Source organism: Astatotilapia calliptera, chromosome 22 (assembly GCF_900246225.1).
Source record: "Astatotilapia calliptera chromosome 22, fAstCal1.2, whole genome shotgun sequence".
NCBI lineage: Eukaryota > Metazoa > Chordata > Actinopteri > Cichliformes > Cichlidae > Astatotilapia > Astatotilapia calliptera.
The window spans coordinates 5,901,095-6,015,254 of record NC_039322.1 but is presented as its reverse complement, the minus strand read 5'-3'; the positions used below and the strand labels follow the sequence as shown (position 1 = coordinate 6,015,254).

Sequence of the window (114,160 nt, the reverse complement as noted above, 5' to 3'; positions counted from 1 at the left end):
CAGTTTTAGATTTGTTTTTGTTATTTTAAACATTGGTTTTAACCTTTTTTTAAAATATTATAATTTGGGATTCGGGATGTTTATCATGTAAATATCCCAAATCCACATTTGCTGAATATTTTCTTTTAGTTAGTTTTGCCCCTTTACAAAATATTTCAGCGTGTTCTTTTTTTTTTTTAGAAGTCTTGTTTTTATTTCCGTTTCAGTCATCTAAAATCATCTGCCACACCTAGTTTTTGTTTCAGTTTGGTTAATGATAACCTTGAGCTCATTTTATAGTCCATTACAAAGAATTATCTATACGGGTAGGACATTGTGAATAAGTCACTGATTTTAAACATTGTCCTTCTACAAGCAAGTCATACAACGGAGAAGTGATCATAAACACCTATTATTTGCAAAGTAATTTTGAAGATTTATCTAAACTAACTATAAATTGTCACCAGAGTGTAAAACCTGCATACAATCATATTCTTTGCATTAAAATGTGTACTGGTCTCTGTGTCACAATTGATAAGAGAACAAAACATCAGTTAAATCTGATCAAAAGTCTAAAAGTACCACCACCTATGTTATTACTGCATTTTCCATAGTTTTTAATTTAGGATTCTTAAATCCTGAGTCAAGAATCTTAAATCTTAGATTTATTTATGACGTCCCCTCCTTGTATCATCTCTGTTATAACTTTTAATCACTTCATGAACCGATCTTGAGTGACTTATGTATTAGCTTATTATTTCTGAACTGTGTGTATGTTTGTTTAGGCCACAGTGACGTTTATTTATTTATTTTAATCACTTTTCATTTCATGTTGGTAGACAACCTGACAACATAATGCTCTATAGTTAAAAAAAAACCCCCCCAAAAAAACCAAAACATTTTTGGTTGTCTAGACCAAAATACAAAGTTTTGCTCTACAAGGGCCTGATAACCACTTATAAGGACATTATACTGCCACTATCCTATTGAATTTTAAAGCAAATATCCTCATATGGATCTCATTTTTCTTAGAAACAACAATCAGGAAAAAACAAACAAAACAAAACACAAAATTCTTTGTTTTTACATTTATCAGGTCCCAATCAGCCCAAATAGCAAATAAAAAAAGAATTCAAAAAATGCATGCCATGAAAGAGTTCGGGTCTTAGGAGGTTAAATGTGTTTGATCAAGTACCTTAGACTGCATGTCAAACATGGATATGGCCACTGTAATGTCACCCATATTTCGATGACATCTTGCAGCCTTAGGCTGTAGCTTTCTACTTGATGATGATTGAGGCGTGGTTCTTAAAAACTGAGGGTCAGTATGTAAAGCAGCGACTTTTCACTCACAAGGTAACTCCAACATAAAACAGGCCCAGCTTTATCATCCCTTGTAACTCTAATGAGGCCGGATTTGACAAAATGTATTTAATTAAGACCTGCTGCTACATGCTGCCAACTCAACAGGAAAGCGTTTTCTGAGATCATAGAAATGAATGAATGCATTTAAATAAATAAGCCCAGAGGTCAATTACTTAGTCTTACATTCTTTTTACTATCAGAGGAGTCGCCCCCTGCAGACCTTTAGAAAGAATAATCAAAATAATCATCATTATTATTGTCATATCACATGCCATTGTTTCAACCATAAAGATCAGATGAAAAAAAAATAGACTGATATTTCAGTGGGACAACGACACATGAAAAAAAAATGTATCTGAAACAACAAAACAAGGGAAAAAGTGCATGAACAATTATGTACGGTATACACACGACTCACTCTGACACGTTCCACTTTTTTTTTTTTACCCAGAGAAGGTAATTTGAGTATTTTTAGACTCACTATATCTAAATTAAAAAAAAATATCTAGGCCCCCCAAAAATTGCTAAAACTACCAAACTTTAAATTCTGACTTTGCAAACAGGAATTAAAATGGGCTGAAATAATCCAGAACTGCATCCTGGCATCTTCATTTAATGAGCATTTAAACCAGATAAGCAGATTAATGCATATTACAAACAAATGAGTTAATTTCTTGTGCTGCCTGGTGCAGCGTGGATATGCTAAGTCATTAATAGGAAAATAATAACATCCCACAGTCTGCTTTCACTCTCAGCACATTTCTTTTCCCTTCTCATCCCTGTGGTGTGTTCACTGTGCAGATGTAAATAAAGTTACGATCGATGTAACTTCAGAAGCTAGCTGAGGATCAAGCATAAAAAAAAACAAAAAACATTTTTGTTAAGTGACAGATCATTTTAAAGGCAAATTCAGCAAATGTGATCAAACTGGCAGAGAAAAAAATGTTATTGTCTGACACTGAGAGCGGGAGAAAGATGCAAGAACGACAGGACGATGAGAGAAGATGCGAGAATCAGGAATGCTCAGCAAGTGAAATTTTATAGTCTGGAAATTTAAACTTTACACATAATATCCTCATTTATTTAATAAATTTTGAATCCAATACTGCATCTTTATTTCTGAGCAATTGTCTTCCCCACTCTACACTACTACTCCTGATCTTAGAGGTTCCCATTCACCCATCCATTTTCTGCTGCTTGTCCAGGTTGCAGGGGGGCAGCAGGCTAGGCAGAGAAGCTCAGACTTCCCTCTTCCCAGCCACCTCCTCCAGCTTATCTAGGGGAAAACCGTGGTGTTCCCAGGACAGCTGAGAGATATAATCTCTCCAGCATGTCCTGCGTCTGCCCCGGGGCCTCATCCCAGTAGGACATGCCTGGAACACCCCACTCAGGAGACGCCTAGGAGGGATCCTAGTCAGAAGCCCGAACCACCTCAGCTCTACTCTGAGTCCCCCCCAAATGACTGAACTCTTCACCCTTATCTCTAAGGGAGAAGCCAGCCACCCCTTGGGGAAAGCTAATTCTCGCTGATTGTATCTGTGAGCTCATTCTTTCGGTCAGACCTAGAGCTCACACATTGGCGACTGTAGGTCAGGACTCCCCAGCCTGCAAAATCACACATTCAAAGCTTTATAGTGGGAAACAAAGTTAAATCTAAAATATCTCATTAAAATAATGTATTACATACAACTATTTGAAATAAAACAACAGTAATATAGTAATATTAATGCTGGTACCCCCCCCCCAAGAGAATTTCAAATGCTCACACTTTGGTCCGCAGGCCGCATGTTTGACAGCGCATGTTTTTGTTTGTCCCAAAGCTCAAGGAGCCAAACATATTAAATGAAATGTGGCGTTTGAGTACCAAGAAAACAACCCGAAGACATTTTCGTCAGATATTCTCCATTTGCGCTTATGACGTATTTTAATGATGAATAAATATTTCTGTTTTAATGTAACTGCAATCAGAGATGACTCACAGAGGGAGATGACGGTGATGTGGAGTGAGTCATCGTGCTAATAGACGATCTTCTCAGAGGACCGCGGCTCATCGCTGCCCGGAGCTTCCGCCTCTGCCTCCAGTTTGTCGCCCCGCTCTCTCCCGGTTGGCGCGTCACGGCGTTGCTGTGGAGACCCATCACCGCCGCGGGTCATGAGAGGTTCCGTGTTTACCTGTAAACTGCGACAGCGAGGCAGCCAGGGAGCCGCCATCCGTTATTTATACACGCAGGGAAGGAAGGAAAGGGCCGAGCAACAGGCGCTCTTTTCGCCTCCCCGCGGGGATCTGGTGAGAAATTTACATAGATTGTAATTATAAGTGGACATCAACTGGAGCCCATCAGGCGCTTATTAGCATTATTTGCTCATACAGCCACACTTAACACACATCCACACACACTGTTCTCCCACACTCTTTTCTTCCTCTCTAATGAAGGGCCCTTCAGCACTTACATCGGCTCTGAGGAGGCAGCAGAGGGAGAGGGAGTTGAAAGAAAGGAGCAGTAATTACTCAAGAGCGTGAACTGGAGAGCAGGGAGCGGGTGGAAGGAAATAAAGTGGCGAGACAAAAAGTGTGGGTCTTTTCTTTTGCCTTATTTCCAGCCAATCAGCCATCCCACTGTCTTCTCCTCACATCCATCCGTCCGTGCATCCATCCATCCATCTCCGTTCCTCCTCTGCTCATTTACTCTGAGTGGCAGTGTGTGGGACGTGAAGGGCATCCTGTGGGTGACTGTCACACACACACACACACAGCCATAATAACATCAGCAGTACAACAGAAAACATCTCATCACCTAAGACTTACTTCCCCATCCTCCTCCTTCTTCATCCTCATCAACTTTTACTTTTGCCTACATGTACCCCCCTCCTCCTCCACCTCCACCTCCTCCTCCTCTTCCTCCCCCTCACCTTCAAGTGCTCTTTACTTCCTTATCTTCTTCATCATTATCATCATCTTTTTACCTGAATACTTCCATGTGATGCTTCATAACACCTTCGCCCCCAAAAACCCTCCACGATGAGTCACTTTCTTGTGAGGAGTTAGATGAGGAGAACGATCCCGCACTAACGCCAGCTGCAGACTGTATGCAAAAAACTGAAGTAGCCACCCATACAAAAAAAAAAGTGAAATGTGAAAAAGTCTGGAGTCACCCCCTCATTTGTTTGCGTTTTGCTTCCAAGGTGCCAGACTTTCTTCTAATCGTTTTTAAAAGTGGTCTCGAGGAAATGTTCTCCAGGCTTTCTGAAGGTCTTCCAAAGTTTTACTTTGGACATTAGCTGCTTTTTCACTTTTAGCCCGAACATTTTGACACCCAACAAAGAACCAATTTTACATTTTCTCCTAGCACCTGTTGCAGGAACACATTTATGTAGTTGAATCTCTGACAGATGACAAAGATAAGACAGTTTGACAGGATTTAAATACTAGTTTTTCAGCAAAAAGGTGATTCCCAGACAACTGTTAGCTGAAAACCTGTCATATCTCGAAATGTTGTGCAGTATGTAGTTAAATGAAAAATAAAACCCCCAAAACACACACTGGGTAGGCCTGTTCAACTGCTTATTAAATATGGTGGCAAGTCTGTGGCATGCATTGACACGTAAGCATGATCAAGACGACCTCTTGGAGTTCAACCTGAGCATTAAAATGAGGAAGAAACCTTATTTAAGTCACTTTGAATGTGAAAAGTGGTTGCTGGTGCCAGATGTGATAGTCTGAGTTTTTCCAGAAACTGCTGATCTGCTGGGATTTTCCCTCACAACGATCTCCATGGTTTGCAGAGAACGATCTGAAAAATAGCTTTCAATCTGAGAGAAGGGCAACAGTAACCCAAATAAACACTTGTTACAACCAAGGTGTGTAGAAGAGCATCTCTGGATGCACAACACACTGAACTATTAAGCAGATGGGTTACAGCAGCAGAAGAAAACACAAGGACTGACTCCCATTAGCTAAGAACAGGAAACTGGAGTTACAATTAACACTTTACCTGATCTGATGAGTCTTTAGTTCTGCTTTCAGATGGTGGTGCCAGAATTTAGCGTAAACAACACGGATCCATCCTGCCTTGTATCAATGGTTCAGCGTGGGGCTGTAATGGTGTGGTGGAGAGTTTCTTGGCACACTTAGTACCAAGTGATTATTGTTTAAATGTCAAAGCCTCCCTGAGTATTGTTGCTGACAATGACCATGTAGCCACTTCATGTAGGATAACACTCGATGTCACGAGGCTCAAATAATCTCAACACTGACTTCACTTCACTCACACGGCTTCCGCAATCACCAGATCTCAATCCAGTAGCCCACCTTTGTGATGTGGTGGAACTAGAGTAAAATCGTTGATGTGCAGCCAACATATCTGCACAGACTGTGCGACGCTAACATGTCGCTTGGCAATGAAATCCCTAAAGAAAGTTTGTAGCACCTTATTTGAATCTATGGCAAAAAGGAGTTTAACCTTGTATCTGTTGAAGTGGCTGGTGAGCGTATATCTGTTTTTATATAATATTCCTTATCACTGGAGTTGAGCCAAGATAGCGAGTTATTCTCAGTTAAACAGGGAGAACTGATACTCAAAGAATCCTGAATTAAGATTTAGACAAAGATCGTAGACGTTTCAATTTCAGTGAGAAACAAGAATTTTTTTAAAGTCGTATTTTGGAGAATAAGAGTCGGAGAGTTTTTAATGTGCGGATATTCATTTTATTTAAATAACGCTTTAAAGATTTTCAGTTTTTTCCACTGAATGAATGTGTTAAAAGGCTGTTTTTCCACTGTTGTACTTCTAACACCACACTTGCTTTCTTTTAGTGCCGTGTGTGTTTCTCTAATAATGTCTCTGAGAATAATCATGTTAAACACAAGCAAACATTAACACCTTATAAGGTGAGGCTTTCACACGTCACAGCTGGTGTAAATAATAACATTTATGTTTGCTGACTGATTTGAGGTCCAGCTCGCTGTCACGACATCCTGAGGGGTTTTTATAACACCTGCGCTCTTCCCACTAATGCCGGCTGTGATGAAAGGCCTAATAATGACACAGTGTTTCCGCCTCAGTTTGCCCCTTAGCTTAATGCGTCTCCTCTGCTGCTGCTGCTGAACTTTTGTTCAACCCAAGGACGCATCAAGACAAACAAGGTGAAGCGTGAACAGTCTTGTTGCATCTGGTTTGCGCGGCACAAAAACAAGGAATCCACGTGGGTTCCTTTGAATGAGGAGCAAATATTCAGTTAGATTTTGCTTTGAGATCCCTGTGCAGAGCTAACAGTGTGTCTTGATTTACAAGAAACTGCCCTGCTTACTGGAAGGAAAAGTGAATTATAATATAATGCAAAAACAACTATTTCTCATTTTGCCAGTGAGCTTTTAGTCCTGAGAAACCACAGAATGCATTTAGCTGTGTAGGTGGGGAGAGGCCACTGCACGGCAAGCAACATGCCATATGAATCAAAATACATCCTCCCACCAAACCTTCGTTCCTTCGTTAAAAATCTGTAGTTTGTGTTCGCTCTTTAGTGTGTGAAAAATTTAAATACTCACTGTGGGCATCACTCACTGTGACTTAGCAGATTCTAATCTTCATCAAAGCCTTTTCACACATGAGCTGCAGCTTTGAAACCGATAAACATTTCCAACAAATCCTTTAACCTGCTAGCTCCCCAGTGCAGGAAATGGTTTGGTGAATTCACAGTAAGCGACTTGACATGGTGTATCCTGCCCTCGCCTTAACCAAGTGGAGTATTTCCAGTGGTGAGAAAGTTTCTAAGGTGGTACATGTGAAAAAAGAGAACTTTATTTTCTCAACAGAGACCAGAAAATGGTGAAAACTGCTTATTTAAGAGATAGAATCATTGTATATAGAGTACCATCAGATTAGTGCAAAGTTATGGAGATGGACAGACAGTGTACTGGGCTGGGTGAAGGTGAAGTTTCCACCAATGAAAATGCTACGTCCAGGTGAAAGGAAGCAATATTTTGGGATTCAGTCTACACACAGCATCATCCCTGTTTGGGGGACGTGCTGTTGGAAGATTGCACACGAGCAAACAACTCTGCCTACCTTTGCAAACAAACCCGAAAACCTAAAGCAAAAGCATGGATGGATGGGTCCTAATGAATGAGTCTAATTAGAAAGATAATACATTTTGTAAATGGAAATAATGGAAATTTATTCAGGAGTTGCTCTCGTACACTGCTGAAAACTGTTAAACTATGAATAATTATATTTCAAAGCCCTTAACGAGCTTCAAACAAACAATTACTATGCTGGGGTTACTCCTCTTATCAAGGCTAAGGAAATAAATGTGGAAAATGTATCCGTCTATCAAATGCTACATGCAAATCTGTCGGTGGGTATCTGCAAAGCTCCAAGCAAGAAATTCAAGGACAGTTCAGTCATTTGTTGCAGAAAGCAGCTGAAAAGCACAAGAAGGTAAAACAGACTTTGAGAACAAATGTCTGTGAAAGAGTATTTCTTCCACAGAATTTCAGTCTGTGAGCTGTGACGAGCGTTTAGACCTGGGCTGCAGTTTGTTGATGAAACAGGCAGTGTCGAGGGTGGCCTCGTTGGGGGATGCAGACCGCGACTGCATGTGAAAAGCAATGGCAACAAAAGCCCAGCAGGAGAGCTGACGCTACATATGGGTGAATAGGTGGAGTGATTGGGACTAATTAATCACCAGAGTCACTATCACTGCATTAGAGGTGTTAATGACCCTGCGCTGCCGATGAGGTAAAGTTTGCGACCCATTTCAGACGCAAAGGCTCCAGCTTTTCCTTCGCCTACTTTTTGCATTTTTTTGTTCCATTTGCCAACATGGAGCTCCGTTCGCGTCCTTATTTGTTGTTTCAGAGCCAAGTGTTTTCTATCTGAGGAAATCTAGCTTGTTTTGAAAATGGAAAACAGGCCTGAGGGGGCAAATGGTAGCAGAGCCACACCCAGAGTGATCAGCACGCAGTCTCAACAACAGAACTGTAAAGGGAGAGGCCTTTTGACACCGGCCCATTTGCATGCATAAGAAAACACTGCCAAGCACACCCAGTAGAGGAGTAAAAATGAAGCAGCGAGCATGTTCGTGACAGCAGAAAATGTTTGGAGGGGAAAGTTTCTCTGAGTCCCTGTTTTTTTTTTTGTTTTTTTTTTTTTTTTTAAATACTAAAGATGGAGTGACATTTTCCATGTCGTGTTCCTCTGCTCTGCACCATGACAGTATGTTAGTGGAATAAGGAGGCCCTTGTCTGTGTTTCTCTGTGTCTGTCTGTCTGTCTGCCCCCTGGCTGGTCAGATGATGTGTCTGTCTTTTCTTTATGGAGGTCTGTCTCTCGGTCCTGGATTTGCAGATAAGATAGAAAAAAAAATGGAGGGAAGAAAGACACAAGGAGAGGTTTTTAGAGGAGGATAAAAAAATAGAGGTCAGGAGAGGAGAAACTAGCGAGGATAAGTAGAGGGGAAGGGGGAGAGAGGGAGTGAAAGAAAGAAAGAGAGTGAGAGAGAGTGAATGGGCCCTTTGTGATCAAAAGGCTTGTTTATTTTCTTGGCGCTTGAACTCTTCAGGAGCCACATTGGGCCTGTCTGCACTGTCTAGCTTGCGTCCTCATCGCCTCCCCGACAGCCCAGCAACCAGCCCTGAATTCACCGAGAGGAGCTGGGCCATCTCAGAACCAAAACAAGCACATCAAGCACGGAAAAAAAAGAAGGTTTAGACACTTGAATCACTCGAAGCACACTCAGCTAAACATCCTGAGCACTCGAGAGGTGGTAGGCATGGAGAAGGTTCATTTCAGATTGAGTCAAAACAAGAGTTTCTTAGGTGTGACGCCTACTTTGATTTTCTTTTCCTTTGGTAAAAAGTAGAAGCTAGTCATTCGTGTACAACTTGTAAGTAAATTTACTTCCATTTTACGTAGTGAAAACACACATTTCTGCATGTCTTTGATAGATGACAGTCTGACAGTCATACTGATTTACATTTTACTTACTGTGGGAATAATAAGTTACGATGCACCGTTACAATGTAGAGTGTATTTAAATGCACAGTTTAACAGAAAAGAAGCCTTTGTAAACTGTTGTTGGACCTGAATACGCTTTCAAGTTTCCAAATATATCGACTATTTATCCTAAAAATGAAAAGGACCAAAAAAAATCCTGAGTTTAGAAAAAGGGTTCATGTTGCAGCTGTGTGTTATTTTTTTCCAATGAGACATCTAAATAATGCACAATGTGAGCAAAAACACACATACACGACTTCCATCAGCTTCATTTTCAATAATTTCTACTTGTGGCCTTGTCAAACCACATTTTCTGTTAAAAGTGACAAAAAAATCAGTTACAAATTCACAGAAATTGGAGGTTAATTTGACTTTATGGTCACCTCTGCTCTGGTGTGACATATTGCACAAACCAAACTGCAAAATTTATCTTATTATAGTCCACCCAGTTCTGTTCTATTGCTTATCACGGACCTCGAGGATGAATAAAACACAAAATACTCATTTTGAACCTTGGAACAAAATAATCAAGGTCTGTCAGCTTTTCTAGTCTAGCTTTTTCCAGCTTTGCAAACGTGGACCTTGTTCTTTTTTAAAAAATGTCAGATTCATTTGTTTCTATCTGCACGAAACACACAATTTGTGCATGAATTTATACAGTAGATTACATTCTCCAGAATTCGCCTTGGCATACTGTGTATTTTTAGAAACTTTGATCTTTAAAAATTCATATAAAGCTCTGTGCAACATTTGAGTTTCTTTGCTTCTTCTTTTCTGTAGAGAACACGATTGCATTGATGTGGATATGAGGTGCAGATGGTTGGTTCTCTTTGTTTCTGCTGGTGTGTTATTCTGCAGTATATCACGTATAAAGTACACAGAGTTTGGGTTTTACTCAGAGTGAGTGGAACTTAAGATGAAGTAAGCTTTTAAATATCAATGACTATTAAAATATACTAACTCAACTTTGCCTCTCAGCTGAATTCCTAGAACCAGACACAGCAAAACGCCTACATTACACTCCATTATAGTGCATTGAATTATGTTACGTTAAACATCACTCCACATCTGGGCGTTCTGCATCAGGCAGACACAGTCGTATGCATTCAGTCTCACTCGGACACAAACACTCTCTGTTCGCTGCCTCCCCCTTCTCTCCCTCTCTCCCCCCTCAGTTGGTATTCACACATGTGTAATGGGATTAACACGCTGCTGCGCCGGGGGAAAGGCGAGAGGACAGAAAAGGAGGAAAAAGAGGAAGGTGAGGCCATGGAAGAAACGGGGGAGGTGGAGGAGAGAGATGAGTAAGAGTGAGTGAAGGGGCCAAAAAGGGGAAGGTTGAGGGGGAGGAGAGAGCGGGGTTCTGAAAAGGAAAACAAATGTATAGAGGAAGGAAAGAAAGAGAGGTGGTACAGCTCTTTCCATTAGCTTGTTATTAGGCTACGGGAGGTCACAGAGGACGTTGCAGGCTCATTTGAAATTCAGGGAGGACACCTCCCTTCAAACTTTACCTCCAGTTCAAAGCATCTGAGTGATGAATTGCATTTATAAGCAAACACCAGTCTCATTAGTGAGGTGAGAATTCATGGCAGTTTTAAAAAGAATGGTTTTAAAATAGGTTTTAAAGAAATATGAGCATAGGTGCTGATTAAATATTAAATGATTAAAAGTGTATTGACTTAAGCAGACTTCATATTCTTTAAGTGAGCACACCAAGCTTTTAAAATACCCAGTAGAAAAAAATCCTACTGTTAACTGAGAGTACAGTAGAGCGCCATCTGCAAAATGATTAAAGTGCTCAGTAGAAAACTTTGATCCTTGCCTGAAATGTTTCCAGTCATCTTTTTGCAACTTTATTATCACAGTGGGGAATAAAAGATGTCTGATTGCTAATGAAGTAGGACCTCACAACAGTTTGATTCAATCTCTAATTTTGTGTTTTTCGTGCATTAGTGCCATTGAAAGTCTGAGAGTTTAGTGGGAAGGCCACACTTGGAACCTCAGAGTCATCTAGATGACATCATGGTGAGTCCAACTGTTATTTGAAACCACGGTTTTCTGTTTGTATTCAGAGCACTTTATTTGTTTTCTATGTAAGGTCTTACTGTCACAAATGTCATGTGAAAAGCTAAAATACCAAATAAATGAACCTGAGCATTTCCTGTTATGGAAGGAAATAAAAATGTAAATACTCAAGGTCAGCGCAAGCCCCTCAAAACTGGATTACAGTAAATTATTTAATTACCAGTGCAGTACTAGTAATACTTTCAGTTATTTTTATTTTCTGCCACTTTATTCCTCTGTTTCACTGCAATAATTTAACAGGATTAACATTTTAAACAAAACATATAAAAGAAACTGGATTACACATTTAGTATGTACCTTTCTGGCTTGCAACCTCTAATAAAATCTAAGCACGTGCTTTTTCTTTTTTGTCCAGAGAAGATATTTTCCTTGTTCTCTTTCCACCTCTTTCATAAACATAAAAACAAAGATGTTCCGTCGCATTGTGTGAGTAATCGCTTGAGAGATTTCTTACCTCGATATTGACGTCGAGAGAAGTAGCCATCTCCCTCTTTGCTGGGGAGAAAGCACATGAAGATTCCACTATGAAATAAGACTTACACATATCTTTTAATTAGATTGGTTATGCAGATAAGCTACACAAAAACACAGCTGTGCGTTGAGAGGCAACATGAAGTAAGAGCACGACACAAATGTTGCCACCCAAATCTGATGGAGGTAAAATGAGTTTTTGTCTTATTCAACATGACTGGGGCAACCAGGTGGCCTTCAGGTTTAAGTAGCCTACCTATTTAAATCCAGTTAATCACTCCTGACTACTTTCTAGTAGTGATTTTAACAAAAATTTTATAAAAATAAACAATAAAAAAAGTCATTAGAGTAGATTAATTAAAATGTCAGCGTCCTGTTATGGCGTGGAAAGGAAACAGTCTGAGCAAAGGTGTTCCCACTGAGTTGTACTCACGATGAAAGAGAGAAAAAACATGGGAAACAAACAGTGCACCAACCGGCAGACTAATCTGACTAATCTGTCTCCCGATCAAATGCCAGCTGTGATTAAGAGATGACTTAGCTCTTTCATTATTTCACTGTGGAATGAAGTTTTTTAACATTATGACTAGAAAATGCTTTGTTTCCACTTCCTAAATGACATTTAAAAATTATCTGATTTAGTGTGGACAGCATAAGATAGAGTGTGTTTCAAATCAAGAACCGATGCTCAGATTTTAATTTATGCTCATGAATTATGAATCTGTCCCACACACACTCTCATCCTGCCGTGATGGCCACTTGAATTTTCTTTTAAGCTCTTTCAAAAGTTTTGTCACTAATGAACTGCCATAAATTATTGCTCTGCATAATGAAGTGCACAGGAGAGACTCGCACACTTATGAAGTGGTGGGAAGTTGGGGGGAAAAAGCCAGCTTTTAATTAGAAGCAAGTCAAGTCTTCTGCAGAGTGACGGTGGAGTCATATTCAATAAACTTTTAATGTGAAGAAAGAAAAAGACAAAGAGAGACCACATTCAGTCCTCAGAGGGGAAGAGGGACTGCAGAAAGGAATGTGAGAGTTATATTTGACCTATTTGCAGTCCTGTGCCAAGTCTGTAATGGAGAGAGAAGAAGAAGTAGAACATGAGTAAGGGGAAACTGGAGAGGGAGAGCAGACAGACGAGGGGACTGAGCGAGTGAAGGAGAGAAGTGTGAGTTGGCAGGATGTGAAGAGAAGGGGGAGAAGGAGATGCTAATGAAAGAGGAGGAGTGTGAGTGAAAAAGCGAGAGAGAGAGGGGATTAGGAAGCGGAGCAGCCAGCAGTCAGTCGGACTGAGAGCGAGGTATGTGAGGAACGGTGTCAGTCTATATGGAGCTCAGTGTGCATGTGTTAACAGTCTCTTCTGACTATCTCTGGAGGAACTCTCTCTTCCTATTGGCACCATGCACCGCTTCCTGCCATATTACACTCCATAAATACCCAGACTACTCCGTCACCCTTCAGTATAGAAACCGACTGTCTGTAAGCTAAAGGAGACTGCAATCCAAGATGATTTTCTTTAATCTGCCTCATGTGCTTCATACGTTTCTCAGAACTGCTTTCAGCAGTCCAGCAGAATGTGTTTGGACTTGTTGAGTTCAATTAGGTGGGCCTCGAGGATGTGCCAAGCTTGTAAATAAAGCCGGGTAGCAAGCCAGATTGTTGCAGTAGCTGGATTTCTCCACAGCTAATCTACAACAGAAAAGGCAGAGACTGTGAAAAGGTTACATTTTCAGTCAAGATTATAAGGAAATGATCATTTACGTACTTGTGAAGTATTTACCTCACTCATTACACTAAAGCCACAGCTAATATTCTCCTGATCATGTCTTTTTTCCTCTTTGATGATTTTTTTGTCTTTGCTGCGTTTCAGTAAATGTAGCTTTTGTTCTCAATTTATCTGCTCCAGGTAAATTTGACTTGTGATGGCAGAGTGATGCAGACACATCAGTGCAAAAGCATAAAGGCAAAAACTGATATCAAGAATCATCACAGCACTTTAACACAAACTTAACTGTGCATCAACACAGAGACAGAATAAATGTAAAGCTCCACAAACTTTTTTTGACCACTAGAAGACTGACAGAAACATGTTTACTGCGTCTGAAATCTCACACTTGTTAGGTTCGCTGTGCTAGTACTGTGTTGGACCAACGTTTGCCTTCAGAACTGCCTTAATTCTCTGCAAACGAGGTTCTGGAAACATTCCTTAGAGATTTTGCTCCATATTGACACGATAGCGTCACACAGCTGCTGCAGATTTGCTGACTGCACATTCATGCTGCGATTCTCCTCTGCCACCACATCTCAGAGGTGCACTGTTGGATTGAGATCTGGTGACTGTGGAGACCAGTTTGAGATGACATCTAGACTCATCAGAGCTGGCAGCCAGTTATTCTGCCTCCTTATCATCTTGAAACTGTCTGCCAGTTCTCCTCTGCCCTCCGACATTAATAAGATATTTCTGCCCAGAGAACTGCTGCTCCACCTCTGTGTTCTCCTTTTCCGACGTCATCATTTAGGAACGTGTTAGGTACCCGAAAGTGTAAAATGTTGATGATTTGTCACCTAGCATAAAATATTACGCTTAGGGAGTGAGAACGTGTTGGCTGCTCACTGGATATTTTTTCTTTTTTGGACCATTCACGGCTAATCCTAAATGTGGTCAGCAATTTCTGAAACACTTGGACCAGCCTGCCTGGCGCCAACCACATGCTCAGCAGATCCTCTTGACCATGTCTATATGTCTAAATGATATACTGCTAGGTGACTGGCTGATTAGACGTCTGCGCTAGCGATTAGTTGAGCAGGTGTACTCAAAGTGTCTGGTGAGTGTATGTACTATGATCCTACACTGCTCAGTGATTAAGACATCATTTCTTGAGAATTCTCTTTGCCTCTGGCAATGCCAATCTTTTATTTAAACACTTAAACTGAAGACTGATTTAGATTAGTGCTTACCTATTTGCAGATCACTAATGTACTGCACCAACATATATTTTTATGCCCAGATATCTTCTGCTTGCAAAGTATAGTTTTGTGCTGGAAACAGTGTACACTTGCTGCACAGCAGCAATCCTGCACTCTGGAAAATGAAGAGTTGGGAGAGACACAGCCATCACATCAATGCCAAAAACCCAGAGCATTGCAGGAGATTTGAACTTCTAGGCTAAAACAACCCACAGAACCACGAAACCCTATGCAGTAACCTGACATACACCTCCCTAGAAATGTATGTTACTTCAAAGCAACCCACAACAAGCACGACTGGCCTGTTCAGTCATTTCCCCCGAACTGACTGGAAGAGAAAGCACGAACTCAAAAAGAGAAACCCCACCGCCAACTAGTGTGTTGGCATGTCGCGCACTGCGCTTGGAGAGCAGCGCAGGCACACACTACAGAAATATAAATCTTGGCAACGCCGTCGGCCATTTGTGTAGGCTACGTCGTAGGCTCTACATAGATTCAACACAGAAGCCTAAATTAAGCTTTGTGGTGCAGATGCCAAAGGACATCCTGTGCGCGATTTACCCACGCCAGCTGCATCGACGAAATGTCAGGATTTGACATCCTGGGAATAATTATAGACTGGAATCTACCTTGGATGGGTAATTTTAGTTCAGGGCTGCACTTTGACAGTTTTAGTTATTAGTTGTAACCAAGACAAAGTATTTGGTTGGTGGCTGATAAAGTTTTTAAAAAAAGTGAATAATGACTATTCAAAACTGAAAACACATTGGGGTAAACGATTAACATCTAATTATTATTATATTTGAGTGAAAATATAGTACATTCTGATTCAGTAAAAGGACTAGATGTTACAATCCCTGAGAATTCATTGCTTTAAATGGAGAAAATCTTGAGGGATGTTATGAGGAAAGGCAGCCCAGAAACTTTACCAGCGGCACACATCGTTAGGCCTCAACTTTTGGTCTTTTACCCAAGCTAATCTGCCATTAAAGTAAAGTAAAGTAAATCACACATCAAACAAAAACTGAGAACTAAAAATAAGTGATTTCCCTTTCAGGTGGTTGTGAGATTGTTGACTTAAGGCTAAACACTCGTTTGAATGTTCAGGATGTCCCCATTTCCACTGACTGTAATTCACTGTCAGCAAACTCAGTTAAATGTAAAATGTAGTTTAGCATTGATGCTAACAGGCTCGTTGCCTCGTAGCATCTCACAGTAGCTCATTCAGGAGATTTTACTGTCTGTTGACAGGAGAGACAGAAAGGTATGTAAAAGTCAACGGCGCTAACATGGTGACAGGCCAGTGAAAATAGTAATAGGTGCTTGTATTCACTACGTTGTTGATTTAAATGTCTGTGGCTTGGATGCAAACTTCAGTCTCAGGAGTGTGTTTTTCCTCTAGTGGAGGCTTTTAACCTTTCTGTTCAGCACTACATTTATCTGCATGTCACTTTCTCCCCCTCCTTTTCCTAAACTCCTTCACTTCACCTCACCTCTCCTCCTCTCCCCTCCTGTGTTTCTGCTCCTCGTCACCCTGTCCCGTTTCCTTTTCTGCATGTATTGCGTGTTTCTGCACGCTGACAGGAAATCAAAGCTGAGAATCAGCAGCCTTCTTTGCTCTACTTTTTCCTTATCCTCCTTGTCTTTATTGTTTGAATATATTGTATATGTTTAGACTGACATGTATAGTCTGCTGTCTTGGACTATTCAGGCACGCAAAGCCCTGCTGTATGTCAACACTTGTCTGTACTTGCATGTCTCTGAGAAAAATTACAAAGACTTACAAAGAGATTCACGCAACTTGAACACACATTGCATGTATTTGAATGAAACCCAATGCTAATCTTTTGTTTAGCTCCGTCCTTTCTGGCCTACATAACTCAAAACTATGAAATAAACATGAAATATTGCGTCAGTGTAAAGGTCTGGCACCTCTGTATCATTTGTTACTATGTTGGATTGATATTTTTCTCCTTCATACGTCTTTTATACACGGATTTATTTGTGATTTATGGTTTTGGCGCTTAGCTCGGAGTGTCTAACACTGAATGGTTTGCGGTTGATTGTTTTGCTAAAACACTTTGACAGTGAGCTTGCAGACAAATCAGCTGTCAATATCATCAGGTTTTTGACCTTTCTGTAATAAGACACTCCTTTTACTCCCAGGGTGATCCTGCCACCCACAATTATTTCTTCCACTGTTTGCAGTTATAAGACTGTGTGGAGGCGAGCGTTGGCTAAATAATGTCTAGAATATAAAATATCAAATGCTGGTTTAGGACAGGGTGGAGAGTGGTGGGCTTGGCTGCACACAGTTACGCTTGGGTGGGTTTGGCTTGAGACTGAGTTTGTCTGAGTTGGGTTGAGATTGGCTGGCACCATGTTTGTGTAGGTTTGGCTGGGGTGGATGAGCGAGAAGCGGCCTATAGGCCCTGCAATATGAAAGAGTCCTGCTCTTCTTGGCTCAAGTCTAGAGCGCGATGGCAACAGACATCACACCAGGGCTGCGGTGATTAGCCATCCCGACAACACCAGCCATCCGGCCAACCGCAAGCAGCCTGCCAACCTACCACACACCCCGAGCGCACAGTTTTGTTTCTATAGCTACAGGACGACTGTCTGCATCACAGCGGTTACCAGAGGACGTTGTGTCTGGAGGCGTCTGAACCTCGGGGAGACAGTCGTATGTCAGACGCACATGTGGTGATGGGTTTTCATGCATTTACATTTTAGGCAAGCAGCCATATGCTTTCATGCAAACACAAAGGCCAGTTCACACCATCATCATCTGTTCTGACGAACAGGAGGGGAGACGCCCATCCGAGGGTTCAGAAGCTGATGTGTCTTTATATAAAATCAAGTCTGCTCTCAAACGGATTGGCTCAAACGTGGCTCGCGGTGGAAATCTACAAAGATTTTTGCTACTTTACTGTTGCAGTCAGAAGTTTACATGCACTCATCATGGGCATGGCTGTTGCGGTAATTTGGGGGGTTTTAATGATTTCTTTGAGCTGTTATTTTTCCAGGGTGGAATGATTGTACAGCATTTATATTGAATGACTTTAAAAAGCAAGAACTGGGAGCACAAGTTTGAATTTACTGTATTTTCTATTTTGTATTTATACACACCCACTAATATTTAGTTAAATATCACATCTCTCGATAGCCATCAACAAGTGTCTGGCATAATTTTAGCTGGATATTAGGCCGCTCTTCTTGGCAGAATTAGTAGAGTTCATTAAAATTGGTTGGTTTTCTGGCATGGGCCGAGCTTTTAAACACATTTTCTATAGACGTTGGAGCTTTGGGAAACCTTTGGAAAGTCTGTTAACCATTCCAGAACCAGTTTTGATCTGTGTTTGGCATCATTGGCCTGCTGGTACATCCAGTTGTGTCCAAGTTTCAGCTGTTGATTTCAGATAATGCTACCACCACCATACTTAACAGCTGGTACAGCGTTCTTAGGTTTGAAAGCCTCAACTTTACTCCTGCAAGTATAGCTCTTGTCACTGTTGCCAAATAGCCCAATCTTTGTCTCACCTGACCATAAATAGTTTCTCTAGAAGGTATTTGGCTTGTCCCTGTGACGAGCTGCAAATTCCACTTGAGTTTGAAGATACTGATTTTCGAGCAGGTGGTTCTTTCTTGATCAGCAACTGCTTAGTCCACGGAAAAATAAAACTCCCTTTGCTACGGACAAGGATGCTGGTGTTCCACGGTATTCATGTTCCTGAAAAACCTAAACAATTCCCTTCCATGTGAAGGTGATAGTTTGGGTATTCTTCCAGTGAGCCAAACTAGCAAAGCAACTTGTACTTAACATACAGTTTCTTAAACTGATGATATTTGGATCTGCAGTTGACCAGAAATGGCTCCAAGAGACCTTTCCAACTAGCAAATCTTCAAATTTCCTTTTTTACTGATTTCTTTAGATTTTCTGATTGTTTTCAGTCAATCCAATCAGTGCTGTCAAACAAACCCCTTTTCATGCCTGCAAAGAGGAACTACTAGCTGTAGTCAGTCATGATCAATAATGAGATGTTAATAGGCTTTGGCCTTGTCAGGTTAGAAGACATTGTAGAGCCTTCAGCATCACTTAGATTTAAGTGTACATTAGAGAAAATCCAAACTCATGCCCCCAAGTTTTTAAAGTCATTAAAGATGTATGCAGTGCATTCATCGCCTCCTGGAAAAAAAACATTTGAAAGAAAGCCAAAGATCCTCCATACCCATGATGAGCGTATTTAACTTATGACCAAAATATAATTATTCTCCACTACAGTGGTCAAGAAAAACAGACTGTATAAAAAGGATGGACAAAGCCAAAATTATGCTACCCATTAATTGGTTAAGTCTGCTTTTTTGTAACCTGTAGTTGAGCATTTTAGCTGCTGTTATCTTTGTTTTGCTTAACTCATTCACTGCCATTGACGTCTATAGCCGTCAATGGCAGTGCATGAGTCAATGGGTTTAACTCATTCACTGCCAATGGCTGGCAGTGAATGAGTTAAATCAGAGATAATGAAGGAAGAGTGGTGTTTTATTCTGAAAGGCTTGACATGTGTATATCACTTTAAATGGGACTGTTCTTACAAAATAAACATCGTTATAAATCACATCAGACTTTAAACTAGAAGGTAGGACCATAACTCCACTAGGAGAGCATTTACCAAGGTCATACCTCAAGTGAGAAGTAGGTCCCTGTTCTCAAATACTTCTATACAATCTTCTTTTTGCCATCAGAAGAGTCTCCCCCTGCTGGTCATTAGGAAGAATGCAGGTTTAAGGCACTCTCTCAGCAGCTTTTCAGACCAATGCCACTATCAGACCTTAAGTTTTTCTATTTATCCATCTATTTTCTTTTGATTTGAGCTACCCAAGGTTGGAGATATCAGTTTTAGAGATGTCTGACTTTTTTATATAATGGAAGTAAATAGCATTTACCAGAAATTAAATAAATATGGAAAAACTCAGCAACAGTGCCCATTCCCAGAAACAGAAACTGCAACTTTGGTGCAGTCAGTGTCTTGTATCAACTGTTTTCTTTAAAATTAAATGAATCAAGATTTATACACGGTGTAGATCTTGATTAATTTACTAATTTAGTGCTACTGTAAGAAAAGATCTGAATACTTCTTATATACCAACACTGGACAGGGTTACCTTTAACATCAATGAGTCACCACGTGTGAAATCAGCAGTGAATTGTGATGTAACTCAGACCAGCGTCACACATGTTTGCACTGGTTTTACGCTGCAGACAGTTTAACCGTGTAACCAAATTTAAATGTGAAATGTAGCAGAAAACACTAACGGCCACAATGGCTCTCCCATTCAAAACAATGAAAGCTCATTTACATGCAATACAGCTCAGGAACTGAGTGCGGGCAGGCAGTTTGTTTACAGCAACACTCCTGCAGATTGTCTTTAACAAGTTTATAAGAGTCTTTTTTGCTGCTTGGTGTTCATCTGACTGACAAAGACCTCAAGTGTCTGCTAAAGGAAATACCTCACAGCATCCCAGCCTATCCGAAGATTTAAGAGCGAGGCTGTAAAATAAGATTTTCTTCTAAATTAATGCTGCCATCAGTTCTTTCAAGCTCACAGATTTTATGGGTTGTTGTGACATGAGATTCATAGTGACTTTTTAAACAGCTTTGCTTCAGGTTATGTTTTAATGAAAAGTTTTTTTGTGCACTGGGAATTTTTGCAGTTTCATGAAATTTTGCCTCTAAATGCTCTTGAATTGTCTCATTGTGGCAGTTAAAGTTTCACTTATTTCTCAATTATTTGTTTTAAATCGTAAATAGTGCCTCAGTGTTGGTAATCCAAGGATGAAACAGGAATATCAGACTCTTTAAACAAAAGAGGAAAAAATATAAACGCTGCATGGTCAAAGTGATAACGTGAAATTATAAGGACGAGCACTACGAACAACAAAAGAGTCCCTCAAGAGCTGAGGTAGTGCTGGGTGTCCATGTCTTCATGCCTTTCAGTCGTTGTGAGCTTTTTGTAATGAGGGGGCGCCACCTAGTGGGGTTTGCACTAAACTTGCCCGTGCTGATTCTTTAAGAGTCTGAAGAAAGGGATTTATACTGAGAATAATTCAAGAGGGCCTCTTTTTAAGGTGTTTTCTTGTTGTTGCTGTATTTAATAAACGTAGTGTAATATGACTCTTAGCAAAGAGAAATAAATCAGTCTTTTTTTCTTACTTTTCATCTATATTTTTGAAGATATAAATATATCTTTTAGTTTCCAGCTGTGCAGCTGCTGTGATGAGGAAACGGACTGACTTATGATCCAGTTCTTTGACACCTTCTCTGCTGGTCATCATGTGGCTCTGAGACCCCCTGACCGACGCTCAGCATCGCCTCTGCGGTCAGACGGGAGCTGCCAATTTCAAGGTTGCTTCACACCTGGTATTTCATTTGACTTTCCAAACATTTGGCAGTTTCACATCTGGCATGCAGAGTGTGTAAAGGTGCAAACACAGGGATTCATTCATGGTTTACAGAGCATGGGAGTGTGGGAGAAAGAGACAGAGTTAGTTTCTTCTGTGCAGTGTAGCAAGCAAAGCTGCTCCTGAGGGACTCATGTGGGTTACAACATGTTAGTTCCCAGAAGAGAGACTGGGGCTGACTGGAAATGCGCACACACACGTATGCACGCACGCACATACACACACGAACTAGGCCACCCAGATCTGAACCACCCAGGACCAATAGCAACATCATTATTTCATGTCATCGATTCATAGGGGAACAAAACTACTGCATCAGTTTCACACAGAAGTTCGTATCTGCCTTTCTGCTGTTTCATTTCCCCACAGCTGGCAGTCGGTGGCAGAAAATGTTTCACAAGACTGGGAGAAAGAAACTAAATATTCCAAGGAGGGAGCAAATGAAAAACCCAGTCCTTAAATTGTGTTTTTAAAAAGCAAAATGACAGAGTTGAATGTCAATTTGACCAGATAATAAGTTGGTGCTGGACAGAGAACCAAGGAGACCGAGTTCTAAATTTTCCCCAGAAGCTATTTGTATGTGGAGTTGGATGCACTTGTATGATTTACTGTAGATGGGAGGAGGCGTGCGGATTATGGTTTGGCTGATCTGTTAAATTAGAAACCCTCACACAACCCTGGGTCGCGCTCATAAAAAACAGATGAGGAGAAGCACGTAGGAACTGGCTGAGAAGCTGTAGCTTTTAGAAATGAAAACCGGTTCGATACTTGTTCCCTAAACAACAACAGCAGCAGCAGCAGCACTCTTTTAATCTCCCGAAGTTGCAGTTGCTGAGCCCTCTGTTAGTGCTAGGCAGCAACAAGGGGCGAATGTGTGCAGGGGCGCTGCTAGAAATCTTGGCAACAAGAGCACCTGCACATTAAATTTCAATAATCCGTGGCAGGCTGCAGGGCTCCTGTCCTATCCTGCTTCGAGCCCCCTGAATGATTCAGGGGGCTCACTCCCTGATGTCGCCCCTGAACATGTGTAGCAGCAAGAATTCGAAGGGAGGTTCAGAAGGGTAAAAATTCTCTCTATGTCAGCAACTCCCGAGGAACCAAAACTGGGAGAGAGAGATAGGAAAGTGCAAGACAGGCAACATTTTAAAAAAGGGGATTAAGAGATAGGTAGACTGTCAGCAGAAAGATGTTGCCACAATGCCTGATTGTAATTCTTCTGGCTGAACATGTGAAGTTGTTATCATCCCTGGGATTTGTTCTGGTTTTAAGATCTGGACTAATAATAAAATCGAGTGTATGTCTTGGTTGTCACTTTGATAGTGTCTTCTTTTGGGTTTTACTTCCTGTTTGTCTGATTATCCTGATTACTCTCACTTGTGTTGTTTCCAATCCCCGGCAACACCACTCTTAAGAAGCAGAAAGTGTGTGGGATGATAGTGCAAACACTAATCACACACTTTATTAAGTACACCTGGTCAACCGCTCGCTCAGCCAACCACCTGGAAGCGTCTCAGTGCATTTAGACTTGTAGACATGGTCAAGATGACCTGCTGAATTTTACACCGAGCATCAGAACGGAGAAGAAATTGGGACTTAAGTAACTCTGAATGTGTTTTGTACCAGGCGGTCTGCTCTGAGTCTTTTAGAAACTGATGAAGTTCAAAATAGAGAAAATATCCAGTGAGCGGCAGTTCTCTGGATAAAAATACCTTGTTGATTTCAGAGGTGAAAGAAGAATTTGCAGACTGCTTCAAGCTAGGCAACACTAACTCAGAAACAACCAAGAAATGCAGAAGAGCATCTCTGAATCCACACCATGTCGATCCTTAAAGCAGATGAGCAGCAGAGGACCACACTGGGTCCCACTTTAATATCCAAACAATTGTTATTTATAGACACATTTTTATATATTTTGAACTTAATTTTTTAATTTTGAGTGACTGTGTCTTTCTTTTTCTAGATAACGGCAGCTCAGCTTCATACAGTTTCATTGCTATAATAAAGATTCTGATTCTGTCAGCTAAGAACAGAAGACTGAGGCTTCAGGTCACACAGCCTCAGTAAAGGTGAGCAGAAGAAGGCTGGAAAAATATTGCCTGCTCTCATAACTTCATTTTTGCTGCTACTTTTGAATGGTAGAGTTAGAATTTGGTGTAAACAACTTAAAAGCATGGCTCCATCCTGGCCTGTGTGGGGGATATGTGGGCACCCTTTGGTCCCCTTAGTTACAACTGAACATTATTTGTCACAGCCTACCTGAGTATTACAATGACAATCCCTTTATGACCACAGTGTGCCCATCTTTCAGTTACTCCATGTTTAAGCTTCTGGTCTTCACCTCATCTTCAGACCTTTTCGGAAGTTCTGTTTTGTCCCTTTAAGCATCTTGGAAGTTGGTGAAAAGAAGGTGGTCTAACATTTAACTAGGTTTGTAAAATAACTGGATTCAAGTTCACAAAACACAATAATGTGTGGACAGAAAAAAGTGACCAGGCTCTTAAGGAGATGAAGTATAAACATTTATTTAGTCAGGAATGCAAATGGTTTAAAAGCAGATTTTCAGCTCATAGCGTCTTTATCAGGGTCAGTATTTTATACCATGAAGATGGCAGACTAAATAAAGGAGCTCACATATCTTTTCTCTGTGCTCGACATTAAAGTGAAGAATGTTATTTTTCCTATGACTGTTTTTTTAATCCTCAAGAGCACTGTAAAGATTCCTCAGATAAGTTGCATGTGAAAGTATGTGGCCTCTGAATGCCATTTATGTTAGCAGAATGCAACATTTTTCACTTAAGTTGTACAGTTTAAATAACTCAGACTGTGGTGGGGAGCCACTGCCAGTGAAGTCCAGACAACCAGGTGAAAAATATGAAGTCAAGCTAAACTGAAGAAACATTTTATTTTTATTTTTTTGGGGGGCGGGGGTGTTGCTGATATTCATTAAAGTTTCATTAAAGTTGGATCCTCTTTATTTTTTAATGATTCATTTCTTTTTAGATTTTGAGGCAGGGGACACCATAAAACATTAATAAATCTGAGTTCACTGAATTTGTCTTTTAGAGTGTAATATGTTTAATAACACTGAAAGAAGAAGTGCTCAGAACCTGCAGCAAGGCAGCTCACTGTCTGGGCTTTTAAGGGAATAATATTGTATTATTTTAATATTAATTTAAAAATTACTTTAAGAAGTTCATAACACAGTAAAACGTGCAGATTTGCTCTGTCGAACCTCATTTGAACATACTAATAGACTTAATTTTTACTATAATTATTTTTTATTTACAGTATGTGACTATAGTACATGCATAGCATCCACTTCATTGTTTAGTACAAGTTTTTTCAAATGTTTAGTAATAAATATAAAGTGGAAAAAAAAATTGATCTCAGGTTTATCTAGTTTTCCTCAAAAAATAACACTTATTCAGGGACATTGTAGATGTAAAAAAATTTTTATGCACTTAAAAGTTAGAACCCATTACTGTAACGTACATAAAAAAGTCACAATGATATTAACTATACTCAAAAGTATCCTATGCTAACATGTTCTTGTCAGTCTGAAAACCTAATGACATTTCAAACAGCTCTATATTGCATTATTATCACTTTGACCTTCAGAATAATCCATTGACCTTAAAGGAGAAGTCAAAGGTTAATTGAGACATGATATTTTTAATCTTTTATGTTGCCAACACAAACCACACTTTGGCTTTTTGCGAGATTTGTCAACCAATGAATCACTAATTTGGTCTTGAAGGCCTCGCTGAATGTGAGCCACATTTTAATGGATCGCTAACATGACCCCACTCTACAAAGTTTTATTGGAATTCATTCAAAAGTTTTTGAGCAATTATATTTACAGACAGCATGACCAACAAAAACATAACCCCCTCGGTGGAGGTGAATTTTAATTAACAGATTAACTGACTGTTTTATTTTCATTATGCTAAAACTGCAAATGTGTTGGCAAATAGTCGTCTATGAACACTCACTGGACGCTGATGACTGTGGAGGCCTTTTGAGTACAGTGAACTCCTCATTATGTTCAAGAAGTCATCATCCTAAGATGATTTGACCATTTTTTACACGATTCATTATCCTAATTGTCAAGTGGCCACTAGAGGAACTGCATTATAGAAACAAAATAACAACAAAAACACGGGAGATGACTTTGGTCTAAATTCGCACTTTATTTCTAACACTTACAGGTTTGTTTTGTCCCCGTTTCCCTGGCCCCCAAAACAACAGGCACACAGATAGCGATGAGTTAAGGGACAGTAGAGAACAGTTTCAAACCCAAACGTTTCCAACAGAATCGGGTTATAGAATCAACTCAGACAGAGAGAGCCTCGAGGTCAAAAAACAGCATATCGTAAGCATACTTCAAAACAGGAAAAAAAGAGAACCCCAAAAAACAGATGCTTGTTTTCGTCTTTTATGTTCACCACCACCACTACCATCATCATCATCATCATCATCAGGCTATATTAAAGAACACTTTTGGAGTTTACATCATAAAATCGAGGGAGTTGCACAATGCGGAGAAACAGAAAATGTGAAAAGATACAGTGGAGCTCTTTGGTTTTCACTATTGAGGTCTTTTCTTTAGCAGTAAAATCTATCTTTGCTGTCCTCTTAACCTTTGGATTTAAGCTGCATTGTAGAAAAAATAGAAAGGAAAATGTTTCTTTTAAAACTTCTCCTTAATAAATCAACAATAACAAGGGGCAAACAATACTGACTGAAGTAATACTCTCATTTACTTTTACTCTGTCTGGTAGCAGGTATTAACATTTGTGTTCTCAAGGCCAAAAAAAAAAAAACAAAGAGAGAAAAAAAGTCGTCGATTTCACGGTGACTTGAGCAGAGTAGTAAAATTAACATTCACAGCCACATAAAGAACTACAGTAGAAAACTGCCGAGGCCTGAAATGCTCTTATTATCTGACAGTGTTCTTAAATTAACATCAGGCGCTGGATATCCTTTATTTTATCAGTTACAGTCCCTAATGAGAATCCTGAATGCTTATATACACGTGGAATGACTGTGAGCGCGTGTGTTGTGTTTGTCGTGCAGGGTCTCGCTGTGGTCGTTTTAACTTTGGTATCATTCTCTGTCCACCACAGCCGAGTCCGACTGCACAGGCACACATACAGACAGAGCTGCACTGCTGTTGGAGTTAAAAAACATAACACGTAACACAAATGTTAAAAATATAAAGATCTGTTAAGTCGGAAATCCACACAGTTTTTAAGATCCACAGTGGACTTTAAAGACCCCAAGAGATGAGCGTCGTGCTAAAAACAGAAATTCACTTTTTTATTTCGAGTAAAAAAAAAAAAAAAAAAAAAAAGAAGATAAAAGAAGTTCGGATGTTTTTTTCCGACAGCAGTGATAAATAGACACACACCCCCCTCCCCTCGCTACAAAACACGCCACGTCTTCACCCAGCGTGGCCGTGCGTTCTGTAGGTTAAAGCCATAAGAACAACTGGTTCGTGAAAATCTTTGTTTTTCCTCCGTCAAACTAACTTGCTAGGGCCGCTTTCACACCCCTCACTCCTGAGTTCAGACAAGACACGTCTTTTTTTTTTTAGGTTTATGTTTCGTCATTAAAGCTTGAATGTCTATTTGGTTTATTTTATCTGAGTATCAGAGGTATGAGTTAAAGCCCTCGAAAGATTGTTAGAGAGCAGAGGAGGAGGAGCGAATTCACTCGTTGGGACAGAAATGTTGGATTTTACACCACAAAGTCGAGCAATGTTTCAAACACTGACGTGTTTGGAGTGTGTGAAGCTGAGCGGGATTTAAAATCTAAAAGTTTACTTTACGTTTTCTGGAAAAGAGGCTTTCCAGCTTGACCTATAAGCACCTCCCTAAAGGTTTTAGGTGGTTAATCAATCAAAAGTTTTTAAAATTTGGTCTTAGTAGGTTTCAAAATTGAGGTTTATCCAGGGCTTATTCATTGGCTATGGACTTGTGATTGATAAGACCTTAGCCAGTAAACAAAGCAGTTTTAGAGTTAGACCCGCCCCTTTAATGGGGCTTCAAAACACAACTTCAGAACCAGCAGATGATGTCACGGTTGCTATTCATCGTCTTATGTGCCATCATGGTGTCTCCCATCTTTTTAATACAGTCTATGTTAGTAATGTATTTAATAAGATGATGATAAAAACAATGCTGCTGGAGGTAAGTAAACCAAACGCAGTGACACACACTCCAATGCCTGTCTGATGGCTGGAACAGGAAACAACTGTTTCCCCACGAAGCTAGCCATAAATGTTCCTCCCTCTGTTCCCTACTTTCTCTCCTTCTCAGGTTGCAACAGTCTTAGGTTTGGTTTTGCTTTGAAACATTCGTTCCTCCTTGTTTTGATCTCAAGAACATCCCTCTCTGCAGATACAACCCCTGAAAAGCTGTTACAAAGATCCCGAAAGACTTAAATAGAATTCAATAAATACATAAATAATCAATAAATAAACAAGATGAGAGACAAAGAAGTTCATCAAATACAAACAGACTATTTTCCCCATCCCCGAAAAATCACACACCTCCCTCATACAATAAATACAAATATTTTTTTTCCAACAAGGAGCCCGTGAGAGATAAAAGAGTTTTAAAGCTTTTGGTTCTTAAATCATGTCGTCGTCTTCGGTCGTCAATGGATAATAGTCCCAGCCTTTTAATACATGAGCAACAAATAAGAGCAGGTGAACATATATTATTTCCTTCTACAAAACCTATAAGAACTAATGGATACATTCCCTCTAAAAGTGGATGTTAACAGCCTTTACCACCTGTACCCCGTGCCCCTCCCCATATCGTCTTCATCACTGGTTGCCTTCAGTATCTGTGTCACATCAAAGTTCATCCCTGGCTTCAACCTGGTACTTGCTTTCTTTAGTTCTCCAATCACAGCCATTAATCCTCACCAAAATAAGAGTGGGGTGGAGCCAAGGTGTGACTACCATCTTTTGAATACAGTCTGTGTTTGTAAGTCTGGCCACCCCACGCAACAAAGGATCACAGGACCCGATATTCACTGGAGTAACCAACAATTTAAAGTGTCATTTTCTTCCAAGTTTGATCAGTAATTAAAAAGAATACATTTAGCAATTGTTGCAGATTTATTGCAGTCTTAGATTTTAATTGTAAGTTAAATAAATAATCAAATTAAAGACAGCAGCACTAACAGTCATAGCCTGGCAGTCACTCTGCCACTGCTGTCTTTATCACAGACTTGAGACCTTTAAGCACAACTGTGTTTTATTTATGGTACTGCTTAGGTGGTCAGTGGTTTGAATTTGGTTTTAAACATATGGTATTATGATAAAATTAACAACTGGACTTGGAAAAAACCCTCAAACTAAGTAAAATAATATTGTGCACTTACAAATCTAACAAAAATAAAAGTAGAAATTAATGTATTGAGTTCTAATCTTAATGAATTTGGTTTAAAAAAATCAGTTTTTGTGCAGATGTGACTATAAATCAAACGTTTGTGTTCTAATATCTTTTGTGACCTTTCTAAATTTAATATAACACACATTATAATGACATAAAACCCTGAAACTAAACATTTTAAAAGAAAACCTTGAAATGTGCGCACTCATTTTTTCACTTATGCAATACAATCAGACTCGTAAACTGTTGTTTTTTTGTTTACTGTGGTGCCGTCAAGACCTTTAAAACTGAATTTACATCCTGTAAGTACTAAAATAAGAGGTTGACTTAAAATTGAAGTTTAAGTAGCCAGGAGCTGAGTCACCATAAGCATTCCTGCATTTTTCAACATGTGTGAGAAACTGTGGGAACTTGCTGTGATTTATTTGATCATAATTGAACCCAAAAATGCTAAATTTGTGCATTCCTTTATGGGGGGGATGAACGGGCAAAGTTTTTATGAGATGTGATCTAAATCTTTTGCAGGAAGCCGACGAATGTGATTGGAAAACTGCAGAAACAGGTCCAGGTTCAAACTGACCGGAGCTTTGCTCTTCACTGACTGATATTATTTTGTCCATCATGTGTTTTTGTGTGTTTTATGGTTTGGTTTGTATGTAAGAGAATCATCTTTACCTACACATGCTTACACACACACAGACACTCTCACACACACTTCAGCTAATCCAATCATACGACTTGTGCATTGGTTTGGTTGTTCTATTTGGTATGGTTGTATTTCTAAAAAGTTTTGCTTTTGGTTTTCAGTTTTGGCTTTTTCACAACATTCTGAATCAACTTAAAAAGAAAAAAGAAAGAAAGGAAATCCCGGAAGCTACATTTTCACAGTTATCTCCAAATGTCAAAGAAAAACCCGGACCACAACCGAAGAGACAAGAAGACGTGAAAACAGGCAACACGTTGCCAAACCAACCTGTCACCCCCGCCCACCCAGCCCCACACCCAGCCCCTCCCTCCCTCCTTACCCACCGCATAATAAGAAGAAAGCAATGAGACGAATCCATACATCGGTAACAGACACACTATGGAAAGCAGAAACAAAAATATATATATTCTCAAAGTCAGTTTGTTGAGGTTAATCCATATTTTATCCATCCAGGAAAAAGAAAGTGAGAACAAAGCGAGGTGGCCGGCAGAGGGAGGCAGGGAACGATTTCTGTCTGATATACAAGAACGGCAATCACAGTTAAAGACGAACAGACAGACAGGGCCTTACTCACCCCTTCTCTCCCCCGTCCTCCCCCTCTTTGTTTGTATTTGGTTTCGTTACGCTTCAGTCACTCACACATAACTAGTAGCAGTAGTAGCAGTAGCTTTTGGTTTTGGGTTACTTTTTGGTTTTTTGGTCCGCTGCTTCAAGCGTATCTCCTCCTGCTCCTCTTCCTCCTACTTCTTCTTCTCCTCCTCACTTTCCCCCTGCAGCTCCTCATACCTTTGGCTCCTCCGCTTCTCCTCTTTCTCTTCTCCTCCTTGTTTCTTTTGGCCCTTTGATCTGATCTTTGGAGACAAAGGAGAGGGGCGGATGGGAGGGAGGGTTGGAGGGCAGGGGTTTGGGGGCAGTAAGGGGAATGCCGGTGCTTCACCTCTTTCTTTTGTTCTTTTTTTTTTGGTTTGGTCTTTCTTATGCTTGTAGTGTACTGTAATATGTGTGTTTGTGTATATGTGTGTGTGTGTTTTCCCTTTGACACTGCTGAGGTTTTGTCTGGACACTCGTCTCCCGGGCGAATCCAGAGACAACGCTGCCAGAGGCGATGCTTTGGTATCCAAGAGTGAGTGACTGGTGGTAGATGAGCAGTCTGAAAGGTGACGTGATGGTGATGATGATGGTGAGCGTGTATAAAGGGTAACATTAAATTAAAGACAGCAAATAATAAATAATATAAAAATAAATAAACCACATATCTGCCTTGTGTATATCCACTCCGCAGGCAGCATGAATCCTATTCAGGGTATACTTTGGTTTGAACAAAAATTAAAGATAATAACGATGATGATGATAATGATGATGGCAGTAACCCATTAAAATCTGTCTCTGAGGGTAATCTGAGATACAAATAATCCCCCAAATCTAACTGTGGATCTAACAAATTGACATTTAACAGCTAAATAACCCTTAAAATTTTGACCAGTATTTTCCTTTAACTTCAGTGGAGTTTCCAACTTTTGCCAGAAGGGTGGCTTTTGCTACGAAGAAGGCTTTAATGAATACCAGAAAGTTATTTTTGTACTACAGCGAATACAGATTGGCTTCTTACTGGAAACTAAAGTAATTATTATCGTAATAAACCCCACCCATCTGCTGCTCCAGGCTCATTGAAACAGTCTGTTAAAATGTAAGGTAGGTTGACCACTGTAAAGCTGTAAAGAGAGAGGTAGGTAGACATCCTGCATGTGGGTTCAACTGTAAAGGGTGAAACTGTTTGAGTTAGATAAAAAAAGAGCGATGAATACAAAATAATAGAAAAATAGATGTTTTGTAAATCTTCAGCTGAAGATGGAAAAAAAAAGGAAAAACAGAAATCCTGAGTGAAATGGGAAATGTTTGACGTAGAATGAAGTAGTAAACTGATCCTGGACAGATCAGAAAGTCTTTTTGAACTAAAGCTTTTCGCTCCGTTTGTTGTTGTTTTTTTGTCTTTTTTTGGTTTTCAGTTTTTGGTATTCAGAGATTTTGGTTACATCTTTGTGTGTTTCTCTTCTAGCATATTTCCTTTCTTGCTTTTTTTTTTTTTTTTTTTTTTAAATTTGGTTGCAACCACACGACCTTCCGGGCTTGTTAAACAAGTCTTTTCTTTGCCTCCCTTTTTTTTTTCCACACACAGTTTCAGTTTTCATCCCTGCCCTCACTGAGTTTTTTTTCTCCAGCTGTTAAAAAGCGTGGTGTTCACTTCTCGATGCCAAGCAAAAACACACCTCAGTGCCACCTCTCCAGCTGTAGATCAATATTTGGTTTCGAATTCCCCTCCTTCGTTCTGCAGTTCTCTCTATCCTTTCCATCCTACCTCTCTCTTTGCTTCCTCCCCGCATCCATCTGTGTATATTTTTGGCTTCAAAAGACGTCAGCAGGGAGATACGAAAAGAGAGAGACAGACAAAACCAGAGATGGATTGGACAGAGAGATGGCTTTGGTTCAAAGGCGAGGTTGTAAATTTAGATTTTTAAAGCTCCTTTAATCGTCCTCCTTCTCCTCCTCGTCCTCCTCTAATAGGATACTTTGGCTGTCAGTCGGGGATCAGTCGGCCATGGTCCCTCCCAGTGGTGGCGGTGAGGCTTCGCTGAATGAACAGAAAGAGGCGGGACTTGAACAAGGAGACGCAGACTCTTCTGGGCACGAAGTTGGGCTCATGAGGTTGCTGGTGCCAGCGGAAGGAGACTGGGAAAAGCAGGGCCTTGGGCCGCACACGCCACCACTGCTGCTGACCAGTCCCATGACAGTTGTGGATGTTGTTGCCATAGAGCCGGTCACCATGGGGAGGAGAGTGGGTCGGTTGAGGAAGAGAGAAGGGCGGAGGGAAGAGGGGACAGAGGCACCCCCAGGTCCACCGAGAAGCATGTGACCTGCTCCACCTTCAAGGCTGGAAATGGGTAGCTGCCCACCGCTGGCTGCCAGAGCTGCAAAGCATGGAAGAGGGGAAGGAGAAGGTGGATAGAGGAGAAAAGAGGACAGGAGGATGAAGAAAAAGACAGGAGATGAAAAAGAGACAGGATTAGGCTCAAGAAATGAGGGTGAGGGGAAGATTAAAAAATGTTGCAAAAAAAAAAAGTGAATGAAAAAGTCAAAATTGACAGAAAAGGAAAACAAAGGTTTCAGAACAAAGTTGCAAAGCGATCAGAAGAACAAAAGAAGAAGAACATAGAGGACAGGGGAATAAATGCAGATGTGATGGCAGTGAAGACGAAGAAGGGAGAGGAGAGGAAAAAAGAGAGACAGTTTCCAGGGTGAAATAATGATGGAGAATGGAAATAAACAAAGAGAGAATTAAAAAGAAGTCAGTGAACAGATCAGAGACATTAGTTACAGACAAACATTTAAAAATAGGTTGCTGAAAGTGAAGATGATTAAAGAAAGCCTGAATAAATGTGAAAGATTTTCCCACTTAAATCATAATAACAGATAAAAAATATAAGGCTAAAGCAGGAGTGTCAAACATATGGCCCACGGGTCAGAAACAACCCACCAACTGAGCCCAGTGTGGCCCAATGGACTAGTTCCACAAGCATAAAAAGATGGCTCACTGTATTTTGTGTGAATCACTGTAGGTTTTACAGCCCTCCTGCTAACAAAGAAACTACTCACACAACATCACATCAAAGCACGGCAAGTTGGGCATACTTAGTTGCTCTAAGTTCATCTGAAGGACACATGGGTAGTTGGTGATTTGTGGTTTAGTGCCTCAGAGAAGAGTCCACATGGTCCCAAAAAATTAGCAGATGCACATTTATCCTTTGATGATGACATTTAGATTACTCAGACTGAAGTGGACCTTTGTATACCCACTAATGTGGAAAGTATAAAATCCACATAAGATGGTTAAATCATTTAGTCTTTAGTGAGGAAACGTGGAGAGAATAGTGCTTTAAAACATCGGAGGTTGTTTGTAGATCATCAGTGATCGCTCAGAACGTGTTTGACACCCCTGCGCTAAAGCCAAGACTCTTCATGATGACACTCAACCTTAAAATGCACAGAGACAATGATCGACAGCAAAGGATGAAATCTGATTGTGATATTCACACACAGTGGATGTGAGAATGAACCTTTTCTGTCTCACCCTGTCAAACCCGCGTCTGTTACAATCTGCAAAAGCAGTAGTTTGCAGACTTTTAATAGAAAAAAAATGAACAGGCTCAAAAGGTTTATGTTAAATACAGTGCTCTGAAAAATATTTCCCCCCTTTGTGATTTATTATGTCTGAGATCATCAAATAAATGTTGATATTTGACAAACATAAGCCAAGAAAATATAAAAATGCCTTTGAGGTCCAAAATCGCATTCTTTTTGAGCCACTCAGATGGACCTGTTGGCGTGCTTCGGTTCTTAAACCGAGCTTCTTCAAGATTTTCTGGTAAAGAGCAGAATTCCTGCTTTCATCAGTTACAGCAAGTCGCCCTGAAGCAGCAAAGTAGTCCAACACCATCACGCTGCCACCTCCACGTTTGACTATTGGTATGATCTCTTTATGAAATGCAGTTAGTTTTACGCTGTAACGGGACTCAAACCTACAAAAAGTTCAACTTTTTTCTTGTCAGTCCACAGAATATTTTCCCAAAAGTATCGTGGATCATCCAAGATGTTTTTTGGTAAACGTGAGACGACGTTCTGTGTTCTTTTGGATCAGCAGTGGTTTGCTCTATTTTTCCCAGTCTCTTCCTTATTATTGAATCATGAACTCTGACCTTATCTAAGCCTACTGAGGCATGCAGCTCTATAGATGTTGTTCTGGGTTTTTTGTGACCTCCTGAATGAGTCGTTGATGCGCTCTTGAAGTGATGTTGTACTCTCTGGAACATTTAACGACTGTTGTAAGTTTTCTCATATTAATTTTTGAATAACGGCACTCACTGTGGTTCGTTGGAGTCGCACAGCCTTTAGAAATGGTTTTGAAACTCTTTCCAGAGTGATAAACTTTAATGAGTTTGTTTTTCAGATGTTTCTTCTAGAGATGGACCGATCCGATATTACGTATCGGTATCGGTCCGATACTGACCTAAATTACTGGATCGGATATCGGAGAAAAATAAAAAATGTAATCCGATCCATTAAATATCACGAAAGCACCTCACAAAACTTGCAACACGCCGTAACTCACCTCAGAACGTTAGCACGTCGGAGCAGTATGCATCACGTGATAGAGCGGCTGTGGCATGCGGGACCTGTCGGTGGTCTGGATAGCATTTGGAGCTTCGCTAGCAACCCGGCATTTCATCTCCGACAAAGTTATCCCCGAGAGAAGTAAAGCAAGTGTGTAAGTCCATCTCTGAATGTTTGTAAAGCATTCCTGCGTTAAGCTTAACAAGCGATATATGGAGCGACTGCCTCTTCTTGCTGCTACTTCAATCATGAAACTGCTTAATGATCAGCTGATCGGCTTTTCTGTCGCGAGTCCATCTCTCTGGTTTGTTTTTGGCCCACTTTGCACCAGAAAGAGGAAACCAGCGGCTGAACAACAGCAGCACGTTTAAGCTTGATCAGCTGTTGTTAGAATTTATTTAATATTACTTTCTACTCGAGGATCTTTTTCTATGTAGCTGACGCTGGTAACTGTGCAGGGGCGGATCTAGCAAAGTTTAGCCAGGGGGGCCGATAGGGCATTAACAGGGAAAAGGGGGCACAAAGACATACTTTTCTTTCTTATTCTCATTTAAAATGTCTAGCTTTTAATAAATAATTATCCGAATCTTACACCGAAAGTTTTAATTTGATGTAAAATGAATAGAAGTCAATTACTGTATATAGTGACTATTAAGTCTAATATATATACCCTAGTAAGCTATAGTACTTTTTCCTTTGGGAAGGTACCATCTGTGCAGTCTGCAATTTTGTTGAAGAAAGATGTTGAATCTATTTAATATTTCTTGAAAAATAATTGATTTCTGTGCATTTTTTTTTCACACTGCATCAAATTAAGGTTGATTACGTCGATTAAGCATCATGAGGTGGAGCGTGAGGGGTGGTTCCCTATTTTTTATTTATTTATTTTTGTTGTTGCTGGGAGTTGGAACCCTATTAGTTAGGTTGCTTAATATTTATGCTAAGTACTCTTTAAAATACCAGAATAGGGAGGATGGTGTAGGTCTAAGTTTATTAGATTGATCAGTATTGCTGAACTATAAATATTTTTTTTTTGCATATAGGTATAACAGAATAGCTTTAGTGTAGTTGTTGTTTTAAACTTGAGTATGAACTACAAAATGCAGCAAGATATTTTTTAAAAAACAGTTTTGTTGATTAAAAAACACTATATCGGATTCATATCAGTATCGGCAGATATCCAAATTTATGATATCGGTATCGGTATCGGACATAAAAAAGTGGTATCGTGCCATCTCTAGTTTCTTCACATCGTGGCATGATGTGTTGCTTTTTGAAATCTTTTGGCCTACTTCGCTTTGTCAGACAGGTTCTATTTTAAAGATTTATTGATTCAACCAGGCTGGCAGTGATCAGGTCAGGGTGTGGCCAGTGAAACTTAACTCAGCCTTCCAAAAAAATGCACGTAAACCGCAAGTTCACGACTGAATGAAGGGGAGCAATTAATTTCCCCTCCACAGAGTCAGGTAGGTTCGGATAGCTTTGTTTTTACCTTAATAATGTATTTCCCTTAATTTTCCATTTACTCAGGTTATCTTTGTCTAATATTGAAAATCTGTTTGATAATCTGAAACATGTAACATTAACAAGTCAAAAAAGAAGAAGAAAGGAAATCAGTAATAGCGCAGACATTCTGTACTTAAGTAGAAGTACAGATACTAGTGTTGAAAAATAGCCAGGACTGCCTCTCGTGTGTTACGTTTTAGGCTGATATCAGTTTGATGTCTGAAGGCACACATGATTTCATGCAGTGATGTGAAATAATAACTCTCCTCAAATTCCTTAAACCAAAAGCAACGAGCCCGTTTTGAAAATGTAAGTAAAAAGTACAGATATTTGTTTAAAAATGTAGGGAGTAAAAGTAAAAAGTTGCCAAGTACAGATACCTGAAAATTCTACGTAAGTACAAAGTAACAAAGTAGTTGTACTTTGTTACTGTCTGTTAGGAGGGTTAATGCTTTTCCACAGCACTATATTTCATAGCTTTTTATTACTTTTCAATGAGATAAAATCCCAGTACTGTTACAGTAGCCGTCTTTTCTGCGAGGTTACTGCTGCAAGCTTGTCAGGATAACCTGTCAATCTGTCTGAACCCTGCCGTAACACAGTGATACACCTGCCAGCGTTTGAATTCCAGTGTAATAATACACACTTTTATCCATTACATGAGAGTAAACATTTACAGCATGTGTGGCCCCAAAGGGAAGCAAACTGAAATCCTTTCGTGTCAACACTTCATTTCATCCCATCCTTTTTTCTTTCTTTTCTTTTTTTTTTTAAAACTCAGGCTCTTCTCTCTTCTTTCCTTCAGCCTAAAACTCTATCAGAGCCAACAGTGCCAGAGCTGCAGTTTCCATAACAGACTGTATCCTTCTCATCAGCACATGGCCCGGAGGACGCCGACTCTGAATGACGCTGAACAGAGCGCGAGAAAAAAGGGAAGGCCTGAATCGGCGCTATAGGGAGATGGAGCACGTGACGGATTCAAAGCTGAGCTTATTTGTGATGCTTAATTGATTTGGCAGCAGATCGTCTCTTTCAAAGAGGAGAATTTTGAGTGAAACTAGTTATTTAGCCAACAGGCTTTGATATTGAGAGGGTGGGGATTGTGCCTGTTCAACTGTTTACTGTAAGCTGACTTGGCCTCCTAAGCTTTGCCATAAGGGGCTCTTGTCACTTTGTGATAATAGTGGGCTATTGTATGAGAATCAAATTGAATCTTTCACCATACTGAGCGATTCAAAAAGTTTGAGAAAGGAGGAGTAGTGCGCGCCGGGCTTGCTCTTGGCTACTGTCATACTGAGGCTTTGCAAGGAAATTCATTTTGGGCAGAATGGATGGAGGATGAAATGGGAACTGGTCTTTAGAAATGGAGACTCATGAAGACTCGCTGGGCCAGAGGGGACAGTCTAACAACACACACTCATGCACTCAGTGACACAAACCTTGCATGGTAGCCAGGGGATTGTTGCCAATGAGGGCCTGGTTCATCCCTGTGCTTACTCCCATCATTGTGTTCCTGAAATGTGGATGGACAGCAAATTCACACACACATCCAGACATTCATTGATGTACAGAAACATTTTTCAGGTTAAATAACATCAAGAGAGCATTTGTCTGTGTAGGTTCTCAGTCATCCACATCACGGTAGTCGAGGCAGCTTGGAAAGAAAGAGCTCTGATGCATTTGTGGCTATGCTTCTGAGATGCAGGGAGATGCTAGATCCTGCTCCAAACTGTCAAAATTTTGACTTTAATTTCACTTGGGGGACGAGAACTAAATCACAGGGAGCCAAATACAGTCAGCAGGGTGGGTGGAGAGTGAAACATGCACCCATATGGCATTAAAAATCCTGCACTTTCATGTGATGTAGTTCAGGTCACCAACCACTCTTTTTATGCTCTTTTGGGTCGGGACATCTTCCATTCAAAGCTGCTGTTTAAAATACTTCCAGTTTGTCCAATTTGGACAATTTTGAGGTCACTAGAGAAATTACTGAAGTAGACTGGAACTTCTATAGGAATCTGAAAGCAGCACTGACGGTGAAGGAGGTCCAGAGGTGCACATGGAGAGCTTGGAGGCTTTGGTTTAGTATTTGACTTTTTTGAAACACAGCCACATGGGATTTTGAGCAAAGCTTGCATCATAAATGCTCAAGAAACATCTGCTCACTTATGTATGACGTGATGTCAGGTTAGAGATCATGGTCAAGTCAATTTGAAAAGGTAGTTTTTGCAGAGTTCAGAGGTTTTGTTTAAAACTAACCAACAATAAGAAACCTTCAAAAAGTTTTGCATCAATTTTATATTCATGCTTTCATTCACTCCAGGAGAGCAAATGAAGAAGAGCTAGCTTTTCTTCCATCTAGGGATCCGACTAATTCCTGAAACAATACCAAAATAATATCATGTATCAAAAATGGTTCTAGCTGAGTAATATTACACTGAAATTTATTTAATAGGATTACAAGGGACCAGAATTTGGAGATAATAATGTGATAGTAAACAGGAGGAAAAACCAATTAGTAATTAAATTTCTCAAATTGTTATTGACACTCACCCAGCGTTGAGCCCAGAGGTCCCGAGGCTGGGAGGAGCTGGGCTGGCTGTGCTATGAGGAGGCGGAGTCACAGAAGAAGAAATGGCAACTGAGCTGACCGGAGTCATGGGGCAGGACGCTGAAGGTGACGAACTGGTGCCTGAGAGGGAGAGAAGAAGAGTGATACGGATGTCGCACAGCAGTGCACAGAAGAATTACAGTGTTATTACTAAATAAACACTTTGGTGACACAGTTCTTCATCAACAGCCAGGGTCCTGAACTATTCAAAGGTCTTCTTCTCACCATTCAACTTCACTTTCTGGTTGGCCGGTACTAGCCTCGACTCAACGGGCCAATAAATTTCCAGCTGTGTTTGCTACCTGTCAGGTCATCTGTCATATCTGTGAAGCCTGGACAGCTCACGGACGAATCATGACTCACGGAGGTAAACAACTCAACATAAGACCAGCGCTTCTGTGCTGCTGTCAACAAAACATCCCTGTTTCTGTTTCCAGTCTTAATGATTTTTTTTGTCTCAGTGATGATTCTTCCATGTTTCATCAAATCAGCGAAACACTCAACAATACTGAAATATCAACTGTTAAATAATGTCAGGACCAGACCGACCTTTGGGTTCAAAAACATAATTGAGAAGCAGCGCTCTAACCTTTAATAATTTATTGACGAGCGTCTACGCAGGCACAAACAGTTATTACAGCTCACCTGTTGTGCTGAGGCTGGTGGTGACCTGGGACAGACCCTGACTCGATATCTGCAGATACAGGAAAAGAGAAATTAGGAAGTTCTTCCATCCTACTGCGAAACATCTGTTCCCGCATAGAGGGCGGACTGTACCATGTGCGGGCTGTAGCAGGGGGCTTTGTGCGTCACAACAGGCGAGGTCTGGCTGGGCAGTGGAGGGGTGGTGCTGCTAGAGGGGTTGATGCGTTTCTCTTTCTGCCGGCGGTTGCAGAACCAAACGCGAATCACCTCCTTTTCCATGTTGAGCTGCTCCGCCATCAGCAGGATCTCCTCAGAGGTAGGCTTCTGGTTCTGAGGAGGAAGAGATCAAAGCGATGAGGAAGTACTGAAAACACTGCATGCAGTCAGAAGAAGGCTAATTAATAAAGGGAGGCTATCCAAAATAGGATGCTGGTTTATCACATGTAGAAGAGCTTTTTTTTTAAAGCCACTGCATTAATATAACAATATGTTTGTATTAACTATTTATGGTGTGCTAATCTAAGGCAGGAGGTGTCAAACATAAGGCCCAGGGACCAGGATTTGCCCAGCAAATCCTTCAATTAGGCCCACCATATGACTTTGGAAAATGTAAAGTAGAACAGAGGTTTTAGACTTTTAATTTATTTTCATAAGTTCATAACTTTTGCAGCTTTCCCTAAGCCTAACTTGAAGAGTTGCACTGATTTCTGTTGAAATAGCAATTTCTTAGGGACTAAATGTGTAGTTAGACTAAACTGGCAGAAAGGGCAGTTCCACTGGTCTGGCCCACATAAGATCAAAATGGGCTGGATGTAGCTCTGATCTACGGTGTGCAGTCGATCTACGGCAGTTTCCAAGAATCTGCTGCAGGTTTGTACAAGATCTACAGCTCTGATATGACGGCCTTTGTCATTGTACTTTTTGTGTTCTGTGCTGGGCGGGTGTTTAGCAAGTTCATGTTTCTGCTTTTTAATGAAACTGCAAGTGTTTAATTCAAAGAAAATGTTTTTTCTTCTTATTAAATATAGAGGCTCCTTAGCTCTTTAAAAGACTCTTTAAAAGGTCTTTTAACATCAAGCTCCAAATTTATAACGTATCCCTACAAAGTGGTCGCCATATATTGGGCTATATTTAAATATTTTCCTACTTGCTGCATTTTAAAATCTTTGTAAAGCAAGAATTAAGAGTATTTAGGGTTAAAAACGGCCACATTCATGAATCTTATTGTCTAATAACAGCACTGGAAATTCCATGAAAGGTGTTATTTATTTCTATAAAAACAAAAGTGGAAACCTGCATTATTTTATATTCAGGTGTAAAAATCATACCCATTAGAAATTCAGGCTCAATTTTGCTAATAACTTAATCTCCTACCGTGCTGAAGTTGCGCTCTAGGATTATTCGCACATTGGTCTCGATGCTGGTGCGTTTCTTCCTGCGCCGGCCAGGTAGACCCTCGATGCCCAACATGGGGGAGGAGATAGAAGAAGGGCTGGGCAGCATGCTGTCTACCGCCATTGTTTCTGTGACAGAAACAGAGAAAGAAGGCATAAATGAGGGAAGTGTTTTTGGTGACGTAAAGAATGATCAGAATGTCAAATTAAATTAAAATCCTTAAAATATGTGAAACACTATATTTTAACACTTTATCACTGATGGAAAACTATAGGTAACATTTTTAAAGAAGTCTTGATTTAAGGCTATTTCCATCAAAATGAAACATCCTGAGCTTATTTTCAAATTAAAGTTATTTTTAAAATATCTCTGACTCTCACATGTTCCAGCAAACAAAGATGAGTGTGCTGATTGTACACCAGCAACAAAATATTTCTTAGTACCTGCGTCACTCAGCCACTTCTCGAGGAGAGGCTTCAGCTTGCACATGTTCTTAAAGCTCAGGTTGAGAGCTTCAAAGCGGGAGATGGTGGTCTGGCTGAAATCGTTGCCGTACAGTTTTCCCATAGCCACACCAACATCGCCCTGATGGAGACAGAAAATTTGTGTCACTGTGCAAATACATGCAGACTTTATCATGCAAACATGCCTTCCTTCTTCTTACCTGGGTGAATCCCAGCTTTATGCGGCGCTGCTTGAAGGTGCGAGCAAACTGCTCCAGCTCCTCTAGATCGCTGGGTTCTTCTCCCATGTGACCCCCATGACCCCCATGACCTCCAGAACTCAAGCCGGAGGCTAAGGAAGAAGCCATGGCGCTGCTGGATGCAGAGGTAACTCCTACAGATGTCACAACACCAACACCGCTGCTCCCAGTGGCAACTAAAGAGCCTCCACTGCTGCTGCTTCCAGCATCGCTGCTCTTCTCTCTCTGTGATGTCAGCAGAAGTGAGACAAAGAGTATATGCATGATTCATTCAAACATTCTTTATGTGCTGGTAAAAAAAAAGCTCACACACTTTTTCCTGAGAAACATGCACATTCATTTTCTACGAATTGAAAAAAAAATTAAATAAGGTCATCGGCTAGAAAACATGCTCAGAAAAATAAAACACGCCCTGGTTGCTATAACGAGACCTTTTACTCTAAAAAGGAGAGAGGAAAAAAAACATTATTTAGAATTTTGAAACAGCGTCTGTGCTTGGCTTAGCACCAAGAGAAGCTACATACTGCCTGTCAAAGCTTTGGCCCTGCAGGCTGCGGGAGTGTTAGCTAATTGATGAGACATCATGCACGATATCTGCTGCTACGCAGCTCATTTACATTCACATCTGTTGTGTCTGACACGGCTTCATCACAACTTAATCAAAAATCTGTAACAGCCTTTGGATGTGTGAGGTTGCATTCATGCATCACGTTATAGAGGATAAGGGGTGACGATACCAGATACCTCATTGGACCAGAAATTGCATCTATTTTGAAAAGAAGATGCTATGCAAATGCAGTCTTCCTTGACATTTTTCAGCTGGCAGGACAGTTGCATCACAGATGATCTATTAGTTCTTCATGCAAACTTGTGCTGCTTTCGAGCACAATGACATTAAGGTGTGTTTAGCATCCTGCAGGTACTTCTGACGCAGATAAATCCTGATAATGGTGAATGTCAGTCTGACAGAAACTCTGTGGTTCAAAGATTCTCATTTAAATTAAAAGAAAACAAAATGTTCTGTAAGCTCATTTGCATGTTTCGACTCTCTCTCTCTCTCACACGCACACACACAAAGATTTACTACCTGTGCTTGGAGTCCCAGGCGAGGTGGTGATGTCAGCAGTCCCCCTGGGCTTTGTTGAGGTAGCTGGATCAGATTTGGTGTCGAGAGCAAACCTGTAAAAATAAATCAAACACTTTACAAAACAAATATGCCAACTTTCCAGCCAAAGTTTGGATTAACGAGTTCATGGGTGGATGAACTCATCGAAAGGTGAAAGCAGCACGGCTGATTCACAGAAATCTTTGCTGTTATTAGGAAATATGACACATTTCCTAACCAACTTCACCACTTTAATCCCACTGAGACAGTGAGGGGTAATTTTTTGATTCTCAGATGAATTCCATGTAATATTTGTACAGAAAGGAGGTTTCAGGGTTTTCCTCACCCTGCTGTGACTGCTGTGCAGGTGCTGGCTGTGACAGGAGGAACTGGGCAGGAGACTGGAGAGGGTGACCTGGCATTAAAACCAGCTGCTGGAGCTGCAACAGCTGCTGGATGTCCTGCGATGCAACACAAACGCATTTCAATACAGAGCAGTAATAAAGTCGGGTAAAGATGAGTCGGTTTATTAATTAGACTTATTATTAAGAGAATCAATAAAATCAATAAAACACTCTTTTAAGCGGACGGTACCTGTGCTGTGAGCTGGATTGGCTGCGACAGGGCCAGCTGTGGCGGTGGAGGCGGAGCTTGGACTGTTTGCTCCTGTTTGGTTTGCTGCTGCTGTTGTTGGGATTGCGATTGGTTTTGTTGCTGCTGCTGGTTGGCTTGCTGCTGCGCGGCGGCGTGGGCAGCGTGAGCGGCATGGGCGGCGTTCGACTGCTGAACGGCTGCCGCCAAGAGCTGAGCCTGAGCCTGTTGGAGGAGCAGCTGCTGCTGGGCCGGGAGAAGCGCAGCAAGCTGGGAGAGAGCAACAGTTGGAGGAGGGAGAGGAACGAGGACAGTGATGGGAAATGAGAAGAAGATGTAAGCGTGCACAGTGAGAGGGAAATGGAATTGGAGAAATAAAAAAATTATGCAGGACGGCAAAAGTTGGAGAGAGAACAAAGAGTATCAGCTATCATTCCAGGAACACAGGTGTAGGTGAATCTGTTAGCGGACAGTAAAAGCATGCCAGAGCAAGACAAGCAAAGAAAAGGAACCCACTTAGCTTCAAAGTACATTTAGCTGAAATGCAAAAACACAAAAACACTACAGGTAGTGCAAGAGCTTCTGGTTTGTCAGGAAGGCCTTATTGAAGTTACCTAATGCTGAATCGTTGATTGCACTCTTTGTTTTTCAGCAGTGCATCACATTTGGAGTAATGCAAGCAGAGAGCAGCTCACAAATGTGTGTTTTTATGGAAACACTAGAGAGGGCAGAGCCAGGCGAGGAGTGTGGAAAACAATCCTGACAAGTTTTATTATTGAAGAGACTACACGTGAGTGTATGGCATCTAAAGCAGCCCATTTTCTCAAACATAGACATAGTGGCGTGTCAAATGGGTTCCAGTATGTGTATTTCCATGTGATCAGGTCAATTTAGTAAACTCTGAATTGGTAAAACCTAGATGACCTATTTTCTTGAGATGATTCCCTTATTTATGTATCATTTTTATATTCTATTTAAACTTTCTTATCTATCACATACCAGTACTGAGGCTGATTCGTGTTACAGTTACTACATTTACCTGCATGTTTTACCCATTTATTTGCTACTTTCTCATCTAAAAGCAGTGGTTTGAAAAAATATAAAAGTTAGATTTGTCTGCTTTTGTTGTTCACTAGTTTTTGCGACTCGGCAGATGTTTTCTTTTCTGATCAAATTCCAACTTCTGATTTTAAACATTTGAATTTAGCTAAGCTAATCTTTCATGCACTACTTGGAAAATCCAGAAGCACACAAACTGTGTAGTGTGGATCAGAGGTAATGATAAATTTTCATTTAGATGATGGCTTTGAGACTAAAACCTGCAAGTACACAGGTTACAGATTACAACAACACCAGCTGGAAGTGCTGCATGTTTATGAACGATGAACTGTTCCCATCTATGTGTTGGCCAGCAGCAGTTTCCCTAATTTTGATTAATGTAATTTCCTCTTTGTGTGTGTGTTTTCTCACCCCTGCTAGCTGACTTCCAGCAAGCATCAACTGTGTGTGGTGGTGTTGAGCCTGTTGCTGTTGCTGAGAGGGCGGTGCCGGAAGTGCAGTGCTGTGTGTTATCTCAGCGCCATCTTCAATCTTTCCCTAAAAGAGAAAACACAGGCACAAGTTATTTCACAACCTCACACGGCAGCACACTCACCATGCTTATCTATTAAGAAAAATCTGATTTTTGTGATGATTTCCAGGTGAGAAATCAGAAATTATAAAATTCCGATGGTTCACATAATTCCTTTTTCAGATTGTACGGAATCTGCGCGCATCTCCGCATTAGCAAGGCTGGTGAATCAGCTCATTCCTACGAAGTGGATTTGAAATGACACGCGTACCTCAGAAGACAACTCCTTGCTGTCAAACGTTTTGCAAGTATGTACCTCTGGTATCACACGGCCACAGAAAATATTTGACTAAAAGGTTTTTAAAAAGTGACCAAAGCTTAAGTATTTTGGGACGCACTCTGACTTGGATTATGTCTCTCAGATTGCAAAGATCTGAGGAACATAAACCAGATTATGGTAAAAAAGAAAGGACAGAGATCCTCTCTTAGTTCTTCTTGTGTCTGTGACTGTGAACTCCAGCCTCCCCGTCTGCCTTTCTTACCCCTGAATCACAGACTGAATCTTTTGTCAGTCATCTGTCCAAAAATCCGGGTCAGTTTTCCTCGTATTTATGTTGTCAGAAAAATTCCAAAACCTGCTGACCTCTAGCTACCATTACGTGCTCGTGTCTCGTCACTGTCCATCCATCAAGGAGTTTTTGTCTATCACTCACTGCCACCTTGTTCATATTCGTTTCCCCTACTGGCTTGTCTCTGCAGGATTTTTCTTCGTTGGAGTGGTAGGTGTGGAAACGGCAGCGTGATTTGCATATTAGATTTTTTTTTGTGGGCGTGTGCCATTGTGGTGTAAATGCATGTGTAAACATATGTGTTTATACAAAATTACATAATCCCAGAGATGCACAAAGCTCCTCCTGTTAAGACTGTGTAACTTTCAATACACAGAAACAAGCACTGAAAATAAACTTTACAGCATTTATAACTATTTATTTGTTATAAGGAAATATTTTCAGTATAGAAGAGTTTTAAATGGTGACTTAATGACCACACACGCACGCACGCACACACGCACACACACAGCATGCCTGATCAGGCTCACCTTGTTGCCAACTGGTGTAGGAGAGAGGCTGAAGGGGCTTGTTTTCATTGTCTGAGCCTGCAGCAAAACAATGAAAATATGCATCGCACATCAAAGAACCGAAGTGTGATGACACATTCAGAAGAAATGACATCCTGTAATCTCTGTCAACAGATTTCCAGCGAACCACTTTCATGGGTGAGGCAGATTAAACCATTTATTACAAGTTAATAAGACTGACAGAAAAGAAAACGCTGAGACTGGTCAGAATTTTAAGAGAAGTTATAATTTTGGCATCCAGGGACACCCCCGACCCAGGGTTAAGTAACCCATTGTGAAGAAGGGGTCCTCAGAACAGTTTGACATATATCATAAAACTGTACTCCATCTATAAAAAGTGGATTTATGCTAATAAAAAATGTTTCTTTGGATTTGATCGTAACACAGTTTGCCCTGAAAATCACTCTCGCCTCTCATGGTGCAGCAATATGGAGACAAAAAGATGGAATGAGGCCTAAACCAGTTACATCTGCGTCAGGATTGTTGTAGTCCACGTCCCCAAAAAGTTGAGCACAGTGCAAGTGCATCATCAGCGAGTACGTGCTCAGTATCTTTAATGAGAAAAGTAAAATACCCACCTGCTCATCGGGGCTGTTTCTGTCAGAGTCTGAAACAAAGAGCGAGATTTAAATGACCGATTAGCAAGAATGTGAGCTCGTGTGTTTGTGTGTTGCACGTTTACTGGAAAATTTTAGCCTGCTGCTTTCCTGTTCAAGCCTGTTTAAAGAGATTAGATAACTGAACTGTCCACACCGTGACTGAACACGAGTATGTGTGCTGTACCTGAACTGTCCCCTGGATAGTCAGCTCCAGGCTTTTCCTCCCCTGCTTTGGACATCCTGATATCTGCAGGAAACACACACAGATATCCATCAGACAGGTGCATGAAAAACACTTCAACTGGTATGTTGCCTCCACAGCTGACGATCAATGTGGGGATAACACGGTCCCAGCATGCAGGGGAATGAGAGACATGACACATGCACACATCTGAAAGTTTCTAATGTAGCTGAGTTCATGTAGACTGGAATTTTTGCTAATATGTTTCCATCTGACGTTGCCTCTATTTTCTTATGCTGCTTTTTAATTTAGCTTATTCATTTTTTTGCTTTGCTTTAAATGAGAATAGTTTTAATGCCACTATTTTGTCTTCTTTTTAGTTTTGTTGCATTTCTTTAATGTTTTCACAACGTAAATTATTACTGCTTGCTCGCTATGCTTTTCTGTGTCAGACCCGTGGAGCACTATATTGCATCATTAATTTGATATTACATTTAATTACAAAACACATTTCCAAGGAAGGAACTCATGAGTTCAGGCCAATAACCCACAACTCACAGCCTAAAACGTGTTGTAACATCTATTTTTATATCCTGGAATTTCAACCTTTTAGTCACATTTAGTGTGAAAAGAAATAATAAAGTAAAACCTGCACTTTTACAGTTTTTTATTACATTATGAAAACTTTAAGCACACAAAACTTGTATTACACGTCCATCCGATCTCAAAAGTCTTCTTCCAGCTGGCCAATTTACAGCAAAAGGATACGAACACTCGGTGCTTCCTGCACAGGAGGTCAGCCGCCTCCTCTGTGTTGGAGTGGCTGAACTTTTGTGCTTTTTGCTATTATGCAGGTCAGAGTAACTGTGAAAGTTCAACTAAATGAAATGCTGCCATGAAGCTTTTGAATTTGAAAGAATAGCGTGCAAACCAGGGTGACTCAGCACCAACAAATATGCGTGAGAATAAGTTGTTGTATGCTTGAAGAAAAAAAGCATTTAATCACAGAAATAATGAGACTTTCATTTCATCTTGTTTTGTATCCTGGACACAGGCAAGACAAAATCTCTGCTAAGCAAAACAACTTTATGCCCCACCAGCATAAAGTTGTTGCTCTAATTTAGCTCTTTAAATGTAAACTTTATTGACCCAGGAGGTGGAAGCGGGACGTTTCATGGCAGGTATCATCCTAACTACCTCTGCTGTTCCTTCAGTTTGTGGCCACTTCTGGGACTGCAGTAGTAATTGGTCCAGGAAGAACAACGCCACCCGAAGTGCTTACCTGAGCACCAGACATTACTCAGCATCACTCGGTGCCTTCTTGAAAAAAAACACGCTTTCACCCCCTGCACTTAACTTCTGTCTTTCACTTTTTAAATTAATATTCCCTCTTGTGCTCAGGACTTTCATAATAACCGTCTCATCTATGGCATCGGTTTAACTGGAAAGGATGTATGCTGATAATGGCAGTAAGCAGGAGCTCCAACTCTGAGGTTAAAGTGAATCAATGCACTAAATCTGCTTTGTCTTCAGCACAAAGTTCATGCAACTGACAGGAAGCACAACAGGGAAAATAATCAAAGTACACCACATAAAAACACAGCTGACATCCGCAACCATATTGTTTCCCCTCTGTGTAATAGACATATCCTAAATACACAACTTCCCTCCTGTCCCTACAGGTTCAGTCTTCAGAAGTAACCCCCCTCCCTCCCTCCAGGGATAATTACATGAGCTCCAGATAAATATGTGGATCTTTATGAGGTTGTAATATCTAAATGTAATATCAGGAGACCATGTTCAGTTAAAAAAAAAAGGCCAAATATTGATTTAACAGTCAAAATCTAAGATTTTACACTATATCTAGGCTGAATGAAAATTATTTTTTTTCAAAAAGGTCAATTTTTGCATCATTACATTAGAGTAATGTAAACTGGTCCTAAGCCACAAAACACAGCGTAAGCCTCCCTGTCAAGGGTACAACAGCAGCACCTTTGAGGGTATCGGCCCAATGACGAGCACTTTTTACCCTAAAGGTCCACATTATTCTCTGAGAGTGTGGGAGAGGACATGATTGAACACTTTAAAAAACAAAGGAAGGCCTTTTGGGAATTATACTGAAGGGTCACGAACAATTTCAAGTGTGCTAAAAGATGGTGGAGGGCAAGGAAAAAAAGGAGGAAGCAGGGGTTATGCTGAGAAAATGCTGAAAAAGAGAAGATTAAATATAAGGATGAGTGAAAGAGAAAAAGAAAAACTCTAATAACAGATATCTGTTTAACAGTTCTTGGGTTGTATTTATTTCTTAAGATCTTTGTGAAATTGTAGATTAGAATCAAATTCAACCTGAACGTCACTTTTTGCCTAAATTACATTTTAGAAATGATGCAAGAACAAGTCTTCAAAATTTTTATGTTATTATGATCATCCCACCATTATTAAGAAAACAAGTAAACACCCCTTTGGAAGTGTTTAGTCAGGAGAGATCCTGCAGTTGCATAAAGGGCCCAGTTGGGGGCAGCACTCTCTAAGACATCCTCTGCGGGAGCCGGTAGATGTGTGTGTTAGTGTAACAAGCACAGCACACACACTAATGAGGTGTATAAAAAGTGACTCTTGTATTCATTTGTAGATAATAACTGAGAGGTAGAAAGACGTGTTTTAAAGGGGCAAAGACCTGCTGTCAGTGAGCAGCCGGACCATTCAGAAAACTAAAAGTGCACTTGAATTTATTTATCCCCAAACATGAAGAAATATTTCATCTTCAATTAACTGAATCAGATGGTTTTTAGTTAGAAATGTCACCTCCAGTAACAAATTCAGAAAAATGTCTTCTTTGTAAGGTTGGCACTTTAAAAATGGTGTTAAAAAAATCCTTTTCATTTATCCGTTTGATTAAATAAGCCCAGCACAACACTGTTAATCAAACTTACTGTTTTCATATATTTCATATCTGAGAAATTCTTTTTGATGCAACATTTAACCTTGGACAGTTTAAAAAGTGTAACATTACTAATACCACCGCTTTCTCTAATCACACCCATATGTAATGTTGTTACTATCACCACGACGACAAAGACAGCCGAACCTTCAGAAAAGCTCTGTGTCAAAATACAATTCACTAAAACGCCGCCCCCATTTAATTCAAACACGGAGTTAAATTAATACACTCCACTTCAAACACGCACGTTACCACTCCGGGCTCCTTCATCCTCTCAGGATATGAAGAAAGGGATCCCATAAAATCATTTTATCAGCCCCCTCCTCATAACGCCTCAACTGGCCCTAACCCCTTTGGTCATGGAGACTTTTAACCCCCCCCATCCCCCAACCAACCATCCATCCTTATTCGTCCTCATGTATGCCAACAAATCAAACAGCCTGAACCCCAAATGTCACAGATGTCCAGTGCACATCAGAGAGCATGTTTTAAACCAAACTGCATTATACAAACGAACACGTCTCTACATCTGCAATCTGCACATGTATACCCCACCCTACCCCACCCAGCTCTGGTTTTGAGTGTTTTTCCTGTAACAATGGCAATATTAGCGGATTTAGGAATAAAATTTCATTCCAAATTATAGTGACCACCACCCCAGCACACTCCTCCACCCTGAGGCAGTTTAACAGCAGTTGCATGGATGTAAGGTAGACCCCCTCCCATCCCAATCCCTCCTTACTCATCCTATCAGTGCTAATAACAGAAGGGGGGAGGAAGAGGGGCCACTGGGCAGATGATGTATCTGTCTTGTGGGGCTGACATGGACAGCCTGCCCCTGTGTGTGTGTGTGTGTGTGTGAGCGGGAAAGGAGGGGGGGGGGGGGCACAGGGTCACTGTCAGGGAATTAGAAAAGAAGGACCGAGAGAGAGAGAGGGGAAGAGAGGGTGCAGGATGGCTGGAGGGGTCCTACACTCAGCCTCCTCTCCCTCTGCCTCCCTCCACCTTCTTTTTGCCCACCCACCCCGCCTCGGTCACGCCTGTCAGGGGCCTGTGACAGACGGCGCGTGGGTTCATGTGTGTGTATGTATATGCCGCTGCCGTTTGGCGTGTGGATGTCAAAGGTCAGGCACATGGTCTCGGCCACCTCCCGCCTCGCAGTCAAACACAAACAAACTGCCTGGCGCCTGCCTTTTCCACCTGTCCCCCGTCACATTCAGCGCCAAACAAACACACCCGCAGCACCAACGAGCAAATCTGCAACTGCTGTAATGATGAAAAATGTAATGTCAGCTACATCGTGACAAATGAAGCCGATGAGGCAGAAGCATGAACGCAGCACACAGCCAAACACGCGCACACGCTTTAAGTTTTTCTCTTTAAACTTTACTTTTCTATTATCTGCAACAAAACCTTAACACAGGTAGCGTGTACGAGCAACTTTCAAATTATAAAGACGCAGGAGCGCTTCAAAAAAGTTGTTTAAAATAATAAGAAAAATAAAAAATTTAGAGCTCTGTTTCTTAAACTGAAAGGTTTCTTGGCATTGCCGTAAGTCCAAATAAAGGATATCTGACACATTCAAGAGAAGCAAATGGTTGTAGATGGAAAGTCTAGAGGAGTAACTAACATTTATTTCTTGATTACACTGATTAGCTTCCACTCTTCTGCTTTTGTTCATCCGCCTTTCATAATAATGGTCATGTTTGTTGTCAAAACCATAAAAGTACAAATTCAGGTCTCCTTTAAAAGTTTTACTTCTTTTCTTTTGATCCTTCTTAAAAATACACTGTCTTTAACTCAAAGTAGGAACATCTGCCATCACAGCACGGTCTACTGTGCTGCCTATACATGACTACATTTCTCGCAAACACACAGCTTTATGTCTCATTTTAATGACTATCATGCAGCTGAAGACAAACACAACCCAAAGAATGGAGCTCAGAGGATGAGCACACAGATGTTTGCATTTTATGAGAATGCATTTTGCTTTATATTAGCTGTGAAGCTGCTGCAGAGATGCTGTGGACTGTAACAGCAAAGTTAGGGAACTGAATACTGAAGCAAAGAAATGAGACGGTCAAATAACTGCACAGAGGATATTTTACTTCTTTTATGGTTTACATTTATTTTGTGTGGTTGATCAGGCCCCAGATATGTTTTCCAGTCAGGAAAATATCACAAAAATCCAAATTTCTGATTAGTTTTAACTTGGAATAATTGATTCACACTCTTCAAGTTCTTCTGAGAATAAAACACAAGAATTCAGGTTTAATGTGAAGCTAAAATAAAACTAAATTCACAACATACTTACTCTTAAAATATCAATACGGGCATTTTTCAGCCAGTCCTACAGTAAACAAACACATTATGTTGCTCTACAGTGATTTCTCACTCATATTTCACTAGAAAATGCTTGTTTTTAGATAACCGGTGATCATATTTTAGTGCAAAGACACAGCAATGCCTGCTGCTTTTACTGCTACCCCGACACTCAAACACAAACTGTGTTCCAGCCTCCTATTTGCATCCCTGCTCCTGCACTTTGTCCCTCACCTTACTTTGTCCTCCAATGAGTCCAACCTTGATTTATTCTGATCTCTTTTCATTTCCCCTCTTCCTTTTCTCCCTCAGCTGCAACATCTCACTTGAACTTCCTCGTCTAACCTTCCCCCCTCCGTCCGAACCCGTCGACTCGTTTGCCTTACCCTAATTCCTTCATTCCCTCCTGCCTCTCTCTGTCAAATTTAATCTCTAACATCCCGTCTCTGCCCTCACATTCCCCACCTCTCCCTAAGAATATAACCCCCCACTTACGCCATCTTCAATCCTATGCTGTCCTTTAAAGTCTCAAATATTTATTGAGCTTCCTCAAAACAATTCAACGTGCTGGTGGATTATGTGAAAGCTATTTTTGTGGTTGAAGGTGAGTTAGATCTTGGAAATCTTGTTTGCAAAAGCCCACTCACCCAGACCAGACCCCCTCCTTCACCCCGTAGACTACATATATATATAAAGATGGAAGGAGCCACCATGACATCAGTCCTGTTTTGTAGCCTCAACTTGAAACCAGAGACTGAGGCCACAAAAAGGCAAAAAAAATCAAGTGAGGTCGTGGAGTTATTATCTCACAGACTTCTATATGCATCTGTCTGAATTAAAAAGTTTTAAGCATTTTCACTCTGACTTCATTCACGATTAGAGAAATATCACAAAAACACAATTTAAGTTATTTCACGAATTTTTAAAAATTACAGATTAATCTTATTTTATAAAAAGCCTCTATCAAATTTTCACACACGCCCCTAAAAATTGTTAAAACTTGATTCTACACCGCTACAAGCCTGATGAGTATCCGGGCTATTTTATGCTAAACCTGAAGAGTGAATTAAACTGAAAATCTTCACGTTTCTCTGTTATTTCACTACTTTTGCACATCTCTCAGTATTTTAGGTCTTATTTAGTTTTCAGGATGGTACTGCTAAGAGTCTTAGCTTCCTAGTATTAGCCTCTTCTCCTTTTTTACCTTCCCAGTGAGGTGCTACTTTGACAAATTATTAGTGGTTTTCACATTAACACTGTCCAGCAAACACAGATTATTTCTGTCTCGGTGCAATGTTAGCATCATTAAAACTCTTATTTGCCCCAGTGTTGTATTCTCGGCCTCACTTTTTTTTGTTGTTGTTGCGTGATCTCTGTAACCCGCCCTCCCTGCCTCCCCTTCTCCTTCAGTAGTGGTCAGCTGCAGCGGTCATGGCACCACTGGACAGCGCTCTGCTAGCACAGGACACATAGACCCGTTGCCAGGCAACAGCAATGAAAGATCACAGTGCGTGCATGTGTGTATGTGTGTGCAGCGTGTGTGTGCATAGCTCACATGTTTTGTGTGTACCTGTGAGAGTGTTAATCATTAAGAATAAACATGTTTCCCTGCCTGTAGCTGAGACTTTGTGTAAGGCAAACAAAGTGGTGCATGCTAATGTCTCCACTGCTGTTTACTCTTTAACAGTACGTATTAAAGGATTATTTGTGCTTTTTTTATTCCAGGTGAGGTTCACATTTTATCACAGTCAGGCAAGAAGAGGGTTAAACCAGAACCAAACAAGTAATGTGCAAAGACTGTGTAATCACTGAGGTTTTTGGTTGGAAATCCTAACAGATTAAGATAAATCAGGATATTTTTGGCTTTTTGGGGGCTTTAAAAACACGTTTTATTGTTCCAATTTCATTTAAACACAAAAGATGAGCTACTTTGAGTATTTTTTTAGTGATATCAACGACTTCTCTTAAAAAAAATAGGTTTAGTGAGGCTCATCTGTAAGATAATATTCATCCTTAGGTATATTTAGTGACGATGCTGCTTTCTCAGTGCTCCCTGAGAATAAACGAGTAATGTTTTGTGTAGACAAAGATTTGTTAGTGATTCATGTTTGAGTTTACGCACAACTGGAAAGTACTGCATTCGTATGATGTTCTGTGCACCTTGCATGTGTGCGCGCACGAGTCAGAGCGATTACACGGGTGTGTGTGCAGCTGTATGCATGTATGTGAGCGCGAGCACGAGGCCGAGCGCTTTCCGAATATGTCTCCAGAGTGTTTATTATATCCGATACAGTACCTCTTTCTCGCACCACATATTTCTGTGCCGATCGATTCCTCTGACTCCCGACAAGACAATAATCGCACCGCCCTCCCTCTCTCCTTCTCTCCACCATTATTACTGCCCTCCCCAAGGAGCACAACGCAGGGATGGAAACAGAGAAATAAAGGGAGGGAGGACAAGGTGATAGAGGAAATGGCCACTGGGTGTTACTTCCTTTTCCAGAATCCCTGCATTGGGGTAAAAGATGGAGGTGAGAGGATGAGGGAGGAACAGGAGGATGTTGGAGGGGGGTGGAAACAAATGAGCTAGAAGGATGAAGACAACAAGCAGAGGGTGAACATTTTGGGGAATTTTGGTGGATAATAGGGGAGGCTGAGAGACATGACAGAGATGGTTTCAAAGCGAGAAAACAACGGGAGTAAAGGGACAAAAAATTGCAGGGTGGTGATGGTGAGAACAGAGAGATGGCGATGGCGATGGGACAGAAGGGAAGACGCGCGAGAAGCGAGAGTAAAAACAAATGAATGACAAAAAAAATCCACGATGAACAGGTAGCAAAAATGTAGGGATGTGGGTATAATGGCTGAAAGTGGAAAAAATAATGAGGTCTGCTGAAGAGAAATTTAGAGAAAAAGAGGGAATTGTGGCTAGAAAGAGCAGGCGCATGTGAATGGGTGAGTGAAGGGATGCTGGGACAGAGATGCTAAGAAATAACTAAGTGTAGATATTAAAAGGGAAACAACAACGGAGGAAGAAGCAACACAAAAAATGTCAAACATGGGCGATAATGGCAATGAAAGAGAAAGAAATTACAGGCGAGTGCGGCACAAATACAGAAAAAAAATTTATAAAACAGATGTGTGGAACAGAGTGAGCTGCAGTGTGACAGAGCATCTTCACAGGAAATAGCAGGAGGGGAAAGATAGTGACAATTGGGCTAACAAAGATACACAGCCTTGCCTTGATGGTGTGTGTGTGTGTGTGCACGCGTGTGAGAGTGATTGGATGAGGAGGGAGGGGGCAGATTGTGTGCAACACAGTCGATGACAAAATGAACCGACATAGTGGACAGAAAGATGACCAAAAAATGAGACGGTGCAAGAAAGAAGAAAAAAAAAGGACGAATAAAGGCCGTGGAGGCGAAATGTGCAGGTTTCACGTCCAAACTGACCTGGACCGCATCGTCTCCATCTTTGTATATAAACTTGTCACAAGAAAAGAGTCAGGAATAAAATCATACTCGTATTTATTCCTCCTTAAAATGCAGAGAATGTGTTTTTGCTTCCCCGCAAAATTTGTTGGATTTGATGTTGATTAAAATGCTTAGAAATTTAGCTCAGCTACAAGAAAACAAATATACTGCAACAGGAGCAGGTATATGTCTAAAATACAGACACAAAGACTCGGGATCAACTGGTTTTCATTCTTATTTGTGCTACAGCTATTTCAGCACTGAATCCGAGCCAAAATCCTGCCGTCTCGTTTTCGGCTTGACCACCACATTTATCCGATGGGGGCTGAAAGGATCTCATAAGTCCAAGGATGGCAGAATTTTCTCCACCCATAGAAGATCATATTATCCTTCAATTTGGAGTTATGAGGTTGTCATGTGACCGCGGGGATATTTATGTTTGGAGTATTTGGATTCGGGGTGAAAATCCCAGCGCAGAAAAAAAAAGCCTGTAAATCCACTAAAACCCTCGTTTTGTTTTTGTCACTGTGATGAACTGCGCGCACCTTTAATTGTGATTCCACCTCTCATCTTATTGCTTTCTTTACAAACAGGGAAAGGTCTGCTGGCTCTACAAGTGCAAACAGATGAAGGAGTGACTGAACGAGGTGCGCCGAAACCAGGCCGCCATCCTCTCCTCCAGCCGTGCAGTCCCGGTGATCTATAGTGCGTGCCGCGAGCCGATAGACGGCGAGGTTTACAGGTTTATCGATTGGACCCGACTTAAATTGGCTTCCAATTAAACAGAGCGCTTATTTGACCTCTTTACCCCATCCTGTCCTCTCCTTTCCTGTCCTGTTAAATATCCCCCCTACCTCCATCTTCTCCTTATTTCCCCCCCACCTTCCTCGCCACTGAGCTTCTCTCCATCGACACATCCATCTCTCGCTCAGTGTAATACCTCTACTCCCTTCCCCCTTCGTCTATGACCATCACCCCATCCCCATTCTCAGTTAACAGCACCTTCCCCCCTCTATTTAAACCCCTCTCTCTCTCTCGCTCATCGCACGGTGCTGCAGTCGTTTCCTCTCTGTCCTTTTTCCCAGATATGATCTTTGCTCTGTTTCTCTCTTACACTTTCTCTCAGTCAATCCATCAATCGCTCCTTAAATAACAACGATGAATTATTAAGCGTATTTATTCAAACAGCATTAATTATAAAATACAGGCAGTGCGTCAGTCGAATCGGCTGTGGACGGAGAGGGAGAAGAAGAAGAAGAAGTAGTGGCAGGAGAAGAAGGAGAAGAAGGTATGGGAAGGAGGAGGGTGAGGTGGTTTATGGTTAGGGTTGAAAATTGGGGAGAGAAAAGAAGAAGAAAGAGGTGAAAAGGGGGGTTAGGAAATTGGTGTGGCTAGCGGAACAGCTCCTCTCCCTCCCCAGCACCCCATCCCTTGCTCCCCACCCTTCCCTTCCCCGGTCTGCTTTGTATTCTGTGGAGATGACAGGGGGAAAGCTTTATTGCTCTGAGTTTGTATCGATCGGGGCCCCGCAGAGGGGGTAGCCAGACCCGCGCACGCTGGAGGCCCCTTCGCAGAGGCCGCCGATTCCTGCCTTCAGCCCCCCTCCTCACCTCACACCAGCCAAACACACCCTTCCCTCGTCTTTCTCCCCCACCCCTTCACTTTTAAAAATGCGTTCTCCTTTTCTTGTTTTGAGAGGTCAAGAGACGAAGCGCGGTGGCTTTTATTTACTTGCATGCAACATCAACGCACCCAAACAACACGGAAAGCCTCGCGCCGAGAACGGAGTGTAAATGAGAGTGAATGAAAACACGAAGACTTTCCACAAGCAGAGGTGAAACGCATTCGCCTGGAGCAGCAACACTCACACGAATACGCTCACATGTAGCAGCACCTCACATGAAGAGGCACACACACAAACACACACTTTGCCCAAACACAATCCCAAGCTGCAGGGCTGAGCTGCTGTCCTGACCGGAGTTGCATCAGAAATCCCTAATCTGGGAGCGTGACCATCCTCAGTTCCAGCAGGCAGGGATCAGGATGCTCCGGGCAGATTCCGAATTTAAGGATAAGATGGGATGGGGATGCAGGTTCTGAAATCACCCCTGGGGATGGAGGTACGGGATGGAAGGGGGCGAAGGAGGAGGGGAAGTCGAGTGGTATGATTTGCCCCCCCCCCCCGTGCCCTCTTACTGTGCGCCCATCTTCCCAGTGTTTCCAGGGGCACAGGGCTGTTGGACAGACAAGGGGGCAGATGACTCCCTTTTTTAGTCACAGTTATACAGATTCATCACAAGCAGCTGCAGCCGCAGTTTACATTTGGATGCTGGAGCAGCTGGGCGTTAAATCGAAAGGAGCCTACACAGAGTTACAGCTCCTAAAATACTGAAAATATCTAGTTTACTTTCCTTTTTTAAAATCATTTAAGCATTAAATGAAATATAATCCCAAACAGAAACAGAACGATCGCAGCGTGATTATTTTTCCGGATATTTTAAGGCTTTAATGGATCATGATATTAAAGAGAGATGACAGGAAATCAGTGAGGAAAACAGGAAACAAAGGTCACCGACCTGACTCACACCAGAAATGCTGCAGTTCACGGTCAACGTCAACACCTTAAACATCAAGGGACACAAAAACCGATAGATCGGCCTGAAAAATGATGAATTTTTTTAATCCTGACTTTCATCTTTTTTCTGTAAGTGATGAGCAGAAAGTACAACAGAGAATTCTCAACTTTGGCACAACACAATGAAAGTTTTCTATATGCAAAAATTGTTATCTGTCATGAATAATTTACTTTAACAAAAAAAATTTGGCACCGACTTTTGTCCAGAAAGCATAAAGTGGAATTTAATCAACAGCAGGTCAAGGAAGAGGATAAAACCCACAAGATTAGTTAACACGAGTGTACAAAAACTAACTCCTTTTTAAAGTATTAGGATTTTTTTTTAAATCTTGTCCAGCAGATGTTGTTTTTATAGTTTATAATGAAGAAAGGATGAAGATCTGTAGTGACAGTGTAAAAACATCATCAGCAGCAGCAGCAGCGATAAAAAAAAGAAAAAAAGAGAGAGATCAATGATCAACAAATCAAATGTTTTCCTTCGAGGCTTTTCCACAGATTTGGGGTTTGGGATTGGGGACGGTCAATCGCCCAGATCTGTAACCTCCTGGCCACCGTCGCCTCCTTCCACTTAACAAATTCCATTTTGTTGAGGTGGGCTGAACGAATCGGCGTGCCAGCCATGGAGAGAGGGAGGAAGAGAGAGAGGTGGTCGGATGGACGGCTGGAGGGGAAAAATGGGTGCTCAAGGCCACCGTGTTCTGACCCCCTCTCCTCCTTCAACTCTTTCTCTGCAGAGTGGCTGTTATCTCTCTATTTTTACACTCCTTCCATCAACAGACCGCCCCAGACCCACTTATGTTCACTCACCAAATGACACATTGACACACACACACATATATATATGTACAAAAACACACACAATTACAGATGTAGACAATGACCGCAGTCCTGCTAAGCCACTGTGAGTCATCAAGTGTGTGTGAGTGTATGCTTTATGCGCGCTATACGAGTTTGTATGTGCACTCTGTAACCTTTTTCAGGCACTGCAAATCACCTGCTGCCCTGCTGTTTGACCAGATCACGAGGGATCTTCTTTGGCGTTAACGCAGGTCTGGAAACGCTCTTCTTCACTTTGTTTTATTTTTCTGAGGATATGTCATAAATGAGGCGATTTCTTTTTCTTTTTACATTTCATTCAGACTTTAATTAACTCTTTAGAAAACAGCAACGGCGACAACAAAAAGACAATAACAGCTCACCGTATACCAAGGTTGCTTCTTTCAGGTGAAAAACTTTTTATTTCCCTGCCTAACACATCAGTTTCACTATTTTATAGGCAAAAATATTTTATTAAAGCGAAAAAGGGAATTATTTCAAATTAAAATTCCTTAAATCAGCTTTGATAATTGCTGCAACGCCTGAAAGTAGAGACGGAATTTTTTTAAAAAATGCCGAAAATAATCACATCAGCGAGGCAGCAAACCCGCGCACACGCACTGACGCGCGCGCGATTACAGGCTTCCAGAGCAGAGATAATTGAAACAACCATAGAGAGGATAGGTGCATGCGTGTGTGTCTGTGTCGTCATATGGATCAGATCCATAGGGGGTCGACTATACAATAACGACCAATTTAATGGAAAAGTCTTTTTTTTTTTTTGTGCCGTGGGTGGAATGTGTGTGTGTGTGTATATGTGTGTGTGTGTGTCACTGAGATTGTACCACACAAAAGGGATGCCAGCATGATGCCATTTACTTTTCACTACAACAACATGCCTTACAATACGTATTTTCTCATTATGTGTGCTATAATCATCTCCTTTATTTGTATGTGCGTGTTGTGTGTGTGTGTGCGCACCCTGGTTTCAGAGATGAAAGCTCGCCGGCACATGCTGGACCTCCACCAGTGTTTTTTGCAATTCAGACCATTCTTTCCTAAATATACACACACAAACAAACAAACACACACACACACACACTCTCACACTCACACACACACACACAAACCCTGCCTGGCTGACTGACCTACCACCATTTCACACTACTGACCAGTACAAATTGGATAAGGGTCCATTCTCTCTGCACCAGCACACTTCCACACACAGACACAAAGCGCACATGTACACGTATAGACAAACACACACACACGCTCGCACACACACACAGGCGCGCACGTGCACAAACGTGCTGTACACATCAAGCTCAAAATGGCCGAAAAAGCTGCGGTTGGAGTCGGTCTCTCAGTGGTGAGCAAAGTTACAGAGCAGGCAGCGAGTGAGCGCGAGATAAGGAAAAGTGCACGCCGCTTCCTCTTCTCCTCTGCGCTCGACGATTTCTTTTATTTTCCCGTCTTAATGCCAACGATCATCCGTGTTTATGTTATTGAATGAACCTCGTTATGGGACACAGCCTTGTTTGTGTTCTGTGTAATAGTTTTCCTTTCTGCTTTTCGTTCCTCGGCCTTTATCTTTTGTTTTTTAGAGGCTTAAACATACGATGCAGATTTCCTTTTTGCATCCAGTCCTACTTTTCCTCTTTGTTAAAGCACCTCTGTGTGCATTTAAACACGTTTGTTTGCTTTATTAACCATGTGACCTTGCATAGCACCCCTCCCGCCACACGTATCAACAGTATTTATATTCACATGCTCAAAGTTCTCACCTCTCTATTCATACTAATGAAGCACTATTGCAAGGCCTGCTTTCAATGCGGCAGCTCATGTCACAATGCAGTGTAGTACAGAGAACACGCTACCCTTTGCTTCCACCGTCCCCTCACAACCATCGGCTTCATAGTGCTATGTAATTATAGCTTGGCCTTGCCATACCCCCCTATAGTGTCTAATTGTGTGGATGCCAGGGCTCCATGCTGTTAGGGAGCGGCTGTATTGTGTACGTTTCTGATGGTTGCTTTTTTTTCCATTTTTTTGCACAGGTCTGGTTTCACCACAAACAGCTGAGTGGAAAAAAAGGACTGATGTGTTTTCCAGGTTTTATAGGTTAATCTTTCTACACAGAGAGATGTAATCACTAAAGAGTGATCATATGAACCCTTGTTTGAGCTCTTATACTTTTTATTTTTCCACAATTTGTTCAGAGTAGGATAGCATTTAAGTCTTACCCTTATTAGTTTATCTCCACAAATCAACTAAAAAAAGATCCTAGGAAAATGTAATCAGACTACCTAATGAAAATCAAACCATTCAAGCAGTTTAACTTAACAAACTGCAGATACTTACAGACATAAAACAATGTCAACATAGTCAAAATAACTAGTTTTAGTTACTGTGTCCAGTTTGGAGGAAAAACAAATAAAATGCATCTTCTAAATGTTTCACTTCTCTGATAAGCTTAAAGAAGTTCTTGTTGAAAACTGTCACATTTTCACATTTAAGGATGCTTAACGGTCTCAGACGCTTTCAGAAAAATAAGTAGAAAATTCATGAATTTCAGCAATGTCAAGTTTTTCCATATTCAGAGAGCATGCCGTTTCCACGTCACAGTGGATCTGTAAGAACAGCCGTTACATGCAGAGACGTGTAGGTAAACAAGAAGTTTTAGAATTCAAACTGTTTCTTTTGTAGCACACTGACAGTCCGTCTCACACCAGGAACAAAAATCAGTAAGCAACTAGTTTTGTAGTTTTACCACTTTATGGAGCAGAAACTGGGCTGAATTGGACCCTTTGGTGGGGACAGTTCTGGCATGCATGACACCTCAGTGGTGTACGAGAATATTTAATGCATGTTTGCACCAGCTGTTTTACAACTACATAATTAAAACATCCTACAAACGAACCTTGGAAATTATTTCATTATTAAAGTTATATTAAAGAGTCATTTTATTTCTGAGTTTAACAGTCTTGATGACCGTAACACATTAATTATCAAAACATTTTTTGGTGCAATAATTGGACATATTTTGGTGAATCCTGAGTTAGATAGAAATAGATTCACATATCAGAGCAGAGACGTGTGAGAAGAAAAACAGGACGTTGGAGCTGACACATCTGCACGAACCGACTGATCGCCTGAAATGAGCGCTGCTCACTTCACCTTCAAATGACCAAGCGGTGTCATTTACAGCTCCACTCATATATATTTACACACACCGCTGTGATAGTTTTAATTAAAAACATGCATCCTAGTATGAACTTGTCAATCTAGCTGTCATATAAATTTTCACAGTTCTTTACAGAAAGTTGCCCATTATTCTGGGAATGATGATGGAAAGTCGTGTGTTGCTGTCTGTGTTGCAGTGATCCAAGGCTAACAACAGACTCAGAGTAGAAAGATTCACGGCTGCAGATACATCACTGACCAAAGTGACGATAAAAATGGCTCAACTTCTTTTAGCTTAAAAATTATTTAAAAAACAAACGCATATATTAGAATATTTTAGATTATCTGTCATAAATGAAGAAAAAAGTATATTATGCTTAACACAAATATCCCTTAAAAAAGATCACGTCTGCACTGCATCGTTATCTTGGTTGCTTGAGGAATTATGATCTATAATCTATAAAAACCACCTAATGTTTATGTGGTTTTGACTGTGCTGGCTGGACTGGAATTAATCCTTCTGATGCTTCAAAAGTATATTTCCAATATTATTGTCATGAAACTGTTATGAGCACTAATTTATATCAGACAAAGAGCTGTGGAAAAATCTTTTTTTAATCTTCTTAATGACTTGTAAATGGAATAATGCCACTTCATTGGTTCAGAAGCACATTATTGGTCACTTGTGGCTGCTGTGGCTGCATAATTTCAGGATGTCTCTCGTTGCCGTCGGTGGCCGTGTGTTGGTCTAAGTTGGAGCGCATTTGTAAATCTGAATATTTGCACAGCAGCGTGCGTTTGTACACAGAGGCGAGCCACGTGGCCCGGTGTGTTTACATCTGTTGACGGGGCACACGGGGTGATATCTCACGGTAATCAATGAACAAGGGAATGAGAGGGGGGGAGAGGGATAGAAGGGGGGAAGTAAAAAGAAAATCGGTAAGGAAAGCAGGTTATCTCCTGTCATTAACGGAGGGATTCCCGCGCGGAGGAAAGGAAGGAGGGGCAGGCGGGTAGCGCAGGGGAAAGACCTGGATTCATTGAGAAAAAACAGCGTGTTTGGCATGAAGAGAAAGCAGACAATTATCTATATTGATTAAAGCCAGCCAGCCAGCTCAGAGAAGACAGAAAACTATGGCTGGATCAATAGTGAGGGAGGAAAGGAGGGAGGGAGAGAGGGATGTAGGGCAAAGGAAAGAGGGATAGCTGGAGACAGTCGAACCGGTGAGGGATTCAGGAGAGACGCGACAGATGAAAAAATTAGTATTACGAGGAGATAAAAAGAGAAAATGAATTAAAGCAAGATGAGGGAGGAGTGAGAGGGAGAGGTGGCAGAGAGCAGATGACTGGCAAGAAATCTCACGGTGAGGGATGAGGTCGATGGATCTAACAGAGAGATAGTAAAAGTGTTAATGAAAATGACGGGTGGGCATTTGATGACTTGGCATGTAATCTATTTGAGGAAGTGAGCGTAAGGAGATCAATAAGTACAAGTGTACTTGTGATGGTCGGATTTAAGATGGCAGCAAAACCGGAGGAGCGGGAAGGGCTTGTGATGGAGGGATGCCGATGAAGGTGAGAGTCCAGGATGAAGGAAAATGATGGAACAAAAGCAGTGAAACTAAAGATCCTCAGAGCCCTGTGTTTGTGTCTGTGTGTCTGTGAATATTACATTACCAGGAAACCACATCTGGATCAAAGACACCTAAAACACCTGTCTCACTTAGACAACAAAGAAAGGACTAAGAACAGAAATGCTAAAATGTGGTAAAAGAAACTGTGCATCATAAAAGTAAATCACAACTACATTAATGGTTAACAGCAACCTAAAGTCAAAGCTAAGCTAAAGACAAAATCTTAATGCTAAACTAGAAACAATAAGAAAAAAAGCAAAAATAGAAACATTACAAGGACTCCCAGAAACTGCAGATCTGCAGCAGAGGGTCAGGCCTCCTTGGATAAAAGAAAATGACTGAAGATGACCTGACTTCTGTATTTTTCCAACACTCTCTAAACAACTGCAATCAACTCGCATCCAAGAAGGTTAGCAAAATGAAAAATGTCCTAATATAGTACTTGTCAAAGTAAAGCCTGCAAAGCCCCGGGATTTAATGATCTATAGTCCTCAAAACAAACTTTGCTATAAATGATAAAACTGCACTGTAATACTGAGATGTAATAACTCTATCAGGGGGAAATTTACATCAAACAACACAAGAATTGCAAGTTATCTTTGGATCAGCAGAAACTAGTGAAATGATTGTCTAATGTTATTAGTTTTAAAAGTTTTAGGATGTTTTCACTCTTCACCCCTTGTTTCTTTCTTTCCTTTTTGCTTTTGAAATGTTCTCTCACTGAGCAGGACTTCCAATTTTTTATGCGCTTTTTGGCTTTATTGTGAAACACTTTGCTTTCACATATAATTACTTAAAGTGATTTATACAGACGCAGCTTTGTTGAAGAAGCATTAGGAATCCTCAAAAAGTTTGAGAAGCTGATCTAACACTATAGCCAGGTGTAAAATATTTCTTGAGCATTTTTTATTTATTTTTTATTATATTGGTTAAAACCCGAGCTGCTCTTTGTCTCTCAGTCTCCCTCACCATCACTTTCCTTAACTCTCCCTCCATTATTTCCTAATTCCCTCTCTCAGCAATTTTGCAGCCTCTCTTCTTTCACTCCCACTTTCATTCACAATTTCTCCATCACAATTTGCCCCTCTCTTCAGTCCTGCCTCTGCCCATTCATTCCCACTCTCCGCTTCTCTCTTCTATCTCTTCTTCCACAGGGTCAGCCTGATGGTCACCAAGGTGCTGTAGTGAGCAGTATGGAGGATTGTAGGTCTGGGGCGAAATGGTCCTTAAATGGCTCTCAAACTCACACTAGCTTTATTGATGCTCTGGCCTGACGCCAGCTAGCCTCAGTGCGCTCCATGTGTGTGTGTGTGTGTGTGTGTGTGTGTGTGTGTGTGTGTGTGTGTGTGTATGTCGGGGAGAGTGGCGCTGATTGCTATGTTGATTATACAGAACAGCCCGACACCTTTCTGAAAGCTTCTTAACACAGATGCTGCTAAGAGACAAGACAGAGGCAGGTGGAAAACAACGCCGGCCTGAGTTTAAAAACAGCCAACCCGGTGGATGTAAAAAACATATAAAATGTTCCTGCAAGCTCGACAAAATAAGAACTAAACTTTTGCACTTTGGAGATTATAGTTTTTGTGGGTTTGCTGGTGAATCATGCTGCAACACACTGCAAGTGTTGCAGTGATTCACGCCACGTCCGCCTTTATTATGCATGTAAAATCTAAAATGGGAATGTGGCTTGAACACCTTTCTCCCAGCTTGCAAAACTTTACAACAATGATTTCTTTAATAATGCAAAACATTAGATTTCTTTTTCAAACTAAGATTTAAGCGTTTATAAGAGCATCAGGTGGTACGGGACACCAGATGAGAACAATTGGCATACTGTTTTCTTCTTCGCTGACACAAACAGTAAAGTGTTGCTCTTATAGCTCAGGGTAGGCCTCCAGTCTTTCAGGCACTGAAGGGTGTTGAAAGATTGTTGAAAGGTGCAAAAGCATGAGAGAACAGCGTTATCCTGTTGAACTAATACATTAGATTCTCTTCTCTTGAACCAAGACTTTTGGAAATGACCTAAAAACAATTATATCTAATCGCTGAAAACTTTCAGTTATTAAATGCCTTTTCTTTATTAAATACAGTACAGCAGAGACGTGACAGAAACAGGCGAGTGAGGAGAGGGAGAAAAGACCTGATGACATGGTGAGCATGCTAAACCACGAGGTCACCACGACATCTGGTTCACTGCGATTCCCAGGGCTTCAAATACTGATGTTTAGTCTAAGCTGTGCTGTCTCACACAGGTGTCCTTCTGTGTCGGAGCCGTGAGGAACCAGCCTATGGCAAAAGTGAGACTGGTGACACTTTATAAGTCTCCACTTACAGAGACTTATGAAGGACATTTTGATGCTACATTCAAATAGAGTGGATAATATTCTAAAAACAACCCAAACTCAGAGCAAAGCAAGTAGTTTTTGGTGTCTAAACCTGAAAACGAACGCACATCCTTGTGTCCACAAGTACAAGTGCTGGATTCAAAAATCCACACCCAAAAATAGCTCCCGAATAATGGCAGCTGTTTACTAACCATAACCAGCGATTAAAATCTAAGTGTGATACAGAGAAACAAACACCTAAATGGATCACGAACTGTCTTCTTTGTTGGTGTTTAAATAAATAACCACTACTGCTGCAGTCAGTGCATCAATGCACACGTTGTGTAGATGTGTAATGACAACACTAGCACTTTATATAGCCTCTGTAGAAATTATCCACATATCTCACTTATCTTAACTGCACTACTGTATAGCTCTGTAAATAATCATTCTGTACATACGATAATTCTTAACCCTACAACTGTTTACAACTTGCATAGTTCCCATTTCTGTATAACTGTATATCTCAGATTCTGTAAAGTTATTTATTTCATATTCTGTATAGTTTTTCATATTTATATCCTGTTCATAGCCTGTACATAGCTTGTACCCACTACAGCCTGTACATACTTATAGTTATAGAATATTCACAACATACTTCATACCGTGTACATTATAACATACCATAATAGACCCATTTCTGTAATATACTTACATATCTATATTATTGCTAATAGGGCTGGGCCATATTATACCGTTCACGGTAATACCGGTATAATGTTAGGCAACGATAGGAAAATGAAATATCGCGATAGAATGGGAGTAAAACGCGCGTGCGCAGTGCCTTTGTTTTCATACGCACATGGCCGATTGTTGAGTGAAACAGATGAACCATTATTGGTTTGTAAAAATGGTGCAACTTCCGTGATGTGGAACTGGTTTGGTGTTTGTCCATCAGATACACAACAAAGCACATTTTTTTGCAGAACATGCAAGCGGCCGTTGTTATTGTCATATTTGTCGGACTAAGATGCTCTTAAATCTGGGAGTAATCTGGGTCCTAAACTCCGTATGCTTCAGGTCAAACAACACTGCAGCATCACTTAGAGTTAAAAACTGTCTAAATTATTTCATCTTTAATAAAACGATCAGCATTGCTGCTTTACCAGGTGTAACTATAAAGTTTAACTTCCAGGCATCCATGAAAACAAAAGTTATTACATTTAACGGAGTTAGAAGTTAGCAGGAAGCTAGCGGAAGTTAGCTCGCTAGTTTCGCTAGTTACCTAAGCATGATATTGCATGTTCTGACTGAGAGATTTCTGAAAAAAATCAAACGTACAGCTCTGCTATCACTTCCAACATAAATGAAGACGGGAAACTAAACAGCAGTGACGTTTGTAGGGTTACTGAAGTTGGGCTAGCTGGTATATAATGATGTGCTACGTGATCGCTAGCGACACAGCTATGTTAGCATAACATAAACAGTGAAGCTGGAGGACGAACACTAACACTTTTCCACTTATAAAAGTTAACGTGAAGGTTCTTCATGGTTAGAGACAAATGCAATCGCATGGCAGGATGCTGTAAACGGACCAAACTTCAGTCAGGAGAACAACTGAGATAATCCATCCACAATACGAGGTTAGTCATTAATATACTGCAACAACATGGGAATAGAGCCGCTGCCAGAGAATTCAACATTAATGAATCAATGTTACAGAAGTGGAGGAAGCAAGAAGAATGAGTTTAATAAAGTTTGATTTATCTGACTGCTTTGTTTCGCTTAATGTGCCTTATAATCCCGTGCACCTTATGGTCCGAAAAATGCGTACTGCACACTGCAGTTTAATGTTGCAAAGCACCTCTTTTTAACTTCAGTGGATATTATACATGGTTATGCTCAGGATATGTCAGCCCATTTCTACTGGAAATGCCTTTTGGTTAAACTTTCAGCAAGGAATTTGCATTTGCACTGTTATATTTTTATAAAGCTTTAAGGTACATAAAAACCAGCTTCTTGTTTAAGTGAAAATAAATGGAAGGTTGTCTTTTTGCGCTAGTAATGTTGTGGAGTTGTATTTTGTCTCGCATCAATTATATCGTCGGTTATATCGTTATCGCAAATTTTCAAATATATATCGTGATAAATATTTTTGGCCATATCGCCCTGCTCTAATTGCTAATATATATTGTAATATATCTATATCACTAAAGCACTTCTGGATGGATGCAAACTGCATTTCGTTGCCCTGTACCTGTGCATGTGCAATGACAATAAAGTTGAATTCTAATTCTAATTCTAATTCTAACAGAACAGCAGTAATTGAGACTTTGGTGTGAGAATGCATTGGGTGTTGTGTTGTGATGCATTTTGGGTTTTCCACACTGTAAAATGTTTATGTTTTGAACTCTAGGAACTCAAGGATGGCGGTAAAATCCTAAAATGTGAAAAAAAATGCAACACAACACAACAGCCCTGCATTCACACGAACACTCAGTGATGTTTGAAAGATATGACTAGAACCGATAACTGATAACGAATTAAAACAAACTGTGGTTGTTTGCTGAAAAACCACTGTGGTGAACATATTTCTCCTTGTTTCACATTCTCTCTTCACACACACACACACACACACACACACGCACACACACGCACACACACGCACACACACAGACGGCTACATATGAATGGCCTCAGTCAGTCATACATGGTTAGGAGTCTCATCCACATTCTGGCTGAATGTCTGCCTTCTTTTTCTTCAGCTGACGTTGGCATGTTACTGTGGACATAATGCAACACAAAGCAGCGTGCACGCTCAAGACACGTGCACACGCACACACACACGCACGCACACACAAGGAGCCTGTTCACTCTCCTCTTTCCGTCTCCCTCACACAGAAAGACTTGAGGAGCGATCAAAAGTGCAGAAATCTTTGTCTCAACTCAGAAGACCAAATCAATTCAAAGAACTCGAGCTTTAAATACGGAGTGGAGCTTTTTAATACCCGTAGCACATAAATAATATGCAGATGTTATTACTGCTTCACATTTTTATTCCACCAAGGGAAAAAAAAGAGATGAAATATTTTGATATATCACTATCAGGATGCCTCAGTAACTAGCCTCACTTTGATATTGCTTCTGACGTACGACTGATGAATGACTGAATCCAATAAAATACATTCTATAGAGGCAGACTTGATGAAATTTGGGATGCAAACGTATGTTAAAGTATGTTTTCTATAAGGGGTGGGGTGGTTGTAGAGTTGCCATGGTTATATGAAGCAGTGGGTGTATGATTGGGGGGCTGGGGGATCGCGCTTATGAAAAATAAATTTCAAAAAGCCAGCATTACCTCTGCTCAGGCCCAAGCTCCAGCCTTTGCATTTCAATGTGAGGTGCAGCCTCCATTATTTATGATGCTTTACACCTCAAAACCACAGCCTACCTCCCTCTCTCCAACTCTCTCTTTCTCCCCTTATCCCCATAGTAACCACTATCCCTGGGTCTCCAGAAACACCGTCCGTGTGTGTAGCGGGAATCAGACAGCGGCCTGTGGGATGGTTTGGTACCACGAGGCATTTGACAGGCGACAACTTGCAGGAAGTTCAAAACTAACTTGATATGATTGTGAAACATCGCATTTTAACATCTCCGGAGACTGACAGTAGGATTTTACTTCTCTGATATCAGAGATTGACGCACACAAAAGCTGCGGAGGACTACGTGTGTTCTCCGCTTTGATTCTGGTGTTATATTTAAGCTCGTTCAGTGATGGTGCAGGCTGTCTATCAGCATCTGTTACATGTCAAAATATTCACTCTTTGGCGAGCGCTTTTTCTGTCACTCCGCCTGATAGGAGGCATGAAGAGTTTTATCTTGGCATGCAAGATGCTACACATGCAGAAATGTACACTATATCCACACTAAACTGAAAACAAACTTCAGATTTGTGGGGCTAAAGCTACACCATTCATTCCTGCACGAGCAGATTATTGAAAAGAAATAAGATTTTTGTGTATAAAGTGTAACTATCACGACTGAGAACCCATAATTGGGCCGTACAATTGTGATCACCGTGTCAACACTATTTCTGTGAAAGAACCGCAATCAGTTAAGTTATAACCCACCAGTGAATTGATCCAACTTTAATTCTACCGTTTTCGCCCAGGTGAAACTTATATTGTTTGTCACAAAATAAGAAAAAAAGCTTTTTGTCGCATGAAAATATCTACTCTGGCAGTAGACAAAAAGAAAACCACAGCTCCTTAAAAATCCCTTCAGCTCAAAGTGCCACTTTACTCCCTACACTCCACCCTTTTTTCACATGATGCATTCTGTTTCAAGAATCCAGAAACTCATTCTTGAGAAAACCAAAAATTCTTGACAGGCTCAGCGACTGCGGGATCAGCACTGGTGTCAGAATTTCCCCGAACCCTTTCTGAGACTGACTGGATGCTGACAGAATATTTTCTGGAGTGAAAATGGCACCCAAATCAGTCGAGACCGAGCCTGAAAAGTTACAAAAAAAACCTATAAAGGGCTTTTAAACATGCCTTTTGCAGATTATTTTACATAACAGTACATTAAGAGATATACAATGTATGTCACATGTACTGACAAACCAACCTGATATCACAGCAAAGCGCGTTATAGGTGCACCGGTCCTCCGTGTCCATTTCACACTTTGGAGAGAAAAAGCATCAAACATCTGCATGCAGAAGTTCAAGTACCAGCAGGGGGAGATAATATATTTAAAACCCAAAAGTCACTAGTGACCAAGAAAGATCTGAAGAACATTTCAGTATAGAAACGATTAAGCTAGGTGGCTAAAATGTAACTACATGTAAATGTGTTAATAAAGTCCTTTTAAATGCTTTCCCGTGATTATTTTCACTTTCTCTCTCTCTTCTGCTACTAAAGATTAGAGCAACTTTCCATGTGTGCCCATTTCATGCTTTGGAGAGTTAAAGTGAGAAATGGACCTGTTGGACCGGTGTGTCTATTGTACGTTTTGCTGTGATACTAGGTTGGATGAACTTATAACAGAACTGTCTGCTGAATATTGTTGTTGAACACCGTAACCAGCTTTAGCTGCAGCTCAATTTTTGCCCAGAAGAGGTTTTTTTTTTATCACTCTTGTCAACCTCATTGCATATTTTCAGCTAAGACAGGCAGTTATTTTGCGATAGAAGGCTCTAAAAACACACGGTCTGGTTTCTGCTTAAAACCAAATGGGAGACACAATTAAAACACAATTAAAAGCCCCTTTCAGACTTGCATTTCTTTCCATTAATCTGATGTCACCTGAATGTGATGTTTTTGGGTCTATATGAGCATCCTACCCACTTTACCCTAAAAGCTGCTATGGTGCTCGCACTAGTTCAGACCTCATGATAGTTACATGGCATGAATCTGAATATATGGTGTTAAACTGCAGCACTGTGCATCCTGCTAACAGACAGATACAGACATCTAAATAAAGCTGTGTCAGGACTAACAATGCTCATTGCCCAGTCCAACAGGTCTTTTGCATGTATGCAAAGGTTTTTGTGCACACGTTCACATTCTCTCTCTCTCTCATATTAATATTATATATTATTAGATTATTAGCTTGACTTATGCTAACTTTGTGCTCGCCTCCTGTACAACTGAGATTTGTGATAAAAGTTTGGTTGTTTTTTTTTTTTGTTTTTTTTTTTGTAAACAGCACCAAATCGCTATCATCATAAACAAAATGGCGATAATTGTGACCATGAAACACGGCTGAACAACATCACATTTTCCTTTTAGCAGTAGCATCGCAAATGCACCGTGTTATCAAAAGGACATAGAACATTACATTATGATTTCCATTTGACACAAGAGGATGTTTGTTGTTTCTGTTGATTTTCCATCTACAGCATGAATATCGCCTTGATAAGAGCACATCAGCTAGCACTGCATAAGAACTACACTGCCCTTGAGGATCATCTTTACTGCATTCATGGTCTGTTTGAAGTGCAGCTGGTCCATGAAAATAATCGAAGCTACAAGAAAACACAACAAAAACATAATTTATGGAATTAACTTGAGGGCTACATGCCAATTTTCTCAAGTTCAGGTCTGGCCGAGCTGTGTGCGAAGGCTGACATGCAGAGTACGGGGTTGGTGGCCCTGCATGCAGTTAAAGTGTAAAATGAAACTAATGTAATAACTGCAGAGCCTGGAAGGGATGAGCCTTTTCATGGTGGAAGATTTATAGTTTCTGAGCGCACAAGAATCTCCATTTCCTGAATTAGACGAGAACTGACCCCAGCCCAGTGACAATAGTTGGCCAGTAGCGTTAGAACATCTGCCAGACATTAGTCAAACACACCATCGGCTAAATGATGGAGCTTCTGAGGGGGTTGTAAATTACAAAGGGAAAGAGGGGTAATATCCATCAGTCCATCCATCTGTGTGCGTGCGTGCATGTGTGTGTGTGTGTGTGTGTGTGTGTCCAAACCCTCGGACAAAAGGCCTGCTGCTGCTGCGCTGGCCAAAAGCTCTGCTGGTCAGACTTAATGAACCTCACCCCCCCTTCGGTCCATCAGACACACACACACACACACACACACACACACACATATATAAATATATATACACACCACCCATCCCCCAGTCCCTCTCTCCCCTCTCCAACTCTACCTTGGCCTTCAGTGGCTGTGTCACTGCTAATATTGACGACACCCCCTCTCTCTTTCTCTCTCTCCTCCCTCTCACTTGCTTTGGCCAGCAACCGCTGTTGTCCACATCTCACCTCATCCATAGTAGACAGTATTGATTTTCAGCACGGAAAATAAAAAAGGCCATGAATTTTAATGCCTCACTGTCTGTCTGTCGCCCTCCCTCTCTCTCCTGCTCTCTTAGTACTCGTCCTTACCTCCTCTCCTTTTATTCTTCAGGCCATCTCTCTCTCTCTCTCTCTCCCCCTTTCTCTGATGTATCTGTCTGTCCATCTCTCCCCTTTCCTTCTCATTTTCTTTCTTCTTTGACCACTGCTCCCCATCTCTCTTGACCAAACCCACCCACTGCCATTCTCTCTTAACGTTGGTTCCCCCCCCCCCCCCCATCCCTCTTCTCCAGAGGGAAGCAAAGGGGTGAGAAGAAAGTGAAGAAGCAGGTGTGGAGGGTGCAGCGATACGTGTTTGGGTCAGTTGCCATTTCCAAGCTTGTTAACTAATCTGTGTGTGTGAGGGAGGAAGACAGATGTGTGTGATGGGATTTGGAAATATCTGAAAACCGGATCTTTCTTGAATCTTAGTACAGCCTCGTTTAAAAACCTCTAACATACCGAATACGATCATAAATTTGAGGAAACACATGAGAAAAACCTTCCACCCTTTCTAGATCAAAAATTCAGTTAGTGAGATAGTTTCACGCCGTCTTACCTTCGAGTACGACCGAAGCAGAGCTCTATTGGATTTTTCTGTTTTTCAGATGGTTATTAGGGCTGAGAGTTGGCCACTGGTGACCACTACATTTGACGCTAGCTAATGCTGAGTGAAGTGAAAAAGCCACAAAAGTAAACACATCCTCCAGGAATCACTGAATCATGTTTCAGCTAAGAGTCTTTTTCTCTTTTTTTATACACATATTCAAGAAAATAATACATCTGCGGTGTGTACTTTTATCAATATAAAAGGTAAAAACAGAGTACTGGATTGAGAAAACTGACAAGTTGGAACATAGTGATTTCACCACTCAGGAACAGAAGAAGAAGAAAGTGGCAATTGCCATCAATGACAGGTTGCAAGCTGTCAGCGCTGACTGCATATCATCGTTGGCAGGCAAAAACTCTGCTTTTGCAAAAAGCTCAATTTTTAGACACGAAAAAAAAATATGTGGAGTTTTTCTGAAATTGTAATACTAGGTGTCAACTTTCATGGTTCAGATAACTCACCAAGTACCTAAATAACAAGCGTTTAGTTCAAGCAAGCAGAAAAAAAGAAAAATGCTAAAATTACATGTTACTTGGATTTCACTGGACAGCAGTGTAATTTTTCCAAATAATCATCAGGAGTCATCTGTGCCTCCCACAGTTTAAACCACCAGCAGACTAGCTAGACGGTAGATGTGGAATGAAAACTATAATCTGAAATCAAACCAACAATCAGAGACACGCAACCTTTCAATGCAGGACGCTAAGATATTACTGAAAAGTGGTGCACAGCTTCTACTGAATATTTTATAAAACTGAAACAAAAATCGGATCCATTTCTTCACAGTTTTTGCAAGTTAGCTCTGCCTGTGTTATATTTCACGTCATGTTTAAAAGGTTCATGCTTTCATTTCATTTGTTATATTTAAACTTGCCTGACTCAGTTACAACTAGTTTATGGGTTTCTCTTCTGCAGCACACAAAATACAGAATCACATTATGATCCAAAATATAAAACAGAAGCAATCAGCAGGAAAAAAAAAAGTTTTATATGACTGGTTGAATTTCTAAAATTGGTCACGTTTTTAGGGCAAGAAACTGCAACGGGGGGGAGTTGTTATGAATATTAAAAGCTCTTTCTTCAGTAAAAATCTGGCTGTTTGTTTAATAATTTGCTTTGTGTTAATGACCCAAAGTGAGACAGGGAGAGTGAATGTGTGCACTGAACTTCTTTGCTAAACATGGTGAAACACCAGATGCTATATTTGCAGGTTTAGATCCAGAACTTTTTCTTTTGAGTCAGTTTGTGGACGTTTTGCCTCCAATGAGCATCACTTTCAACAATATGCTGATTCTTTTCTTTTTACACCTGCTAGAAATCTTGTTTAGTGTTGGACTACATTCAAATGTGAAATCCAACTTGTAAAAAATGACAATGATTAAAGTTTCTGTGACAGTTTTCATTTAAGACGTAGCTCTCACATCACATTTACGCACACAGTTAGCGGAGTTCCAACACAGTGAGCGTCACCTCAATTCGATGTCGAACAATCAACAAAGAATTGCTGACTGCAAACGAAGCAAGAGCCAAAACGAAACAGAATAAGTATTAGAGTCAGTTTCAACTTGTGCTCTGCTGATATCCTGGTGACAGCTCTATCCTACCTTTGATTACTCAGAGTTTAGAGTCTCATGATGCCCTGAAACGAATCTTCCATCAGTACAATCCTCCACAAAATTAGCTGCAGTTGTTGGTATGAAAGTCAACTATATGGGTTATTAATAGATTTAGTTTAAAAATCTGTACTAGCTAAAATATTTTTGCTTATAAGAAGATTTTCAACAGCAACAGCAGCAGTTTGACAGGCAGACAGCTGTGCATGATGCAAACAGACAAGTGTGTGCACAAAGCATCCACAGGCACAGGTTATCCTCTTTTGTTACAGGCAGTCATTTTGCATCCTCGACACACAGCACAGGTTCATCTGGAAAGTAAAATCATTGGTCTAGTCTATGCGCCAACTACATACACTACAGAGCAACCATTACCAGCTGACTAGCTTTGGCTCTTAGAGGGCAGAAGTCATTCTCCATTTGCTGGATAACCTTCAGGCCAGCTCAATCAACTGTCAATTGGGATGCTTTCAAAACAAACTCCAGCCCATTATCGGCAAGAATGCCACAAACACAAGCAGCAGGTTAAATGTCAGATGCCTGAAGAAATTGTTTTCCCACTTAACGCATCCTTGGACTTTGTGATGCTCTGCATCTTCTCAAGGAATGCCACTTTTGCAGAAAAAAGAAAAGAAAAGAAAAACCAACAAAAAATATTTGTAACATATTTGTATGTTTTCTCAGGATAATGTGCAATGTACAATCTGTATTATTATTTCGCTCTCAATGGGTGTTTATTCATCTCAGAGTGTCCTCTGCAGGCTAACAGTGCTTCGCTGGGACAATGGAGGTATTTTTCTGTTTAATGAAAGCTTAGTTATTTTCAGGAGACTGTTCAATCACTGCATTCATTCACCGTTACACGTGCAAACTGAAGGCCAGTGTGTGTGCGCTCTTAGACTTCATTTGTTAGCCAATATAAGATGTATCTGGCTTCCAATAAAATTCAGCTCATGAAAAAAATGTAAGCGCTGGAAGAGCATCAACTTCAGTCACCTCCCGCGCAAAAACATGAAAATTGTTAGAGGCTAAAATTAATTTCTGGAATTCTTACTAACCACAAACATTTAAATCCTCCCGACTCAAACTGATACAAACCATCACTTTCATATCGTCCTCGCTGACAATACACTTAAAAACATAAGGAGCCTCCCGATCCTGTTAATCCACTCATCCACATCAATGTCAAGTCCACCGTCTGTGCATCCGTCTGGTTAGCTGACCCAGGCCCCACCCACCTTGACCCTGACCCCGAGCCCGTAGCACCAACCCCCACAGCAGGCCCCTCGATGAAGGACAATGAGCCCCTCCACAAAAACAGAAAGATAAAGGTGAAATTCTGTCCTGGAGTCCGTCTAGAATAAAAATAAATGCAATGAAAACAAAATTTCAGGTTACTATATATTAGTATTAAAATCTTTATATTAAAAAAGAAATGTATTTCTCTGTTTATCCCACCTTGATTTCACAATACTTGAAGTATTTTAAATAGTTTTAATCAGTTTCTACAATATTTACAGAGAAATCTGTGTTTGTTCAAAACCTGACATCATCATCATATGACATGCAAGATGTAAGCATATCATCAATCAAATCTTTGTTTAACAACATAATAAAGTCTTTTTTTTTCTTCCTCTGTGTTTATGCAATTATGGAAAGACAGTTCCACTACTGATAAATGATTATTTTCCCCCCACTTGGAGTTTTAATTCTATGAGAACAACATTACAAGAGACGATGTGACGCCACAGAGTTGTGTTAGCCATCGCTTCCTAATGGTCAAACGTATTATCTGAGAAATCGATTTTTTACTCCATTTACTTCATGTTGAAGTAGCAAAACTACAGTACCCATAAGCAACTGTCACATGGTGGTCTAGCTGTGCCATCATGTTAGCAGGTCAGTTTCAGGAGCTGGGTTTTTAATAGTTTCATCTTGGGTTTAAGAAATGTGACACCATGAGTGCAGAGGGTTGACGAGTCAACGTAGATAGGTGTGTTCAGAAAAATGCTTTGCTCAGTTTTAAAACAAACAACACAGGGCGCCGTGCTGTTTTATTGATCTTTGTCTAGCATTGGTAGTTTCATGATATTTACAAATAAAATATCTATCTTGTCACTAATGCACATTAGATAATATCAGAAATCACTTTGAATGATTTTAATGCAGTTATGGTTCATTTAGACACAAAGCTAAAATTTTAATTATATAAAATTAAGATTTCTACTGAATCTATTACATTAATTTTTATTCTATAAATTTATATATATGGTACTGTCATTATCCTGGATTAATTCTTACCATTATAATCATGACGTGAAAACCACGTATTGTAGCAGTCCTAATTTCAAACAGAAATTGTCTCCGAGTAGATAAATCAGGATGTTTTCTTCTCTTCTGTAAGTAGCAGGAGGCTTAATGGCAGATGAAATCCTCGGCATGTTTTTCAGAGCAGGACTGACCCCAGCATGTCACCCCAGCCTATCCCCCAAACACGAGCCAGACCATCTCTCACTGACCCTCATAAAATATAAGCAAGCAAACACTAGTTCCCCTCCCTCCCTCCCCCCAGACCCTCACTGCCTGCCAGATCTGGTCTGTTGTGGTCTGGCCTGGCCCTGGATGGCCTGGCTCATCCCAGGACTTGAACTTGAGACTTGACACAACAGCCTGCCCAGGCGTGGACAATTGAAAGAGAAGAATAGGCTGGTGATGGGTCGCTTGCATATGAATTGTTCCGGGCATTGGAGAAGGGAGGGCTGAGGTTACGGGGTTAAGGGCAAAGGTTAACCCCCCGCATCCCCAGGTCCCGCGTGGACCGCTCCCTAACTGACGAGCAGACAAAGGAGATGAGGAGGGGGTTCAGGATGACACAGGGCGCCGGGCCCTTGGACCCCTGCCACCCCGGAGGAGGAGGAGTAGGGGGCTGGGAAATGAACACATAAGCATGGATTTACACATGCACACACAGGCAGATGCACTATACAAACACTGCTGGGCTCACATGTGCCACAGCTGAACGACAAAAGCACTAATTCGAACGCACACGTGGACACACAGGCACTCCCTCCACACAGAAGAGCCCGTTTAATTTCAAAAACACACACAAACACACAATCAAACCTCAACTCACATGAATGAACACACCGACAACATCCATATTAATATTTTATCATTTCTAAATTCAAATGTTAACATTAGAGCAACATTGCAGGTGTGCTAAACAGAGTCCAAAATCTGATCACTGATGATATTCAAACACATTTTTCAGACACTTTTAGATCACAGATATTAACCAAATATAAACATCATCATTAACGATCACCTTTACCACCACACAGCTCAATACAAAGAACCATTTAACCATTTCAGATGTTATAATACATTACGAACTTTGAAACAGTGAATATTTCCACACAGTATGTTAAATGAAAAGAACCATGTTTTAAGTAGACGGAGGTATACTTCAATAAATGCACATTTATGCTGTAATGATTTCCACTTGTTAGGACCGTGGTCTCTGTAACCTTCACAGCCTGCGGTTTAAATGCCTCTTTTTCCTTTTTGTGCTGCACAGAGCCCATTACTCTGCACCATAAATAATTTACAGAGCCAAAGACACACTTCAAGATTAACAGATATTCACTATGACAGCAATTCACACCAACTCGGATGTTTGAATGAATAAAAACTTTTTCTAAAAGTTTCAGTTTGTATTTCTCAGATGCTCCTTTTAATAATTAGACAACTGACTTAGAAATGAAAGGCCACAAGACTGATTCCTGCTATTGAGAAACTGGATTTCTATCAGTCAGCACCTTGACTGTAATTAACGTTTAACTTTATAAGGCTGGTGAATAAAATGTTGATAAAGAGCGCACAGAAATACAGACCTCTGCATCACTTACTGGACAGGCAAAATCAATTTAAGCTTCACTGCAATAAAGACTGATACATATCTCTCTTACATCATACCACAATACTTAGTACATCAGATTTTTGATGTACTAAGCTCTTCACTCCTCTTTTTCTCTAATTTAACCCCTTTCATGTAATTTTAGACATTCTGAGATCTTCTATTTTATGATAACATATTTATTATATATATATATTGTCATCCTTTGCTGTAACTTCCTATCTTTTGGGGAAAGCAAAGTATATGTTTATCACCAACCTGAGCATATTTACATTTAATAGAAATTAATGTTTCAATAACTGTATATTTCATAGGACTTTACCTCTGCCACTGAGCGCATGTGATCGGCCCAGTTTGTAAGTTTGTCTGAATTTGACCCTTGCCTCCTTGGCTCAACTTACAAGTGATTGACTTTTATAAAGATGCTTTACTTTTGCAACAGAGAAAAAAGGGCTAATTTCTTATCTTTACAACTACAAATCCTATTGAAATGAATAAAAGTTCAAGAAATTATCTTAATGTCACAAACTAATCCAGATCCATCTGGACCCAGGTACTCAGCGGGGAAATTTTCAGCCTTCTTTTCACATCGTCGTGACATGGTTGGCTTTTACGCCGACATCGTTAGTGTTTCTCCTCTGGAATAACGTTACACACAATCTGTGTGAAGGAACCGATAATCATACTCATTATCCACACTGAAAGTATTGAGTCAGAAATATTATGCTGTGGGATTGTGTCTATATTCCCCAGCTCTACTACTAAGGCCAACTAGGTGCAAATAAACTGAATGCTTTGTCTCCTGCAGTAATGGATGACTGACAGACTGTCTGAGCGAGCTGCCATCCAACCATGTTCTCTGACCCCGACAAGACTGGAGCTGCAGAGCTGGTAGCAAAAAAACAACCTTGTGTATGTGCGTGTGCGAATGTGTGTGAATGCATGTGTGTAACAGAACATGACGATGGTCGCCGGTGATCCCTCACTGCCTCGGGCGAACACTAGCTAAATGGACCTCACTCCGTCAGTGAGACACAGACATGGATAGAGGCTCTGCATGCGTGTGAGTGTAAAAGCCGTGCATCCAGATAGCGATGGCTGTGCAGCTCCAGCCACCATGTTTAAGCCGAACTGCCGTGTGGTGTGCTATCACTGCTGCTGCTGTGGTTGTGAGATAGATAGGAGGATTGGGGCTGGCCGGGCCTTTTCAAACCCCCAGAGAGCAGAAAGGGAGTGAGTGCTGGGCCTAAATGCAGAATCTCCTTAGCTTATACCCCCCAGGGACGCAGACACAGGGCCATTTTCTGGGAGAGAATCATGCCGCCAAGCGGACAGCGGATTTACCATATTCATACCACTCTTTAGAGAGGAGGAGGAGGAGGGAGAGGATCTTCATCTGTCCCATTTCACTGCTACGACTGTATGTGGCTGCCGCGGCTCGTGTAGCCACTAAAACCCCTAGGGGGAACCATTAAGGAGAACCTCGCTCACTCCCCACATTTCTCTCCCTCATCCCCCCCTGTTTCTACCGCCGTCCCCTCCCCACGTTTCCCTGCCTTCCTTTTTCATATGAAGTATGAAGCCTCTCTCATTCATCCGATATCCTCACTAATAAGGCTGGATGGTTTAGCCAAGGCCAAAGCTAAAACCCAGCAATATCTGCCATTTCTACATAGAAGTGGCTGGAATAAAAGGCAGGGCGGGGGCTGATGAAAGATGTGTAGCTGCTAAAAAGTACAGCTGCTATATTACTGCTGCTGCCAGCATGGAGAAAACAGCCCAGATTCATATCAATGGCTTTGATTGAAGCACTGGGAGAAACCCGCTGAAGGACGGTTTGTCAGAGATGTCAACATGTGTATGTGTGTGTGTGTGTGTTTATGGTCTGTGCGCACGAGGGTTGGGATTTGCTGAGAGATTTGTTTAGATACCTGTGTGGAATGAAGTGTGTGTGAGTACAGTGTCTGTGCATGCTTATGTTCACCACAGTGTGTGTGTGCATGCAAGTGCGTAAATAAGTGTGACACAGCTTCTGTGTGTGTCTGTGAACTCTGTGGATTGAGGTGGGGAGTGTTATAGAGAGGGGCAGGCAGGCTAACAGATTCATATCCAATATGAAGAGGTTAAAGTGACGAGTCCAATCCTCCCCACAGAGCAAAGAGAGAATGAGATTGAGATGCGAGAAGAGGAGGAGGAAAAGCAGGGAGGAAGAAGAAGAGGAGGAGGAGGGAGGGGTGTAGTACAACAGATTAATTTCATTTCTGGACGGAGCACTCCTCTGCTAAAGAAAAAAAGCAGAGGATAATAAAAGAGGATAAAGAAGAAGAGAGGAGGGGGCGGTGATAAGGAGGTAAGCTGGGAGGAGGAGAAAAAAAGCGTGAAGAGAAAAAAAGAAGAGTTTTTTCCCCTCTTTTATCTGATGTAGTAAATGTGTGTGTACTGTACGCGGAAGAGATTGGAGTCACAGAGTGTGAAGACGATTATGTGTTCAAAATTGCCCGTGAGTATGTCTGGCCTCTGTGCATCTGAGAGGGGGATACAGTACGGTGCAACTTCACAGCCTAACAAAGGCTTCTTAAATCACGTAGAGCAAAAATCAGCTAGTGAGTACAGTTTTGAATATGAAGCCCAGACTTCAAGCAACAGGCATCAAATCTGACAATTCCATTTCCTCAACAAAACTCTACATTTTTCTAGAGACACTTATATTAGAAATACAGTGTCTCACATAGCTTAGATTCTTCTTTCACTGGTGTTTTGGGCGCTTTAGATATGAGCATAATGTCTGCAGCTCTTTTTGAATCAGTATCTGTTAAACGAGTCAAACGTAAGGAAGCAGCATGATCACGAAGTTCTTGCAAACCTTACCTGATTTAAATTTGGCCAATCTCTCCTTCACGGTCATCTTCTCATGCAGCTCTGGACCACTTTAAGCTTTGCCAGGAGAGCTCTGTTAGCTTCCACTTGTGTGTTTGCATCATATGCTAGATCTCTTCTAGTACATCAAAATAGAAATCCTCTAATTTGAATACATTTTTGGAGCAATAACGGGTGGTGAGCAAACATTGTGTTGGTTCTTGTTCAGTCTGCTCTGGACTGGCACACTGAGGTATGATGACATACATGCAGGTGATTTTTACCAGATGTTTTCACTTAGATGCCTCCGTGCATTACAGCAAAACCCGGGACTGACAGTCTGACCCTGAAGGACAAATCCACTGTGAACAACCCTGTGTAAAAAAAAAAAAACAATGAGCATGCTCCTGACCCAGTGCCTTCACCTTCAGGCTATGACACTGCAGTCTCCTTCGCTGAAAGCTGCTGCTCATTCTCTAGGTCATTGCTGAAGACCTCGTCATGAGCTCTCGTCATGAGGGATGATAATTAGTTTGGATGTTTAAATTACTTTATTTTACAAAATTACTTCACAAAAAACAAAAACTCCCAGAGTCAAAATTACCCCACCACCACGCTCTGATGCTAATCATCTATTCTGCATTTGTGTCCCTACGTGGACCTTGGCCTTGAGATCACCGCACAGAAGTCAGGGCTTTGTGCAGGCCAGTCAATAATGTTCGCTCTGGTCTTCTGGAGGTAGCTCTTCACCAGGAATGACGTGTTTCGTGATGACCCATATCCACATTTTCTTTCAAAACCTTCACATATCCTTCTTTCTTCACAATTCCCTCCAACCTTAACGAGATTCCCAGTTCCAGATACACTGAAACCCCACAGCATAATACTCCCACCACCATGTTTCTTTGGTTTGCACATCTCTCCCTTTTATATCCAAACATAGGCAGCATCTATATGACCAAAGAGCTCTGGTTTTGCCTCATGTGAGCACAGAGACGCTTCCAGCATGCATAATCATCCTCCAGGCTGTACTTGGCATGGTTTAGTCTGCTCTCCATTCTTGGCAGGGTTCTAGTGATTGTCTTTTTGGGATTTAAATTCCCGACTTGGCTAAGTCACTCACAGGTGTCTTGGCGGTTTTTCTAGGGTCTTTATTAACATCTCTCACCACTTGGAACTGCCCAACCCTGGCTGGAGTTTTTATACTCTGTGTAAATTAGAAGATAAACCTCAGTTTTAACCTGATATTACAAGCTTTGTGCTTTGTGTGCAATATAGATAATTTATGCTTTTTAAAGTAATCCAATATGTTTAGAAATGCTTTGTTAAATAAAAAAAAAAAGAAATTGACAAAAGGCTAATAATGTTGTCTTTATCAGACATTCAAGTGGTCAGAAACAAACTTCCTAAAAACAGGATAAGACCAGAAAGCAGTCCAGAGCTGAACAATAAGAAGACCTTGAAGGAGAAACTGGCCAAATTTAAGTCAGATATAGCTTCTTTATGGCTGAAACTCTTTACTTGTACCTGTTATGTTTTCATTTATAGTCACAGATTGATACTTCAAAACATAGGTTAACCTATACACCACCTGAGCAAATACAATAGTGTTGTGGCACGGAGACACTTTAGGTGCACTTGATTCAAAATAACATATAACGCTTTTATATTCTCACCCGGTTAAATGTCAGCCCACTGTGAGTTCCATATTTTATCTGACAATAAAGTGTCTTAATGTTTCCACTTTGCTTTAACTGACTGCTTTTTAGCTTTGTGATTACTTTCATGCATTTTTCCATCGAGGCTTTTGACAGCGCACAAAGGACGGCCCTGAACTTGTTGGATTTGAACTGTATACACTAACAGCAAAAGTGATATCAATGGCAACAGCACGGACACGGAATGTAAAAAATTCTCCACGTCTCTGACTACGTATTATTAAGAATCTATGCAGAGATTTTGTTCGGTGTGAATCTTAAACATTGGCACAAAGTGGAACCTCTATAAAGAGGTTCTTGCTCTTTCCATCTGAGTGGCTGAGACCAAAACCTGATGTTTACTGTTGATGCTTTAGACAGGCGAAAGATTTTCTGCAATTACATTCCACTGTAGCTGTCTTAACGTGACATCTTGCCATCTGTACTGGGCCAGTTATCTATGACGAATAGGAAAATTACACCTTCAAACAACAAAATGGACCCAGAAATGCAAGGTACATAGCCTGCAGATATTTTGTAGTGTGTTAGCGTGTTGTTTCTTTGCTTTAATTCACCAGGTGCTCAAAAAGCACCCACACTGGAGTCATTGCATGCATTAGATGCACTATTTACAGCACATCCAGGTGATTGTGGGCTCACTAACTAGCATATCTCTTAGCCTGTTTTTATGCTTGTTGAAAATGCACATCTCCTGAACAAGACAAAAATTCAGCAGACGAAAAAAAAGAAAGAAAGAAAAGTTCATATTAAAACACTAAATGTAAAAAATAGTTGGTGTTTCATACTTTTGTGCCCACATCTGGTGGACAGTACAATTAGGAGCAGCATCAGCTGTACAGTCTGGAAAAAACACCTTCTAAAAGCCCTTGAGCTTGTAGTCTGGCGAACGCATATGTGGGTGAAAATGAGTCATAGAGAGTAAGTGCATGTATGTATTTGGTAGAGCATGTGTGTTTGTGTGTAATGTGTGCAGGGGGTTAGTTGAGTACAGGAGATTGAAGCACTAACCAGAGCACTCAGATTTATTAAAAAGGGCCGGACCCAGTGCCTGTCCACCCCCCAACCCCCCACCATTCCTTTCACTCTCCATCCTCTATTGTTGTCACTTTACTTCTGTCTCTGTGCATACATACAGACCCCCCCCCCCCAACCATCTCCTCCTACATGATATTACGTTTTTCACTAAAAACCCTTCACAGTCACTGCTGGTCCCTCAATAAGACAGGCTCAAGAGAAGGAGGGGTTGGAGACAGGGAGGACAGGAAGGACGTGGTGTTCCTGAGGTAAATAAGGGGACCCCTACCCCTCCTTCCCATCCATCCATTCCTCTCATCACACACCCCTTTCTCTGTCCCACAAGTTCATTTCCATAACTCCTGTCAGCTAAATTAAATTGGGGGGGGGGGATTTAAATCTGCCCTGTTCCCCAAAACTGCAGTGACCACCAGCCAAGGGGATGGACGGGTGGAGCGAGGAGACAAAAGAGGTGGAATCCAATGTAACAAACCTGACTTTTGTCATTCGAGTTTATTAGCTAAATGTATCAGCTGCTGGAAAAATGCATTGTTGGCTGAAAGCATTCATATTCCTTAGAAACACACACTCACACACACTCACAGACATGCAAAGGGCCCAGACAAAGGAAGAGTTTTGGCTCTCCGTGTGTGGTTTACTCGATCAAAACTATGTTGGGCAGCATTAAACGTCCCTGCGGCACTGCAAACGGCGAGATTACATTACAGTGGCGCGTAAACATGCAAACACTCAGAGAGGAAGATGTACTTAAGTAGAGACAGGCACACACACACACACACGCTCCCTGCTTATCCTGCTTGTCATTTTAATCTCTATAGGCAAAAGCAGCGAGACGAGCTTCCTCACACTTCCAAGGGAAGGTTTTGTGTGAGATCACACACTGGCTTCATTATGTCAGAAACCTGTGAAGGAGGACAGGAGCCTTTCCTAAGCCCTGTTCTCTCTATTCAAGCAAGCAGGGGAACAAGATCACTGCCTTGAGGTTGGGACAAAAGACCAGCACTTCTGTATTACACACATCGGCAGCAGGCAGTGATGGACATTAGCTAGAATACACACACACACACACACACACACACACACACACACACACACACACACACACACACACACACACACACACACACACACACACACACACACACACACACACACCATCTAAAAAACTTAAAAAACACATAATTGCAGTGCATGAAACTTTTTGACTAATGGTAAATGACTGCTGGTTAAGTCCTGAATTTAGAAATTGAATTGTCAGATTACGGCTGTCTGCCTCAAAAATAATTTATGTCATTTACGAGTTAGGTTGCTTCCTGGGAGCTGAAATTACTGACCATCAGATTTATTTAATGGAAGCCAGAAGACACAAACCTTTGGACACAGATTACATACAGATTACATACTGTGGTGTCCTGAACAAATGTACCTGCTTTAAGTGGCGATGTCTAGACTCATCCTTTGGTTTTATTAAACGTACACATGACTTTGAACTTTTTGAAGCAGGTTAAAAGTCGAGTAGTCTGAGATTGCTTGTACTGTTTGGACCGACTTTTGCATTTAAAACAGGCTTGAATTTTCGTGGAATTGATTCAACAAGGTTCTGGAAAACATTCCTCGTTACTTTGGCTCATTCTGCCATAATTGCATCATGTTGCTGCAGAATTGTAGGCAGCGTCTTCACCATGCACTTCTTCTTTGGACCACATTTTAAACGTGCACTGTTGGACTGACTTGGTGAATCTGGAGGCCATTCGAGTACTCATGGTCATGGATCCAGTCTGAGATGATATAAGCTTTTGACAATGATACAATCTGCAGCATTTAAATGATGCTCCATTGGAATTAAGGAGCTCCAAGACTATGCCCTTACACCTGTACACCACCTGCTGCACGGATCCTTACTTATATGCCAAAATGTGACACCACAATCTCAATGTCACAGCAGAAATCAAAGTTCTAGTTTTTCACCGTTTTGGAACATCAGCTCTATGTTCTTAGCCAACAGGAGCAGCACTTAGCATGGTCCTCTTCTACTGTGAACTACCTGCTTTCATGTTTTTTTCAACTGTCAAGATTTCAGACTTTCATGATAACGATATAATCACTTATAATTTGAATTAATATTAATCCTATCAGCCAAAAACTGTAATTTTCCACAAACTTAAAATAGAGGTGCTCAGAGGTGATGAGAAACGAATTATAAACTATAAAACAGGCACAAAACATTCAATTATTTACAATAACATATAAGCACCGTTAGAAATACATTAACAATGAATAACAAAACATCAAGGTTATCAGTGCGACACCCCTTTTTGTTTCGTGTTTGGAGTTTTGCAATTACTGTTTTATGTGAGCTCCATTGTACTCTGACCTCATTCATCAACAAAACATTTCAATCCAGAAAATATTTGGACAATTTTTGTTTAATGGACCAATGAAATGCGTGACAACTAGAAAGATAATTGTGCATGAATCTCAAGCTAATAAACCCGTTTTGTTATGTGCTTTTCGTCTCTGTTTGCCTCACATGTGTTTTTGTTGAAGTTTTGTATTTTTCAGCATATTGTGGTTTAGGAAAAATGGAGCCTGCCACTTCTAACTGTGTATGTATTCATGTAAAAGCCTGTTTAGAGACAAGGGTTGAAATTTAGCAAAAGTTATAACTCTCTCTGCTTCATATCATTTTCATGCACCGTTCAGAGGACCTTAGGTTAGCTTTCTTCTCCATTCTTATACTTGGTTTCACAGCTTTGACAGATCCTCTTGCCTCCATGGATGCAAGTAGTTGACCAGGTAAATGATAAATCAGCCATTCACTGCACACGTCGAGTTTACAGAAAAGGAGTGCTTTCAAACAGCAAGAGGTGCTAAAATGAACCAAGAATCCCAAAGAGAAACCTTCATGTATCACTTAACACTGCCACATGCACACACAGACCCCTAATTGGTGTACAGCGTAAAACCTCATTATTCTGCTTAATTAGAAGGCAAGCAGCAGTCCTGACCTGAAACCAGCCTCTCAGTACCTTGAACAGCATTCATGCCTTTATTTCTGACTCCTGCCCTCGTGTTCCCTTTTCTTCCTGCCTTTCCTTCTTCTGACCAAACAGACCAGGTTGCACGCTGGGCAAGGGCAGGGAATTAGAGTGATAGAGGGAGTGAAGGGAGAGGTGGAGAGGAGTGTGGAGAGATGGAATGTGAGCTATGAGATGAATGAATAGGCACGGGGTTCTTTATGGCATTTATGTGCACTGAGGAGAAAGCCTATCGACAGACACCTTGTCGGACAAAGGGGCAGCACACGCTGAGTGCATTCGATTAAGGGTGGGCATTGGTGTTAAACCAAAAAAGGTCCCCTGCTGCGCCCACGATTCATTATTTAGACGGGGGTGTAAAATGGACACTGGCCGAAATAAACACACACGCACGTACTCTGCAACAAGCCATCAGGGAAACACCAATTTTACAGACACAAGTACTCAAGAAGTACACAGGGTACTCGTGCTTTCGTGGACAGACATGGTTGCAAACACAAACCAACACACACTTACATATGATTGCCGATTACATACCCAAAGAGAGCGGGGCACAGAGGGCAGTCAAATATAGCCTGAGTACAGCCAATTTAGCCCTTAATGGTCTTTGGGCCATTAAGGGCAGCCATCAAGAGCGCAAGACTAAGATGACTGTCCAATGCAGGATGCACGTGTGTTTATGTGTGGAGGAGGACAGTGTTTACCTAGATTCTTCTCCTCCTATATGTGTGTCTAATGGCCTATGAATGTTTCCACGGTAACTATAAGAGTTTTTAGCTGGTTGGATGGACTGACATACAGACGGCAGCAGAGGGGAAGCAGAGTTCAGGCGCCCATATTTTGTTGTGGCAACGTTTTTATTTCATATCTGCACAGCAGGAAGTGTCCATGGTATGAAATGGCTTTTTTCATCTATAAGACAAAAGGTCTCTGTATAGATGTGTGTGTGTTCAATGCTGCATGCAAAGGTTTGTGCATGTGTGAAGGTAATGCACAGGACATTTATTACATCTGCTATAGATGACAATGTTTTATGTTTCTGGTAAATTTACATTTATTTTTAACGATGAGGCGTGTGATAGGAAACGCGCGCTGGCACCAGTACTTGTATGTAAAAGACAGATGTAGCCACTGTGATGTCACCGATTGAGTAAGCCCAGCTCTGATACTCTGACTTTATGGTCATCACTGTTTTGTTTTCTGGTGCAAGAAGTGACCGTTGTTGCAAAAGGAATGAGCGTGGTGTTTTGAGCTAATGCTAAAAAGAAAATGCTCGAATTTCACTAAACAAACATGGGCCAGGCAAATGGTTAAACACAGTTTTTACCAGGTAATTGCATCCAAAAAGACACAAATTAGCTGATTTAATGTCACATCTGATATAAAACCAAAATCGCATCATTAAGCAAGCTGTAAACATTCTTATTTCTGCTTTAAAGTTTTGGCATTTTAAACTGGACTCCTTTTTGGATCCAGCCTCCAGCGGCCATTAGAGAGACTGCAGTTTTGGTAGGTCCATGGTTGTTTGTTGCTTGGCTGACATGTAAAAATTAAGGTATGTTAATTTGTTCATTTTTGATTTTTTAACATCAGTGAAAATGCAAAGAGAACACTAAACAGGCTGGGCTTACACTTTAAGAGTTTCAAGTATGTATGAAAACGTCTGTCTGTGGAACAAACACTGAGAAACAACAACAGTGTCACAGTGTGCAGGCGGTTCAAGTAAAGCAATTAACCTGACAAAATGTGCTAATTGATATATAACACGGCCCTATGTTAATGAAAGACTATGTGGTCATAAATGTTGTTGTTTGTAAAAGAAAGGAATTAAATGCTATACTCATTAAAGAATCAACATATTTGACTAGCTGATTGCTTCCACGGGTCCAGTTGTAGTCCAAAAATTCCCCTCAAATTTTTAATTGTAATTTTTTTTATACAAAAAAAATCAACTGAAACTGAACTGATAATCTATGATGGATTTATTTTAATATATAATAATAATGGATTGGATTTATATAGCGCTTTACAATGCCACTATTCATTCACTCTCACATTCACACACTGGTGGAGGCAAGCTACGGTTGTAGCCACAGCTGCCCTGGGGCAGACTGACAGAAGTGAGGCTGCCATATCGCGCCATCGGCCCATCTGGCCAACACCAGTAGGCGGTAGGGTAAAGTGTCTTGCCCAAGGACACAACGACCAGGACAGAGAGCCCGGGGATCGAACCGGCGACCTTCCGGTTACAGATACGCTTCCCAACCCCCTGAGCCACGGTCGCCCCAAATTTGGGTGCCTTGAAAAGCGCTATATAAATCCAATCCATTATTATTATTATTATTATTATTATTATTATTATTATTATAATAATAATAATAATAATATATTAAAATAAAAACTGTATTCACTGACAGGATTAGTCTACCTGCTGCAGATACCCTTTAATGAAGCTGCCTGTTTAGGACAAGTGAGGTGTCTGTTTCTCAAACTCCAGACTCTGATGTCTTTTCTTGGTGTCCACTTACACTGGGTCCTCCTACTTCTTTTCTCTCTGGCTGGAGCCAGTATGAACTGTTCTGTGAAGGGAGTAACACAAACTGTTGTATGACATCTTCACTTTGCAGAAGGCATTTAAGACCGCTAACCTGATGTAAATGTAAAATTTCAACAGGGATGATGATTTCTGAAATTGGGTGTCTCTGCGTCTAACCAGACATTAATGAATTATTAATTTAATGCTATACTTTCAACAACCAATGTGGGTTTTTTATTTATAGCTCAAACATTTTGAAACGACCTCAGGCTTTTGAGCAGTGGTGCAAATAAAACGACTCATAAACAGCCAAACAAAAAATATGTGTCACTGACAACCTCTTTGATATGCATGTCACGTACTTACTTTAATATTTGGATGCATTTGAATGAAGCGGATACATCGTCACATGCAGTTTGTGTGTGTGTGTGTGTGTGTGTGTACGTACAGAGCTCAGTGTGGGGGTGAGGCAGCTTAACGCAATAAAGCATGTTGTATTGACATCTGTGTTGTGTCTATTGATTCCCCATTATGGAGCTAACAAACCCGCCTGGACGCTTTGTCATTCGCAATCACGTTAGCACCGGGACTCGCCAACAACGCTGCCCCTTTTAAAATCTGATCCATACGCACGCGGACACACACATGCAGACGCCGCTTCCTCGCATTCCCACACATCTGTGGCAGCTGTTCGTGTCAATACACACAGATCCACCCGCAACCACAAATTCTCATGCACACACATCAACAGTCTCCACTCACAAATGGGGTGGCGAGAGAGCAGTCAATGCTGGCTAATCAATAGCGGTGGAAGGTTAAAACCACTCACACAATGGGCAGCTATGAGCTTCTTGTGGTTTTCAGATAAACCAGACATGCCGGAAAGATCCATAACTGACCTCAACGTGCAATTATTGAATCGTCTACCTGTCTGCCTGCTCACACACAGATCTGGTAGCTTTATGCACACACACACACACACACACACACACCCACCCACGTGTTCAAATTATATAAATTCCAGCTGGCATGCATTTCCTCCTCATTGAATAAACTCAAATATATACAGATATACGTTGTAACCAGCTTCACTTAGAGTTCATTCACAAATTAAAAAAAACACACGTTTGAACGTTGCATCTACCTGAGCAAAAATCACATCTTTCTCCCACAAACACACAAGCTTTGTTATCCATAATCGCACAAACGTGTGCTCCACAAACACAGAAAGCCAATTAATCTGAACACAGGGGCCTCAATTTGATGTGGCCCAGACTTCACAACCCCCTCCTGGGCTCCACGAGGTGAAGATCCTGGGTGTGAGAGGAGGTAGTTATCAAACAGCACGCAGCACCCTGTGTGTGTGTGTGTGTGTGTGTGTGTGTGTGTGTGTGTGTGTGTGTGTGTGTGTGTGTGTGTGTGTGTGGGATATGCACTTTGAAATAAAGTTTCTCTGCACTGTGGCTGAACAATACAATACTAATGCAATGTTTACTTATTTCTTAAGTATGCACCGTTTTACAGGTAATTTATAACCATCACAAGCTTTTTCTTCTCGTTTGCTTTCCTTTGTTGTATTTTTAATGCCACTTGCACAGATATTTTTAGACAGCTTTTTTTGTTTGATCGTGAATCATCATGACTTTACGTATGTGTTGCGGGGTAATCTAAATAGAAAAGCGCGTCTGAACACGCTGAACTAGAGACTAAAAAGAACACTGTGCTGAATAACTACACCTGGAATAAGAGGCCTCTCACAGTAGCCAACATAAATAAACCATCCCTCTCAATCCAGACATGTGCCTCCTCTCTGTGAATTTGACAGCTCTCAGTTTTATATGGGCCACAGTGGCCCTGGAGGATTTTACAGCAGTGTACATAAAATAAAAGAGCATTTAGATTTCCTTTGTTGTGGTGCAGAGGAGGGACAGAGCAGAGGCAGCTACAGGTCCCTTTCCGCCCTCACTGCCCTCTGAAAACACACACACACACACACACCGCTGCAGAGACCGGGCTGCACAAAAAAGAAGGTTTTAAGTCTTTGCGGCAAAGATGTGAAGCTGAAAAAGAGCCAAGAAACACTAGTCTCCACTCTTCAACTGTGGATGATCTGAATGCTTCTCTGGGTGTATTAATGGCTGGAAAGTAAAGAACTCAAAGATGTGATGTGGTTTATGACCACACTGATGAGATGTCAGAGTTCATCCTCATTACTGCCCCATGCACAAGTTCCCCAAACTAACACAAGCAGCGAGAAATCTGAGCTACTACAACAATCGCATTCAGAGCTCACATCTATACTATGTTATCTATTTTTAATTAATTCACAACACTGGATCCTGAAAACAACTCAGGAAGAATGAAAATACACAACACAGCATTCCTGGCGAAATAACTCTGTGAATGCGAAGTAATTCTACGGGTCAACAATATGATAGGAGTTTCTAAAAGGCAGAAAAGGCTTAATGTAATAAAAGGGTTTCATTACTAAAAGCACACGAGCTGTAAAGCCAGCGGTTTTCTGTATACTTCACGAGTTATAGGATCCACTCACTGTAATAATGTTTGCATTCATACAGCCGCAGTGTGAATAGGCTGGGATAGAGTCAGATTTCAGGGTGATGCATTTCCAAACAATATCTGAATTGATAGCGGGAGATTCCAGGGACTTAAAGGCACTAAAACTCAAGCCAGATTTCTTTAATAGATAGCAATCATGAAAGTAGCCCAACCCATCGGTTTCTCCAAGGCTGGAACCATTTACTGCACTTAAAAATGTATTTAATAAAGTACAACATTACAAATATAAAGAAAACATTATCAAGCTCAGATGACAAATTTAATCCAGTGACCAATTTAAAGGTGTGCGACTGCAGTGATGTGTCTGTGGCCCCGCTCAGCTGAGGCCAGCGGTCTCAACACTGTAGCGTTTAAGAGTCGAGCTGACAAAAAACCCATAAGCCCTTGGTTTAGATCCACTGTAGAGCCACTGTCTGCAAGCGTCTGCTGTTTAGGACCACTCTCTCGCTCCTTCTCCACTGAACCTCACTCACCTCGTCTTAGACTTTCGACACTCCTGTCTTTGCTCCCACTAACGCAAACACACACAGGTGTGTGCGTGCTCACACATTTACAGGTGCACGGAGTGGTACAGATGCACGCCTTGGTCAGATCACAGAAAGAAGGGGAGAGCGAGAGAAAGGCAGAGAACTGTGGGTAACAGACTTAGCTAAAGTGGCTTATGGGGCCCAGGCAAACCACACTGGGCAAATCCAATTCAACAACTCCCCCCCGTCCATAGGGAACAAGACACAGGAAGAGAGGGATAGACGGGGAGAGGGGAAAAAGGGAGCGAGAGGAAGACGGGAGAGTTTGCATTTTACAGAAAAGGCTTTTGTGTCAAGTCAACACTTCACAGAAATGAGAAAGACAATGAGGAACAGAGGATTCAGAGTTTCTTTCTCTCCAGAGATTAAAGATGAAAGATGGAGAAAAGCGGAGAAATAACAGGGGAAAGGAGGGATGAGTGCTGCCCTTTGCTCTCCTACCTACTTTACTTCCCTCGTGTGTATCGGCTGCTTATCGCACCAACATGTTTAAATAAAAAAAAGCAGCCAGTACAAGAACTCTGACCCTTTCATTTTCTCCCATGTGGAAAATACACCATGCAGACTGAGCTGCTGAGGAACTGCTGCCTCACTCCTACCCTCGTTATTCTGTTTTTCACCTATTCACTCCTAATTTACTTCCTCATTTAATAATCCACATTCAGTCACGGCCATTTAATTATCCCTTTGACACCACAGTGTCGTTGCTAACACAGAATCTTCCATTCTGGCTTATTTCTCTCCAAAGCATTAAACTCCTTTTCCCACTCTCACTAATTCATTCTTTTATTGCTTTTATTCATTCAATTCAATGACTCTTTCACCTGTTAATTCACTGATACTTTAACCCTCGCATCTATTTATTATTCATTTATGCACCCACTCATTCTGTTATTCATTCAATCATTCATTTGGCCCCTTGCTCCCAGTGTGCACTTCTCCTCCCTATTCCCCCATCAGGTCTTTTACTTTAATTTCTTAAAGGATCAACTTAAAAAAAAGGAAAAAAAAAAAGACCCCTCCCCCGAAACAGAAGCTCGGTGGTTATATGTCGCCTGTCAAAGCCGCCAGAAGCAGTTGAGGTTTCATTAAAAACCACAACCGTTTTTCTCCTCCTGACACCTACTTAAGGTGATAGCCTGAATTATCCCTGCACGGCTCGGCACGGCTCAGCATACACACCTAACCCCATCTGTCTTTTTAAATTTCCGGCTGGATGGATGGGAGGTGGGACAGAGGAGCCACTGGCACTGTCACCCTCCAGGAATCCTGCTCAAACACACACCTCAGTGCACACACTCGTGTTTCTGTGACCAACACGTCACAAAGTTTTACCCAGGAGGTGGCAGGAAAGGGAGAACTTTGAACAACCTATCTAAAAACCAAATGTAACGACAAAATTAAGACATTCAGCTGATTTGTTAACACTGTAATTTTACATTTAGATTTATAAAGCACAGCACATCACAGATTTTTATATTCAAACAAAGAAAGCTAATCCAGAGAAGTGCATTGTCAATATTGATCACACTGCAATATTATAGTGATCATGATTTATTAAAGCAGAGCATTAAAGCATCACAAGGTCATCATAAAAACCAAGTATTGACTGACAATCCCACCGATTAATCCCGAAGATTAAAAGAATATTAAAAGAAAATCAGTCCTTAATTAAATTATTCTGATTTTTTAATATATGGATTTCAATTTCAGTCTCTTGAAAACGCCACCATTTCCCCTCTCACATCATCACCTGTGTTGGCAAAGTTTCTCCCTCAGCCAACTTAACTGTACTCCTGTTTTCCCAATGTGGCCTCCTGTCAGGGATCAATACAATCTGATCGATAGATGACCATGAATATTCCCCACAAACCTAGCCAAGTTAGACCGAAGGAGAGGAGCAGAGAGGAGACAGATGGGATGGAGGCTGAGATGGATGGATTGCCATGGATGAAAGAGGAAAAGATAAGGAGAGAGTGTGGCGCCTCAGAGAGACTGTGATGGATGCTAATGGCCCCTATATTCATGCATCCAATTTGGGGTGTGTTTTTACATTTTTGGATTTACATGCAAGTAAGTATTGCGAGTTAAACTGGTCGTTTTCCCTCTTTTCGTGAGGATATAATGACAAATAATAAAAATACACATTTTTTATGATATTTAGTCCTCAAATATTCCTTGACAAAAATCACTTGCTTGTGTAATTTCAAAGAAATCCCAAATGTCTTGAAATATTTAATACTGAGAGTCTGATCTGCTTTTTCTACTTTTAAATAAATAAATGATATTTTTGTTTCTTAAAGAATTTCATTTTGCGTCTACAGTGGTTATGGAGTGCATTTTGCATCTTTCACATATGGAAAATGAAGTTTGTGGGTTGTATGTTGCATCATCGGTTTACACGCGTGTATTTTATTTAAGTTTATTTTGGGTGTTTGAGAAACCTGAGGTGAAACTGGAAACATAAAATGATGCGTAAAGACTTTTTAAAAATCTAGATTTAGCAGGTTAAAAAAAAAAAAAAAAATTATATAAACTATGAACAACTGTGATTCTTTGCGTATAGGTACACAGTAGTGGGAATGGGACCGGGGAGAGGTGTCTTACCGGGACTGGACCGCGGAGCCAGCGAGGACTTGAGTCTCCAGGCGCTGAAGTCGGACGCTGTTCTCTGAAAGACGAAGGGGACCGGCAGGGGGACAAACATGGTCCTCTGTCGACCTGGGGGTCGTTGTTTTTATTTTAGTCTCACTTTTTTTTTCTTCTCCTATTCGTGGTCCTGTCGTCGTTCTTTGGCTTTTCTTCGTATGATCTCCAGGTTTGTGGACAGCCGTTTGTAAGGATGCTGGGACGGCTTGAAAAAAGGAGATTAAGGATTTGGCTTTTTTCTTCTTCTGTGAATCGATTCTGTGTCTCTCTGGATTCACATTTCTCTACTTCTGGATTTTGTACAGCTGTGGTAACCAGATGGATACTCTGTTCCTCTGACTTGAGTCTTCTTGAACTGATCTAGTCCGGCACACACACGAACACGCAGCGATGTGCTGGGCGCGCAGCAAAGACTGTTTGGCTTTGGGAGAACAAATAAAGCTACCAGTGGTTATCCATACAGGCTAATACAAGCTGAGGGTGACTGGCCATTTGGTGATATCTGCTATCATTGCACCCATGTGAATCCGGTGCAGTCGGTGCTCGTCACTCAGATACTCTCTACAGGATGCAACACAGGCACAATTAGACTCTCAGTGGTTCTCGGACCCAGTCTTCACCCCTCGGCCGGGTTTGCTTTGGTTTGGGTTGGGGAAAGATGGATTTTCCCTCCTGCGCTCTCATTAAAAGTCCTAAACAAACGCAGTCCACCGGCGAATCCTCGGTAAGGAAAAGGCAGAAAGCAACTGTCCGTGTAAGAGTGGAGTTGCTGCTTTTTGGTTCTCCTAAAGATTTGGTTAATAGCTGGCTGATCTGCTGAAGAAAACACGCACGCAAAGCGACACTATAAAAACCGTTATTTGGTAAAAGAGAGAATTAATGAAATAATAAAGTAAGGCTACGCAGGCACCCCCGTCTGACTTTCGCTCCTCCCTCTCCTCCCCTCGCTGTTTCTCTCTCCTCTTTCTCTACCGGGGGTCACTAATTAAAGCAAAATCGATAGATAAATAAATGAATGAATCCATATTAATAAATAACTCAGTCCTCCGGCTTCCTCAACTGATGCGCAAGCGAAAGCGAGAAAAAGACGAGGAGAAAGCGTTGCCCCTTTCCTTTTACGGTGCACTGTCTATTCTTTGGCTCTGCTCCGCCATCCGCCGGTGTGTATCTCTCTCTCTCCTTCTCAGTCTTCCGTTGTGTGTATCCTCCGTGTGTGTGCGCGCGCGCGTATCAGCGTCCCTTCAGTTTATTTTGGGAACCCCGGTGGTTTCGGTCCGACACCGCGCAGCCTGAACGCACTCTGGCACGGCGAAGCGCTCTGCCCGGGAGACTGAGATATCCAGCCCCCCTTCATCTGTGTTTTTTTTTTTTACCCCTCTTCCCTCCCCTCTCTACCGCGACCCCCTTTATCCCGACACACACAGCACAAATATACACACACACATACATATACATATACACAAAGAGAAACACACAGTCCCGCCTCTGCCCCTTGGAGGCAAACATTTCTTTTCAGCGCACACTTGCAGATTTATTGGCACTTGTATGTGATCTACAAAGTAACTCGATGGTGATGAATATTACAAATACTACAAATACGCGTGGCTGTCTGAAAGATGTTTACAAGGTTTATGTAAAAAACAGCTTCTCATAAGAGCCCTGCTTTACTACTTTAAAGCCTTCCTCCACGAACGCGACGCTTTTCTTTTAGCACGTAATCTCGTACAAGGCGAGCGCTGATCGGCCAATTGATCTTCTGATTACTTCATTATAATGAAGCCAATAATCACATCATCGCCGGCCTCCGGGAAATCGATCGCCTCTTCACAATGTGCGGACATGAAATCAAAGGGGGAAGCTTTGATGTATATTTCAGCAGGTGGATCTCTCTCCCTCTCGCTTATATAGATTTAAGCGGCTCTGGTCTACGCAAGGTCACTCGCACTACTCAACTAATGCTTTTTTTTCTAGAGGTGGATAATCAAAGCCTGCACAACCACGGGTCTTAAATTAGTAATTATTTGGGGCTCGCAAAGGCTGCGTGCGTGTATGCGTAAAATGTCAGTTGAGTTGAATCTAAATTGCATGTTTTTCCTATTAAGGGTTGGCCAGAAATGTTTTATAGTTGCAGCTTTCCTGAGTGTGTGTGAGTGTGTGTGTCCGAAGAAAGGTGCCTCCCGGCCATCACCTCTCTCTTCAGTCTGCAGCAGCCGGCTGTCAAGACTCACTGCCCCAATCTGCGCTGCGCATTTACACTCAAGATTATTGCCAACATAGATTTTTTTAAATAGAAAAATCCATACGCTAAATATCGCAGTCAATAAAAGAAAATCGACCGCACCACACCTCTCTCCCTCCCTCTGCATACACTCCGAGGTGAGACTGAGCTGTTAATAAGTTATCGATCAATTATAGCCCCTCATATTTAGAAAGGCCCCCGGGCTCTTTGCCAATGCTAATGTCCATGCATGCAGGGAGAGGAAGAAACCGTCAAATAGCCCATAAACTGCCTCCTACACGGATAAAACATCATCAGAAATCTTCTGTCCTCACTTTACAGCAGCAGCACTCACTCTGCTCCTGCCAGTGCTCTGTGTTCCACTGCAGCCTGTGTCTTCACTTGCTGAAATACTACTAATGCATGAGCTGATATTTACACACCAACTGTACTCTTCTTTCTCTGCTAGAAATATAACCACATTAAAACTAATGATGGAAAACCTTATATTTCTATCTGCACTTGAACTGTCAGTACTGTGACCTTTACTGCTCCACAAGGGTTTGATGGCCTCCTTTGTCCTTGACTCAGCCACGGAATTATTCTTAATTATAGGGCAGATGCCTTACTTGCTACCTCGCTGAAAAGGTGGGGAAAGTTATAGTCTTCAGTCTTCCATCCATCCACCTCTGAAACTGGTGATGAATTTGGGTTAAAAAAAACCCCAAAAACTTCCCTGTCAGCCTGGAATCAGCTCCAAACCATCTTTTGGAGTTGCTGAATCCATTTAAGGTCAGTTTAAGTGACTTTAAGTAACTTCAGGCTGAAAATGTTACCCTGAACATTACTGCTCCTTTTTTTTAACCCACAGAAATTGACTTACTCTGTCATGTGTATATATTTTTTTGTACTTTACTCATATTTACATATTCATATTTTCCTTATTAAATAAAAGTAAAAAAAAAAATGCTTATGTTGCCAGCGTGACTTCACTTCAGTTCTTTCATTTCAACACTTTTTTTTCTGTCACACTTAAATCTCAGTATACTTTTTGTTCTGCTGACATTTTAGACACTTAAGCTCTTTTTATATTTTACATTTTAACTCACATTTTCAGCCTTTCACCTATCAGACACGCCCTTCCACCTTGACTCCTTTTGGGCAGTGACTACAGCATCTCCCCTTTCATATTTTTCATTATAATCCTTACTACTTATTCAGATGCTAGAGTATAAGTGCTGCGGCCTCTACCATAACTCCTCCTCCTCTAGAAAAACTACAAAGTTATGACTATTACCAGCTCCCTAAAATATCAGTGTTTTAATGTTATTAAAGCAGCCACGTCATCTGTAGTGCTGAAATCTAGTCTCTCTGTGATTTAGGACATTTCCATTACGAGCTGCTGCTTTTGATGTCATCTATGCATAGACACACGTCATGTCACAAAGGAGGGGCCCCTCCTCAGAAAAAAAGCCCACTCCCCATTGACAGATGACATCCGCGTGCCCAACGAGAGAGAGACAGAGAGAGAGACAGAGGAAAAAGAAAAGAAGCAGAGCAGCAGGAGGAGGAGGGAGAAGAGGAGCCATATAAAGAAGCGACCGGTTGTCCCTCAAGAGCCCCCCTCTCCAGATGAGGGCGAGCGCAGAGGAGCCCCGATCCAAACTCCTTCCAGACAAAAGCAATTATTTCTTGTAGAATATAGTGTGTTTTGTGCGTCCATCGCAGGAGGGGAGGGAGGTGTGAGTGGATTTGAAGGAGAGGTGAAGAATATGGCGCATGCCGGGCCTCATCAATAGCAATATGTTCTTTTCCCCCCTTCTGTAATATCTGTCCTTTTATAACTACTCACAAACCTGCTGTGGTGGTTGCTTTGTCTGACATCGTGAGCTCACGGGCCATATCAGACTTCTGATCAGTTACAGACACACAAATACACACAAACACAAAGAGACAGTCGTAAAAAAATGAACCTAAAACAGATGCTCCCTTTCAGATAAAACCTGTTGTTCCTAAATCCAGATCTGATCTGGAACTGGTGTATTACTGATATTCACGTCAGATTCATATGAAGTTACTTTATTTATAGTTTAACCTGACACATCATCATCTTATACACCTCGAAATCACGAACCGAGACAGTTTAAATATTTAAAATACACCATAAATGTCACCATCACATTTCTTGTTATTTACATAGCTCCACAATCTACATATCTTAAGACAAACCAAATAATCTGATGTGAAAACACACTTCCCACTACAAGAAGTCTGTTGCAGGATAGATCTTATTGCTCTTTATCTGTCTGCTCTGTGTGCGAGTGTGAGTGTGTGTGTGAGAGCGAGTTCATTGTTAAATGGCAGTGTCATGTTGACAAACGAGTTGGTTGAATTAAATTCTCCCTCATCAATAACAAGGGGGGGCCCAATCAATACCAGCTTACAATTATATCACCACCAAACCCTCCGCTACTGCTGTAACCACACACACACACACACACACACACACACACACACACACACACACACACACACACACACACACACACACACACACACACACACACACAAGTCACACTGACCCTTATAAACCAAGGTAGCCCTTCTCTGTTCACCGACATTATTTTTAGCTTTCGGCATTTTATCCATATTCAGCATCTCTCTCTCTTAATGCCTCTCATTCTCTGTCTATGTCTCTCTCCTTGTTCTCTCGTAGCCTGACTAAGTAATCAATGCTGACAGGTTGTCAATAGGCCAGTCCGGGCCCTGCCAATAACCGTCCTACATATCCATTATTCCTCTTAGGCTGCGGAGGACAAACAGAAAAAAGTACAACACAAAGCTGTCGATACGCCACCTTGATACGATCGTTGAGACAGATCAATGCTCTTGCTTACAGCTCATCAGCTCGTCTCGACCTCGAGCGCACTGGAAATCACAGTTAGCGTGAAACTCAGTTTGTGAATACACATTTTCTCTCACTCGAAGCGTTTCCGTGGTCTTATCTCTATAGGCTGTTCCCCCCCCCCCCCCATGTATATTCTCCTTTATTTCACGCATAATTTCATTTTGACTTTGAGGATATTTTCCCTCCTGTGAATCTGCCGGTGTTCATATTTCACACATGTTCTGCATCGTGTTTCATCCCAAACTGGTTGTAATGGATTTAAGATGTAAACCCAAGACCAGACTGAAGTAAAGGATGGAGCGAGGGGTGGGGAAGGGGCCGCAGTATCGACTTTGTGCTGTCATTCTTTATCAGGTTCCCAGACGATCCTGTATTCCACACACACAAACACACACAGGCACATTTTCTAACGTGCTGTTGTACACATAGAACAAACATATCCATATGCAAACTCACCATAACATGCAACAAAGCACACAACGGATATTCACATAAATGGAAACACACTGTAACGTGCACAAAATGCACACAGACACACACACCTCTGGTTCTTGTGCTCAAACAGCTTAGCTTAGCACAAATGCAGCATCAAGGCTTGAGGTAATGCCAATGACATGGATGGAGCTTTCGGGCCCTTGCAGCCTGCAATGTGTGTGTGTGTGTGTGTGTGTGTGTGTGTGTGTGTGTGTGTGTGTGTGTGTGTGTGTGTGTGTGTGTGTGGTGTTTATGGGTGTCTACGTGTGCCTGTTGGAGAAGCGGGGAGGGGGGTTGATAGCCTTAAACACTGAGAGGATCAGACCCAGCTCTCGTGGACACCATCGAATACGATCAAGAGGAAAAAGGGTGTGTGTGTACATAAATGATAACAAGACTTGCTTTAAAAAAAAAAAGAAGAAGACAAAACTAAAAATAAGCAGTGAAAGGTGTTTAAACACAATCCTTCAAAGCATCGTACTGCTGAAATAACATCCTACGCAACATCCGCTGTTATGATGCATTTTTAAAGCTAAATATTTTCAAAAATCCAGTAAAAACGCAAGCCGCACAAATTCACAAAAAGCCGTTTTACAATTTTGTATTTCTCGTGGCCTCACAAAAACACCCACACTCCACAGGTTTCCTCCGAGATGTGCATTTTATTCGCACAAACCTGATAATCCTTTTTCTTGTACTACATAAACACCATTGACTAAACTTGAATCCCCTTTCTCTGCGCCTTTTTACTCGCAGTTATTCTCTACATGCCTCGGTCTCTCTCTCTTCCACACACACACACACGTTCAGTCATACACAGATACACAGACATGTTCATGCTCGGCCTGTGCGGTGTTCATGGAGAGAAAGAGAGACAGACACCGAGAGTGTGTGGATGTGTGTGGGTAGATTTAGAAGTGGGGATCAATGAGAAATGTAGAAATCAATGCACTTAGCAGTGGGAAATCAATGGGGCCTAATCGGGATGCCAATGGCACAAGTCAAAACAATTAAGAAGGAAGAAAAATGTTTAACAACCCCTCAGCCCCGCCCCACCCCGATGCTTACACAGAGGCTGAGGAGAGATGGAGGGAGCGGAGGGAAGAGAGAAGAAGAAAGGGCTGAAGCAATACAAGGGATGTTGAGAATGTCAAGAGGAGGATCACAGCGATGTTTGGATGTGCTCGTGGATCAACAGAATTAAATGTGTTTACCTTGTGAACTGCGGGGAAAAGTTGCAGGTTTGATTTTACATCGCTTCATCTTTCAGCTCACTTTAAAGCCTTTTCTGCTTACAATGAAGATCAACAAGGCGAAAAAGAACCAAAATAAAGACATAATTAGAAGAATTTTGTCTTATTTTTAATTATGGAAAAAAAAAACATTCAGCTAAGTGTACCAACAGGAATTAAATCTTTTGTTTTTATTCAGGAGAATCGAGCCATCATCAATCTGTTTGTAACAAACTGTGGTGGGAGCAGCTAAGCAACATAACCCAGACGCTGTTCTCGTCAGGCATTTACGGCTCTTTCAGGAGGATATTTGGATATCTCAGGACCAGATGGGAGAATGCATCTCATTCATAAATTAACCCAAACTCACGAATGAGACCGTAATATACTTTGAAGAGGAACTCACTTTCCTGTTCTGCAGAAGTTCATCATGTACAAAATAAGAGACATTTAAATAGTTGGAGAACATTTTTCTCTGATATTTATTTCCTGTACCTGCCCGGTTATTGAAGTCACTGCAATGAGCAAAACACTAAACCTCCTTATTAAGCCTTTCAAAAATGCAACTGTGGGCTCTTTTACAAAAGCTACTGTCAGTCGAGCTACAATTAAACCTGGATAAGGAGAGGCGAACCCTTATCAAAAACAGGAGGTGCTGCCAGGTATAGTTTGTTATTGTGTAGTTGACAGTACTCCACCTTCGGTCCCTAAATGCCAGCTTTCATGACCAGGGTTCAATCCACTAAAAGCACAGTTTTCACTTGCAATGCACTGCCCTCTTAACATCCGGCTGTGCTAGCTGTGGACAGAGTGTTGCACCGTGTCGCTTCACAGAGCTGAGCCTAATGCGGCCCAATGGATGCAAAACCATCCATCTCGTGCTATTTTGTGTGAACCTTTCCAAGTCCGTGATGTAGGAAAAGCCCTGTTTGCTGAGCCTCTGTCTGTGCCAGGAAATGTTTAAATGTTGAAGGAGGCCCATTTAGAAAAGTCCATGTCTGTCTATTATTGAGCTGAGGTGTATCTGCTGATGATATTACCACAAATTAAATAGAAAAATGAACAAATTAAAGTTTCACTTTAACCTTACTCTTTGTGCACGGTCCTTCCAACCACAGCACCTGCATTACTTTTTAAACTGGGAATTGGCTGAATGGCAACACGCTAATGAAAATGTAGGAGGTTCAAGGTCATAATTTGTTTAAACCAGGACACAATTTCTCTAGTTTTCTGTGGTTTTACACCACCACATTATATTGATACTCAAATCAAACAATTAACCTATGATTGAAGTGCAGGCGTTCAGCTTTATTCATCAGGTTTTCCACAAATTTGGCACCAAATGTTTAGGAACTGCAGCCATTTTTATACATAGCTTCCTATTTTTAGAGGCTCAAATTTAAGTGAACAAACTCACATGATTTCAAATGTAAACACTGTTTCACGCCACAGTCTACTGTAACATTCATGATTTTAAATGGATTACAACCATCTTCTCTGTAAAAACGTAACCCGACAAAAGCTTTACAGTCACTTTTCAAGTCTTTGAGACGTGAAAGATTTTGGGAGAAGTATCACTTGAATGCACAGATACAGATGAAAGGATGTGAAAGTATTGGCAAACACAGAGCAGGTAGAGAGGGGTGAGATGACTCCTACAACTTGTGAAGTCTATCAATAAAAAAATATTTCAGTCTTCACAAAAAATAAATAAAAAAAATTGATTGATGGAGATGATACCACAACATGACACAAATACACCCAGTAGCACACTGAAAAAGAGAGCAAAAGAGTGTGGATAGGTGGAAGAACCAGAGCCACAGAGAGACTCTATCTGAAGGCATGGTAAGGCTGCATGCTGTAGGACTGCAGCTGCATTGGTTTGGCGTGCACGGTATGTGGAGGTGGTAGTGGGGTTGATCTGGGGCCAATCAATAACGGCAGGCTCTCTTACGACCCCCGAGTTCCTCCTGGCTTGGCTGGCAGGCTGGAAATCAATGGGCCGGGCCAATAACTCAGGATGGTGTGTGGATTAGTGAACTGTCAACTAATCAGAGAGTTACTGAATCTGACACCACAGCTATTAACCTATCGATATGACACTTGGCACTGACACACACTCGCACACATGGAGATATATGTATTGATGAACACGCAGAGAAACACGTATGTGAATGCCCGAAGGTGGCTTGCACGCGTCTGTACACCAGCACATACGTGGAACACACTATCATACGCATTTTCTTGTAGATTTACAGTAAACAACATGTACGCTCATGGATTCTGGGACACTGCGAGTGCTCATGTGTGTGTTCTTAGCGGTTACTTTGCTGCACAAATAAACATGAATGAAGATGTATTAGCCTTTGCCTATAGCACCCCTCTAAAGCTTTACATCATGCAACAGGCAATAAATATTTTACAAGAAGCAATGTTGCTATAACACATATAAATGCTTATCAATAATACTAGTGTAAACAATTCATCATGCAGGCATCCATAGGGACATATGTAATAAATAAATAAAGGACAGTATAATTATTTTTCCTTAGTTTCTCTTGAAATAGTAAGAAAGTTTTCTCTGACAGTTTATAACTGTTAACAGATATTTTAGGCTTTCATTATTTTCTACCACACACAGTGTCAAAGACAGTTTTTTCTACTCTTGGATAGAAACAGTAGAAAAAACTCTGAATATCCTAATATGGTCACCCGAGGAACCCAAACTCAGTAATATAAGTCTAGGAACAGCGGTACCAGCACATGCTATTCTACCATTGTGTCTATGAGGGGCAGCCAATCAGAAGAAAGTTGGCTTTAAAACATAAACAAAAACTCTGGAAATGATCATGCAAGGCCCCATTTAAGCACTTACATTGCACAAAAGTGCCAAAAAAGGGGGACAGCAATAAAGTGTTATCAAAAAATATCTAAAAAGAAGCGATTACTTTTATCCATTTTGACTTAAATGTGCTAAATGCACATTTTCAAACTTTAAACAGCGTGTCATCACCCTGAACCATCTGAATCAAAAGCTATTTTTTTCAAAGTAATGGGCACTTAAATTTTAAAATATATGACTGAATGCAAACTTTTACATAAAAAAAAAAAACGTAGGTCTTCACAGGTGCTCAGTGTATGCACATTTAGACGAGTCCATATGTCCATACATAGTTAAACTCATCCCAAACTTTTGCGAGCAGGTCTGGAGTCACTGTTGTTGTTGTGCTACCTACAGACAACCACATGAAGCTCACAAATCCCCTCTTTCTAACAGTATATGTTTCAATCATTACCGGTGAGAACATCTGGATTTTAAGCACTAACTGGATTTTGATACAACCAATATTTTTAAACTTGAAATAGTAATATTTACAATTCAAAAACTCTGCAGCTTCCAGAAAGTTCATCTTAAGAGACGTCTGCTGGCTCTAGAAGCAAATAAAAATAAACCAAATAAAATTAACTTCTAAGGTAATAACAAAATATATCCATCTACCTCTAAATTGGACCCTTTTTTGCTTTCAGAATGACCTTAACTATTCCTGACACGAATTCAACAAAGTGCTACAAACATTCTTCTGAGATTCTGCTCCATGCTGACATGATAGCATCACACAGCTGCTGCAGATTTAAAGAACACATTCATGGTGCGAATCTCCAATTCCACCAAATCCCAAAGGTGCTCTCTTACATTGAGATCTGGTGTCTATGGAGGCCATTTAAGAACAGCAAACTCACTGTTGTGTTCATGAAAATATGGGGTTATCCTGGCAGGTTATGCTGTGTGGCATGAATAAGGCACGGCGGGACCACGGAGCGACGTTCAGAGCCAACTTTATTTGATTCACGTCACACCACACCACCACCAACCCCTGAGTCCCCGTGTTTTAACACGGCGGGCGTGATTGCGGATGCCGTGCAGGTGCGTCCGCACGGCCCCGCAGACCACGCCCCACCACATGCTGCTAGAAACAGCCATCAGAAGATGGGTAGATACACTGGGTACACTGCGGTCATAAAGAGATGAACATGGACTGCAACAATACTGAGGTGTTTAAATGATAATTACAGTTGGTACTAAGGGGTGAGGGGACCAAAGTATCCCAATAAAATATCTCTTATATCATTAAACCACCAGCAGCCTGAACTGTTGATACGAGGCTGGATGGATTGATGCTATGCTAAATTCTAACCCTACTGTCTGAATGCTGCAGCAGAAATCAAGACCCATTAGACCCATCCTGTTCTTTGCTGACACGGCAGCCAGTGTGGCTTTCTGCTTCTGTACTCCATCTGCGTCATCGTTTAATGTGGTGTGCATCCAGAGATGCTTTTGTGCATACCTTGGTTGTAACAAAATGAAAAAGTGTGTTACTGTTGCCTTCCTATGTGCTCTGACCTCTAACACCAACAAGGCATTTCCCCCCCAGAGACCTAATGCTCACTGGATATTTTCTCTTTCTCAGACTGCAAGCCATAAAGATGGCCATGTGGACATATCCCAGTAGATCATCAGCTTCTGAAATACTCGGAGCAGCCCATCTGGCACCCTAACGCCCAGGACAGGTCACTGATCTATCGCAGGGTAACAAGGACGGACAAATAACCATTCACACTCACAGTCACACCTATGGGCAAATTAGAATCACCAGTTTACCTATCCACCGAATCACTTAATTCATAAAAAGAAAATAAATCAAATACAACTGATCTCTTTTTCAGGAACTCTCTTGGAACATACATATAAAATACACACAATAAAAATCCTACAGTCATGGTTAATTTAAGGCTAATTTGAAAACAGCCATCATTCAGTTTTATTACATGTACTGTGTGGGCGCTGAGGCTTTGACCCTTGACCTCCAGGGAAGTGACGCTATGAATGTTGCTGAACCAGAAATTTGACACATATGTTACATCCACTGCACCTCTGGATATCTCTTTGGCGTGTCTAAGGTCTGCTTCCTGCATACTAAATTGTTTATTAAGATCAATTTACCCCAACCTGCAGGAAAAAAATTCTCAGAAAGTGTCCCCGTGTGTGGGTCCTTTTAAAGACCTCTTTCAACTTACACTTCCACAGACCAAAGACCTAAATCCTAAAAACCTCTGTCAGTGTATAAAGGTGAGTAATCTCCATTATTCAAGTAAAAATAACAGGAAAAAACAGGGTAAGCTGGCTTTGCTGAGGGAGAACTCTCCTTTTATCCACAATTTTTATCCAAATTCCTCTGTGCATCTTTTAATATGCACACTCTGATCTTTTCATATTCTCATGTCCCTCTCGTGTGGAAGTAAAGGCTTATTTTGTGTCAAGGGTGCTGGTTCATTTTACATTATTCCCTTCTTTTCTTCCGCCCTTTCTTACTTTTTTGTGGAAAGGGGGGAGCAAAAGGAGATTATTTTGGGGGGTAATTCCATTGAAATCGCTCTGAAATAACTTGACTTGGCATGTGCCTATACAAGGCTCCACAAAAGGCTCCGGGAACACTATTCAGTAATGGGCTAAAGCAAGAGAAGAACCAGGACAAAAAGCCTGTGTGTGTGTGTGTGTGTGTGTGTGTGTGTGTGTGTGTGTGTGTGTGTGTGTGTGTGTGTGTGTGTGTGTGTGTGTGTGTGTGTTACAAGAGCAGCTGAAATGAGGGAGAAGAGAGAGAACAAAATCACCTGAGAAAAAAATAAGACAGCTTGCAAGAGGGAAAAAGTGCTGAACAGAAAGAAGAAGAGGCAACAGCAGTTTTAATATCCTTGAAAATTATTTGATAAATGTAAAAATTTAAATCCCAAATTAATATTAAAAAATTGTCCAGGTTACACATTAGATTAATTATAATAGGGTTCTGGTTTAATTTAAGGGTTTTAGTTTCTGCGTAAAGACCCTGCTCCAGTTAAACCATATATTGAGCAATTTTTCATGTTTAAGCATGGCAAGTGTATTTCCCAGGAGATCTGGATAAAACCGAGAAAACAAAACAGACGCAATAACCACACAAGTAACAAGGAGGGGGGAAAAAGCAAGAAATGAACAAAAAAAAGAAAAAAAGGAGTGGTTGAAGGGCTCCGAAATCAGAGGATTGGTTGGGGGCAGGCTGGAACCGCACTGCTGTCTAACGATAAGAGCCGCAGAAAGAAAGAGAGAGCGAGTCTGGGGCTAAAAGAAAGAGGAATAGAGGCAGGTTACAGCATTACAGCCACCAAGAGAAAGGCAAGGGCGGAGGTGGATGAGGAGGGGGCACGGGGAGGGGTGAGAGTGGGCCTCCCACACACTCCGGATTAGGAAACATATGCAGTGGAGTAGCGAGGGATTAAAGGGTGAATGAGAGCTGGAAGAAGGGAAAGAATGCTTTTTGGGGAGGAAAGGAGGGGTGAAGGGGAGGGATGGAAACACAAGTGCTCGGCCAGGCGTATTTCCACCCTGCTTTTATCCTACATCCCCTCGTCTACCACCCCCCCTCCGCCTCCTCCCACCTACTCACCTTCATCTTTGAACCTCTGGGATGACGAGATTGGTGTGCAAGAACTTGGAGAGAGACATGGAAGGAGGCAGCTTACTGGCACCATCCTTTGGGTGTAGTTATTCTCTGCAAATACCATGAGCACTTTAGATGTCATTAATTTATAAAAACTTTATTCCATTTATTAATCTCAAAAGATTAATAAAAAGGTCCAAACACTTGATCAAGAGATCTGCCGTTCTTTTTGCATTTAAGATTTCAAGTTTAGAAACACACTTGAAAAGCACATTTCCTCAAAATTATTTTGGTTTCCCAGTTTTGGGCATTTCGGCTGTAGAGAGATGTGGGCCCGCTCTTGATTATAATGGACCTAGATGACACTCACTTTGTGCTGTTCAAATCATCGAAAAACGCATTTGAAAATCTCAGAGTCCCCTAACCAGGTAACTCAAAGAAAAAAAAATCCACAAATCTTATTGCAAGAGGAGTTTCATGCTGGAATTATTACTTTTTCTACTGAACTACACCCACCCAGGCAGAGTGGAAATAGGTAACATTACAGCTGTGCTGAGGGGGGTGCAATACACGTTTAGATGCTGCCACAATGTCATGAACACAAGCCTCTCGCGGTGCGTATTCACACTTCCTCCAGTGCAGTGACACAGTGAGCAGGTGCACAAAAAACTGCCCAAAAGGGTGTTGGATTACTTTGAGTAACCAGGTCATCGTTTCAGGAAGGGGACACCTATCCTCAGTTTTTTTACGGTGTATTTTTTGGTACTTTGAGTACCACATGGAAGATGCCATGAAGCCCCACTACACTGAAGAGAAAGCATTCGACTCTGCAGCCAGCATCTTCAAAACAGCGCAGCTCGAACCTATACAGTGTAGATGGATAAGTAACACTACGTAACTATTAACTAAAATATGTATTATTGTGGGGTGAACTTTCCCTCCGCAGACTGTTTTCCTACCATATTAAATATTTGATTTTTGTAGAAAATAACACAAAAACATGTTAAAAAATGTATGCACCAGACTCAAGGTAAATAAGGATAAATTATTTACATTACTCTTACTATAGTGACATATTCAATCTGTTTGTGCAGCATGTTAGAAGAAACATGATGTAAAATGGACACAGCGCACTTCTAAAAGAAAGATAAGTTTTAAATTTACTTTTAGAGATGACTAAAACGTAAATTCTAGGAATTTATTGACATCTCTGTAAATTTGACCATGTACTCGACTATGTGCAACTTGCTGCAAGTGCAGTATCTACAAGCCTGTGTGTGCTGTATTTGTGTGTGTGTGTGTTCATTTGGGGGGGGGGGGGGGGTCACATGAGTCAAGGTCAGGTGATAATTTGCCAGAAAGCTGCAGTGAGATGCGGGGATGGAGGGACGGAGGAGCAGAAGGACAGGAGGAGAAAGTAAAAGAAAAATGAAATGATGGTGAAGGAAGAGGAAAAGCTGCAGCTGCAACTATCCACCAATCTGTCATTGTTTTTCTTTAACCAGCTTCCCTCTACTTGTCCTTTGCTTTGTCTCTAATTTGTCATCCTTTCTCAGTTCATCTACTTCTTGTCTCAATATCACGCCTCTCGGCTCCGAATGAGAAAATCCAAGTTTAAGATGCGGACAGGATTTCGTACTCGGACACAAACTAACACGAAATAACATTTTTCTCATCTTCAAATCACAAATATCTTCAAATTTGTTAACCTCTCATCCACGGCCATCTGCGACAATCACACACAGACGCAGACACACTTCAATTTTTATGTTCACCATTTGGCAATAATTCACATGTTTCTCTCCTTATCGTCCACCCTCCCTTTCTACTCTCACACTTACACCCATACACACACAGACACACACACTCCTGATCCAGGGAGGTCAACCTTTGGTGGATGAGGTCAGGTGTCTGGGATGAAGTTGACCTTTGACCTTCAGGGTGCAATCGCCTGCTTCCATCCTAACCAGCTGGACAAAGAGCCAGCCATATAATTCTGTTATGTGTGTGTGTGTGTAGTGCTGTATGCTGTATCTATATTTTTTCTATGTGATTGGATTATTTGTCTGCGCTTTAATGCTTCCTCTCATGTTTCCGTGCATCCATTACTGAAGAATTGGATTTACCTCCTGAGTTTCAAGCGACCGGGGTCTCACCGGTTGTTACCGTCGCTGAATAACAAAACAATATTGATCGGGTCGGGGTCGTCCATTGACGAAGCCCGACTGAAGCGTTTTCCACAAACACTCATCACTTCCTGTCTTCGTCCCTATTTGGGGTTAATATCTCATTAACGGCTATTATCTCCACGCCAGTCGCCAAGGAAACAGGCATCAGGACAGGAGCTGACATTTCCCCGCAGGATCACACAGGCAGCGACCAGATTATTGGAAATCAATCCGAGGGAGTTACTGTTTCCCTGACCTCCCATGCTTCAGTTGCAGTATTTATTGAGGAACACTGATCAAATGACGACTATTATGAGGTTCACACAGATGTCAATAAACACAATGATGAGAGTCAATATGCAATGACTGTGATGATGGCTGAGGTTCATAAATCAGACATTACCCAGAATACTGTGTGACATCAGGAGAAAGCAGCTTGTTATCTGGATTTTAGATTTAACTGTTTACTTCAAGCTGATTGCAAGAATTTCTCATACAGTATAAGAGACACAAATATTTATTGATGTTATCAGTCAATATGAAATTAATTAATTTTAAACCTTCCACAGAGATGACAGGGAAACCAGAGGGTGGAAGAAGAGGGGGCGTCTGTATGTGAGGGGCTTTTCTTTCTTATCAGTCACTGGGCAGTCCTGATCCTTATTTTCCACGGAGCAATGAGGAAATATTATTTAACAGCCTGCAGTCACAGCTCAGCGACACTTCACTGCCACCATATTTTCATACTTTCTCAGTTCCTTCACAAATATTTCACGTGTTTATCTGCATTTAACCATCAGTAGACCTACATTATGTACAATACAGTCACAATATGAAATTCCTCATAGGGACATTAGACAATTTGCTTTTTCTTTTTTTTTTTTTTGGAGCATGCCTTCTTAATAATTTGACTTATTTGATAATTGTTGTGTTTAAACCTGCTACTGGCATGGTTCAGTATGGCTGGAACCACCATGTTTTTCACAAGTGAACATAAAAATACGATTTGGCTTTTAAAAAAGCTTTAAAAGGCCTCGTGAAGCCTTAACATCAGGCTATTAGCCACAATAAAACCGGGACTATTTCAAGTGCCGTGAGGCTAAAGGAAGGATTTAGCCTGCACCAATAAACCACCTAATTATGCCAAGTCTTCTCCTCACACCGAGTGTGTTTGGGCAGGTAGGTAACAGAGAGACTGACACTAATGTTTTGGTGTAAACTTTAAAATTTCGGGGAAATTTTCCAGTAAATTTACCTGATAAACAGGTGGCTGGAAAGCTAAGGGCTAATTTAAATATCAATGCGCAGAATACTCACCTGTGTGTCCGCGACGCTGTTCCTACAGGCGGAGGGATATCTTCTAAGCGTTGCAACTCCACGTCTCCCAGTTCGTTTGTATACCTCTTCATAATTTACTGTATTTTCTAAAGGAAAAACAGTCGCTTAAACCTCCACGTGACACTTGTCTATATTTTAAAACGAGCCGGCTCCTCTGGTGCTGGCAGCGGCTGATGAGCTGCAGTAACGGTGGAGTGGCTAGCTGACCTTTGACCCGGGGGTCAGAGCGGCTGCGGCTCTGGGGCCCGCAGTGACAGACGCTCCCTGCAAATTGATGAAAAAGGCAATAGCTTTTATAATAAAAATAAAGAACCGCCAGCACCACATAATCACATAATGGCTCCTGCGCCCTTATTGATGTTTTAAACAGGTTTCCTGTAAGTAAGAGTTTATCAAGAGTCTCTCAGGATGTCTTGGATTTCCAGATTTGTCTGCACAATTTATGCAAACAGCTGTTTTACGATTCAAGCGCGGTTACTTTTTTTTTCTTCCATAAATAAAATCTATAAACACCAAATAAATAATATTCTTTTTCTCCAGTTTGTCAATATAGCCCAATTAAGGCCTTCACTTATCAGGAACCAGACAACCGAATGTCGAGTTTAAATGTTTATTTCGATATTATTCTTTATAAAAAAAATAAAAATAATAGTAAATGTTCAGAATTTGGAGTGGGAATTATAAAGGTTGTGTTTGGTGCCAGGGGGATGTGTGGCCCTCCAGATATAAAATTGTTATTATTCATCAATTTAAATGAAAGTGTCGCAGTGTAGATGGAAAATCGATCGATGACAAATGGACATTAAAAAAGTCTGGGCGATTTCAAAGAGGATTAAAAACAACAATCAGATCAGTTACTATATATCTTTAACTTTGTTTGCAAAGCCATATCCAAATGCATAATATTTGAATACATTTCAATTAAGCAAAGAAAAAATGACGATCATAAAATGAGACACGCCTGTCTGGTTGTTTTGTAGAACGACATTTGATTTATTTTTAAAATCATTTAGTCAAGATTTTAATTTCGTTTTCTTACACTTATCTGCTTTAAATAAAAAATTATTTATTCTAAAAATATTTCTCTAATTTAGACTTTTTGTTTTTCAGTGAGAAATATTTAACCTCGCTTCCGTTCTTCCGGTGAACCTGGCAGGCCATTTACATCCAATGCATAAAACAGACTTTAGCGAAATCTAAGGAAATAAGTGCAGACTAAATAAATATTGTGTGCAGCATTAATATCCTGGATTTATCGTCACAGATTATGGCCTTCTTCTCTTTTTCTGTTGAGTGAAGCTTATTTGCATATAAGCAAATACTTCGGAATTTTGCGCACAAGATTGAGCTTCTTCTTTTCGTTTCAACTCGACAAAGTAGCGCACAAATTGCCCCAAACAAACATAATAGCTATTTTAAATTTCCATTTTTAGGTAAATTTG

The 114,160-nt window shown here is 41.1% G+C and overlaps 1 protein-coding gene across 2 annotated transcripts; it reads right to left on the bottom strand.

Annotated features, from left to right (window-relative positions):
- Positions 1–31,508: 31,508 nt before the first annotated feature.
- Positions 31,509–112,969, bottom strand: LOC113014734 (POU domain, class 2, transcription factor 2-like). Of its 2 annotated transcripts, none has more exons than XM_026156448.1 (16): positions 112,698–112,969; positions 46,649–46,711; positions 46,444–46,472; positions 45,827–45,883; positions 44,628–44,753; positions 43,161–43,427; positions 42,913–43,027; positions 42,549–42,640; positions 41,423–41,686; positions 41,202–41,343; positions 40,738–40,886; positions 39,496–39,693; positions 39,364–39,412; positions 38,661–38,799; positions 37,547–37,620; positions 31,509–32,401 (listed from the first exon to the last, which is right to left on the bottom strand). In XM_026156448.1, exons 2-16 carry the CDS (start codon positions 46,701–46,703, stop codon positions 32,022–32,024), a joined length of 2,136 nt encoding a protein of 711 aa, XP_026012233.1. In that variant the 5' UTR covers positions 46,704–46,711; positions 112,698–112,969; the 3' UTR covers positions 31,509–32,021. The 2 variants fall into 2 exon arrangements, with proteins under 2 accessions (XP_026012233.1, XP_026012232.1); XM_026156447.1 differs by lacking the exon at positions 112,698–112,969 and adding an exon at positions 95,866–97,220.
- Positions 112,970–114,160: the final 1,191 nt, after the last annotated feature.

Bases quoted from the DNA above. Each gene is read 5' to 3' on its own strand.
- LOC113014734 (XM_026156447.1), bottom strand. From the start codon at position 95,965: ATGTTTGTCCCCCTGCCGGTCCCCTTCGTCTTTCAGAGAACAGCGTCC. The intron at 46,473-46,648 runs GTACAGCACACA...TCTTTGTTTCAG, and splicing joins CTATCCAGGGGACAGTTCAG to ACTCTGACAGAAACAGCCCC. The intron at 41,344-41,422 runs GTAAGAAGAAGG...TGTCTCCATCAG, and splicing joins TAAAGCTGGGATTCACCCAG to GGCGATGTTGGTGTGGCTAT.